Source organism: Spermophilus citellus (assembly GCF_964194105.1).
Source record: "Spermophilus citellus genome assembly, chromosome: 14".
Classification (NCBI taxonomy): Eukaryota; Metazoa; Chordata; class Mammalia; order Rodentia; family Sciuridae; genus Spermophilus; species Spermophilus citellus.
In genome coordinates, this window is record NC_138194.1 from 55,638,802 (window position 1) to 55,761,010 (window position 122,209).

Genomic DNA, 122,209 nt, shown 5'->3' on the forward strand with positions numbered 1-122,209 from the left:
TAGTAATTGATAAGTGGTCATTTTCTGAGCCGTTTACCTTTCTCTTAGCCAACTCAGGATCCAGAAACTAAAGAGATAATATCCGAGAGAGAGTGTTGTGGATGGCGGCGGGAAGTGAGTAAGCCGCTCCGTGCTCCGCGCCGCCGCGTCTGAAAAGATGAGGTAAAGATCATTAAAGGAGATCTGTCAACAAAAACCCAGCACCGTGTCAAGAAAGGGGCCTAGGTGGAGTGAATCCGCCACGAATCCAGCCAAGGCGGAGGGAGTCCATCACGACTTCAGCGCGAGCAGTAAGGCTGCAGCCCCAGCTGCACGGCTCTATCGGCCCCATCTCCTTCTCCTCTCCGCCTCTCCGCTTTGCTTCTCCCCAGCTGTCTCTCCTCCCAAGCTCAGTCTCTAAATCTAGATCTCAATTTCTTTCCCCCACCCTGCCCGCTCTCCCGCGTGTCCGGTACCTGGCCTGCACGGCCCCGAGGCGCCGCCTCCCCTCCCCCAACCCGCACCCCCTCCCTGGGGGTCCCGAAGGCCGCCGCCGCCGCCTCCGTGGAGCACCATAGAGCAGACTCTTCACCGCGCGAGTGAGCTGCCGAGTTAAATGAAACAGCGGATAAGATGAGTGACAATTTAAAATCCAAGTGATCCAAGAACACGCGCTGAGCCCTGATCGGCTGAATTCAAACTCCCGGTCACCTGCTTCCCACAGACAAACAGCTATGACTCAGCATTAATCCATCCGGCTGAAACAACTGGTCAGCCCTTCTCATCCTACGAAGGTAAATGCCTACCGAACCTTCATAAGTAGTGGCCACAGGTTTGAAACGGGGCTTGGGAGAGACAGTAAGGACCCACCCGTTGCATTGGTCGCCCGGCAAAGGAAAACGAACTGTCGCCATTTGCAAGAGACACCACTATGGCAGAGAACTGACGTCATCAGACTGCGGCGGAGGAGATAACTTCATTGAAACCTGCAGCTACAGGTGTGTGATCCCCTAGCCTTCCTTCTCCACACATCGGGGAAACCTTAAGGGCCCCTCCCAGCTCTCCCGTAAGGGCCCCTCCCAGCTCTCCTGTGAGTGCTACAGCCAGCCCGAGGGAATCAGAGGTGGTGCGGGACCCACGGCGCAGAACTACCGCTCCCACCAGAGCTGACTGCTGAGGTCTCTTGCACCAGCTACGGGGAAGTGGATACCGGAGGGCAAGTAAAATCCGCTGAGGATTCTCAGCCCCAAGCTCTACAAACTTAGGGTTTGAGGGAATGGCAAACTGGAAGAGTGTGCCCAGTCGTTCATGAAAACAGGGCTCCCGGGAGCAACAGACCTGGTGTGTAGCCAGTATTGTGGTGAGAGAGGCCTGGCTAGAGAAAAAGTGGGAAGTGACTAGACACAAGAGGAGGCCCTAGACACTCAGGACTGGAGTCTCGCCCAGTCTGGGAGGAGCTGCTGCACAGTGATTGGTTCCCGCGTATTGACAGGAGAAACTTGACCTGGTGGGCACAGCGCCACCTACTGGAAGAGAAGTTAATCAAACTCTAAGACGGCATTTATTAGGTTTTTTTTTTCTTTTTTTTCTTTTTCTTTTCTCTTTTTTTTGATTTGGGTTTTTCTTTCATTTTCATTTTTCTTTCTTGTTGTTTTATTAATTTTTTTTACAAAATATTTTTTTAATTTTTTTTCTACTAATTTTAATTTTAATTTTTTTAATTATTATTATTTTTTTTTAATTTTTTTTCTTTTTTTAGTTCCTATTTTTCTTCTTTAGTCTTTTCATTTTTCTTATCCCCCTTTCCTTGAATTCTACCTGCCTACTCTCATTCTCTTTAGTGACTTCTTCCCTTCCCTTCAAATACCTTTCCTCCCAAGCATCAAATTAATTTATAGGAGTAAACAGTAATGCAGCAGTCAAACAGAACAAGAAGTAACATGAGCAGCTTCAAAAAACAAGGAAGAAAAGGAGTACAAACAATGCAGGACAGCCTAAATATTCAGGAGGACCTAGAGTCATCAGAAAAATGGTCATATAAAGAACTCAAGGAACACCTTAGACAGATGGAATGGAACCTTAAAGAGCATACGAGACAGCAAATTCAAGCAGCGAAAGAACACATTGAGAATGAATTTCATAAACAGATAAAAGAAGAAGTTAAGCATCTTTATCAGGAGATAGAGATTATAAAAAATGATCAAACAATAATTCTAGAAATGAAGGAAATGATAAACCAAATTAAAAACTCAATTGAGAGTATCACTAACAGAGTGGAGCAAGTAGAAGCCAAAACGTCAGATAATGAAGACAAAATATATCATCTTGAAAAGAGTCTAGCCAACTCAGAAAAGCTGGTAAAAAATCATGAGAAAAACATCCAAGAGTTATGGGATAACATAAAAAAACCAAACTTACGAGTCATCGGGATAGAAGAAGGTACAGAGATTCAAACCAAGGGAATGAGTAACCTGCTGAATGAAATAATTACAGAAAACTTTCCAGAAATAAAAAAGGAAACAGATATACAAATTGAAGATGCATACAGGACACCGAGCACACAAAATCACAGTAGACCAATGCCAAGACACATTGTTATGAAGATATCCAATATACAGAACAAAGAGAAAATATTAAAAGCTACAAGAGAAAGGAGACAGATTACATTCAGGGGTAAACCAATAAGGTTAACAACGGATTTTTCATCACAGACACTGAAAGCAAGAAGGTCATGGAACAATGTATTTCAAACACTGAAAGACAATGGATGCCAACCAAGAATTCTGTATCCAGCAAAATTAAGCTTCAGGTATGAAAACGAAATAAAAATCTTTCATGATAAACAAAAGTTAAAAGAATTTGCAGCCAGAAAACCAGCATTGCAAAGCATTTTGAGCAAAACACTACACGAGGAAGAAATGAAAAACAATAACCAAAACCATCAGTGGGAAGTGCCTCAGTAAAGACAGAGGGCGAGGGGAAAGACAATCATGGAGAAACAAACTAAAATTTTTTTTAAAAAAGGAAAAACAATCAAACATGGATGGAAGTTCAAACCATATATCAATAGTAACTCTGAATGTTAATGGCTTAAACTCTCCAATAAAGCGACATAGGCTGGTATCATGGATTAAAAAAACAAATCCAACAATATGCTGCCTCCAGGAGACACATCTGATTGGAAAAGACATACACAGGCTGAAGGTGAAAGGATGGGAAAAAATATACCATGCACACGGTCCTCGTAAGCAAGCAGGGGTGGCCATCCTCATATCGAATAAAATTGACTTCAAGACTAAGTTAATCAAAAGGGATAAAGAAGAAGGTCATTATATACTGTTAAAAGGAACCATTCACCAACAAGACATAACAATTATCAATATTTACGCACCAAATAATGGTGCTGCGACATTCATAAAACAAATTCTCCTCAAGTTCAAGAATCAAATAGACCACAACACAATAATTATGGGAGACTTCAACACACCTCTCTCGCCATTGGACAGATCCTCCAAACAAAAGTTGAATAAAGAAACTATAGAACTCAATACCACAATCAATAACCTAGACTTAATTGACTTATATAGAATATATCAACCATCATCAAATGGCTATACTTTTTTCTCAGCAGCACATGGATCCTTCTCAAAAATAGACCATATATTATGCCATAGGGCAACCCTCAGTAAATATAAAGGGGTGGAGATAATACCATGCATTTTATCTGATCATAATGGAATGAAACTGGAAATCAATGATAAAAGAAGGAAGGAAAAATCCTACATCACATGGAAAATGAACAATATGTTACTGAATGATAAATGGGTTACAGAAGACATAAAGGAGGAAATCAAAAAATTCTTAGAGATAAACGAAAATACAGACACAACATATCAGAATCTATGGGACACAATGAAAGCAGTTTTAAGAGGAAAATTCATCGCCTGGTGGTCATTCCTCAAAAAAAGAAAAAACCAACAAATAAATGAGCTCACACTCCAACTCAAAGCCCTAGAAAAGGAAGAGCAAAACAACAGAAATGTAGCAGAAGGCAAGAATTAATTAAAATCAGAGCAGAAATTAATGAAATTGAAACAAAAGAAACTATTGAAAAAATTAACAAAACTAAAAGTTGGTTCTTCGAAAAAATAAATAAGATCGACAGACCTTTAGCCATGCTAACGAAGAGAAGAAGAGAGAGAACTCAAATTACTAACATACGGGATGAAAAAGGCAATATCACAACAGATGCTACAGAAATACAGAAGACAATTAGAAATTATTTTGAAAACCTGTATTCCAATAAAATAGAGGATAGTGAAGACATCGATAAATTTCTTAAGTCATATGATTTGCCCAGACTGAGTCACGAGGATACACACAATCTGAACAGACCAATATCAATGGATGAAATTGAAGAAGCCATCAAAAGACTACCAACCAAGAAAAGCCCAGGACCGGATGGGTATACAGCGGAGTTTTACAAAACCTTTAAAGAAGAATTAATACCAATACTTTTCAAGTTATTTCAGGAAATAGAAAAAGAGGGAGCTCTTCCAAATTCATTCTATGAGGCCAACATCACCCTGATTCCGAAACCAGACAAAGACACCTCAAAGAAAGAAAACTACAGACCAATATCTCTGATGAACCTAGATGCAAAAATCCTCAATAAAATTCTGGCGAATCGAATACAAAAACACATCAAAAAAATTGTGCACCATGATCAAGTAGGATTCATCCCTGGGATGCAAGGATGGTTCAACATACGGAAATCAATAAATGTTATTCACCACATCAATAGACTTAAAGATAAGAACCATATGATCATCTCGATAGATGCAGAGAAAGCATTCAACAAAGTACAGCATCCTTTTATGTTCAAAACATTAGAAAAACTAGGGATAACAGGAACTTACCTTGACATTGTAAAAGCTATCTATGCTAAGCCTCAGGCTAGCATCATTCTGAATGGACAAAAGTTGAAGGCATTCCCTCTAAAATCCGGAACAAGACAGGGATGTCCTCTATCTCCACTTCTATTCAATATAGTTCTCGAAACACTGGCCAGAGCAATTAGACAGATGAAAGAAATTAAAGGCATAAAAATTGGAAAAGAAGAACTTAAATTATCTCTATTTGCAGATGACATGATTCTATACCTAGAAGACCCAAAAGGGTCTATAAAGAAACTACTAGAACTAATAAATGAATTCAGCAAAGTGGCAGGATATAAAATCAACACGCATAAATCAAAGGCATTCCTGTATATCAGCAACAAAACCTCTGAAATGGAAATAAGGAAAACCACTCCATTCACAATATCCTCAAAGAAAATAAGATACTTGGGAATCAGCCTAACAAAAGAGGTGAAAGATTTATACAATGAAAACTACAGAACCCTAAAGAGAGAGATAGAAGAAGATCTCAGAAGATGGAAAAATGTACCCTGTTCATGGATAGGCAGAACTAACATCATCAAAATGGCGATATTACCCAAAGTTCTCTACAGGTTTAATGCGATGCCAATCAAAATCCCAACGGCATTTCTTGTAGAAATAGACAAAGCAATCATGAAATTCATATGGAAAAACAAAAGACCCAGAATAGCAAAAGCAATTCTAAGCAGGAAGTGTGAATCTGGAGGTATAGTGATACCAGAGGTCAAACTATATTACAGAGCAATAGTGACAAAAACAGCATGGTACTGGTACCAAAACAGGTGGGTGGACCAATGGTATAGAATAGAGGACACAGAGACTAATCCACAAAGTTACAACTATCTTATATTTGATAAAGGCGCTAAAAGCATGCAATGGAGGAAGGATAGCATCTTCAACAAATGGTGTTGGGAAAACTGGAAATCCATATGCAACAAAATGAAACTGAATCCCTTTCTCTCGCCATGCACAAAAGTTAACTCAAAATGGATCAAGGAGCTTGATATCAAATCAGAAACTCTGCGTCTGATAGAAGAAAAAGTTGGCTCCGATCTACATATTGTGGGGTCGGGCTCCAAATTCCTTAATAGGACACCCATAGCACAAGAGTTAACAACTAGAATCAACAAATGGGACTTAATTAAACTTAAAAGATTTTTCTCAGCAAAAGAAACAATAAGAGAGGTAAATAGGGAGCCTACATCCTGGGAACAAATTTTTACTCCTCACACTTCAGATAGAGCCCTAATATCCAGAGTATACAAAGAACTCAAAAAATTAGACAATAAGATAACAAATAACCCAATCAACAAATGGGCCAAGGACCTGAACAGACACTTCTCAGAGGAGGATATACAATCAATCAACAAGTACATGAAAAAATGCTCTCCATCTCTAGCAGTCAGAGAAATGCAAATCAAAACCACCCTAAGATACCATCTCACTCCAGTAAGATTGGCAGCCACTATGAAGTCAAACAACAACAAGTGCTGGCGAGGATGTGGAGAAAAGGGTACACTTGTACATTGCTGGTGGGACTGCAAATTGGTGCGGCCAATTTGGAAAGCAGTTTGGAGATTCCTGGGAAAGCTGGGAATGGAACCACCATTTGACCCTGCTATTGCCCTTCTCGGACTATTCCCTGAAGACCTTAAAAGAGCATGCTACAGGGATACTGCCACATCGATGTTCATAGCAGCACAATTCACAATAGCTAGACTGTGGAACCAACCCAGATGCCCTTCAATAGATGAATGGATAAAAAAAAAATGTGGCATCTATACACAATGGAGTACTATGCAGCAATAAAAAATGACAAAATCATAGAATTTTCAGGGAAATGGATGGCACTAGAGCAGATTATGCTTAGTGAAGCTAGCCAATCCCTAAAAAACAAATACCAAATGTCTTCTTTGATATAATGAGAGCAACTATGAACAGAGCAGGGAGGAAGAGTAGGAAGAAAAGATTAACATTAAACAGAGACATGAGATGGGAGGGAAAGGGAGAGAAAAGGGAAATTGCATGGAAATGAAGGGAGACCCTCATTGCTATACAAAATTACATATAAGAGGTTGTGAGGGGAATGGGAAAATAAACAAGCAGAGAAATGAATTACAGTAGACGGGGTAGAGAGAGAAATTGGGAGGGGAGGGGAGGGGGGATAGTAGGGGATAGGAAAGGTAGCAGAATACAACAATTACTAATAGGGCATTATGTAAAATTGTGGGTGTGTAACCGACGTGATTCTGCAATCTGCATTTGGGGTAAAATTGGGAGTTCATAACCCACTTCAATCTAATGTATGAAATATGATATGTCAAGAGCTTTGTAATGTTGTGAACAACCAATAAAAAAAAGGAAAAAAAAATAAAGAGATAATATCCTATATAGCAGAGGACCCCCAAAGTCCACACCAGTCCTAAGTCCTGTGACAATTGTGATGGCTTTAAGCCCACATCCTACTGGCACTTAAATACTGTCTGTTTTAGTCAACTTTTCATCACTGTAGCCAAAATACCCAATAAGAAAAATTTAGAGGAGGAGAAGTTCATTTTGGCTCACAGCTTTAGAGGTTCAGTCCATTGATGGCTAACACCATATGTTTGGCCCCTAGGTTAGAACATCATGGCAGAAGGGCATGGTGGAAGAAAGCAACTCAGAACAGAGCAACCAGGAAGAAGAAAGAGTGTTTTTCTCACTACAGACAAAATATAAACAGCAAAGTCACATCCCCAGTGTCTACACTGCCTTAAACCACACCCTATCTGCCTATAGTTTAATCCACGAATCCATGAGTGGATTAATCCATTTATTAGGCTATACCTCTCAAAATCTAATCATTTTGCCTCTGAAAATTCTTGAATTGTCTCACACATGAACTTTTTGGGGACACCTCATATCTAAACCATAATGCTGTCTATTACTCTTGCTAATAGAGATGTCTCCACTAATCTTTCATGATTCTGTGAACCAGATTCCTGATGCTACCAGAAGGAAACTAATTTTCTCCTGGAAAAATGCATAGTTGTCTTATTATTTTAGCATTGGAATTCAATATTTTATGAACCTGAAAGAATCCCCAATGAATTTTCAAGTACTCTCCCCGCATCATGAGGACCTTCTTTGCAGTTTCTCAGCTTGGGCAGACTGTTTCAACCAACTATTTCAATAGTTCATCCTGCAAATTTCAGCCTCAGAGAAGCCATCCTTGACCCCATCTGTTAGACATCCTGTTTTATGTTCCAAGTGTGCCTTGCATCTTTTCACAGAACTCTGCACATTTGAAACTTCTTAAGTTAATATTTATAATTATTCGTTTACTTTTTGCCAGCAAATTTCACGTGGACAGAGACATGTTTGTTTTGCTTATTACTATAGCTCCACCACTGCACTTGGTATATTCTCAATAAATATTTGCTGACAACAAATAACACTTAGAAAAGTTACAAATTTTAAATTCATTCCTTAAAGGCTATTCATAGTTTTAGTTATTTTCTTGTAACTAATATACATAACTTTTCTTTTCTATAAAAGAAAAGTTATGTATATTAAATTTCAAATTTCTGAACTAAATGAGATTTTTCTGAATATGTATGCTTTTATAGAGCCATCTAGTGTCCATTTTGTTCAGTGAGATAAAAATGAAATAAGGCCAAGAAACACACAATATACCCAACCATAAGCAATACATAATTTCCACCTGACAGTGGCAATTTATATCAGCTGGTCACTTCAATGTCTTTCCTAAGCTACCTCTCCCTTCATTATATAGACACTGAATTAGTCTTTCTAGACTGCTGATAACTAAAACTATGAGAGATCTCTAACAATGTGATACGATAAACAATGTGTTGCTACTTCTTTCCTCTGGAAGTCCCACTAAAATGACAGTAAAGGAAGAGCATAATCATGACATGTAAGGATTAAGAAAAACAAGGTAGGAAGCAATGGCAGATAAGAGAGGTAAGAACATCTTAGGACTTAGAAAGGAGAAGGATGAGTGGCAGCTAACATCACCATGAGAAAAATCTGAAAGCAAAAGATGCTGTGGAGGAAGCTAACAAGAAGGTGAACCCCAAAACATCTCAAAAATAGAAAACCACCAGTTCTAAAGTTATAGCACTTCTCAAGTAGAATCTGCTCCAGTGAGTGTAAATTCAGGAAAACATGAAATCTTGCTATCTAAGATACAGGATATCCAACAAAGAAAAGGGGTAAAGGGAATTCCCAGATTGATGTTAAAAAGAAATCTCAGGATTCTCTCAGTGGAATATAGAGCCATCCAGTATAAATTGGTGCAGGAAGATAGGGAACTCTAAGAAATATCTAAAAAGGAAGACAAAGAAACAAACAAAATTACTACTTGAATATATGGGTAAGAGATTGCAGTTCTACCAGAATATTCAGGGATGGATTAGTCATAGGTGCATGGAAAAACAGAAAATTTTAAAAAATGAGAAAAATATAAATATAGTAAGTTATTCAGATGAGAATATTAAGTATTGATTTCATCAATTATAACTCCCTTGGGAAGATGGAGGGAAGAAAACTAGTGGAGGTGACAGACACATGTAAAAGAGCTAAATAAATAGTTAACTATTTAAGTATCAAAACTGAAAACATAAAAACTAACTTTAAAATTACATCATTTAGAAATATGGAGACAAACTTTGAATAAAACAGAAAGTGGTTTCCTCTGAAATAATTAAGAGTGTGACTGCCAACAGAAATTTTATATTATGCCTTGACTTCTAAATTATATGCGTGTAAAGCTTTTAAGTGAAAATATATATATCTTGGTTGGGTTTCAAGATGGCGAAGTAGAGAAGGTCACACTCCTGGCTTCTTTGTGGCATGAAACCAAGAAAGCAAGCAGGTAGTTTCTGCCAATGTCTTGGCTGGGCACAGAATCACGAGCCACCACACACCTTGTAGATTCAAACAGCAATTCTTTATTCCCGAACTCACACCGGCCTCCACACACGCTCTGGGGCAATCCCAGTTCTCCTCCCCCAATTCACCCACTCCACGAGGCTTTTTTTCCAATATCCCATTTGAATCTCACGAGAACTCAACGGGAACTAGCAGCAGGAACACCCTAATCCCGGCAGCAATAATCTTCAACCTCCAACTTCCCTAAAACCCCTATTGTCTTAAACCGGGAACGCCCTAAACCCAAGGACCGGGATACTTCCTCAAACCTGATCAGCTCTAAACCCGGATCCGCCTTGGTCCTTGAGCAAGGTCACTTTACATGCAATGTCAACAGCGTCATTCCTACTTGGCAATGGCCCTCAGCAAGTTTCTTAGCAAGGTGGGTGGAAAAAGGAGGGGAGGGGTGCTTTACTGAAATTTAATACTGAACACTCAAAGCAGATTGGAGACTCAGAAGTTTGGCTATAATAAAATAAAAAAGAAATTCCAACCCAAGGCACCAGTGAGAATTATCCCTCTGCGAGCACAGTGAAGGGATAAGGGCATTAAAAGAAACTGCATTTTTAGAAGACCTGAGGCATGTCTGGGTAAGGAAAGTATAGAAATCGAAGACACTGCCCAACTAAACTGAAAGGTGTGCTGCACAATAGCCTTGTACAGGGAAAAAAAAATGCATCTCTCTTGGCGGCAAGCTAAGTCCAGAGGAAAGTAGCATTTTGCAGCTACAGTGGCAGCTGGGGGAGCTGATTCCTGGCAAACCTGAGTCTGGCCTGAAATACAGGCTCATCCAACTCTCACTGCACAACATAGAGTGTGCCTAAGTGACCAGGAGAAAATCAGACGTGGAGAAAGGTTTATCCAGGGGACAAATGGTCGTGGAAACCCACTTAGCTCTTCCCCTCCCCTCCAATCTGGCTGCTTGCAGGATCAACTAGGAGAGATGCAACTAGTCAGGAATTCGAAAGGGCAGGGAAAGGGAGATTGAGTTTGGAGACGGAAACTGAGACCAGGAAATGTGTTTTCCACAGGTGACAGAGTAGACTAAGAAATGGTTCCTCAACCACAAGAATAGAACCTGGGGAGATCCCTGGGGTGCAGTCTTCCAGTGAGGTCTGGCTGGGTCCTGGAGGTACACTGATTTAAAATCTCACCAGGCAAAAGAAAGAAATTAAAGGAATATGAATAGGAAAAGAAGAGCTCAAACTATCCCTATTTGCCAATGACATGATTCTATATTTAGAAGACCCAAAAAATTCCACCAGAACTCATAAACAAATTAAACAAAGTAACAGGATATAAAATTAACACCTGTAAATCAATTGCATTCCTGTACACCAATGACAAGTCAACTGAAAAAGAAATTTGGAAAACTATTCCATTCACAATTGCCTCAAAAAATAAAATAAAATACTTGGGAATCAATCTCAGAAAAGAGGTGAAAGACCTCTACAATGAAAGCTACAGAATACTAAAGAAAGAAATTGAAGAAGACCTTAGAAGATGGAAAGATCTTTTATATTCTTGGATAGACAGAATTAATATTATCAAAATGGCCATACTACCAAAAGCAATATACAGATTCAATGCAATTCCTATTAAAATCCAAATAACATTCTTTATTGAAATAGAAAAAGCAGTCACAAAATACATTTGGGAAAATAAAAGACCGAGGGCTGAGTTTATGGCTTAGTGGTAGAGAACTTGCCTAGAATGTGTGAGGAATTGGGTTTGATTCTCAGCACCACATATAAACAAATAAAGAACATAAATGTCCATCAACAACTAAAAATATGTGTTTGTGTCTGAAAAGAACATCAAAACTGTCACTATAATTAAAAGAGAGAGAGAGAGAGAGAGAGAGAGAGAGAGAGAGAGAGAGACCCAGAATAGCCAAAGCAATCCTGAGCAAGAAGAGTGAAACAGGAGGCATCACAATACCAGACCTTAAACTATACTACAAAGCTAGAGTAACAAAAATGGCATGGTATTGGCTCCAAAACAGACATGAAGACCAATGTTACAGAATAGAAGACACAGAGACAAACCCACATAAATACGGTTATCTCATATTAGACAAAGGCACCATAAACATACATTGGAGAAAAGATAGCCTCTTAAAAAAAAACGTGCTAGGAAAACTGGAAATCCATATGTAGCAAAATGAAATTAAACCCCTATCTTTAATCCTACACAAAATTCAACTCAAAGTGGATCAAGGACCTAGCCATTAGACCAGAGACTCTGTACCTACTAGAAGAAAGCGTAAGCCCAAATATCCATCATGTTGTCTTTGGAAACAAATTCCTCAAAAAGACTCCTGAAGCACAAGAAGTAAAATCAACAATCAGTAAATGGGATAGTTTCAAACTAAAATCTCCACAGCAAAGGAAACAATCAATATATGAACAGAGAGCCTACAGAATGGGAGAAAATCTTTGCCACCTGCACCTCAGATACAGCATTAATCTCCAGGATATATAAAGAGCTAAAAAAACTTAGCACAAGAAATACAAATAACTCAATCAATAAATGGGCAAAGTAACTGAATAGACACTTCACAGAAGAAATATGACTGGTTCAACATCTCTAGCAATTAGAGAAATGCAAATCAAAACTACTCTAATATTTCATCTCACTCCAGTCAGAATGGCAATATCAAGAAAACAAGAAACACTAAATGTTGGGGAGGATGTGGGGAAAAGGGTTCACTCATACATGTCTGGTGGGACTGCAAATTGGTGAAACCACTATTGAAAGCAGTATGGAGATTCCTCACAAAACTTGGAATAGGAGCACCATTTGACCCAGTTATCCCACTCCTAGGTTTATACTCAAAGGACTTAAAATCAGTGTACTACAGTGATGCAGCCTCATCAATGTTTACAACAGCTTAAGTCACAATAAACTATGGAACCAACCTAGGTGCCTTTCAACAGATGAATGGATTAAGAAAATGTGGTAAATATACACAATGAAATATTACTCAACCTTAATAAAGAATGAAATTATGGCATTTGCCAGTAAATGGATGGAACTGGAGACTATCACACTAAGTGAAATAAGCCAATCCCCCCAAACCAAAGAGTGAATGTTCTCTCTGATATGTGGATGCTCACTCACAATAGGTGGGGGTGAGAGAGGAGGGAAAAGGGGAGTTTCACCAGATTCCACAGGGCAGAATAGGGGAAGAGAGATGGTATAGGAATGGGAAAGACAGTAGAATGAATCAGATGTAATTTTTCTGTTTATATATGAATACATGACCAGTGTAAACTCCATATCATGTACAACCACAAGAATGGGAAGTTATACTCCATGTATGTATATGTATATCAAAATACATTCTATTGTTATGCATAACTAAAAATAACAAATTAAATACACACACACACACACACACACACACACACACATATATATATATATATATATATAAAATATTGGTTTTTTAAAATTTTTTTAGGTGTAATTGGACACAATATCTATTTATTTTTATGTGGTACTGAGGATTAAACCCAAGTCTCATGTCTCATATCTCTCTCTCTCTCTCTCTCTCTCTCTCTCTCTCTCTCTCTCTCTCTTTTTCCATTGTACTTTCACACTGAGGTGTGGTGAAAGAACACATTTTCAGGTTCTGTCTAAAAGGGATCAGTACTGACAGCCTCTCTTTGACCTCATTTAAAATTTTTATCACATAATATTGAAAAAATAACTTTTCAATGTGTCAATCAATGAGATATGCACAAAAGACACATCACTGCTTTTGTAAAAAAATCTCTCTTGTTGGGAGTGCTAAAGACAACTTGCAGTAAAAGAAAATCTCTAAAGATTGTGATAAAAAATGAAACGGAGAGGGGAAACTGGCCACTTCCCTTATCTACAGTCTTTCAGAGAGGGTCTAAACAGAATGACCTTTGTTGTAAAGTAAAGAGTGTACTCATAAAACACCTGAAGAACTCTACCTGTGCAGTGGGCACACGTCCTATCCTGTGTATTCTGCCTGGCTCGTGATTGTGGTGTGGCCTTCCGTTGTATTCCAGCTGGCTGCGACCAAGGAGTAAGAGATAAAATATCCAAAATCTCTTTCTTTGGGATAGGTAAACAGTATGATTGGGGCATTTGCAGCCCTGAGGTTGACTATTCCCCCTCACAATGGGTTCTTGAATATAAACAGCCAATTTTTTTCTTTCTGGGGGGCATATTTATAACATCTGGCATCACAAAGCACATGTCCTGAGAGCACCAGACATCATCCTTGTCCAATGCCCTACAAGACTTTTTACCAGCAACTCTTTTTCATAATTGGGGCAAAGGAATGGCATTTTTAAAATGATTATTTTAATATTCATTTATTTATTTTTATGCAATGCTAAGGATCCAACCCAGTGCTTCACACATGCTAGGCAAGTGCTCTGCCACTGATCTATAGCCACAACCCAAAAGTCTGGCATCTTATGATAGCCCCTTAGAACCCCTCTAAATAGCTTCTCATAGTATAATGGGAGCAGTACTTCAAAGAGGGCTGCTTGTCAGGCATGATCAGTCATCTACCAGGACATTTCTTTTAGCCTACACATTCTGCCTTTGTGTATAGACCCATACTTTTATGATAGCTACCTTCTTTGTAAGCCTTAAAGCACTGAAAAGTTCTTAAATGGGTTGACTGTTTTTCATTAGAATGCCTACAGAGTTTAAAGAATATACTCTCATTTCTCAACATTACAAAATCATGGACTACTCCAAACTCATACCTGCTATCAAAGTATAAATTAACTATCATCACTGGCTAATTGGCAAGCTCTGATGAGTTTGATGACTATAATAAAAATCATCCATGTTGATTGTACCTCTGATAAGAGTTCATATTGTAGACAACAATCAGTTGAACACATCACTTGTATACCTCAAAGTCTTGAGACTCCCCAACCTAATTATTGGGTTGCCTATTGGCATAACTTGAAAAAATATTTGCATTTTCCACCAGATGAAAAGCTTGAAGATGATATATTTTCCAAAGCCAGACTGTGATAGGGAAATTAAGACAAGCATGAGTCATTTTCAAACAATTTTTAGCAAATTGAAAGGCAAAGTGTGTTTGAAGGATGTCATTCTAAAGAGAGATCTTTTGAACTTCTCAGGTCCCAGGACTGAGTGGAAGAAAAGACTCCAAGGGTCTTTGCCTATCCTTGTCTCTACGAATTTCCTCTACTGCAAATAATGACAAGTATAAATGAGGAAACAGTATTGTTACTAACAGACAATTTTCCAACAAGCAAAAACTTTTGAATCTAATCATATAATCAAAAGATTCTTGGGCTGGGGATGTGGCTCAAGCGGTAGGGCGCTCACCTGGCATGCGTGCAGCCCGGGTTCGATCCTCAGCACCACATACAAAGAAAGATGTTGTGCCCGCCAAATAAAAAATAAATATTAAAAATTCTCTTTAAAAAAAAGATTCTTAAAAGGCATCTAATTTCCTAAAAGAAAAAAAATAAAGGTAGCACTCAAGAGCTCAGCAGAAAGCATATCATAAGTCAGACCTTAGAAAAAGTTACCCACTATTGGTTTCCCCAGCAGGAGATACCTCCCAAGAAATAGCCAAAGTACATTCCTCAAGTATCAGAGATACCACCAAAGAGAAGACTCAAGGAATCTTAGTACAGCACATTGGTTTTGAATTAAGGGTCCTGGGATGCAGCAATAAGGGATCTTGAAATAAATCTTGGTAGAGTTTTCATATTGTTAAAATCTCAAAAATATAACTAAAGCTTTATCAAGCATAGTTATATTTATTAAAATCTACTACAGTGAGGTAGGTTTTCACTTTAATATTTTGAGAAATCAAGTATACTGAAAAAAGTGTTATATTTTGAAGATCTTCAATTTGCTAACTTCTGCTCTCTCTCTCTCTCTCTCTCTCTCTCTGTTTCTCTCTCTCTCTCTCTCTCTCTCTTTCTCTCTCTCTCTCGCTCTCTCTCTCTCTCTTAAACATACCTTGGGGAAAAGCCCTCTGGGAATATATTATATATCTGAATCTTCTTTTAAATATGATATTGATTTGAAAAAAGTGGACTTTTGTGAATTCAAACCTATACATAGCTGGTCACATAAAATACCAAGTGAGACTCTCAGGTGCTCACACTAGACACATATTCTTGTCATCTGCCTTCTAGTCAGTAAATGGTGAAATAATAAATAGGTTACAGACCTTAAAATTCTATAATTTCCCTTTAGACTAATATTCTCAAAAGCATACTGTATATCCATCCATTGTGTACATATTCTCACCCAAATACATTTACTCTTCTCTGCCATTAGAAACAATTTGATAAAATTTAGTTTTTAAAAAAGTGACAGATAGTACTGGTATTTTATTTAATATTAACAAAGATTTCATTTTTTACAGCTATGGTACACCCATGTTTATATACCACAAATATCAGAATTTTGTACAACCAACTATACACTTGGTGGATTTAAGGTTTGATAGTGAGTACTCAAGTGCAGTTAGATAAAATTTGTAAGTTTTAGTGTTCTATAATTCACAATAACCTATTACATATTTTATGACTAGCTAAAAAGGAGGAACTCAAAAGCTCTAAACACAAAGTAATTATAAGGAGATAATGGTCTTAAGCGTTAGGTGGCATGTGTATAATTTCCTTTAAAATTAAATTTATCTTTAACCTGTGTATAAAATCACATAAATTACATATATTAATACAGTACCATGTGATGTTTCAATACACCTATCTACTCAAACATTTATCACTTGTTTATGGCAAAGGCATTCAAAATCCCAGTGGAAAAGCGCTTGCCTGGCATGTGTGAGGCATTGGGTTTGATTCTCAACACCATATACAAATAAATAAAATAAAGATCCATCAACAACTAAAAAATATTTTTTAAAAAAAAATCTGTATTCTAAGTGCACAATCGTTACCTGTATTCGCCCTACTCTGCGCTCTGTAACTTCTTACTCCTAAGTGAAACTTACTACCTACCCTTTGATCAACCCTTCTCCATCTCTTTCCTCCTTGTCCTCTTCCAGGTCTCTGTTCACCACCACTCTATTCTAAATTCCTGTGAGATCAGCTTTTTTGTATTTCACGTATAAGTGAGACCATGAGGTGCTTGTCTTCCTGAGGCTGGCTTATTTCACTTAACATAATGTTGATGCAATTAACAGGATTTTCATTGTAGAGGTCTTTCATCTCCATGGTTAGGTTTATTCCCATGTTTTTTTGTTTGTTCGTTCGTTTGGTTGGTTGTTTGTGTTTGTTATTTTGAGGTTATTATGAATGAAATTGTTTTCCTGATTTCTTTTTCAACAAGTTCACTATAGGTATATAGAAAAGCTACTAATTTTTTTTCTATTTTTACTGTTTATTTTAATTTTTATTAGTGCACTATAATAGTGGAATTCAGTGTTACATATTTGTACATACACGATATAACAATATGATTCCATCAATTCATTTCCCAGTATACCTCCCTTATGTCTTATCACTCCGTTCTTTCGTCAACTTTAACTTATTTTTCTCCTATTTTGGTAAAAATATCCTGGAATTGTACAGTTCCTCCAGGATGCCAATTAAGCTTTTACCTACCATATTCTAAAACTCATGGCTACAAGACAAGCTCTCTCAAATGATATTTTCTATACTCAACTATTGCACTCTCCTCCTCACACAAATCCTTACCACATATCAGCCTATCAAAATAATTTGCCATTTTCAGAAGAGATACTATGTGGCTCCCACACAATGCCACCTGGACGCCCAAACTGCCTATCTTATGCTTGACCTCACACTAGGTAAGAGTTATGTCAAATGCATTGTCCCTTTTGTACTCCACATGTTATTCCTAGATAATGGTGGTTAAGCAACCTTGGAGCATAGTATGGAAGATGTTCTGAGGGCTTGACTTGAAAGTAACACATCAACACTGCCAACACATACTTATGGCCAAAAAAAGTCACCAGACAACACAGAATCTAAGAACCAGTAAATAGATGCCACCTCCACCTCTTTTGGGAAGGATATCTTGCAAAGTGTGCAGTTATAGGAAACAACAGATTGTAGCTGTGAGTTTTAGAATATGTTAGGTAAAAGCTGAATGGTAGTTAAATTTGGAAATATTTTCAATGAAAGATTTGAAAGAAAACTAAATTTTAAGAGACAGTAATCAGACTGTGAATAGCAAAGCTATGGATGAACTACACAGAAAATATACAGAAAATGAACAATTTTTAGTGTAAAATACCAACCATAAAACCAAATTATAGTCAAAATAAATTGGCAAATTAACCTTAATTCTTCCGTATTATACGTAAACAAAATAGATAGCCTAGTGTAGCATGTAATGCTATGTACAGCACAGGTATGTAGTAAATACTTTTTTGTCTAAAAAAAATTTTTTAAAGATTGGAGACCTTTATTTGGTTCCTTACAGGGAACCACCAAAGATTTTAGTTCAGGATAATGACAGGATCAGATTTAAGATACATCTTTGATCTACATTCTTTAACATTATTATGGCTTACAGTAAAATCTAGCCAGGAAGGACCCTGTACATGTATCATTTTCCCTCTTGGTCAGTTATTTCCATAATTTCCCTTGACCCAGCAAGACCAATCACTTCCTTTTCGAAAAGTTAGTCCCTTCCCCTAGGACTCTAGTTAGCTTTGATGACCCTGGACGCTTCCTAGCATTTGCCACGTTAAACTGTGTGACAACCGTTCCCTCCAGTGGACAAATGCTTGCAGGAACCAAAACGGATCCCACTAATTGCTCATTGCATAGTGAACAACGCACAGCAAGACGTGCACAAAAGTTCAGTGAATCAACAGGAGGTGCAACGGCGGGTAAGAGAACAATTTACACGAATGTATGGCTATGGGAAGTTATGTAAAGCCAAATGCTGCGAAACCATCTTCTGAAGGCAGTAGGTTATAGCGAAAAAAAAACACACACACACACACACACACACACAGAGAAACAAACAGGATGCCGCCACATATTCCCAACTTCAACATTCCCTGGGGAGAAAAAGAAAAAGCTTTGCTCTACGGCAAGCCCCAGGGCTGCGCCACAGATGCCGTAAAAGGAAGCGAAACACTGCGTGGAGACCGAGCCTCCAGCTTTGCTGCACGGTCGGGGCGGGAAAGTGCCAGCGTCGGTTGGAGGGAGGGTCTTCGCCCCGCCCCCCACACTCGGGCTGTACCACCGCGCTCCGAGGAGGCGTGTTCCAGGATCTCGGACCCAGTGCTGGCCGCCAGTTAAGTCCCCGCTTCCTGTCGCCGGTACCATGGAGGCGGCGGTAGAGGCAGAAGTAGAAAACGAAGACGGCGACAGCAGCTGCGGGGATGTGTGCTTCATGGACAAAGGCCTGCAGAGGTAAAGGGCGTTCGGCGACCGGGAGCGGCCCGCGCACCCCCAGGGCTGCAACCGAGGGTGGTGTGTGGCTTGGCGGGACCCCCGCCCCCTGGCTTGCGGCCGCCCTTCTCTGCGAAAATGCTCCGTGGTCGGGCAGGAGTGTGAGTCCTGCCTGCCTCTGCCCTGGGCAGTTCTCATGGCTCTGCCCGGCCTTGAACCTGCCCCATCACCTCCTCCACCAGCCTTCAACCACCTTTCCTTCTGCTGCTCCTCTTTCTTTAAGGGTTATTGCTTTGCTGCCCTTTAAACATCGGTCTTCTCCTGTCCTCTTGATTCTCTTCTGTTACCCTGAAAAACAGTGACAGCATAGCATCTCCGGCAACCGTGTAACACGCGATCTCTGGTCCTTACTGGTTTTGCTTCACTTATCTTTACCACCATTCTCATTTCTTCTGTACAAAGCACTACAACACATTTATTCATATACTTTTCGAAAGTACTAAACATATCTTATTGAGTTTCCCTTTTCTATCTCATGCTACCCGAAGTTGTACACGGCTTTTAAGTCTCTTGATTCTGCATTACTTATTGGCCCCTGCCTACCTATTCTTTCCTTTTTGTGGGTGTAAGGGGTGGTACTGGGGATTGAACTCAGGGACACTCAATCACTGAGCCACATCCCCGGCCGTATTTTTGTTATTTATTTAGAGACATGGTCTCACTGAGTTGCTTAGTGCCTAGGTTTTGCTGAGGCTGGCTTTGAACTCTCCATCCTTCTGTCTCAGCCTCCTGAGCCACTGGGATTACAGGCATGCGCCACCACGCCTGGCCCTGCCTACCTTTTCAGTCTCCAGTTTCTGAAGTTACTTTCTAGCCTCGCTGAGCTACTAGCAATTCTTTTGTAGGTGTCTCAGCCTTTGCACATGATATACCTTTGTGGAGTGCCCTGCTCTCTGCCAGACTTGCTACTGATAATTATGCATCTTGTTGTCAATCCTGATCTAAAATTTACCAGATTACCTGGGAAGATGTTTTTCAAAGGAATGTGTACATTTTTTATTTAATAACAGCTGCTATTTCCTGAATGTCTTCCATGTATTGGGGTTATGCACATTATCACTAATCTTCACAGCAGCATGCAAGTTAATTTTTCTTATACCAGACTTCATGCAGCTGGTGAGTAATTAAATTTGAAATTCAAACTCATTTGTTTCACTCTCTGCTTTTTCAACTCTCCCACATTGTATGCATAGTATTGATTTCCAGAAAGTGTAGTGCATTAGACAATAAAGAATTATATTTTGGAGAATGTGTTAATAGCACAAGATCTGGCAGTAAGAATTCAATAAATGACAGAAGTTATGTAATTGGCAAGTGCTTCAAAGGGCTTTAGAAATTGTTATTTTGAGATTTGCAAATGCTTCCTTGCTGCCATTTAGGTTTCTACAGGTTTATGGTAGTTGCCACAGCTACTACTGATGCCTGTGAAGTTACTGACTCTACATCCGGCTTCTCTAAACTGTGCACTGTAGTTTGTATGCCCTGAACTATTATAAGAGAGGTTCCAGTTACAAATAGTAATTGAAGGAGTCATGAGATGAGTTCTCTTTAGGGGACATACCTTCCAACTTGAAATAGAGGACAGGGATGGAAGAAATACCAATAGTTAGTGATTTCTTTGGTATCATTTATATTCTGGATTAAAAAACCATTGTACACAGTGAAGAAAGTAAGATTATAAACTTCTTTTGTGAGATTAGATTTATATCTGGACTCTGTTACCATAACTGCAGGAATATGAGCAAGTTATTTAATTTTTTAAAATTTCAGTATTCTTATGATAACATACTGTGTATAGTTGTCAGAATTAAATGATATAAAGAATCTGAGGCTTAAAAAGTTTCCATTTGTTCAGGTCACACAGCAAGGTAATGTGCAAATTAGGATTCAAGAGCCTTTGCAATTATTGACTATTCAGTATTCCTTTGCTATCTGCCACAGACTTTGCACATAAAAGCTAGAAATGCCCAGCATCACTCAACCTCCTTGAATAGCTTCATATTTGTATAAATGGTCTGAAATATTGGTTTATGTTGTAGGAAGCACTGTGTTTTATGATTACACATTTCAAGGCACAAATGGAGAGGGCATCATTCTGAAATGAACAGAGCACATAGTTATTTATGTGCTACTTGGTTAATTATTTGGTCTTGCTTATAAAATACATTTTTACTTTTTTATAATATATATTTTCTTTTGTAGCATATCAGAGTTATCTTTAGATTCAACCCTTCATACCATCAATCTTCATTGCAATAACATCTCCAAGATCAAAGCCATTGATCATATTTGGAATTTACGACATTTAGATCTGTCATCTAATCAAATAAGTCAAATTGAAGGGCTAAACACACTGACAAAACTATGCACTTTGAATTTGTCCTGCAATTTGCTCACAAGAATAGAAGGTTTGTAAGTGATTTTCATGTAATATTTAACATGAAGAAGGTGATTTGTCTATTTTTCCCCAAATAGAGTGGAATAGATAGTACCATAAACTTTTGAAAACTGACCCTAAACTCATCATACAAAAGTTTTCTTATGGAAAAGTTTGTTTTTTAAAACTAAATATTTTCATAAAATTGATTTCATTGTTACATCAGATTTGCTTCAGTACAGTCTAATAGTACTGTAATGCTATACTTCTAATTTTTTAAATCCTGTAAAAGCTTTATTTTATTTTGTTCTGCTTTATTTTATTTTTAGGACTCGAAGCACTAATTAATCTGACTAAACTGAATTTGTCTTATAACCACATAAATGATCTTAGTGGTAAGTAGATATGCATGTATTTTTGATGATGCTATGTTTGCAATGTGTGAAGAGTTAGCTCATCATGTTGTAAAACTCCAAGTTGAATCCAGATTTTGATCGTAGAGGTCATCTAGAGAGTATCTTCAGTTTTAATTCTTTTTTTTGTTACTGCCAAAACCACAGCTGAATAAAAAATAGATACAAAGACTGGAATGATTTGGGGAATAGAAGCTCCTTTAGAGGAATGATGTTTTGTTTTGTTTTTTGAACCAGGGATTAAACCCAGGGGCACTTTACCACTGAGCTTTATCCGCAGTCTTTCTGGGGAGTTTGGGGGGGAAGGCGCCTCGCTAAGGTGTTGAGGCTTTCTTTGAATTTGTAGTCCTCCTGCCTCTGCCTCCCAAACCACTAGGATTATAGGGTGCACCACCATGCCCAGCTAGGAATGGTGTTTTAATGTTAGGTAATTAAACATACTGTTGTGTAGAAAGGAATAGTTCCAACAAAACTTTCTATAGTGATGAAAATATTCTAAATCTGTGCTATCTGATATTTAGCATCCTTGATGATTAAGGAAATGACAATTAAAACGTGACTGTTGAGCCCTTAAACTGTGAATTTGCAACTTAGGGACTGAAATTGTAATTTTATTTAATTTTTATATAAGTATAAAAAGCTATCTGTAACTAGGCATGGTGGAGTACCCTCTAATCCCAGGAATTTGGGCGTTTGAAGCAAGTTTGAGACCAGCTTAGGCAACTTAATGAAACCCTGCCTCAAAATAAAAAATAGAAAGGGCTGGCAATGTTACTTAGTGGTAAAGCACCCCTGGGTTCAAGCCTCAGTACCAAAAGAAAAAGCCATATATAACTAGTGGCTAACACTATAGCAGATATGAACAATGCAGGTATGCAGCATTCCAAAGACTATTATTTTTTCTCTTAGATAATTTAAGAAGATATAAAAGTTGTTGCCTACTTTTTAAATGATTAAAGCCATAACTAATCGAACAAAGTTTCAAGAGTATTATTAGAATTATCTCTTAGAACTAATAAGATTTTACTAATCATCTTCATAACTTTATCAGTATTTGAAACAGTATTATTCATTTGTTAACTTATTTTTCTTCCCCACTAATAAGACATTACCTTATGCCTGGTGCCTAGTATACAAATATAAAAAGACCAAGTTAGTGCCCTTAGGCTCAGGTAGCAATTGCAGTTTATTTGAAATATTTTTTTCACTGAATACATGAAAGTTTTAGAATTTAGAGTTTAAATCTAACTCTGTTGCTGCTGTGTGATATTTTACTTTTTGGATACTGTTTCCTTACCTGACAAATGATTATTGGGTAAGAGTTTTCATTCATTCACTAGGAAGATATTTGTTGCAAATTGCTTTATCAAGTACTGTCCTATAGTTATTAAAAAACAACAACAGTAAACAGATAAGGTCTTTGCTGTAACAGGTCTTACATTATACTGGGAAGAAACACATAAAGTTGTATCAAGTCCTTCCTCCCGTAAGTAAGCAAAAGATTTAAACAGACACCTTACCAAGATGATGCACAATGGGCAAATAAGCACGTGGGAAAAAAAGATATTTAGCATCCTTGGTGATTAAGAAAATGACAATTAAAGTATAAGGAGATACCACTTCACATCTAGTATGGCTAAAATTTTAAAAAATTAAAGCATTGATGAGATTGTAGAGTGACTAAAACTTGCCTATATTGCTAGTACAATTTAAAAAGTATAACCACTTTGGGAAAGAATTTGACAGTTTATTATAATGGTAGATGTATTTGTAATTATTCAGTTCTCTTCCTCAGCATTTAACCCAGAGAAATTAAGATGTATTCACACAAAGACCCATATGTGAATGTTTATATGAACATTTTATATGCTTGTGTATTTATGACTGTTCTTAATCTTGAAAACTTGGAATTGACCTGTATATCCAACTGGTATTATAGTCTATATCTTACATGTCCCCCAAAGACCATATGCTCAAACTTTGGCTGCCAGTCTGTGGCACTACTGGGAGTCAGTAGAATCTTTAGGAAATAGGGCCTACTTGAAGAAAGTTAGGTCATTGGAGGCATTCCCTTGAAGGGGAGATTGGGGCCTTCACTCCTCTCTCTCTCTTTGCTTCTTAGCTGCCATGAGAAGAGCAGATTCCTACCATAACATATTGTGCTACCAAAGGCCCAAAGCAGTATGGCCAAGCAGCTATGGTGTGAAACCATGAGCCAAAATCAATCTTTCCTCATTATAGATTATCTCAGGTATTTTGTCACAGCAACAGAAAGCTAATGGTAAACAAATTTTGAAACATCTGTGTAATGGAATACTACTTGGAACTAAAAAGGAATAAACAATAATACGTGCAACATCACATATAAATCTAAAAGGAATTATGCGAAGTAACAGAAGCCAATCATAAAAGGCTGTATCAAATGATTCCGTTCATGTGGCATTCCGATAAAGGCAAAGCTGTAGAGGCTTTTAAAAATCAGATTTTTGGTTGCCAGGGTGTGGAAATGGGGAGAGAAGATTGATTACATAGGAACAGAAGAGAACCTTTCAAAGTGATAGAAACTCTCTATGTTATGATTATAGTGGTAGTAGTAAAACAGTGTATGTCTGCTAAAACACCAAATTGTATACCTAAAGGGGCAAGTTTTAGGAACTTAATATCAGACAGAGTTGAGGACTATGAAGAAAATAAAGGGAGCAATCCTGGATGTTCTTATAGATCATTCTTAGAATGCTAAAGTTTTATATGTTGAAAAACACTTCAATAAATAACTTATATAGCATACAAAGACACTAAAGCAAGATCAAGCTTGCCATATAAGAAAGAAAGCTAATGAGGGGTTTAATGTACTAAGAAAAGGGATAGGAAAGTAGGCAGAGGCCAGGTCAGTACAGTTTAAAAGCAGGCTGAGAAATTTACATTTTGTTTTAGGCACAATAAGAGTTGTTAGAGATTACATAGGGAATGACATGATTTATGTTTTTAAAAGATCACTGCTGAGTGGAAAGTATATTTTTAGGTAGATAGAAAGTAAATAAAGGAAAGCAGAATCAAAGATAAGTCTCTGGATTAACGGATACGAATGGTGGTACTATTTGTTGACATAAGAAAAATTAGAAGAGGATTACATTTCCGAGATAAGTAATGAGAACACTGATCCTGTCTTAAACTCGAGAACACTGTTGAACATATGTATGTGTGTGCATGTAATACACATTTTAAGAATGGGGTGGGATTGGGGGTCATGGTTGGAGTTGTGGATTTGGCGGTTAGAAGCACTATTAGCCATGAAACTAGAAGATTCCAAAGAGTGTGTAGATAGAGAAGAGGAGTAGCTCCTGGTGTACTCTACTATTAAATCTAAGAGGACCATCAAGTTAAAACAAAAGTAGCATCAAACAAGAAACTAAAAATGTGATGATAATTAAGGAGAAATGCTAAGGACTGTGAGTGACAGGAAAATCAGATCTTACAGAGATGGTCAAAGCCTTCTGAGAATGATGAGTAGAAGTTAGCCAAAGGACAATGAGGAGAAAAGGGTATCCAGTCAGGTTGAAGAAACAGAAGAAAAGGGTGAGTAAAGTTGAAATGTGGAGAGGGCTAAAATAAATGAAGTTGTAAAATTGCTCCCTTTGAGGAGCAATGTGTGCACCTCAGGACAATTTTCTAGGAAAGGAATCTGGGGCATTTATCCACTAGTCTCTTTGATAGAGGTAAGCCCCTAGAAGTGTTAACTCCCTCACACTTCCAGGCTTTACCTTTGCTGAACAAGCTCCTTCCCTTTTGAGGTAGGAAAAGAGGGCAAATGCAAGTGCTTATAAGGGCACACTGACTATATACACTTACTTGTCCATCTTAGCTACAGCTGAAGTCCAGGGTGGTCAAGGTAACAATAGTATCTGCTACAAAGTATTCCAAGAAATATTATCAGGGAGCTAAAATGAATGTTATTTGTATTTTATACTGAAACCAAGAAAAAGAAAGTGTAGTGCAGTGTTACCTCTGGTAATCAAAAATGGTACCTTGGGAAATTCCAAAGCCATTGTTTTGTGCTTATTTTCATTAAGTGCATATAATGACCTAGGGAGTTTTTTTTTTTTTTCATTAATACCCCAGTACCCAGAAACCCCAGGGGCTAAGGCCTCAGTGAGTTTCTAAACTTGTGTTTCTTCAAAACAGCAATTGAATTTTCCTGTTTATTATAGATATATCTGTTCACAGCAACATCTTATCAATGCTACTCCTTTGCCTCAAAAGCATTTTTTTCTTATTGCAGGGTTGACGCTTCTTCATGGACTAAAGTATAAGCTTAGATATATTGATCTTCATAGTAACTGTATAGATAGTATCCATCACTTACTTCAATGTATGGTAGGATTGCACTTCTTGACAAATCTTACTTTAGAGAAGGATGGAGAGGGGAATCCTGTCTGTCATGTACCAGGTATGAACAATTAATTTAATACTTTTTAAACAGTTAATAGTCAAAGTTTCTTCATTTCCAGAATTTGGTGTTTGTGAACTTTTTGTTTTAGTTTTAATCTTTGTAATGTTATATATTTGGGAATTATATAATTACAAATAATTACAAATAGTTTATTAAGACAAATTGCTGTTAGAAGAAGATGGGATGAACCAATCAATAGTTATTTTATTTAGACAGTTTTATATTTGATAAGTGAATGCCTTAAAATTATATTTTATCACTATGGTATATCCTAATACTATATAGCCATTTAGGAAGGGAAAAAAAGGAACTTAGAATCTCTGTACTGGTAGTCAGTTATCTCCACGATATATTGAGAAAGAAAAACAAGTTGCTAAGTATTGTATGTAATATATACAACAGAACATCTAGAAAAATACACCAAAAAAATAATATTGGACAACTCCAAGAAAAGGAACTAAGTAGCTAGAGTTCAGGAAATATTGAAAAAACTTTACTATGTACCTTTGAATTATATATCCTGGATTTATCACATTTTAATAAGTGAATGATTGTTTTTTGTTTGTTTTTTTTTTAAACACCTTAAACTTATTACATTAAACAATGTTGCTGAAATGCCATTTGATCTAATTTGGAATCAGTCAAATTGGCAAAGATAAGAGAAACCTAACTGCCAGTTCTAACTTCAGTTATCTCATTTTACTTAACCAAACAAGAAAGTGGATAGAATTTTGAATGTACCTTCTGAAACTCTACTTGGGTGTAAGTTGGCTATAAATGCTCCATTCTGTCATTCATATGCTACCATGGGAAAGTTTTTTGTAACAAGATAGCCTGTTCTGATTATTTTATTGAAAAACATTTTTTAATTATTTTTTAAAGATCATGTAATATTATAAAGTCTGCTTAAAAACCAGGACAGATGTGAGAGTTTTCTTATGGGAAAAACTTATTTCTAAAACTTTGTATTTTTTTTTTCCTCTTTTAACCCTAACGTCAAAAAATTGTTTTTTGTAACAGTCATGTCTCAAGAACTTTGAGTTCCTACTTTGAATCTTTATTTCTTTTGGAATTTATCCAAATAATTCATTGGTCTTTCTGACAAATACTTGGTTGTAAAATTATAGGAGCAAAATTGAAGTGCTCCTATTAAGCTAAACAACAAATTAATGTTAATTTGTTAGTTTCTTATTTTTTAAGGGAAATAAATATATTTTTCTTATATTTATTTCTTAAGGGAAATAAATAAATATATTATTCGTGGATACTTGATAAATCACATTTTAATATTAATTATGTGTAATTTAAAAAACAAAAGGGACATGTTTCACTAATGCTTGAAGCTTCACTGGGGAAATTCTGGTGCTTTGATCATCATCCACATCATCCTTAAAACATGTTTATGTTACTTAGATTTATGCTAGTTCTATTAAAAATACAAAAGACTTGTTTAGTTTTCTTCCCAGGATAAATTCCTGCTGTTTTCATGCATTCATAGCTTTAAAGTAATTTGAAGTGGTGATGATTTTAAGTTCCTTACCTTTATTGGGAAAATTATTCAAGAGGAGTGAAAGGAGCATTTGTTTCTTTTGTATTTAATGATTGCATGCTAGAAATGTTGAATACATAGCATTAATGACAAGTTTATTTGTTGTTCCTTGGACTAATTTTATCATTCAGGTCATAGATGTAGTAATTTATTTTATAAAATATTAGCCCTTATTAATGTGTAAATTTTCACTTTGAATGATTTATTTCAAAGGGTACAGAGCAGTTATTCTCCAAACTTTACCACAGCTTAGAATTCTAGACTGCAAGAACATATTTGGTGAACCAGTAAATATGGCAGAAGTAAATTCATCACGCCTACAGTGCTTAGAAGGTCTTTTGGATAACTTAGTTTCTTCTGAGTCTCCCCCAAATATAAGTGAAGATGAGGTATAGTATTTTTCCCCCCTAATATAAAAAATACCTTTAAACTTTACTAAATGAATGAAAATTTAAAAGGATTTTTGTTTGTCCCTGTGTCATAGATCCTTGATAATATGCCAGTGGTATCATCGCCCATCACAGAGTTAACTCCCTTGGAACAGTTTGCAGATACACCAGAAGATACACATGTTTTGACATCGTTTTTATCTGTGTGTCCATCTTCTGAGCCAGAGAAAATTAATCATGAAAAGGAATTTCAGAATGAGAGGAAACTCCAGAAATTAGATGATCAGCTTTTACATCTTCTTGATGATGTAACTATTTTTCCTACTTTTGGAAAAAATATATATACAAGCTGACCAACCAGAAACAATCTATATGAAATGTGTCAATATGGGGCTGGGGTTATGGCTCAGTGGTGGCGTGCTTGCCTAGTATGCATGGGGCACTGGGTTCGATTCTCAGCACCACATACAAATAAATTAAAAAATAAGGAAATAAAGGTCCATCAACAACTAAAAAGTATTTTTTTTTTAAATGTATCAATATGTGTATTTTTGTTTTCCAGTATGGAAATAGGATTCTGTATAGCAATAGTGTAGAAAATATAAGCATGCATTTTCCTTATTGCCATTCTTCACATCTTCATTACATAATTCCTTTGTCTTGTTCTTCAGTGCTTCACCTTATTTCTGTCCCTTCACTTTTTGTTTCAACCTTAGGCAAGCTGAAAACTCTGAACTCAGTGTTCATTAACACAAAGGACACTTCTGGTCCCATACATCTCTTCAGCTCTTATTGGCCAAAGCCATTTCTAGAATTTACTGCTTAATATAAAATTAATTTACATAGTTCTGCTTCATTTCAGTTTCCAGCAGACCATCACCTAATTAATTTCTACTTTCCTGGGCTGATAATCATTTTTTTACCCTTGCTACTGATTCTCTGGTTGGTAAAACTCTGTATATTCATGAATTAGGGGCTAGGGTTTGTAGCTCAGTAGTAGAGCACTTGCCTAAATGCATGAATTACAATTCATAGAATTTACTACTATTGTATCTCCAGCCCTTGCTGTGGCATTCTTGCACTGATCAACAGTGATTCCCCACCCTCCCACCCCTGGGAACTGTACCACCTGAGTGAAACAGATTATTACTTTGCTTGCCTGCCATCTGGGTATAGGATATAAAAAGAGTGGTATAAGCTAGAAAGATTATTAAACGCTAAACATTTATTTGTAAGTAAATTTTTTTTTTTGTTTCTTAAATGTTTATTACTGAGCTACATCCCAATCCCTTTTTTATTTTGAGATAGGATCTTACTAAATTCCCAAACTTTCAATACTTCTGCCTGGGGTTATAGCTTTGAACCACCCTGCCCAGCTTAAGTATTTGCATTTGATGTAAAATACAGGTGTATTCCTGAATTGGCAATATATATATATATACACACACACACACACACACACACACACACACTTTTACCCAAACTTTTTGAAGATGAACATTACCATCGTGCTAGAATGTTCCTCCTATTTCTTTCTACAAGCAGTCCTTCCCTGCTTCTTCAGAGGAAATCATTTTTCTGATTTTTTTTCCTATCATAGATTAGTTAATATTTCTTCTAGAATCTAATAAAAATGGAATGATATAGTATGTACTTTTCATGTAAGGCAACATAGCCTTTTGAAATTATTCCATGTTTTGTATAGCAATAGTATTTTTGTGTGATATTCCATTTTATGACTATGGTTTATATCTTTATAGTACTGGTTTATTTCTAAGCAGTATATGTGTATCTATGTAGTATATCTGAAACTGAAACTTTTTCCAAAATTGAAACATCAACAGTATGTGACTGACTTCCAGTTTTTCTGCATCTTTACCAATATTTGGTGTTAGCATTAATTTTATTTTAGCCATCCTACTGGGTATATTCCTACCATTTGTTTTTATTTTAATTTACATTTCATTAATGATTAATAATGAACACTTCTTATATGTGTTTATTGTGATCATGTGCTTATGTGTTTTCTTTTGTGAGGTATCTTCAAAATTTTTGTTCATGTTTTTATTGGGTTATTTATGTATTACCATGTTGTAGGAATTCATTATTTTTCCTGGATAACAGTATTTTGTCAAGTGTATCTTCTGTGAACATTTTTTCCCCAGTCTGTGCTTTACATATTAATTTTCTTAATAGCCTTTTGATAAGCAACAGTTTTTGTTTTGATAATCTGATCTCATGTTATGGTTATTGTTTTTTTGTGATTTCAAAATTTTTTACGTATCCCTAAGTAACAAACATATTCTTCTGTGTTATTCTCTAAAAGTTTTATGGTTTTACCTTTGGTGGTTAGGGCTATATATATATATGGTAGGGGTTGAAGTTCACTCTTTTCCCTATGGATATTCAGTGATGCCAGCACCATTTGTTAAAAAGTCTTTGCATTGGATGAGTTTAGTTTCTTTGTTTTTGTTTTCTATTCATATTTCCTGAAAGTTTTTATTGTTATTTGCAGAAGAGTTAACCTGGTAGAAGCTTATCTGTACTAGAAGCTGAATTCCCTGTCATTAATTTCCAGGATATCTAGTTTTTAGCCCTCAATCTTATAGAAAGCCTTAACACTTAGCAAAATTTTAAATTTTTGTATTGAATTGAACTTTTAGTACACTTTTTTTCCCCCTTTTTTTTCTAGGCTTCTAGTACTTTAATAGATAATGTTCCTGAAAAAGACCTGAGACCAAAAAGAGACACAGATGTAACTTCTGAAAGTGATTATGGAAACAGAAAAGAATGCAACAGAAAAATTCCTCGAAGATCAAAAATCCCATATTATGCCAGAAATATTCAAACTATTAAGCATCACAATAGAAACAACATTTTTGTAAGGTACTTATTTATGTTTAGAATTTCAAGTAAGGCACCTAAAAGTTAGCATGGCTGTCTCCTTCCGTAAAACTACCTTATGCTGATATTTATTTATCACATTTAACATCAAAGGTTTAACTTTTCAGTCCTATGTGCTCTGACTAGGTCAGTACAGTCACCGCTCTCTCATTCTGCAGGTTCTTTATCCATGGATTCAACCAACATTAATCAAAAATATTTTCTAAAAAAAGTTAATATTGTTAATGGCATGTATTATTAGTAATACTACAGCAGTTATTCTATATAACATTAATAGACTGTTTTTTCTTGTTATTATTCCCTAAACAAATTATTACACAGCACTTACATATATTAAGTATTTTATGTAATCTGTTATCACACCATTCCGTGTAAGGGCTTTGAGCATCTGTGGTTTTGGTATTTGAGGAGAGTCCTGAAGCAAATTGCCTGTAGAAACCAATGAACAACTGTATACTTATGTAAAGGATTGCTTTCTCTGTCAATGCCATAGTTAAGAAATCAACATATAAAACCAAAATTCTACTGCATTCATTTGCAGTAGGAAATAAAACCAATAAAACTTGAGTTGTAGATGACTAGCCTTTTCTGTCTCTATAAGCAAGTCTAGATGGGAAGTCAAATCCTAAATAGATGGTAACTACTGAGTTGAGGATGAAAGGTAAATATGATGGTTATGTTGAATGCTGTTAGGATCAGGGAATCTGATGTTTGTACTTTCACAATTGGAATCACCATGAGTTGTTCAGAAATGCCTACTCTGACATACGTAAAATCAACTTTTTACCTCTTTAATTCTCCTTTATAAAAAATGAATTTTTTTGTTGTTTTAATTCTTTCATAGCTGTCCAGTTAACTATGTGTTTCCATGTATGCTCAGTCACTTAGTTCACTTATAATCAAAATGGACGTACCCTGCAATTTCTTCAATCTCTTGCTAATGGTGTAATCTATTTGCTATGCTTTGTTACATGTCCACTTTAGACTTTCAATTTTCAAAAGATAATTTTATCTGTCATTTTTCCAGTTCTTGGGTGTTACCTTAGTCCTAAGTACTAATAATACTTTATAAAATTCTTCTGATGTATTCAAGAATTCTACCTATCCTGAATGTGTTGGACACTGAACTGTCTTTCTTATTATATTGAGGCTCTCAATCAACAAAGCACACTCATAAAATTTAGGAAGTAGTGTAAGTGACTAATATTGTTTAATATCCTTTTATAAAAACTGTTTGCGTATGTGACTAAAAATGTTAATATTAGAGAATATTATAAACAGTATACTTTTCTTGGAATTATTTCCTGCATTTTATTTTTTACAGTTGTAATCGTAAAATAAAACAACCTTACTTTAAAGATTTATACGTAAGATCATCTTTAGCAAACTGTAATTTTTTAGAAGAACAGAAGAATGAAATCATTAAAGTAGAAAATAGCATCGTAGAAGACAACACGTACCGGGTACGATTTAGAAGTTAAGAAAAAATGAAAGCAAATGCTTTACCACTGAGCCACAACCCCAGCCCCCAGAAATTACACATTTATTTAAGTCAGATTTAAGTGAAATCATTTGTTATATACTTATAGAGGTAGAAACCATTCTAAATTTTCCAATTCTTATTTCTTAAAGTAGTGGTTCCTAGCTTTTTTAAATGTCAGACCCTTTAAATAAAGAAATCTGTAGCTCTTCTAAAAAAAATGACTTTTACACCCAAAATGTTATTATATGATTTCCAGGTCTTCATGAACTAACCTGAAACCCAATTTGGTGCACAGATTAAGAGGTTTCAAAAATTTTCAAAATTATTCAATGGTTGCTTGAACAGTACTCATGTTGAGAATTTTTAGCACATGTTCATTTGTTACTTTATATTTTTCATTAACTTGCCAGTATTGTACCTTTTGAAGTACTGGTTGTTCTTTTGGTTGTACGTAGTACTGTTTTTCCATGATACATTTACCTTCATACTTTTTATGCTACTGCTTTTCTCTCCTAATTCTCAACACTGGAAACTTTAATACTGAGGAAAAAATATAATTATGTTATGACAATAATAATAGCAGCTACAATTTATTTTTTGAATGATATTATGTACCAAACACAGTTCTGCACTGTTTGGTATGCTTTACTTCTATTAATTTGTTTAATAGCCCTTCAAAGTGAAGTAAAATAAAAAATTGAGATGGTAAGAAGTTAGGTTACATTTCTAAGTTCTCCTAATGTGGTTGTTCCTTTTAGTCCCTTGTTGAACAGCTAGACCAAGAGAGAGAGATGAGATGGAAAGCTGAACAAGCTGAAAAGAAGCTTATGGAGTATATTGATGAACTGCATAAACAAGCTAGTGAAAAGAAAGATGTTCATAGCCTGGCTCTACTTACCACAGACAGGTAAGGCCAAATATAAAAAATCTAAAGGATACCTTGTAGCATAAAGAATAGTAAACTTGGAGCTGGAATACCTAAATTTAAGTTAACTACAATATGATTAAAAACAAATGTTTTTTTAAACAAGGTGTCTAGTTTTCTTTTGATTAGAAGATTTAATGCTTTGTTAACTTGTTACATAATTTAGGAATTCCAGGTACATTTATTTGAGCCCTTAAACTGGCTGGGAAGTGTCAGATATATGTGCAGATATGTATTATAAGTAAATAACAAGAGACTAGAGCAGGAATTGGAAAAATTTTTCTGTAAAAATCCCAGATTGTGTAAAGACAGGGTTTACGAATTTGTATCTGTTTCCTTGGTACTCTTTGAACTATTGTCACATGTTTGTCTTCTACAGTTGGCCTTGGTACCTGATAGCCCAAGTTTTTTTATTCCGTTTTTATTTTTTCTCCTCCTTCCTTCTAGCTCCCATTTTATCTTATGATGCATTTTTTATCTTATGATTGCATTTAATACAAGTCAGTCTTATTCCATGCAATCTATGAAAATACCAGTTTTCTAAATACAGTTTTTCCCTGGTTTTCTGTAATTATTTCTAAAGTTATACCTTTCTTCAAATATTTATAAGATACTTCTACAGACTTCCTGTTGGTTTTTTACGTCTTCTTACCCTTGAAGGAATGCTAGTTTTCTAGACTCGGTTATGCCACAAATTGGGTTTAGAAGTTGCTCTTGGTTGCATTTCCTTACTGTAAAGTATAAGCTCTCATTTGAATAATAAGTTGATGTACACAACTCCAAGCCTAATTTCCAGTTTCTGTTAAATATGTAACTGTTAAAGTTTTATGATACTATGTGGTAATTTCTACCCTCCTGCCCACTTCTGTGTTGTGTAAGAAAAATTATAAAACCTGATATGTACATTATGAGAGAAACTATAATTAAGCAAGCTGTGATACATTATGCTATTACTAGTCCTTCCACCTCCCCACCACTACTACTATTTTTTTTTTTTACTACATTAGAAAAACAGCACTCTTGCTTGAAGTAGGTATGTGAATAACCAACATTATCAGCAACAACTTTATCAGAAACTCTGTAACTGAGTCATGGACATGACAGTGGAAAAGAGGATTCATCTTTCTTCAAAATGAAGCAAAGCTTGTTCTAGGAGATGTTTTTATTTCAGTTTAATTCTTTTTGGCTTATAATTGAAATTCATTACAGATTTTGATAATAGGCTATCTTTGCTTTTAGCTATATATGAAGGAATTTCTATTTCATTTCATATTGTGGGTATTTCTTAGTGGAATATTAGAGGAAGCTGGGTTGAGGCTTCTTACCAGATTGCATTTAATTTGGAAGGATTTGGGTATATTTCATCTTTATTCTTACATAACCTGTCAATTTTGACCATCATTCCCATATTATATATTAATTGTTCTTGAAAAAATCAATTTTTTTCTGATTCCAATTTTATCTAAACTCATGTTTGTTTGTCTGTCTGTCCTTTTGAAGTTATATCCCTGACCAATCTTGATATTCCCATATGTGCTTTGTTAGAGATTCTGTATCCCTAGGACCCTAGAGTCTGGCATCTAAGTGCAATACTATGGAGTATTTGTTATCTTAAAAAATGAATATTGTTGGGTATAGTGGTAGCTTGCCCTGTAATCCCAGCTGCTCAAGAGGCTTAGGCAGAAGGATTCCAAGTTCCAGGCCAGCCACAGCAACTTAGCAAGACTGTCTGAATAATAATAATAATAATAATAATAATAATAATAATAAAGTTTTAAAGGCTGGAGATATAACTTGCTTGTAGAACACCCCTAGGTTCAGTCCCTAGCACCACCAAAAAAGAAAGAGAGAGAGAGAAAGAGAGAGAGAGAGAGAAAATCTTATCTAGTAGGATATTCTTATTGTTCAGATCTCCTTGGTGAACAAATTTGCTTATCTAAATGCCTTCTAAAATTGCCTTGCCTGTATTTCTTAAGATTAGCCTATCCTCAGGCAGACTCATTCTGCTTCCTTAGTTGTATTCTTAGCCCTAATAAATGGTTTTCCATCCGTATCTGGACAGCCACCAAAAGTAGAATTCTAGGAATAATTGTTTTATTTCCTTTCTCTTTCTCATATCCCACATCTAGTTGGTGTTGATATGTTCTTCATTTCTTAAAACATACTGAACTTTCTCCTCTATATCCTAAAACTGTTGCCTTAATTTATGTTTTATCTCTCACTTAGATAATTGCTTCAGATCTCCTTGCCTATAGCTTCTGTGGCCCCATCCTGTAGTCCACAGAATAATAAATTCTGGCATTCTCTCATATAACATCAAACTGGAGTTGAGAGAGTAAACAAGGAATACCAGTTTGGAGACTACTCTTTTGAAATAAAAGGAGAGATAAGAACAAAAATTGGAGAAATGACTCTAGTAAAGAAATTGATGGATATATTTCTTTAAATACGGCTTAGAAACACAATAGATAGTGGGGCAGCAGCCTAGCTTGGTAATTTCATGAAGCTGTCTTTTCCAAATACTAGACTTTTACTCCATCATAAAATATCTTCCCATAGAATGTGGATAAGGGTTGAGGCGGGGGTAAGTATCTGGCCCAGGCTGGTTAACCATAATGTGGCCCATGGCCACAGTGATATTCCTGGGTGCACATATGAACTCCATTGAACTAATCAGAATCTTCCCTGTGACTCTTTGGAGTTGAGCTCGAAGAAGATAATCTTTCCATTTGGTTCTCAGATATATTGGAATGGGAGCCCAGGAATGTTTGTAGTACTTCCCTCCATACCCCCTGCCCACTTCCCCCAAACATAAAGACACCTAACAGTTGGAACAACTGAAGACAGCCTCTAGGAAATCACATATAAAGAGTTCCAATGGAATTCATGTTCTTAGTTTCAGTGATCCCTCAGAATAGTTCTGTACTACTCTTTCTCTAAGTTTAGCTATGTGGGTCAATAAATTCTTCCATTTTATTTTACTAGTTAAGAGTTCTTAACTATAACCAATGGGTTCTAACTGATACAAAGCAAGGATCAATATGTGGTATCTGGGGAGGATACAGAAAAGTCAAAGTTAATTTTCAGGTAGCTATTCATATATCACTTGATGCCACACAGCTTTATAAATATATCTTTTTTTCTGTGAGATACTGAGTTCCTTTGAAGGCACAGACTATATAACTCTTCTTGCATGCTTTTTAAAAAGTCCACAGCTAGCCTGAATGCATGAAACACATTAGGTATTCAGTAAAGTTTTGCTGTGTAGTAGGAAAGTTTATTTAAGATAAAGTTTCACTAATTTATATAGAGCATTTTCTCTTTGGGCACAGTATTAGTGTTAGGGATAGGGGAAAGGCATATACTGTATTTCAGCCATTTTTTTTAAACTGTAATTACATTTCGAAACATACTTCAAGTCTTTCTACTGTAGTCTTTAATATTGACTATAGTTTTTCTCATTTTCTATGTATAATGTAATTAACTGCTGCTCATAATTTCTGATTAGGCTAAAGGATATTATTTTTAGAGAGAGAAATGCCAAAGCACAACTCGAAATTATGGTTCACAAACTTCAAAATGAAATTAAAAAACTAACTATTGAATTAATAAAAACAAGAGATCAGCAGGAGGATCACATTAGACACTTAAGAACCCTGGAAAAAGCATTAGAAAAAATGGAGAGACAAAAAGGGCAGCAGCAGGCGGCACAGGTATTTCTCTTTTTTAATGTATCAGTGATGTGGATCAATTCATAACTTCTAATCTGTAATAAATTATACTATATGGTAAACCTAAAAGATATTAGGTAGTTTGCCAAAAAAATGAATTATCAATTTAAATATAGTAATCATGTAGACTTTTGAATTATGTCTAAATTAAGGCTAACTTACTTATACAAAGCAATTACAAGAAGAGGAAATACTACAAGTAATTAATTAGGCTTGTATTTTGAAGAACTAATATTTAAAAGTTGGGGGGTGGGGGACTTGAAGGAATTTCATTTTCATGGTTTCTGAAAAAAAATTCCCATCAAAATTTGTAATGCAAATAAGCAGTAGTTAATGCCAATATATTTGATGATTGTAAGAATATACTTTGTGTGACTTGTTAATTAATAAACTTTGAAAATAAACTTAAGTCACTAGGTCTAATCATTTAAAAGGCACTTTTCTTATGGGAATTGGCATTAAAATAGAAGCATGGGAGATTGTTACCTAGGTACTGTAATTGTATGCACTTTTCTCAGATAAGGCTTCTCCAAGAGGTGGAAAACAAGGCTGCAGCTGCTGATAGAGAAATAAACTTACTTCGAACTTCCCTTCATCAAGAAAAGGAACAAGTCCAACAACTTCATGAACTTCTGGCATTGAAAGAACAAGAACACAGGTAAATGAAAAATGTATCAGAAAAATATTGATACTTAAAAATAAAAAAAGAAAGCTACCCCCACATCCCTCCACACCCTCCGTATTTAGAGGCAGTGATAGATCATTGGTTAATCTGGCAATATCAGCTCATGGAAAATATCATGTTTATGTATCCATTAAAATCAGTCCTCTAGAAAGACACCAGGTTCTCTAGTATAAATAAGTTTATATCAAGACTACATAGACAAAAACTGAAGCATACATAGATGAGTTTTGTTACCCTCTGTAAAACTGTGCATATCTGGCAATGTATGGTAATATATCATTTACTAGACTTTTTGGGACCAGGCCTGACGGCCACAGAGGTGGCATTCTCTGTATTTAAAGTTATGTTATGAGTAATATGTATGGATATAAATATGGTGTATACACACACACACACACACACACACACACACACATATATATACTATATCCCATATTGGTAAGATGCTTGCAATTCAGACCAGCCCTTGCCATCAAAAGTATTGGCACACATCTATGTTTTGGAATCCAAGAAAGAAAAAGTGCAGGAGTAGTTTGTATGAAACAAATATTTAAATAGAAGTTAAAAGATAAGGAATGTCACTTAAATGGATATGTAGATTAAATGAGATAATTGAGAATATATTCTCAAATGCATAACAACTACATAATATTAAAGAAAAACAACACTATGGATCATTTTATAGATAAGGAAGTTGTAGACTGATGAAGGATGCATATTTTCCCCTAATTCATTTGATTCTATTTTTAATCTTAGAATACCATATTATATCATATCCATCTATTTGACTGTCTCCTGGCCACTCAATTTTTACTTCTGTATTCAATGTCTGCACATCTCATTGTCTAGCCATCTTTTCCTTTATTCTACCTATCATTACTTTCATAGTAGTACAATTTTATAGAGGCAGTAATTTTTATATAGGCTTTTCCTAGAGGAAGCCTAGCTTTGAAATCATGATGATTCTAGAGATGGACATATCCAGTAGGCACAGAAAGATGCCCAATAAGAAGTATTTACTGGCTTATCCTACCCATAGCATGAAGAACAACTTATGGAAGTATAATGAAGAGTAATTAATTTGGAGGAAAAGTGAGCTGATAATTGATATGAAATGTGATCACTTTTAAAGCACATTTCATATAATGTTAATTTAAAGGAAGTCATTTATTAAAGTAATCCAATTCTATGTTTCAGTTCTTATATTCACTTTTTATTATTTCTAAAATTTTAATTCCAAAATATGCCAAAATTAAAATTTGTTATATTTACATATTTTTTTGTCTTTGTCATTTACTGGTCTCTAAACTATTATGTGCAGATTTTGTAATTTTCCCTCAAAAATTTCTTTGCATAAATCACATGATTTTCAGTGCCTTTGCCTAATAAAAATAATGAGCAAAAGTAAAATGCAAATGACAGGATCTTATGCAACAGTGAATCATTCATATGCCTGATTCCCTTGACTTAAATCTGCTGCTGCCACAGAAGCAAGTATCTGTGTTCTGACAGATTGTTTTAGAGCCCATTGTCTCTTTCAGTTTTTATGGACTTCTTTTACCCCACTCCTCTTTCCACTCCCTCATTTATGATAAAATCATAGTGCTTGGAAGGGCTAATTCTTTTTAAGCATTATCTTTTTTTATTTTATTTTATTTATTTAAATTAGTTACACATAACAATACAATGATCTTGACATATCATACATTTGAATCAGATGGGGTATAATTTCTCATTTTTCTGAGTGTACAGGTTGCAGAATCAGACTTAAAACACAAATATGCATTTGTAAAATTAAAAATGTAAGTGCTATGTTATATAGGATGAGTGTTCTTAATGTAAAATTCTAAAATCCAAAAGGGATTTAGATCATTTGGGATTTCATATTTTTAGATTAATTATTCTAAACTAGTAAAGTCTGAAAATACTCCAAATTGTGAAATACTTTAGTACCAGCATGCCCAATAAAGGATACTTTGTGCATCCTTCAGAAAACTGTTTATACATCCTTAAATATCCATAGCAATCCAGTCTATGATGCCTTATTGCAGTATCTACCCAGAAGAGATAACAAGGTGAGTTAATTCATTTTGATATATTTTCTAGTCAGTCCTGAATGCATTCAGAGAAAAAAATAATGATAATTTATGGGTAAAATAGTTACTTAGCTGTATGAACAAATGAGCTACACACATTTGCCAACATTTTTTTTTTTTATATTATAAGGTACAATGGGGGCCTACTCATCCAACATATTCTGACAATTTTTTACTAAAGATGGTCTGACCCTAAGGCAATAAAAAATAAGCCCAAGTAACTGATACTTTTATTTTCATTCAAAAATTGTAACATTCCCATGTAATTATTTATGTGTGTATATATATATATATATATATATATATATATATATATAAGCAAACATGTATACACACTTAGATGTATATATGTATATGCAAAGGCATGCATATACAAATGCATATATAAATATGTTATATACATACACATATATTATCCATATATTGTATACACGCAAAATAAATATGAAAATAAAGTCTTCAAATTTGTAATTACTACATCTATTCACTGTAAGAGAAATAGCAATTAGCCTCTCAGGAGCATAATACTGCTGTACTCCATCCCCATCTTTCCATGTCTCTTTGCCCCCACTGCTGCCTCCCTGCCCCCACATGTTCTTGGCCACCGGCCACCATCTCCTCTCTAGCCTCCATGGGCTGCAGCCCAGCTGCCCTGCCTGGCCAGCCTCCCTGGCCCCCACTCTGCAGTTCTGAGTTGGCCTCGCTCCCTCCCCCTCTATCCAGTCCTCTGATCTGCTGTAGACTCAGGTTGGGTGCCCAGCTCGGGCCCTGGAGGCTGAAAACAGGTGGCAGCCCCTCAGCCCAGGCAGAGGAGCCCCCATCCCAGGGCATAAGGGTGGGCCGCCTTCCCAGGTATGGGCCTCCATGCAAGGTTGGGACTGAGAGTCAACACCCTCCACCCCCTCCCCGGCGCCCCATGTCTCCCCACCAAAAAAAAAAAAAATCCTCTAGCAAGAACTGGTAGCTAAAATACAAATTGGTGATTTTACAGTCTGCATTTGAGGAAAGGCTTTGTAACAGTAAAGCTTGTTTTATATTTCTCCAAACTAAACAAAAGTTCACATATATAAAGAAAGCTATTTAATTGACTTCCAAGTAACTTCTTGTTAAATTAATCAGTATTTATTTCTCTGACACAAGGGTCTGTGAACTTTTTCTGTGAAGGGCCACATAGAAAATAACTCAATGTATGTATGCTGTATGTATGCCTCTAATCCCAGCAGCTAGGGAGGCTGAGTCAGTAGGACTGTAAGTTCAAAGCCAGCCTCAGCAACTTACCAAGGCCTTGACTCAAAAACAAAATAAGTAAAAAGGGCTGGGGATGTGGCTCAGTGGTTAAGTGTCCCTTGGTTCAATCCCTGGTACCAAAAAAAGGAAGAAATAATTCAGACTTTAGTGGCTCCCCACAAGTCCCTGTTGGGTGCCAATTGTCACGTTCCTCTTGACTGAAACACTTAGGGTCACTCCAGGGGAACTGGGCTGCATGAAATAACCACACAGAAACAAATACCTTTTCTTTGGGTCCTGTGAGGGCTCCTTCGACCCTAGGGGTTCATGGAAAGAGAGAGTGAGCGAGCACATGCTGAACCCTTTTATTGAGGGGAAGCCATTCAGATGAGGCAAGGGGTCAGATTTCAGGGGGTTGAGTTTAGCTTCATGATGTCTGCTGTCAGCTGGTTGACTGACATCTAGGAAGGCCACACCCAAAGGCAGAGCAAGAGAAAGGGACACACAAATGGAGTTGCCTTGGGGCATTCTATCCCAACAGGGCAAAGGGGTAGTATAACAAAGGAATAGGTGAGTGTAGTTAAACTCCATGGGTGACACGCCTACATCTGAAGACACACCGTCAAACTTTCTGGGCCGAGGCAATGTCCAGGTCACTACAAGATGTAGTGACTGGTCAAAGCCTCTCCGCTCTAGGATGGAAGGCGAGAATCATTCAGAGTGGCTCCCCACAGACTTTGCCTCACATTCTTGACTTTGTCTTTTTTGCATAATAGCCAATGACAATAATAAAACAAATGAATGTAGCTGTGGTCTATTAAGAGTTTATTTACAAACAAAGGGGCAGCAGACCAGATTTGGTCCATGGGGTGTAGCTTCCCAATCCTTGCTATATAGAACACATAATAATTTGAATATCTCCCTCTAGTCCTTACTTGAGTGTCCTACCAGTTGAATTTTGTCATTCCTAAACCTATTTGTTGGTGGTGGGTTTTTTGGGGGGGTCAGGGGGCACAGTTCTAATTAGTTATACATGACAGTAGGATGCATTTTGACACCTCATAAATAAATGGAGTATAACCTCTCATTCTAGTTGTATATGCTTTAGATTTATACCAGTTGTGTAACCATATGCACATAGGGTAATAATGTCTGGTTCATTCCACCATCCTTCCCATTCCCTTCACTCCCCTCTCCCCGCTTATTGTGAATTAGCATCCGCATATCAGAGAAAACATTTGGCTTTTGGTTCTTTGGGATTAGCTTATTTCACTTAACATGATATTCTCCAGTTCCGTCCATTTACTGGCAAATGCCATAATTTCATTCTTCTTTAAGGCTGAGTAATATTCCCTTGTACATATGTACCACAATTTCTTTATCCATTCATCTGTTGAAGGGCACCTAAGTTGGTTCCATAGTTTAGCTTTTGTGAGTTGAGTTGCTATAAACATACTACTGCATCACAGTAGTATGCTGGTTTTAAGTCCTTTTGGGTATAAACTGAGGAGTGGGACAGGTGGGTCAAATAGTGGTTTCATTCCAAGTTTTCTGAGGAATCTCCATACTACTTTCCGTAATGGTTACATCAATTTGCAGTCCCACCAGCAATGTATGATGTACCTTTTCCCCCACAACCTCACCAACATTTATTATTACTTGTATTCTTGATAATTACCTTTCTGACTAGAGTGAGATGAAATCTTAGAGTAGTTTTGATTTGCATTTATTTGTTGATCAATTGTATTTCTTCTGTGAAGTGACTGTTCAGATCCTTAGCCCAGTTATTTGTTTTTTTGAGTTCTTTATGTATCCTGAAGATTAATGCTCTATTTGAGGCACATATGGTAAAGATTTTCTCCCATTCTATAGACTCTCTCTTCTTTCTTTTGCTGTGAAGAATCTTTTTAGTTTGATTCCATCCCATTTGTTGATTTATTTGAATGGAATCAAATCAAGAACCCATTTTACTTTTGTACTTATAAACTTTTAATGCTTTAAGTAAACTTTGATACTCTAGGGAAAATTGTCATCATGAGTATGGGAGAGACAGTTAAAAAAAATTGGGGAGACTTATCACAGAAAGCTAGAATTCTATAGTTTTCTTTACAGATATTTTTAAATTTTCCATTCTTGTCTTTAAAAGCCAAAATTGAAAACAGTGGATTTTGTGTTAAGGTTTGATTTATGCAGAAAATAGTTGAGAATTCTACAGAATGAACTTATATTTTAAAATATAGCGCTAGAGCCAGGCACAGTGGTGCATGCCTATAGTCTCAGCACTTGGGACGATCACTTGAGCCCAAGAATTCAAGACCAGCTTGTACAATATAATGAGACCCTTGCTTACCCTGCACGGTGTGCATACAGGTAATCCCAGCAGCTCGGGAGGCTGAGACAGGAGGATCACAAGTTCAAAGCCAGCCTAAGCAACTTAGCAAGGCCCTAACCAGCTCAATGAGACCCTGTCTCTAAATAAAATACAAAATAGGGCTGGGATTGTGGCTCAGTGGCCAAATTCTCTTGCGTTCAATACCCGGTACCAAAAAATAATAACCCAAATCAAAAGATTTATAAATATTTTGAAACTTTAACTGACATTTTATTTTAATCTAGTACAAATCAAACTGCATTTAAAATCCAAATGCCGAATTTTCTCTCTGGTATGTGGATGCTAACCCAAAAAAGAGTAGGGTGGGGAAGGGAAAAATAGAATCCATTGGATTAGATGAAGGGAAGGGAGTGGGGAGGGGAATATGGAAGGAAAGAATTAATCGGACATAACTTTCCTAGCCTTGTATTTGAATAGACAACCAGGGTAACTCCACATCATGTACAACCACAAGAATAGGATCCTAAATAGAATAAATTATACTCTGTGTAGTGTAATTTGCCAAAATACATTTTACTGTCATAACATTTTACTGTCAATAACATTTTACTGTCAATACATTTTACATAAATAACTGAAAATAACAAGTTAAAAAAGGAAAAACCAAAGTAGAAGATACAGTACAGATGCAAATACACCTAAAGAATTTCAGAAGCTATAGAATGAAGGAATTATTTCAATGAAGATTTGACATACTCGGGTTGGGGTTGTAGCTCAGTGGTAGAGAGCTTGCCTTGCAGGCATGAGGCACTGAGTTCGATCCTCAGCACCGCATAAAAATAAATAAATAAAGATATTGTTTCCATCTACAACTAAAAAAAATTTTTAAAAAGATATGACATACTCCTGTTATCCCCTTCACTGAATATACTTATAAGCTTTATGTATTTTTTCTGTACCTACCTGTACCCAATTTCTGTTTTTGAAAGTGAGGATCTGATCTTAACATTACATAATACAGAACATTAAGACCTATTTAAGGACCTTTACAATATTTCTTTTTAAGGGAACAACATCCTTTGATTTGTATTTGTTTTTCATTCCAGGAAAGAACTTGAAACAAGGGAGTTTTTCAGTGATGCCGAGTTCCAGGATGCCTTAGCTAAAGAAATAGCCAAAGAAGAGAGAAAACATGAACAAGAAATTAAAGAATACCATGAAAAAGTTGGTATATTAAACCAGCAATATTTGGATTTAGAAAATGAATTCCGTATTGCTTTAACTGTTGAAGCCAGAAGATTTAAAGAGGTAACAATTGGTATCTAGCTCTTTATTGAAATACAATCAACAAAATATTGTTTGATAAGAAGACTACATTTTAGAATCCTGGCTCTATGTGCATGCTGGCTTTAGGCTCTTAAATAAATTACATAAATTCTTAGAACCTTCTCACATAAATAACAGCTAGACTTAATGAGATTAGAAAAACTTATTAAGATAATAAATAGTGAAGTAAAGATAGCAGGGGATTGGGAATAGGAATGGGAAAATCTGAATTTTCCTCTACCACTGTAGAGCAGGGGTTGACAAAACTAAAGCCCCCGGGCAGAATATGGCCCACTGCCTCTTTTTTTTTTTTCTTCTTCTTAATAAAGTTTTATTGGAAAGGAGCCATGCTCATTTGGTTTAATATTATCTGTGGCCACTATCTGGCCCTTTACAGAAAAATTTGGCAACCCCTGCTATAGAGGAACAATCTCATTCCTAAAGTAATCCCACCAATTATATGCTAAATCCTATTTCCTCTTGCCTGCTGAAGAGTATGGCTTCAGCAAATCTTCCTTCTCTCTCTCACACACACACACACATCAGCAGTTTTTCCTTCTCTGTTAGACTATTCCCTTCAGCACATATGCATTCTATGATTTTTCTTTAAGAAAACTCGATCCCGTTTGGCTACCACTGTGTTTTTGTACTTAGATTTATAACAGAACTTCTTAAATATGTGTTTTTGCTCACGCTGATTTTTCTGCTTCTCTCCCTTCTCACCTACTTTTGTAAGGGTTTTAGTCCTACTGCTGTACTGGCATTGCTGTAGTCAAAGCCATTAGCAACATCCACACTGAAATTCATCTATTTAATCCTCATTTGATTTGACCTAAGAGCAATATTGGCAGAGTTGATCTCTCCCCCCTTCTCCAGATTCTTTCTTCATTTGGTTACCAGCACACCACATCTCTTGGGTTTCTTGGCTTTCTGTTATTTCTCCTCTTTTCAATCTCTTTTGTTAATTTCTCTATTGTTTCCAAAATTTCATTAGAAATGCCCAAGTTCCAATCCTTAACCCTGCTTTTCTAGACACACTCAGACTCTTGGTAAACTCCTCCAGCATCATTTCTTGTATCTCCAAACTAGATCTTTGGCCTGCATTTCAAACTCATAGGTGTAACCACCTATTTAAAATCTCTACTGACTTTTTCTCAAACCTTCTTCAACACTTGTTCTATCTTAATAACATCTCCATCCTTCTAAGGGCTTAGGTCAGAAATTAGAATCATCATTGATTGACTCCTCTTTGACACTCCATATCCCATCACCACTAAGAAATTCTGTCACCATTATGTTGAAAATACATATAGTCTTTTCTTACCACCTGTTAATGCCAACCTAGTGTGAGTCACATATCTTTCACCTGTATCATTTTAAAGGCTTCTTAATTGATCTTTCTGCTTCTATCCGTATCCCTCCTTTCTGTTTACGCTGATCACAGCAGCTGCAATGTTCTATTAAAAAGTAAGTTAGATCGTGATTCCTCTTCTCAAAGACCTCTATTGTACCTCCAGTTCATTCAGAGTAGTTCATACTTCTTTATAATTTAACTCTCTGATTTCATATCCTACCATCTTTTCCTTCATCCATGCCACTCCAGTGACATCAGCTTTCATGCTGTTCCTCCAGCATTGCAGGCACATTCCTGCCTAGAACACCTTCTACACATATTTGCATAGTTCTCTTGTTTACCTCCTTCCAAGTCATTGATGCAGTATTACCTTCTCCATGATTATGCCATTTAAAATTGAACCTGCCTCTCCAACATTTCACATCCCTTTAGCTTTCACCCAAGCACATATCATTGAACAAGCTTATTATTATACTGTTAGTCCCTACCCACTAGAATGTAACCTTTATGGAGGCAGGGATGTTAGTCCATTGTATTCATTGATATGTTCCAGTGCCTAGAACAATGACTGGCACACAACAGGCTGGCCCTCAGTAAATAGTTCTCAAATTAATGAATTCTGGTTGTAGATCCACTAATTCCTTGGGTCTTAGTTTTATCATGTGGCAATTAGTAAATTGAAACAAATTATCTTTGAATTTTATTCTTTTTCTAAAACTCTGTGATTCTAAAAATGAAACATGGAAGCTGTTTACAGAAGCAAATATTTTTTAATTATTTGGAGAACTGCCATTTATATAAAATGCAATTTTGAAATATAGGTTAAAGATGGTTTTGAAAATGTTGCAACTGAGTTAGCCAAGAGCAAACATGCTCTTATTTGGGCTCAACGGAAAGAAAATGAGTCTTCCTCTTTAATTAAAGATCTGACCTGTATGGTGAAGGAACAAAAAACAAAACTCGCAGAAGTTTCCAAATTAAAACAGGAAACAGCAGCAAATTTACAGGTAAGACTTCATAGCATTATAATTCCCTTCAATTTTTTATATCATTTTTTTCAACCGTGTTATGATTTTAGAAAGTACACAGAATGAACCTTTCTTTCTTTTTTTTTTTTTTTTTTTTTTTTGGTACTAGGTATCCTTAACCACTGAGCCCACATCTCTAGCCCTTTATATTTTTTATTTTGAGACCAGGTCTTGCTGAGTTGCTGAGGCTGACTTTGAACTTGCAATCCTCCTTCTCAGCCTTCCAAATCACTGGGATTTTAGGCATGCGCCATTGCACCTAGCCTTAAAATGAACTTTTAAATGATAGCAATTATATATTGTGATGTGTATGAAAAAAAGTATGACTAAGGAGATTAGACTTATGATTTCATATACTGTATTGCTTAGCTTAAAATATATATGTAAAATAACTGAATTAATTTTAAGAAACATGCTTAATGGGTCCTCATTTGTACAGGTGATACAACAAAAATTAGAATGGTAATGTTCAAATAGTTGAAGTTTGGGAAACACCACTTGCATTTCTGATACTAATATGGTAATGGTAGTGGTGGTGGTACTTTTTAGATATACTTAACCATAACTGTTCCAAGATATCTCAGTTTGGGGGAAATAACTTTTAGAATATTGATTAAAATGCAGCATAAGAAATTTTGAATATTACAAGTATAGTTTCTCCATAATTTTAGAATTAAATTCAGAGTGTTAAAAGAAGCAGTCTCTTAAAGTTTGACTTTTTATTTCATGGTTGATATTTATCTTTAGCTAATAAAACAAACTTCTTATATATAATTTGGCAACATTTGGTTGTATTTGCTTAAATAATGTTTTTTCTCTTTGTAAAATGCAAAAAAAAAAAGCACTTAAAAATAATCACTTTTTTTTTAATTTGGTGGTAAACAGAATCAAATCAACACTCTTGAAATTTTGATTGAAGATGACAAGCAGAAGAGTATTCAAATAGAACTTCTCAAGCACGAAAAAGTCCAGCTTATATCTGAGCTAGCAGCCAAGGAATCACTTATTTATGGTTTAAGGACAGAAAGAAAAGTATGGGGACATGAGCTGGCACAACAGGGTAAAATTCTCAAATTTTCAGAGGGAAAATAGTCAATATCTGGGTATTGGAGAGAAAAGGCTGTAACGACCTTGAGATACCAGGAAAAAGGATGGCATTTTATCATGAACATATAATGTTTTTATGCTTGTGTACATTTTGTAATTTTTAAATCAGAATAAAATATCTGTCCTGAAGTATTTATCATTTATCATGGTGAAAACTTCAAAATGCTTTTAGCTCTGATATTTTTTATTGTTTTCTTCCAATATGATTTGGTCATTTTTCTGAACCATGTGTGCTTTTAAAAATAATTACTGTAGGTTGGGGTTGTGGCTCAGAGGTAGAGCGCTCGTCTAGCATGCGTGAGGCCCTGGGTTCAATCCTCAGCACCACAAAAAAATAAAATAAAGGTGTTGTGTCCACCACAACTAAAATAAATAAATAAATATTATAAAATAATTTAAAAATTATTATATGATGATTTTAAATTATTTGTATAGTATGCAATTTTTTTATTCAGATGTTTGTAACAATCATACTATTGGCATGCAGAAATATAAAATAGTGTATGATAGAAGACCACTTTAGGTTTAGGTAAATCCTCAATCTCATTCCTTTTCCTGTTACTATAAGACAAGAGATAACATGCTGTTTTATGGTATTTATAGATACCTTTAAAATTATGAACAGTTAGATATTGGTCTTAATGGAGCCATTGGCCATTTATCTACTTCCTTTAGGAATTTTTAGTATTACTAGGCTTGTTTGAATGCAAGGACATGAATGAAGTAGTACACGTCTGAGTTACTTGTCCTCGATTTTATTCATGATTTTAGGTTTGTGAACAGCGTAAGTGTTTAGAAGGCTTTTTGTTCACTTCCCCTTTCCCCTTCATGTTATATTATTGTATGCTTTGTGGTCTTGTTTAATTTTTCTTTTTATTTACTATATATTCTACATTGTTAAATAAGATTTTTATAAAATAAAAAGCTTCCAAGGCATGTTACCATTTCTAACTGATGATGTTTGTTTTTAAGGATCCACTCTAGCCCAGAATCGTGGAAAATTAGAGGCTCAAATTGAAAGTTTAACTAGAGAGAATGAATCTCTAAGAAAGGGAAATGAAAGGGATATTGATGCATTAAGAATAAAGTGCAAAATCATCGAAGACCAAACTGAAACCATTACAAAATTAAAAGATGTAAGTTTGACATTTTAGTTTTGAAAAACAGCAAATGGTGGGTTTGAAAATCTGTGGATCATAGCATCCATTCACAAAATAACTTGTCTCAATGATTCCCAACTGTTGTAGAATTTAAAACAAATGTCATGTATTTCCTTTATAATATTTGCCCCTTTGTTCTTAAAAGTGCTACCTGATGTTTGTTAACTTGAATTTGAAAATTCTGTATGGCCTTTAGAGAAACTGGAAATAGTGTTGTAAAATGTTAGGAGTCATAAAAAATTAACATGTTTAAAATAGCCTTTTAAATGATAATATAAGCCATATCTTATCAGAATATGAAATATTGAATTGAAGATTGGTAAAATGAAGTACAGATTTTTTTTTCTTAAAGAGTATACAAGAAAAAGATGAGCAAATCAGAGCATTAAAAGAAAAAATCACAGAAGTAGAAAAATCTGCTCAAGAACAACTTGATGAAAAATGTGCACAGCTGGATAGTATAATTGAGAAATTGGAAAGACACAATGAAAGAAAGGAAAAACTAAAACAACAGTTGAAAACAAAGGAATTAGAACTTGAAGAAATTAGAAAAGCTTACAGGTATTATACAGTGTTTCTCACAGAAAAAAAAAAGTGGCTTCATAATTTCATATACCTAACTTACTTTTTAATTTACTTCTCATATTAGTTCACTTAATCAGAAATGGCATGATAAAGGAGAACTTTTATGTCACCTTGAAACGCAAGTAAAAGAAGCAAAAGTAAAATTTGAAAACAAGGAAAAGAAACTTAAAGCTGAAAGAGACAAAAGTATTGAACTACAAAAGTAAGCATTAAGTCCTACAGGATGTGGGGTCAATTTAAACAAATACTGAATTGAGATGGATAAAATGTGTACGACTCAAAGAGGAAATAAAATTTTACCTTGTATATAAATGAAGTTCTAAAATTTGTAAACTTGAAGTTTCTTTAGACAATGTTATTATATAGTTTAATGATCAGTTCTTATATCAAAATATAAAGTGGTATCAATAACACAGCATATGGAAACCCCTCTCCCCCCCAAAAAAACACTTGTATACACACCCTCCACATACACACATATATATATACATAGGGTTTTTCTCACTTTTTTTAAGAGATGCAATGAAAAAGCTTCATTGTCTGGATGATGCCTTTAAGAAACAAGTCGATGCAATTGTTGAAGCTCATCAAGCTGAAATAATACAACTGGAAACTGAAAAGCAGAAATGTATTGATTCTGCAAATTTAAAGGTACTGTAAGTAAAATTCACTATGATAATCAGTATTAAATAGTTATCGCTAAATAAATTAGATCTTTGGAAATTACAAAGGGAAAAGGCAGCATGATTTTATGAACTAATAGATAGGGTGTTACCAAAAACTGTCATGATGCCAGGTTTGGTAATACTTTGATTAGTTGTGGGACATAATTCTAATGAAATCAAAATTATAACTTTTTTAAAAAATTTATATATATGGTTTCAGTTGTTGATGGACCTTTATTTTATTTATTTATATGCAGTGTTGAGAATCGAACGTAGTGTCTCACACATGCTAGGCAAATGCTTTACCACTGAGCTACAGCCCCAGCCTCCAAAATTGTAGATTTGATCCTTGTGTGTACCTGATCCATGATCCCTGGATGAAAATTTTCATCTCTCTAACCAATCAATTCCTTTGTCTATACTAGGTGAGGAGAGAACTTTGAAAAAAATTCTCAAAAGTACTTTATTCATTATAGTTCAAAACTTATCAGCCTTATCATCTTGAAGGTTGATAAAAGAATAAGTTTCAGGTGATGCTAAATCAAAAGCAAACATTAGAAGCACCTTTGAAGGTTTTAATACTACTCATTCATGAGCCTTCCCTCAAGATTTTTTTTATTGATTATTTAAAGCATTACATAGCTCATGATATATCATCTTTCATACATTTGACTCAAATTGTGTTTTGAACTCCCATTTTCACCCCAAATACAGATTGCAGAATCACATCTGTTACATATTCACATTTTTACATAATGCCATATTAGTGGCTATTGTATTCTGCTACCTTTCCTATCCCTTCCCTCAAGATTTTTATACCTTGACTGGAGGCTCAGGTAATTTTAAAATCCCACAGCTGATTCTGGTATGACCCCTGTGCAAGATCCAATAGAGTCAACTTTGAATCTCCATTTGTCCTTAATTTTGAGTGGTAATAAGAAACTAAATTGTTTGGATGGCTCACACCTGCTGAGGCAGGAGAATCACAAGTTCAAGGCTAGCTTCAACTTATTGAGGCCCTAAGTGACTTAGTGAGACCCTGTCTCTAAATAAAAATTTAAAAGTACTGGGGATGTGGCTTAGTGGTTAAGTGCCCCTGAGTTCAATCCTCAAAACAAAACAAAGAAAGAAACTAAGGTGTCCAAGACTAGAAATTTAAAAATGAGCAACTGGAAAAGAAGTAACAGAAGGCAAAGTAATGCTCTATCTAGGATATAATTTAAAGTTGTGGCTTCAAGCGAAATAACCTCAGAACTCCATGCAAACAGAAAGAGATCTTTGGAAGTAATCACAATGAATAAAAATAACGACAAAATTCAATTATTTCAAATCGACAGATATTTCAGGTCTTTTATTTAACATCTACCAAGTATTAAGCTAGAGTATGTCGGGTAATTCTGAATAAATATATAAGATTAGGGCCTTAACTTAAAGGAAAATACTGAGTCCAGTGTTGGACCTTCAGCCAGTAAGGTCAGTAGCATTAAAGGAAGGAATTCATTTAAAAAAAGGAGTTGGAGAAACAGAACCACAGCTTAAATGTAATAATCAGGTATGGGGCCGGCGGGGCGGGGGGAGGTAGGCAGGTGGTATTCAGAATCACATAGAGCTGACAGTTAAAAACCATGGAAAAGAGATTAGGAAATGTATATTGGGGTTAGGAAAAATAGAAAAGGATGGTCATATTGGTGTATCAAGAATGTTATATAGAAGAATGTTTCAAGCAGAAGTTAACAGTGTCAGATACAGAGGACCTAGGGAAATGTAAGTTAGGAATAAATTATAAAATGATCTCTTAAAAATGATAATACGGAACCATCAATAGCACTTTCAGAAATGCAGTAGGTTCTACATTAAAAAGGTTTCTTTGGGGAGGAAGTTTATTTCAAGGTTTTAAAAATTTTGAAGGTTTTGAAGATCTATGAAGAAATGTTTTTTAAGTTGAACATAAGACTGAAGATATATAGGCCACACATGATAATAGAAGGAATAAGTCAGAAAACTCTGCCCCCACTGTGATACATAGCGACTGTACAACCTTAAAGAAATTCTCTATGCTCCAAAATAGAGTTTAAACATATTACCATGTCTTTTCCACAAGGACTTTATGAGAACTAAATCAATATATATGAAAGTACTTTTTATACTATACAAACATTGTATTTTCCCTAATAACATTTGAATAAGTTATATTTTACTAATCTTATCTTATTAAATGAGTCACAAATTACAAAATACATAACAATAAGTTGTTGACTTTTTTCTTTCAGAATGCATTTAACGTACGTTTTCTTTAGGAAATTAAAAAAAGTAAAGTTTACATGTTGATTTAGGTGCATCAAGTTGAAGAAGAAATGCGTGAACTTCTGGAAGAAACATGCAAGAACAAAAAAGCAATGGAAGAAAAAATTAAGCAACTTGCTTGTGCTCTAAATGAAATTCAACAAGATATGTGATGGTTCTGAGAACAAATTTAATTGAAATGGACCGGTAGACCTATTGTAAAAATGATTAAATATTGTAACAGTAGTAACTGCTATGACTTTGAAATGACTCTTTCTACACATTTCATTTTGAATATATTTTAAAAAGACTTTTGATCAAATATTAATTGTATATGTAGGTTTTTATAATAAATTGTTGATAATTATGTGTATTAGAAAACCTATTATGATAACTAGACTTACAACACTTTGTTGTTTCTGTGCTATACATTGTTTGGTAATTACATGTTTGCCTACAGATTTGTAAATGAAGATTAGTATTTTGACTATATGAGGGAAAATATTTTAATCAATGTTGTTAACATTCTGTGTTAATGAAGAATTAATTATATTTATTGGTTATCCTTTAGTTGATGTAGCTCCATTCTTTTAAAATGCTTATAAGATGTAGCCAAGAAATATTTGAAATTTGTATGATAAAAGATGTGGCATTCTTAAAGCATATGTAGCCATCTCCACATCACACCTACTACCACTATTTATAATGCATATGACTTTTCATTAAAGATTGCATTTAAGGTTTTATTAATATTGTCTGTTCCAGAAGAAGAGCACTACTGTTCCATGCTCATTCTCCATTTTAGTCAGTGTATATGAAGAGAGTTTTGATTTTGCAACTGGAAACACTCAGATCATTAATTGTTATTTTATTCTTGTCACCTCTTAATGCTGTGTATGCAGAATGAACTCCTGAGTGCTATGCCCTTATATTTCTGAAAGGAAACAAAATATAATACCACATTTTTAAAACTAATATGAATAGTAAACTAAGTTTGAAAAAATAAATGAAATAGAAAAAAATCAAATGCTTCTTAAGGAGACAGTCCCATTTCATTGTAGGTAAGCTTTATATTAAAATCTGAAACAACGGAAGACAGACCAGTAAAATAATGAGAGTCTAAGACAGGAGATTTAAAAAAAAAAAACTGTTGGGAAAATCTTGGAAAGAGCAAACTGATTCATCTGAAAGAGGATCAACAGTAATAGCTGACATCAAAAATAATGCAGGCTAGAAGTCAGAATCATGTATTTGATGTGGTGGAAGAAAAGGAACTATCAACCCAAACTTCAAAATAAATGCCAAATGAAAACATGCCTAGATTCTAATTAACACCTAGAAAATAACATTGCTAGCCAACTTGCTTTAAGAGAATTGCTAAAGAAAACCCAAAAGGCTGAAAGGAAGTTATACAAGACAATAACAAATCCACTGAAAGACTTGAAGATTATAAAAATGAATTCAAATTTTTATATAAAAGACTAATTAGACGACATGTAAAGTGGTTTGTAACAAAATAGTTTAAATTTGGGGTAAGGAAATTAAAAATTATATAGTTATTTTATTTTTTCAGATTATATGAGTATTATGCTAAAGATGACTTGTAATGCATATTGTAATTACTTGGGTAGTGGCTGAGGAAGCCACAAAAATACAGTTAAAAAATCACATCCCCTTCTGGCATGTGAACACAAGAAGCTTTGCAGACCTGCTTCCCAGAAAAACAGCCATATCTACAGAAAAATAAAACAACCACTTAAAATTGTCCTAATGGCATACAACAAAACAAAAATTTGAATCATTACAAACAAGGCCTAAAATTCAAGAAATTTAAAATATACAGAATAGTCAAAATAACCTTTAAAGAAGAAGAAAGTTGGAGCACTCACTCTTCCTGATTTTAAAACAACTGGAAAACTAATAAACTTTATGTTGCTGATCTAGGGATAGACATGTAGATGAATGGAATAGAATTGAAAGATCAGAGACAATCCCTCACATTTATGATTAATTGAATTTTGACAAGGGTAACAGAAAATTTAATAGTGGCTAACATAAATGCCACTGAGAATATCAGATATTTCACATACAAGAGAATGAATTGAAACCTTACCTTATAACATAAATATCACCTCACAATGGACCAAAGACCAACATATGAGGTAAAACTCTTAGACAAAAACAGGTGTAAATATTATGACTGTATTAAGCAATTATTTCCTAGTTTTTTACAACAAAAGCCCAGACAACCAAAGAAAAACATGTATGAATTTCATGAAAATTTTAAAGACTTGTGCTTCTAAAAATACTATCTACAAGCAAAAACAAAAAACAACAACAACAAAAAAAAACCTACAGGGTATTAAATTGTGAATCATGTTTGACAAGGGACCTATCTCTAGAACTTTTAAAGAACTCTTACTGAAGAGTAAACGATAAACAGCCCCATTAAACCAATCAAAGTTTCTTACAGAATTTGAAAAAAAAAATCTGAAACTTAACAGAATCTCAAGGGATCCCAAATAGCAAAAGCAATCTTGGAAAAAAAATAATAAGCTACAGTAATCATGATAAGAGTGGTACCAACATAAAGACAGAAAATAGACCACTGACATGGAATAACAGCCAAAAATAAAGATATATGTGGCCAAATGATTTTCAGCAAGTGTACCAAAACCATTCAGTGAGAAAGATCTTTTCAACAAATAGTATGGAGAAAACTAAAAAGCCACATGCAATAGAATGAAGTCATATCTTTATGCTATATACAAAAATAAAGGGGATCAAAGACCCAAATGTAAGAGATAAAATTATGAAACTCTTAGAAGAAAACTTCAGAGAAAAACTTTGTGACATAGAATATAGCAATGGTTTCTTGAATATGAAAAACATAAGTAGCAAAAGATAAAATAGACAAATTGGATTTCATTAAAATTGGGGAAAGTTTTTGAAAATCATCTGATATGTTAATATTCAGAATGGATAAAGAACTAAAATTACGGCTGGGGTTGTGGCTCAGTGGTAGAGTGCTCACCTATCATGCATGAGGCACTGGGTTCAATCCACAGCATCACATAAATATAAAATAAAGATACTGTGTTAACCTAAAACTAAGAAATATTTTAAAAATAAAACAAGCAAATAGCCCAATTAAAAAATGAGCAAAGAACTTGAATAGACATTCTCCCAAAGAAGGTAGCAAATGTCCAACATGAAAAAAATGTTCAATATCATTAATCATTAAGGAAATGAAATGAAGTCACAATAAGAAGCACCTCAGACCCATGAGAGAGAAGGAGAGAATGGGGAGGAAAGAAGTGTTTACAAGGAAGGAAAAACTGGAACCCTTATGCACTGTTGCTAAGAACGTAGAGTGGTACAGCAAGTGCAGCAGTTCCTCAAAAAATTTAAAATAGATTTACTGTATGATCCAATAATTCCAATTCTGAGTTTATATCCAACCGAACTGAAAGCAGGGTCTCAAACATACTTACACGGATGTTAACAATAGCATTATTCATGATAACTGAAAGGTGAAAGTGACCCAAATGTCCACTGATAGATGAATAGAAACAAAATATGATGTGTATATGTACAATGGAATATTCATCAGCCTTAAAAAAAAAGAAGGGAATTCTCATATTCCATATCATGGATAAATGCTGTGTGAAATAAGCCAGGTACAAAATGATTACATTTATATGGGGTACTTAAAAGATGTATTTGTAGAGACAGAAAGTAAGCTGGGTGTGGTGGCACTAAGCAACTCAGTGAGACCCTGTCTCTAAATAAAAATACAAAATAGGGCTGGGGATATGGCTCAGGGGCTGAGTGCCCCTGAATTCAATCCCCAGTAACCCCCCCCCCAAAATAGAGATAGTAAATTTTATATGTATTGTACCACAATTTAAAATAAAAATTTTGAAAAATATTTAAAACTCCAACACAACAACAGCAAAACTGAGCAAAGGAGTCTGAACAGACATCCAGATAAAGAAATACAAATGGCCAATAAGCATGTGAAAGGTTGCTCAACAACATTAATTATTAAAGAAAAGCAAATCAAAAATCACAAGATAACACTTCTCATAAATTAGGATAGCTATAATTTAAAGATAGGCAATAAGAAGTGTTGGCAAGGATGTGAAGCAATGTGAACCCTCACACACTGCTGGTAGGAATGTAAAATGATACAAGAACTTCAGAGAACCATCTGGCAGTCCTTCAGATAGCTAAACACAGGGTTTTCATATGACCAATAATTCCATTCCTAAGTATATACCTAAGAGAAATGAGATTTGGGGTTTTGTTATTGCAGTATAATCTAGCCCACATAATTCTATATTGACATGTCATTTTTGGTAAAACTATTCCAAATCTCAAATAACTAAAATATTGCTGTATCTTCTTCAGGTTAAGAAAGTGTGTTTATCAACTTGGCCATGCCAAGTTGACATTATGTGTGTTCTTCCTGTCCTTTTTCTCCTCTGGTATTCAAGTCCATGTGAGACATGAATTTTAATGACAGCCAACAATGAGTTCAATTTTTAGCTGAACCTAATACTCCAATTTGTTAAAATCTTAACCCATTTATTCATGATATATGCCATCACCCATAATTATATAAGAAGCTGGGATTTCTTGTGGCCACTTTCAGTAGTATTCTCTATTGTTGTTTATTCACCCTATTGGAGGAAATGAGTATTTCCTTATTTCATGTGGGTATGTACAAATGAGGGTACAAGTTAGCTGTTCTGTGGAAATTGTGCAGTCAATACCAGACAGACCCATTCATAAGTCAGGTTTTCTTTCTGATGGTGAACTCAGAATATAGTTGACCCCAATTTTCTTTCCTTCCTTCCTTCCTTCCTTCCTTCCTTCCTTCCTTCCTTCCTTCCTTCCTTCCCTCCTTCCTTCCTTCCTTCTTTCTTTTCTCTCTCTCTCTCTCTCTCTCTCTCTCTCTCTCTCTCTCTCTCTGGTAGTGCTAGGGATTGAACCTAGGGTCCTTGTGAATGCTAGGCAAGTATACCAACTGAGCTATACCCCTGAGCATCCCAAATTTGTTAATGCAGGTGATACAGTATAGTGTTGACTGAAATAGCAAATACTCCATGAAGCTTATTTAATCATTATTAATAATTAAATGGTAATAATTATGTAAACTTGAATGTATGATTTCTACGTGGTGACAGTTGTGACTTCTTTGAGAAGGAGGTACAGAAAGCCCTCAATTCATAATAGGCAATTCAGGTCATTTTGTGTGATAGAGAAATTGACATTATATTGATCCTTTCTGTGTGTGTTGGGAGATAGATTTGTCTAGAAATTGTTCAAGATAACAGGGATTTTACAACTCATTTGGCTTCCTGGATCATAGGGTCTCTGAAGAAGGGGTTGCTTACCCAGAAACATATCCTTGAATCCAAAACCTTGATTTAAAATTTCCTCAATTCAAACTCACTATAATGACGTCCAGATTATATACTATATTGTGTACTTAGGTTCTAATGCATGTATCCTTGGGCCAACTTATATACTAGTGTACATCCAACTCATCAAATTTCCAAAGTCAAGGCATGCCCTTTCTGAGATTGCTGAGCTGCTTCAGGGTTAGAATGTTAAATATGGAGATTCTACTTTAATATTCTAGAGGGTAATTTAAAAAGATATTCTACCTACTCTCATCCATTGGAATCCAAATATGCTCATTCACATCATGCCAGATGCTGAGTTTTTTTTTTTTAAGGATAACAATTTATCCCCTCTTTTTTTTTTTTTTTTTTGTACAGGTATTAGGAAACATATAAAACATTCTCACTGCTGGAAAGAATTGTTGAATCTGGCAGATGGGCACCCACCCACAAAGCAAAACAAATACATATGTCCTGGAACACAGGCCTGAACCAAGTAAAACCTCCCTGATCTTACCACAGGGTCTAGTTGAGGATATGTTCAGGCCCTGAAGAGATGGTGAGAATTCTTCCTCTAGTGGGCACCTTTTATTTGGTTTATATGCACAGTGAGAAATGAATTATAGATGCATCCATCTGTGGAGTCTTATTCAAGACTTACCAAATCAAAACACTCTTCCCACAGCAATTTACTGCACCAGTTTTCCTCCAATATGGGGTTGCTCTGCAATTTTCTACCTTGACTCTTACCAGGTTTGGGAAGGGCTAAACTTAGAAGTAAAGTTGTTACATATGAAGTTAGACTGAGTTTTTTTCTTATCTTCCTTCAAGAACTGTACAAACTATAGTCTGCTCATGTACACATCCATCTAAGCAAGCATGTGAGTTATAAATGAAGTTGGATGTTTTCCCCCATTTTATCAAACTCTTCAAATAAGTATGTTTTCATTTAAACCTAAAGAAATGGTTCCTTCTACAACCATGAAAATTTGTGGCCTAGGTTCAGTAACAAAAAAAGTCTCTGAAATCTTTCTAGGATTTTAATTGCAGCCTGGCAGTATTGGCTATAGTAGATAATTTCAACACACTTCATGGTTCTATGATCCTTCCTCTCCCACTTCCTCTCATAGTTCCACTTGAACTCTTCCAACTGCCATTGCTTTCAGTGGGTTATCTTATTTTTGTTAGACAGTTTTTTGTTTTTATCTACTTACTGTATTTATTGGTAATGCACCTCTCTTATTTTAAATTCTGTTCGCTTGAGACATTGAGATTAGGGTATGGTGGAAGATCTTGAGGATCTGCCTTTATCACTTCTTTCCATTGGTTTTAAACCTTTGGTAGTGGGAGGGAGTTTCTTGATTGGCAGATTTAACTATCTTCCTTTCCTTTTCTTCGCTCCCTCCCTCTTTTTTCCCTCCCTCCCTCCCTCCTTCCTTCCATAAAGAGGACTTGGTTTGTATTTTAAAATCAACAAAAACCTTCCCTAACTGTGCTGGCATGCCTCACCTATTATTTTGTGAACATTATTGAACATATGAAATCTGTGGCTGATCTTTTAAGGATATAATCCACATAAAGATTCTGAATTTTCAGAGCCAAACCTTTGTGGTGAACATTTGTCTAAAGTCTATAATAATGAAATTGTTTTCTTTTTGTCAGCTAATGGTCAATAACTGCTTGCCAAATCAACTAATTATGATGCTGAACAAAAATCCTTATGCATCATTCGTTCTTTCACAATTTTTGCCATAATTGCATACAACACAGACTATTGGCTTCTTATAAGTTTTCCTAAAATTGACTTACTTTTAAAAATTAAATAACTTTTAGCTACAATTTAAACATAGATGGTCACTATTTAATGTTCTAGTTATGTGTAATTTTTCTAATCCATATTAATTATACAAATATTAAAAAACAAAAAAAAACAGTTTTATACTCAGCTCAAATTGTTCTGTATAACATTAGCAGTAAATATACCATAGATTAGAGAAGACAGATAAATTATTGAGTGTTTTACTCATTGAGGAAAGATTCCAAAGGTGAAAGGTGGTATTTCTGTTCTTTTGTTAAAAAAATGTTTTTACATGGCAGTTTTCCTCCAGAAATTCTAAAAACATGTTATTTGGTAATGGACATACCTAATGTGGCTCAGTGGAAACACATCCATCAATGAATTTGAACTTTTGCTAAGAAATTATCTAATATTTTTATAAATAGACTATATATATCATTATATAAATATACTTTATAAATAAAAGTTTGTTAAAGTAGAACAAGATCAATTGGTACTTTTGTGTTTAATTCTCAGATGCTTCTTAGTATACCTTGAGAGTTTTATTATCCATTGTAGGGTTGTAGGCTTCCTGCATAAAGAATGGAATGGTATGGATACTGTATAGTAGTGACAAATTATCTTTTTGACTACAAAGCTTTTGACTTAGAACCACCAAAGAGAGTTGACGTAGAGTCTTAGGTGCATCTGAAGTACTATGTATAAGTTTGTGTTCCTAACTGGGGAATGCATAGTAAACAGGAGGTCTTTACGTGGTAGCTCATTATCTGGACAAGCATTCATCTTATGCTTTGATGGTGTAGTGATAACTTTTATCTACTAAAATCTCAAAAGAAATGGTAGTATCAAAGGTGTTTATAATAGGAGAGTTGCCTGGCAACTTGGTTTTCCAAGAAGGTCTTAATGATATGCAGCTTTGGTAAATCTTTGACCATAATTTGCCTTTCTATTTTATCTACAAGAGTAGACAGACAGAAGGTTGTTGGAGCATAAATAAACTTTCCAGTGTATCCTAGTTGAATTATATTTTTTTTTGTTACAACAAACTTGGATTTATTATTTCTATATTGAAATTTCTGTGGTTTCTACACCTAAAGTTCGGAACCCACATTCCAGATCACAAGCATTAACCTAATGAAGGTGAGAATTAAAATTCTCATAACCTTCTCTAGAACTTTAGAAAAAATGTGTTCCTTTAAATATCATATCATTTTGATATATGTGCTTTTTTTGTAAGTTGCTTTGACAAGGCAATAGGAAGAGTCAAAATCAGTAAATATGACTTAAAATCTCTGATGTGTGCAAATTGTATTTTTATGTATGTTTGAATAAGCTGGATCTCCTGTTTGTAGTTACAGGATACCAACCTCTGAAGACAAGGTCTTTGAATCATGTAGCATATTGCTGTACAATGCATGTAGTGAGTGAACAAAAATAATGCTATTTATCATAAGAGAATCCATAATCATCTTGAAACATATCCCTTTAATTTTTTTTTAAACCCAGACAGTGTAAAAGACAAATGTTGGTGTGTTAGAAGGTTTTGAAAGGAAAAACACAAAGTCAAATTTTATTTTAGAACAGATTACAGCCATGGGATGTAAGTAGTCTTTTGATGGAGGTTTGTTTAGTTCATTGGAGATCTGAGTTGAAAGTTCCAACTGAGCACAACCATTAAATAGGTTAACACATTTAAAAATCAGTCTGCCAATATCCACAAATAAATAGTGTGATTGACTTTTCTTATATATGGACCACTATGACAAAACCATACATATTTTTAATTGATCCTGGACATGTGAAAATGATATATGTGAAATTCCTAAATCCAACAAACTATCTGGTCTAATAAATCATTTTGTTGATTTTAAAATAAGTAAGTCTCCTATACCTCACCCACATCCTGAACTAGCTAAGGAGTTACACTAGTATAAAAATAATGAACATTTAATCAGAAACATATAAACAATAGTATTATAGATCACAGTGTCTGCCCTACTAATCTAGTGAATTAAATCTGAATTTAATAAAGAATTATTGTCATGCATTTATTAACCCATAGGCCAATGGCATACACTTAGTTCAACTGGACTACTATAGTATAAAAATATATGACCTACAGCTTGCTGTTAAAACATAAAGAATTCTTATGCCATTGTCAGAAATGACAAATAACTGATAAACTTTTGAGAACTGTCTCTTTTAGAGTCAAAAGGATAAAGAAATCAGAGTCAGATTAATATATTACAAAAGTGTCCAACAGCATTTTCTTAAAGGTTATTAGTATTCTGATTTTTAAAAATTATATTAAATAATTTTATTAACAGAAATTTCAAAAAGATCCAGCAACATTTAAAAAGCTTCTGCATTATCAGTCTCTATCTTCAGCAGTTTTAGGAAGCAGATGTTTTTGATGATGCTACAAAGTGCTTCCCAAAGAATGACTATATACTGTGGATAAACTGAAAGTATGAAAAATGCAGATTCCCACATCATATTCTCATATCAAATGCTAATTTAATCTCTATGGTTTGTGTTTAAGAACATGCATTTGTAGGTCAGGATTGTGGCTCAGTGTAGAGTAATTGCCTATCATGTGTGAGGCACTGGGTTCGATTCTCAGCACTGCATTTAAATAAAATAAAGGTCCACTGACAACTGAAAAATATTAAAAAATAAAAAAGAATCTGCATTTGTAACAAACACTTGAAATGAGTTTTCTCCCTAAAGTTTGGGAACCACTGGTGTGATTTTTTTTAGCCACTCTGACATACAAGATTTTGAAGGCTAACTGAAATGGCTACCAATTTATGAAAACTTTCTATTTGAACCTTGGATAATTTATTAAGCAAATGAAAAATTGTGAAAAACACAAATAACAATGCAAACTTTCAAGTGACCTATCAGTATCATTAATAGTATAATAGATGCTTTGTAGAAAATCTTATGAAATGACATGAAAATATATTTTCAAAATTATGAAGATCAGTATTTTAAACTAATAATAGTACATGTTATGGTCTAAATCAAGCTTCCCCCAAATTCATATGTTGAAACTTTTTTTTTTTTTTGGTGGGGCAGCGGGGTGGGGTGTACCAGGGTTTGAACCCAGGGGCTCTCAACCACTGAGCCACATCCCTAGCCTTATTTTGTATTTTATTTAGAGACAAGGTCTCACTGAGTTGCTTTAGTGCCCCCCCCCACTGTTGCTGAGGCTGGCTTTGAACTCGCAATACTCCTGCCTAAGCCTATGTCGAAACTTTTAACATGCGCAATGTGATGCCTTTTGGAGATGGGGCCTTTGGGAGGAATTAGAGTCAGATGAAGTCAGAAGATGGCCCCCTCAGAATGGAATTAGTTCCCATATAAGAAGAGAAACTTGAAAGGGTCTTCTCTCCCAGTTACATGAAGACACAGTGCAAAAAACTACCATCTGCAAACTAGGATCACATGACGGTTCCCTGATCTTGGACTTGCAGCCTCCAGAATTGTGAGAAAATAAAATTCTGTTATTTAAGCCACCTCAGTTCATGGTACTTAGTTATGGCAGCCTGAGTTCACTGAGACACTGCATAAACTGTTTTTAAAATAACAATTTTTATCAATTCCAGCAAATAAAGCAGACTGTTCCCTCTTTAAATTAAAATCTTCTTAAGAAGCACTGTTGGTTAACAAAAAAAAAAAAAAAAAAAAAAACTAATTGAAAAAAATTGTTGATGATTTAGGCAAAGGTTAAATCACAAAGTACAACTATTCTAGGATAAATTATTCAAAAGTGACTGTATCAACTAATTTTTTCACATTTTATTTCAGATTATCAATCCCAAATTTTGTTTGTAGTGTACCTTGATTGAAATAATGGCTGTGCCTTGTGCATGGGAAACAACATTTTTGCTAAAAATGGTGTGTTCAGCTTTGACAGTTAGTGGTGGTGTTAGTTTCCCCTTTCATTTCAGCGATTCTTTTTTTTGCTAGTTTTTTTTTAATATTTATTTTTTAGTTGTTGGCGGACACAACATCTTTGTTTTGTATGTGGTGCTGGGGATCGAACCCGGGCCGCAAGCATGCCAGGCGAGCGCGCTACCGCTTGAGCCACATCCCCAGCCCCTGCTAGTTTAAAAAAAAAAAAAATTAAACAAAATCTTTCTTTCATGAAACTTCCTTCATTAATTTCTGACATGTAGAGTTTTTGTTCAGCTAATATCTGTTGAGTGTAAGCTATACAAAGTGTTCTGACAAAAACCATTTAAAATTTTCTCCTTATTCTCAAGTGTTTGTAAATAAAATGCGGGGGGCGCCTTTCCGTTACTCAATCTGTGGGATCTCAAGTATGATCAATAATAGGATATCAATGAAGCACAAGAACAGCAACTGCTTCATATTTCAAATAATACATCCAGGACCTAATAGCAAGAACTGTGGCAATTCACAATCTTTCCCTCTACATGTCAGTTATTCCATCTGTGAAGTAAAGGTTTTAGAAAAGTTTGCGAATGAGGATAAAACCAATCCTAAAACTCCAAGATTCCATTTCCCCATATCATAATCTAAAAAGATGAGCTGTGGAATAAAAGCTTGCACTTGATTCAAGTCACTGAAATGTTCGCAGATAATGCTAAAATTCGAAAAGAGCAAGGACAGCCAAACCCTCCCAAGGACAGAAAGCGACCAACCGCTAATCTCGCGCAGTTTTACAAACTGAAAAGCCGACCAACTTCTCAGCTCAGAAATTTTGGCCGCTAGACATACTTTCGGCCCAGAAAGAAGTTTTTCTTCTCTCCTTCCTTTCCCCCCTTCTTTCTCCCCGTGTAGTTACGTGAGATCACTATCCCTCAGAACTGCTCTCGAGCCGCAAGGCGGCAAGTGTGAAATATCACTGCCCGTCGCCCCCCTTCCTCCCGGAGCGCTCCTCCCTCCTACAGAAAAATGCGTTTCCAGGCAACGGCGGGCCGCGGCGTCACTTCCTGCCATTTAAACTCCGGTCCCCACCCCCTCGCAGCCCCTTCTTGTTTCCACTCCCCCTCCCCTCGGTCGTGGGCTGCATTCACGCTTCCACAGGCTCGGGAGGGGGCGGAGCGGCCGAGCGGCCCCGAGTCCGGTGGGCGCCGCGCACCTGTTGTTTGCAGGAGCCCGCGACCCTCCGGGCGGCTCTCTGCGGGCGGGGGAGCGGCGCCGCGGAGCCCACCCGGCAGGTGGCCGCGGGCAGGGCGGGGAGCGCGGTGCGCGCGGGCCCGACCACCCCGGCGCCGGGACGCGATGGCGGCGGCCGAGCCCGCGAGCTCGGGCCAGCAGACACCGCAGGGCCAGGGCCAGGGCCAGCGTCCTCAGCCTCAGCCTCCCCAGGGGCAGCCTCCGCAGCCGCCGCCGCAGCTCGGGAGCGTCGGGGGCGGCAGCAGCAGGCATGAGAAAAGCCTGGGGCTGCTCACCACCAAGTTCGTGTCGCTGCTGCAGGAGGCCAAGGACGGCGTCCTGGATCTCAAAGCGGTAAGCTCGGGAGGCGGGGATGGGGGCGGACTTCGGAGATCTTGGCCTGGGGAGAAGCCCAGCCCCTCGCGCGTGGATCGGGCGGCGTTTGTGTGGAAGCGCTCCGTGGTTAGTGGGCGCCCGGAAAGTGGGAGTCTGTGGCCTGCGCTGGGGCCCTGGATGCCGGGGATGGGGGAGGGATGAGGGACCGGGATGGCCCGGACCCGCCGCGTAACCAAAAGAGTCCGGCGCCGCGCGGCGCTTTCGACAAAGAGCCCGGGACCTCGAGCGCGCCCGCGTGGCTAGTCTCTGGCGCAGGGACCCGATGGCGGCCGAGTGTCTGAACTGCTCCGCGTCCACCTGTGGCAGAGGCTTACGGGGAACCCGGGTGCTTTGCCCGGAGTTACCGAGCTTGATTTGCTGTGGGGAATCGCTGGTTTTAATAGGGGATTCCGATTGGGACCTTATTCTCGTTGTTCAAGAATATGTTGTGTCACTTCTGCATGAAAAAATAAAAATGAATTTCTTTCCACACCCTTCCCCATTAACATCATTAAAGTAACTTTAAAAAAAAAAAAACCTCTTCGTGGTACGCTTCCTTTCATCATTCTAACGGTTAGGAAGGGATAATTTGACTTGTGACTTGATTTGGAGATTTCTAGAAGTGAGATTTGCCATTACAAGGAAAGGGGGGGGTGTTTTATAACTTTCACTCAAAACAGGTGGGAGTGCGTCGAAAACTTTCTCCTGTTTTATGAGAGCGTGTGTTTTCGCTCTTTGCTGCTGTTCAGATTTTTCAAAGAACATTTCATCAAAAACTGTTCGGTCATACAGAGTGATTTAACCGTTCCAGGCAGGCTTTGGAAGGATTCCACATGGCCCAGGGAAAGGAGATTTGGATGATTTGAATTAAAATTCAGCCAGCGCACCAAGTTTAAGAAGCAAAGTTTTAAAACCCGACAAAAAAATGCTAACGAGGCAGTAATCCCTGCAGATTCCTTCTTTTGACTCCTTACATCTGATCTCACTAGGAGGATTGTTCCCAGCAGCCAGCAAAGTGCTCAGACCACCCACCTGGCTTGACTGTCCCTGCCATCTTCCAGTTAGCCTGAAGCAACGGAAATAGCATCTGAGCTGGAGGTCCTCCAGTACTCCCTGGATGTTGGGACCAAAGACCTGTGGGGGGATCAACTCCCTGTCTTCTGCTAGGGGCCCTCCTACAGGGTAGGCCAGAAGGGAGGCGTGACTTTGAATATCCTCTCCTTTCTTTGGCTACCCTAAGTGTTCATTAAGTGACTATTGAGTTAAATTGCCTGAATTATTCTACTTTATGCAAATGAAGCACTTAGAACATATTTTGCATTTCCTAAAGTAGTTTCTGCTGTCTTTTATAAAATGTTATTCCTGAAATTTTTTCCCACCTTGAGAAATTCCCTGTACCTTTTTTATCCCCTCCCCACCCTCTTTCCTCCTTACTTAAAAGTGCCTTATGGTATCTATAATATTTGAATTGTGCTGAATTAAAATGGGTTCTTTTAAATAATTCCACAGAAAATCACGAGCTTATAAGAGAAAAACAGGGATGTTACAAAACAAATTGCAAACTGCTATTCAAAATTTTAGAAATTCAACTGTAGACTGTGACTTTTGTATAAGAAATCAGGAAAGTTTGGGGTTTTCCAGATAAAACAACTCTGAGGGCTAAGCTTCTCCATCAACTTGCCTCACATTTTAAAAAAAAAATTTTTGTAGTTGTAGAGGGACACATGCCTTTATTTTGTTTTGTTTATTTTTATGTGATGCTGAGGATCAAACCCAATGCCTCACACATGTCAGGTAAGCGCTTTACCACTGAGCTACAGCCCCAGCCCTTGCCTCACATTTTGATAAACTTTGCCCTTGCTTGATTAAGTTTTTTGGCTTCCTCCTGTTTCATCTGTGGCCATATAATTTCTCCACACAAGTCATAGAGATAGTATGTAGGAAAAAGAGTGTGATATTTCAACATTATTTCATTTCTGCAGTGGTACTATGTCTTATTATATTAATGGCTTTATATTTGTAGAAAATATTTTGAACATCATTCTTGATATATATTACATATAGAAATATATACATTATATTTACATATTTTCATTTATATATATGAAATCTTATATATGTAAAAATTACTTTGAAGTCTTTCCAGTGATATTTTTTATTATGTACCATAGTAAAAGATCATAAAGACTTTTTAAAAATATATATATATTTTTAGTTATAGGTGGACACAATGTCTTTATTTTTTTAAATGTGGGACTGAGGATCGAACCCAGTGCCTCACACATACTAGGCAAGCTCTACCTCTGAACCACAACCCCGGCCCATAATAAAGACATTTTTGATAATAACATGGTTGAAGATGGACCAACATAGACAATTATAAAATTTCCTCTAATTTGAAATTATAAAGACAGATTTTTTTCTTATATTCTGTTTGGGAAGTGAGTATATATGTTAGCATAAGCTATTGATTTTATTATTATTACACTACTATTTTATTTTTATTATTATTTTGTTACTGGAGATTGAACCCAGGGTTTTGTCCATGCTAGGCAAGCTCTCTGTCCTTGGGCTACATCTCCAGGCCCCCCTCTCCACCATTTTTAAGAGTGGGGAGACACAGTCTTGCTAAATTGCTTACTCTGACCTTAAACTTGAGATCCTACCTCCTCAATCTCTCTGGTAGCTGGGATTACAGGCATGCACCCCTGCACCGGGCGCTGTTGATATTTTTAAGTTGTACAATTTTTAAAAATTATTTTAATCTTACCATAAATATCCACATAACCTAAGCTGGGTGTAGTGGCACACACCTGTAATCCCAGTGGCTTGGGAGGCTGAGGCAGAAGAATCACAAGTTCACTGCCATCCTTAGCAAAAAGCAAGGCACTTAGCAACTCAGTCTCGAAATAAAGTACAAAAGAGGTCTGAGGATGTGGCTCAGTGGCCAAGTGGCCTTGAGTTCAGTCCCCAGTACTCCAAAGGAAAAAAAAAATCGACATATCTTGGATATTCATAAAATACTCAAGACCACATAGATGCTGTTTTTCTTTTTCTGACTTATGTGGTACTAAAGAATAAGAACATAATGCTGTATCTTATGTCTCTTTTTTAACAACAACCAATTGAGGACATAGCCTACTTAGCAAAGCAAATTCTTTTTTTTTTTTTTTTTAATGGATGCATAAGTTGTTTTTTTTTTTTTATATATCTGACTTTTTTTTTTAAGAGAGAGAGAATCTTAATATTTATTTTTTAGTTTTCGGCGGACACAACATCTTTGTTGGTATGTGGTGCTGAGGATCGAACCTGGGCCGCACGCATGCCAGGCGAGCACGCTACCGCTTGAGCCACATCCCCAGCCCAGCAAATTCTAACAAAGCTATTCTGGCATAGTTTAACAATTAGGAGAGAATAGAAATACATTGGAAGCAATTTGAGAAAATTTTATTCATCATCTACCCACCTGCTTTTCATAATTAGTCTCTCATTTACAGTAGTGGAGGTGGGTAGTTATTAATTCATTCCAGTCAGGTGAGAAGTTATATGATGTTGGCTATGTGGTTTGCAGTTTATGTTGCAGTTAACATTTATTGAAAGCATACTGTGTGCTGGGCGTTTTACATAAACTAACATTTACATATAATACATTTATATATACTTCCATGTATAATTTTGGGGGGTAAACAGAAATTAAACTCGGGGGCACTCAACCACTGAGCCACATCTCCAGACCTATTTTGTATTTTATTTTTTAGAGACAGGGTCTCACTGAGTTGCTTATCGCCTCGCCATTGCTGAGGCTGGCTTTGATCCTTCTGCCTCAGCCAACTTCCATATATAATTTTATCCTCTTAATAACTGTGGAAGTGTAGTTCTAATATTCCCACTTTTTAGCTGATAAAACAGGTTGAGTAGGCTGAGATAGGTTAAGTAACTTGCTCACTGTTATAAAGTAGAAAGTTAGAGCTAATATTTGAAGTTATCATTTTTTATTATTCTCCATTCTATAGTACATTTCAGTAGTCCTAAAAAACAAATTTAGGTTTTCATGTGTGTAAGGGTATGGGATCTGTCTTATAAATAAAAATGCATGATTCTTTTTACTTCTCTTGTAGAGGAGAGGGAGATAACTTGAGTTCCTGCATTGAAAATGATGGTTTGAGCTGGGACTGTAGCTCAGTGTTAGAGCACTTGCCTAGTATGCATGCCCTTACCACTAAAGAAAAAAAAAAAAGAAAGAAAGAAAATGAGGATGTGGATGGCAAATTCCCTGTTGTTTTACAAACAAAATTAGGATTCTGTTTTTCACAGCTAAGAACTTGAAGATCTGTTAAGCTAATTATGACTCAGTATTGACATGTTATTTTGAAAATTTTAAAAATTCCTTTTAAATATAATTTATAACTGGCTTTCTATATTTCCTTTTTTTGTATCTTCAACTTTTTAATAAAAATATGATCTAGATTGCTTATCTCTTATTGTAATTGCCTAAGTAACAAATTGCCTGAATGATACCTGAGTTAATGTGATAAAGTATTTATGGTGTTTCTTATCTCACATGTTCCTGAGTTATACCCATTTATGATAACTTGAGTAACACGCACCATGTAAGGAACAAAAAACTTATCCTAAGGCCTTAGTTTAAAATACTAAGCAAAGATTTTCAGTAAGTATTCACCCATGCCTACAGGAGGTAAACAGCCAGAACTTCAGTGCTGCTGAAAAATTTTCAGGACAATTCCACTCCTGGGTATACACCAAAGGAATCAGAAGTAGGGTCTTCAGCATGTATTTGTATACCCATATTTATGATAATTTCATAATAGCCAAAAGGTGGGGACAACACAGGTCTCCATCAGTGGATAAGTGGATAAACAAAATGGTTCATTATATACAATGGGAGATGATTCAGCTTTAGAAAGAAGAAAATCGTAACATATGCAACAATATACATGAACCTTGAGGAATTACGATAAGTGAAATAGCTAATCACAAAGAGACAAATACTGGTTGATTCTACTTATACGAAGAACCTATTCATAGAAACAGAAAGTTGAAGGGTGGTTGCTAATGGCCAAGGAAAGGAGAGAATAGAAGTTGTTTAAGGGGTATTAGGCAGAAGTGTGTGCCTCCAGAATTCATGTTTGAAATCCTAACTCTCAGTTCCTCAAAAATACATCTATATTTTGAGATAGGATCTTAAGAAGATGAATAAGTTAAATGAAGCCATTAGTATGGGCCCTAATCAAATCTGATTCAAATCAAATCTCCTTATGAGAAGGGGAAAAATTGGACATACTGGAAGATACCAGGAATGTTTCCACACAATGTGAAGGACTATCTGTAAACCAAAGAAAGAGTTTCAGAAGAAAACAAAGTGGTCAACACTTTGATCTTGGTCAGAGTTTTGCAGAATGAAATGTTCTGGAGACTGATTGTACAACAATGTGAGTGTACTTAATGCTACTCATCTCTTACACTTTAAGTAAGCAAGATAATAAATTTTATGTTTGTGTATTTTACCACAATTAAATACACATTTAATATTTACATATATGTGTGTGTGTGTGTGTGTGTGTGTGTGTGTGTATATATATATATATATAAAAGAAACAACAATGAAATACCATTATATGCCTATTAGAATGATAAAAATCTAAAACACTGAGAACACCACATGCTGACAAGGACTTGAGCAGCAGGAACTCTTATTCACTGCTGATGGGAATACACCAAAGGTGATATCCCAATATAGATTGGTTTGTTTTTTCTCCGCTCCCTCCCCTCCCCCCTTTCTCTCTCTCTTTCTCTTTTTTTGGTGGTGTTGGGATTGAAATCAGGGAGGGCCTCACACATGATAGGCAAGTGTTCTACATTTGGAGCCCCTTTTTATTTTGAAAGAGGGTCTTGCTACATTGCCCAAGCTGGCCTTGAATTTGAGATCCTCTTACGTCAGCCTCCTGAGTAGATGAGATTACACGTGTGTGCCACCATACCCAGCAAAAATTAGTAGTCTTTTAAAAAACTAAACATACGTTAACTATATGATCCAGTAATTGTGCTCCTTGTATTTACCCAAAGGAGTTGGAAAGTTCATGGAAAGCTGCTCATGATATTTATACCAGCTTTATTCATAATGGCTAAAATGTGGAAGCAACCAAAATGTTTTCCAGTAGTAGGTGCATGGATAAACTGTGATGTATCTAGACAATTAAATGTTCAGTGCTGAAAAGTACATGAGCTATCAAGTTATGAAAAGATATGGAGGAAACATAAATGCATATTACTAAGTGAAAGCATTCGGTCCAGAAAGGCTACATACTGTGTGATCCAGCTATGGAACATTCTATAAAAGGCAAAACTGTAGAGACAGTAAATCATTAGTGATTACCAATGGTTAGAGAGGAGGGTAGATGAACAGAGTGAGAACAATATTTTTAGGGCAGTGAAACTATTTTGTATGAAAGTATAATGGCAGGTGGATGTCCTTATACATTTGTCAAAACCTACAGAATGTACAATATCCATGGACTCTGGGTGATGGTGATGGGTCAATATAGGTTTATCAGTTTTGACAAATGTCCCACTCTGGTGGGGAATGTTGATCATGGGGAGGTTGTGCTTGTGCATCAGAAAGGGGTATTTGGGAACTTTCTATACTTTTTGATCAACTTTACTGTGAATCTAAAATTGCTTGAAAATGTAAAGTGTAGGGGCCGGGGTTGTGGCCTAGCAGTAGAGTGCTCGCCTAGCACATGTGAAGCATTGGGTTCAATCCTCAGCACCACATAAAAATTTAAAAATAAAGGTATTATGTCCAACTACAACTAAAAAATATTAAATGTATTACAATACATAAAGCTGATGATCTGGGTACATCTATTCCAGGGTCTAATTATTAGACAGCTATTAAATACAAGAGAGTTGGCTCAATAGAAAAAAAGTTCTCAGAAAACTAAAGCTCTGCAAGATTAACAAAAATGACTACTCATACCCAATGCTAAGTAACTGGTACTGTGCCAAGTACTTTCTTCCTGTGAGTTTATTTACTCCCAGAGATAAAACTGAAGGATACCTCCATTGTGCTGATTAGGAAATTGGGGATAAAAGAGGTAGTGATTAACCTGATGTCCACAGTAAATGAAACTGAGCAGCACTATAATCTGATGTCAGAATTGATGTCCTGAACCACTATGCTAAGCAAACAGTCTATCTAGTACAAAGTTTTAGACTGATTAAAAAAAAAAAAAACTTTATTAGAGAGGAGCAGAGCTATCTCATTTTTCCAGTTCTGTACAAGATAAATTGACTGTTTACAACACTAGTTTTGAGATTTTTGGTTTTGATGTTGCTACTTCCCATCAGTGAACAAAGCCATGAAATTTGAATAGAGGTACCTATCAATGGACTTACACATATATTTGTCTGGGTGTCTACATTATATTTTGCCATTTCTTTGAAATGATAAGTTGTTTAAAATATTTTTTATTTTTGTATCATTTTTTTTAGATCTTGCCAGTGAAGACTGACTTTTCCCAATTAGCCCATGATTCTGTTTATATTTTAATGTGCTTATGAACGGGAGATCTTTTTTATGATTTTTCTTTCTATACTTAAAATACAGTTTTACTCAAGTAACATAAAATATTAGAAAAGTGGTAAAAGGTTAATAAATTCTTGAATAAAAATGACCTAGGATGCCACTACCCAGAGAACCATGTTCAACTATTTTTAGTATTTCTTCAATTTCTTATACCTTTTTATAATGGAGATCAGTTTTATCTTGCCAAATTATAAACATAATTTTAATACTTTTACAATTCAAGCCATTAATTATATTAATTATAGAATCAATTCTAGGTATGTATGTAAATTGTTGCTAGGTTTTTTTTCCCTCTTTAATCCAGTGTAATAATTTGGATCTTAAATGTCCCTCAAAAGCCAGTGTTAAGGGCTTGCTTAGTTTTCAACTTGGCACTAGTGGAGGTGGAGGTGGAGGAAACTTTAATAGGTACATCTTCCTAGTGGGACATCTTCCATATGTTGAAGGCAAGTCCTTGAAGGGTATATTGGGACCCTTGCTCCTTGCTGTCTCCTCCTCCTCATTCTCTTTCTGCTTCTCTTTGCCCCATCTTCCTTCCTCTCCTCCTTCCTTGCAGTTTTGTTCCACCACACACTGCCACCATGATGTTCTGTCTCAACACAGGCCCAAAAGTGATAGGGATAGCCAGTCAAGGATTGAGACTTCCCAAACTATGAACCAAAGTAAATCATTTCTCTTTATAAGTTGATTTATCTGAGTTATTTGTTGTAATGATGGAAAGTTAATCAGCATATTCAACAGATGTGAGTTAACTTATATGTGCCCCAGTTCAAGTTGGAAATTCAGAGTTGCACACTTTTAAAAACTGTAAAAGGAGGACTTTGGAAGCACTTCTCTGAGCAAAGAAGTTTGATGATGCAAGGGCCCTAGAAGGCTTCTGGGAGCAGCTGGAGGCTCACCTGAGAACAAAGAGACTCAAAAAATCGGATGACATTGACATACATAAAACTCAAAAACTTGAGATCAAGTTAGAATAATATCCAAATGCCTTCAGAGCCCTCCCTGTTGTGGCCCTTCCTCTCATACCTCTTCCAATTGTCCTACTCTTCTAGGCCTCTCTTTTAAGCACCCTCCCCTACCTTCTCCTCCACCTTAGGGCTACAGCATAAGCTCTTCTGCTTGGAAAGGCATTTCTACTCACACACAAATAACTGGCCACTTTAAACCCTCTGGGTGAATTTTTTTTTTAAATTTTTATTGTTGGTTGTTCAAAACATTACATAGTTCTTGACATATCATATTTCACACTTTGATTCAAGTGGGTTATGAACTCCCATTTTTACCCCGTATACAGATTGCAGAATCACATCGGTTACACATCCACTGATTGACATATTGCTATACTAGTATCTGTTGTATTCTGCTGCCTTTCCTCTGGGTGAATTTAAATGTTACATCTTGGATGCTTTGGTAGGTGAAATAATGGCTCTTCAAGGACCTCCATGTTCTAATTTCCAGGACATGTGATTATGTCCAGTTACATGGCAAATGGAAGTTATGGTTAAAGTTGCTAACCAGCTGACTTTAAGATGTTTACATTTTCTTGGGTTATTCAATTGGGGCTTATGTAATCACGGGAGTTCTTAGAAGTGGAAAAGGAAAGAAGAATCAGAGCCAGTGAGTTGAAGAGGGACTCAATCTGACCACTGTTGGAGGAAAGGGGCCACAGCAAAGGAATGTGGCATGTCTGAAACTGGGAAACATAGAGATAACTTCCTCCCTAGCACATCTAGAGGGGAACTGAACCTCACCAGTACATTGATTGCAACTCAGTGAGGACCATTTCAATCTTCTGATCTATAAAACTCTAAGATGATAAATTTGTGGTGTTTTAAGGCATTAAAATTTGTGGTAATTTGTGACGGTAACAATAGAAAATGAATACAGGTACAATTTCTGATTCTTGCCTTGTGCTAAAGTGGCTAAAGTAGGTTCCCATTTATTCTCTTTCTCAGCAAACTATTTTCCCTACTATCCCTTATCACAAAAATATATATATATATATATATATATATATATATATATATATTATTTTTTTATTTATTTACTTGCTTGCTTGTGTTTCCTTCTAGATCAAGTGCTCTGTGAGAACAGGAACTGTGTCTTGTGTGTTACTATTGCTGACTCAGCTAGTCTATTGTGAGCTCTCAACAAATAGTTGAGGGAATATATCTTAGTATGTTTTATGTTCCTGTAACAAAAGTTTGAGACTGGGTTCTTTATGAAGCAAAGGGGCTTATTTGGTTCATGATTCTGGGGCTAAAAGGCCTGAACAGTGTGGTGCTGGTTTCCTGAAGGTTGCCCCACATGACAGGGAAGTGTATATGGAAAAGGCTGCATGCAGAAGAGGCTAAGTGTATGGAATGGCCTCACTTTATAACTGTGTTCCATGAGAGTAGTACCCCTGTGGCCTAATTATCCTCCTGCTTGATTTCACCTCCCAACACTGACACATTGGGGACCAAGCTTCCAGCACTCCAGCCTTTGGGGAACACACTCAAACCACATCTAAACCATAACAGAATGGATTGCTGTTAACAGAATGAATTGAGTGATGTGAAAGGGCATTCTCAGTCTGCAAGGAAGTAGATCTCAGAGGCCAGAGAAAGAAGTGGGCACATTTGAGATGTAAATCAGATGATAGTTGGATGAATATTGTATTGCAGGCAAGGTTATAAACCTGAACTAGGGCAGAGGCAGTGGAAATAAGAAGCAAAGAGATTTCAATGATTTTTTTACCCTACTGCAGTGCAGAACTTGGCTGCTAAGTCTATCAAATAGGAAAAATCATAGATGACTGCTCCATCCCTGGCTTGGTCAACCATGTGAATGGCAGTGGTTTTCATATACAAGTTATGAAAAAGAAAAGATGGAAGAGGAAAGAGAAATTCAATTTTGGATATGTGTGAGATGCCAGTGGGACAGCCTAGAAATGTCTGGCATCTTGTAGGAATTATGGACTTAAAATTCATGATGAAGATGAGAGCCACCTACTTGATTTGGATATGGTTGTTTATGAGGTTTATTGTGAAGCAGATAACTTCTAGTGTAAAGAAGAAGAAGAGAACTCTGGGAAACAGGAGCTGAGAGCAGAGGAAAGGAGAATAAAACAGAAGAGAAAAACCCAAGGGTCACAGTGACACCAAGACCAGGAAACCGTGCATTTTAGGAAGGAGGGAATATTTAAGCAGTCAAGTGCTGCAGGGGATACAGCAGAACTTTGTAGTGTGTTGAGTTTAAAGTAATATTCCGTAAAACATTTTCTGTAAACATTTGAGATTATTTCACTTCTGAAATCTGTACTAAAGAATTACTGGATCAGAGGCTAATAAACATAAGACCGTTCATGTTCATTGTTGTATAACAAAAATATTTATTAGTTGATACTCCAGGCTCAGCATATGATCATGTGCAGCCATCTCAGCCCATAAATATCATGGCATGGGAATTAAGAGCATGTACTTTGACTTCATGTCCTGACCTTTCCATGGTCAGTGCCCTTGTGCACTGGTTTCTCATTTACAAAAATGGGGGCAATATTAATAGCTACCTCATAGTTATTATTGTAGAAGTTGCTAAAATGCATTTTTACTCTAAGACACTTAAGTAGTGCCTGGCACCTGGTAAATACTATATTAAAGTGTTAAGATTAATGGTACATAGATCAAATCAATATTGGGTTTCCTGATTTTTCATATTTTCAGATTTTAAGTGTGATACATAATACCAAGTTTTTTTTTGAGTCAACTTTATAGAGGTATGCTGCTGTGTAGGGTTCAGTGAGTTTAGACAAATGCTTACCTATATAAACCCTACCACAGACGGGTGTGGCACATGTCCATCCTGTTGCCTCTCCCTGGTCAATCTCCACCCTCATCCTTAGCCCCAGGCAATCATGCTTTCTTTCTCATGAAATGGATTGCTCTTTCTAGAGTGTCCTGTCAGTGGAGTCATGCTTAGCATCTTTTGAATTTCATCTGTGTTAACTGTGTCTGCCAGCAGTTCCTTTCTACCCCCAAATGGCATTTTGTTTTATGAAAGTACTGCACTTTTCCTGTGCAATGGATATGTACCTGCTATCTCTGATTCTTGGTTCTTGTGAATACTGCTCTGAATATTCATGTAAAAGTCTGTGTAGACTTATTTTCACTGTTTTAATTTGCATTCCTTTGATTACTATTCTTTTATTAACTCATTAAAAGTTTGAAAACCTTTTGAAGACTACTAATAATTTCTTCATTTTTCATGAATTCTATCTTGTCCATATTTTAATTCATGGTCTTTACATTTTCTTCTGTAATATATTTTAATGTTGAGGCAGCCAAATCTCTTTCTTTTCCCTTTTATTTCTTCTATGCATTTGATATACACTTCCCAAGGAAGGAGATTTAAAAAAAAAATTTTTTTTTTGTAGCTGTTAGATGGACAGAATCCCTTTATTTTGTTTATTTTTATGTGGTGCTGAGGATCAAACCCAGTGCCTCATGGCATGCTAGGGAAGCACTCTGCCACTGAGCTACAGCCCCAGCCTAGGAAGGAGATTTTTGACTGCATTTGCTTGAGAGTGTGTGTGTGTTTGTGTGCTGGGGGCTGTATTCAAAATAGGCTTTTGTTGCCTATGCAGGAAACTACAATGAAAGTTGGGTTTAATTTGAGTCAGTTCACATTCTCTGTGAGTCCTTTGATATTTTTAGATTATTTAAATGCCACATCTAACTAGTATATTCTTGTATTTGACACATCCTAAAACCATGTTTATTCTTTAGATAATAAGATTTTGTCAATAGCTGAGTTGTCTGATTAGCTGAAGTTTTATCTCTGTTAACATTTCTCATTAAAAAGCATTCAATTGTTCCTATTTGAAAATTTCCCAACGTGAATTACATACATGTCTTTGTATTCATAAACTAAGAATACTGTACACAATTTTTAATAGATTTTCATGATGAATATTGTTTTTTGAATTCTTTGTGAATGTTAACCTGAACATTTTTTAAAATATGTTAGGCCATTGCCATGTCCAGTAGCCTCAACTTTGTATGCTTTTTGAGTTATTTTGTCCCTTTTATGGTTTTTCTCTTGAACCTTGATTGCTGCCGAGGTGCCTCCTTAGTTTCATGGTGGTACTTCCTCCTGTGAATGTTGCCACAGTGGTTAAGAATGATATAAAAGTTATAAATAGGTTCCAAAAGAGTGAACTCTGAGTAGAAAATTACACCATTTTTATCTATTTTTGCTTTTCAGAAGTTTTTTTTTTTTTTCCCATGTCTTTGTGCTTGACTGCGATCTGAATTTGTTAGTTAGTGGGATAGATTTACCCAGATAGATTTATCTTTCACACAACAGTATTTTCTCATTCTTTACTTGAGAAATTGGATGAAAATAGTGATAACATAAATGTAAGGCTTACTCTGTGCAAAGCATTTTTTTCTTTCTAAGTATTTCAAATATTATACTCATTTAATCCTCACAGCAACAACAGTATCTTAACAGTACTCTTAGGAGAAATTGAGGCACTGAGAGGCATGCCCGAGGCCATGCAGGCTTGACTCAGAGCCTCTGTGCATGACCTTTTCTGCTATACTGCTGACCAGTGGGAGGATAGCAGATGCACATGTAATCTTGTCTGTTTTTTAGAAAGTTAACACTTATGGGAAGAGAATTTTCAAAGTATGCAATGGAGGATGTAGATAGTCTCTAGACTTTGTAATTTATAGATTTCAAGGTTCAGCATGATTTTCCTAGTTAAACAAACACTTTACCAAGATTTTTTTTTCTTTTAACACTGTTTGGTGACTTGAGTAAGGTAGTAAAAATAAAGATAAACTTTTAAAGGTTTATGCAATGTTTATTAGAAATGAAAAAAATTTAAAGCTATGTATTTCAAAAATAGTACAGTAGCAATTTGTGGTAGCAAAACCACTGAAAGGTGTTCTTTAGAAGAGATTCCTTTGGGGTGGGGCATTGATAAGGAATTGAAACACTTATTATGTACTTAGTGCTACTTCTAGAGGGAGCCTTTGTGTCCTTACAGTTATTCATTCTTTGGTATTTAATTTCCTTGTTGATTTAATGGCCCTGCAGACCCATTGCAAACACAGTGGCCTCCTCCAGGAACTCTTTCCTTTTTGCCCTCACCCTAAGAATTTACTTTTTTAATCCACTTTTTAAAATACTTTAAATTTCTACTTTATAGAACTTTTTCACTGTCTTAATCTTATTCTGTAAGATGTAGGCTACAGTTTCTCAAAGCCTTATGTATGCACTTTTTTCTTACTATTATTTATTTTTGAATAAATAAATGAAGTGGCAATTAAGATCTTTTTGCTTTTTCAGACCATTTTATACCCTCTGTGTATGAAACCTCCTGTAGACCAGACCTGCTTAACTTGTATAATCAGTGCAGTTGTACGACTTGGAAACCTTTGGATGTTTACCAGACTTGTTTAAAGTATTTTAAAATTACTTCAACACATTTGAAAATGTTTAGCCACAAATTTGTTTTGTGAATATGTGATTACTAACAAACTCAACTCTAATTATTCAAAGCCTACTGATTTTCCTATTGAATGAGTAAAACACCTACTTGATAAAGCTGTTGTAAGGATTAAGTTAGATAAAATCTGTAAAATCCTGTTACACAGTTATCCTGTTACTGGATTAAAAATGGTTCTTGTGGCTCAGTAGCAGAGTGCTTGCCTTGCACATGTTCTTCCTGGTGGATTGAAATCAGATGTTCTACACAGTATCTTTAATAGCATTTAAAATTAGGTGATAAGTAGTTCAAATCTTACCTTGGACTAGATCAACCTAAGATACCTTATGGCACAATTGAAAGGAAGTCTGCTCGGTGCATTCTGTGCCTCACTTAGGGTCCTTCTGCCTTATTTTTAGGTAGAATAGATTGGTTTTTATACACTATTGCTCTTATACATTTTTGATTATTCATTCTTTTCCTTCTCATTATAATATTAATTTCTGAAGCACAGTAGTTAAAATATCAAGTGTGTATATATTGACTGTTGTATGCCCTGGAAGGGAAACTACCTGCTTTGCAGATGGAGGACCTGAGGATGGGGTGTTTTCTACAGTTATTATTCTCATGTTAGCTTTTTTTTAATATTTATTTTTTAGGTGTAGTTGGACACAATACCTTTATTTTATTTATTTTTATGTAGCGCTGAGGATTGAACCCAAAGCCTCGCATGTGCTAGGCGATAACTCTACTGCTGAGCTACAACCCCAGCCCCTCATGTTAGCTTTTTTAAAGGCAACTTTATGCTCCATGAGAAGAACATTCCTGAGCAAGTGAGTTGCAACTGATCCTAACTCAAAGCTACCAGATAGTCTCACTCCTTGTCCACTTTGCACTGGGCCTTGTTGGACCCATTTTTTCAAGTGGCAGGTTGTATCATGATTCTCCAAGCTGTTTTTAGCACTTCTGTATGGTTGCAGCTGTCCTGGTTTATTTGGTTTGCCCACCTCTTAACAGCATCACAGGCTTCAATTTTGTTTTGCCTGTGGATATTGTTAACCATTGGTGAGACATCATATTTTTAGGATAGGCATTTCATTTTTGGAGGAGTGATCTATTTCTTTAGAGGATTATTTTGTTTACTTTTTCTGCAAACTGAGTTGGTATGATATAATCAGATGCTTCCTTTATGACTGTATCAGTCAAATCTTATTGCAGTAAATGTAACCTTTTGAAATGGAGTTTAATGAGTTTAAGAACATGGGCACATGTTCTCCAGTTCAGTAGCAGGCATAGGATAAGGATAGTGACTCACTTTGGTCTCTGCCCACCCCGTGTCAATGCTCAGGCAGTTCTCCTGGGCCAGAGAGAAATGCATAGTGATGTTGGTGAGTCTCACTGCTAAATCATGAGCACCAATTTCCCAAGAGCCAGTAGTGCTGTGCCATATTCCTTCTATACTGTCTGCTGTCCTGCTTAATATTATTGTCCTATTTTCCAAATAAAGAGATAAGGCTCAGTGAGCTAAGGAGATCAGCTGAAGATTGGAAGTAGCAGTGCTAGAACTGGATCTTGGTGGGTTCAGCTCCAGAACATAATATTTTTTTTTTCTTTTTTTGGTACTGGGGATTGACTCCAGGGGTGTTTAGTCACTGAGCCCACATCTCCAGCCCTGTATTTATTTTTTATTTTGTGACAAGCTCTTGCTAAGTTGCTTAGGGCCTCACTAATTGCTGCAGCTGGCTTTGAACTTGTGATTCCTCCTCCCTCAGTCTCCTGAGTCCCTGGAATTATAGGAGTGCATCAGTATGAATAAAATGACTGCTGAAAGAAAAACTTCCTGGAGGTCCTCTTGAGAGGTGTGGTTATATGTGTCAGACATCCAGGTATTTAAATAGAAAAGTATTTGAGAAATACTGGTTAGTTTAGAAAGCAAGGGTTAAATATTGTGACTATTAAGAAGTAATAAATATACTTTTTAACAATTTTGAGCTGCAAATTCATTCTGATGGCACCCTGCCTGATGACTTGGGGTCTGGTTCAAACTTGCTCTAACAGCACACCAGGTGAGCTTTTGCCATGGTAGTGAACACTTTGGTGTGTGAACGAGTACACAGACACCCAGAACACAGCCCTGGCTAGGAGTGTTCTGGGTCACTTCTCAAGTGTGCCTTCTCAGAGGAGAGATCTACTACGCGGCCTGCGCAATGGTTTCATTAATGAGGTTCTAGGCATAAAGTTAGCTAGATGAGATCGAAATAAAACACACAGACTCAGTTACCTTATTTATATTGCTAGGTCTGAGACAGCTCCCCTCTCTGGTTCCCTCCTCTAACCGCCCAGCAGGGCAGCAAGGATTACTCAGGGCTAGCAGGAGAGAGAGAGTTTGAACATGCCTGGGAGTAGCCTTTTATTGGGGAACAAGAGATTCAGGGGAGAATTCCATCCAATGAAGGTTGAGGGGGGCTGCACTCCAAGGTCAGGGTCAGTGATTGGGTCCCCGGGGTCAGTGATTGGGTCCCCGGGGTCAGTGGTCAGGCACACCCCCACACGGATGGGCTCTCATCAGGAAAGGGCCAGGAAAGCTCTGACACAGCCAGAGCGCCTCAGACCCTTAACGGGAGCCACCCAATCACGTGTCAGAATGGCTTCCCACAGAGAGAGGTGAATTCTCAACTTCAGCTTGTTTTGAGGGGGTTCCCTGCAATTGAACCCAGGAGTGCTTAGCCAACTGAGCCACATCCTCAGCCTGTTTTATTTTTTGAGAGAGGGTCTTGCTAAGTTGCTCAGGACATCACTGAGTTGCTGAGGCTGGCTTTGAAAATGGGACCCTCCTGCCTCAGCCTTCCGAGTTGCTGTGATACAGGTGTGTGCCATTGCACACAGCTCGACTTTAGATTTTATGGTTAACTTTGCAGTAGACCGCTGCTCTTCAGGAAAACAGTCTGAAACTCAAAAAACAGAACATACATTCTTTGAAGGTAAATAAATCAGGAAGGGAATTGCTAAGTACAGCAAAGATACCAATGAGACTATGCCTAGTTCTAGTCCTGCTCTTAGTTCTCTGGTTCTTAAGAAGAGACAGTGCCAAGTCAAGAGTTGTGGATTCCAAAGAGCCTCAATTCCTAGTTCTTCCTTCTCTCCCATATCCTACCTATTCTCCTGGTCCACTGATAGAGGCTCTGATCCCTTTCTTGAAGGACTGAATGGGTGGGTGGTAGGTAAGTGGATTTAGAGTGCCTCCACTTTACTAAAGACTCTAAATGCCTGGGAAGAGAGGAGTAGCCATCAGTGGCACTGTCCGTGCAAGGCAGGTCTGGATTCACACTGTGCTCTGCTGGGTTTTTGTAGGAGCTACAGAACCAAGAAAGTAATAATGCCCTGGGAAAGCTGGTAACCAATTATGTGCAGTTAAATCCTGTTCATTAATTTAGATACCGTTCTGGAAATTGTCAGTAGGGACATAAATAAACCTTTACATTATTGACTTGAATCTTTTAAAAATATTTATTTTTTAGTTGTAGGTGGACACAATACTTTCATTTTTATTAGGTGCTGAGGATCAAACCAAGTGCCTTATGTGCTGTAGGCGAGCACTCTACCACTGAGCCACAACCCCAGCCCCTATTGCCATGAATCTTAATATGTGGCTGTACTTTCAAAATAGGCTGTTTTCTAACAAACTTTGGAAACGAGATGTAGGGAAACTTTTTTGGGGGTGGGAGGATTGAACCCAGGGCCTTGTGCATGCAGAGGCAAGAACTCTACCAACTGAGCTATATCCCCAGCCCCTAACCTCTTTTTTGAAGTTCTCTTTGTTCTACTGGGAAATAAATGTCAGAAATGTGACTGGGGAAACTAATTAGAAGAACTATACATTATTCTTGAATTCATTCATGTAATATTTTTGTTGATCTCATGTAATGTGAATAAAACCACCAAGCTTTTGTGCAATAGTTAGTGCCACAACTGTGCAATAATTTTTTATTTCTTATGCATGATTCATTTCTGTGTTTTCATTCTGAGTTTTAAAAATGCAGACAGTTATCAAAAAATTCTGTCTTAATTAAGAATTTTCCCTCAAGTGACTTAATTACCAAAAAAGATATTGTAGAGATTCAATTTTTCGAGTAAAACTTGTTTTTAGATGAGAAGAAGTAGAACAGGAACAGAGAAGTAGAATAGGAAGTGACAGCATAGACAGTTAGCTCTTGCTCAGATTAGTCCATAAGGAGACATGAAAGTATTCTCATTGTGCTTTTTTATTTTTATGGGCTTTATGGCATGACCTTATCATTACCTTTTTCCCCCCCTATCTAACATCTTCTAGCTCTTAAGTAGAAAAAGTTTTTGTGGTATTGTTAATGTTCCGGAAATGCTTTGAACATATCCAGCTATTGTACCCAAGCACTTGACTGGGTCATATTTGGGATGTACTCTCACGCTGTAAACCTAATAATCGACCTATTTTGGCTTTAAAATATGATGTCCTTTATTTCATTGTTCTATTTGTTTGCTTGTTTTTTCCAAACAGGCTGCAGATACTTTAGCTGTAAGGCAAAAAAGAAGAATTTATGATATCACCAATGTCTTAGAAGGAATTGATCTGATTGAAAAAAAGTCAAAAAATAGTATCCAATGGAAGTAAGTAACAAACCAGCACCCTATTCTAAAAACCTTTATTTTGCTCTGTAAAATTTGATCTTTCTGACATTTCTTCCTCCAAATACTCTTTATTTCAGCTTTCTGGTCACACCAGGCCTCTCATCTTTTCTCCTGGACACTCCTCTGGCCTCTATGTATGTCTCTACTGTTAGAATGTTCCTTTCCTCTCTTTGTTACTTAATTTATACCCAAAGGTCAAATCTTATCTTCTCCCTCAAGCTGCTTATTCATTTGGCACACATTGCATACTTCTTTGTATTCTTAATCCCCCTGATTACAGCCCAGGTCTGTACCCAATGAAGAGAAACTCTTTGAAAACAGGAACTACATCTTAAACATGAGAATATGTCTTCTAGGTGTTGGGGTTCTGGCTCAGGGGTAGAGCGCTTGCCTAGCATGTGTGAGGCACTGGATTTAATTCTCAGCACCACATATAAATAAATAAAGGTCCCTCAACAGTTAAAAAAATTTTTTTAAAAAAGAATGTCTTCTAAATAATAATTAAGATTCATGATGTAATTAACTGTTGCATGGTTGTAGTTTATGACAAATACATTTTGTTCTTCAGAGTGCCCTCTTTGACCTTAGGGTTTTGTTTTATTAGCCAAAATTCCACCAAAATACCAAAAGGTTGTAATTTGTTTTACCAACATCATGAGACTGCTAGGTGTGACCATTTAGCTTTAACATCCATTTGGTACCTCAGTCACCAGAGGATGTTCCAGAAGATGTCGAATATTCTACAGCATATTGAGAATTTTTGTAATTTGGTGATTCTTGTCGGTCAATTTTTCAAGAAAGTAGGTTCGGAGCTATTGTATTGACGTTTTGTAAAGATTTTAATGCTTGATTTTCAGAAGAGTGTTAAACATTTTCATTTTGAATAAATTAATTAATAAACTAGTTTTATTATTACAAAATTTAAGTATGTTAACCTAGGACTGATGTGGAATATTAATTCTCTATGTTTTCAAGAGGTGTAGGTGCTGGCTGTAATACTAAAGAAGTTATAGACAGATTAAGATTTCTTAAAGCTGAGATTGAAGATTTAGAACTAAAGGAAAGAGAACTTGATCAGCAGAAGTTGTGGCTACAACAAAGCATCAAAAATGTGATGGACGACTCCATTAATAATAGATATCCTTTCAAATAAGTCATACATACAGCTGTAGAATATGTATGTATATACTACAGTGTTCACAGTGTTCTAGTCTGAAGGTCAGTTATTTTATTCTGGTGTTTTAGACTTTTGTAAATGAATACAACATTCTGTAATATCCTTCTAATAATTTATAAATATTAGCTTTTTAATTTACATAGTATATTAACATTATTCCTGTGTTGCATTGAAGGGAAAAATTTAATCTATTTTCAATTCACCTATTGATAGGATGCACTGTATTTGCCAGAGTGTGCTTAGAATGGGGGGAAGTGTCTGTGAATAGTGCTAAGTGCATACATATTTTTAAATTATTATGTTCAATATCCTGAAGTGGTCAAAATTCAGCAACTCTCAAAAGTTTTGAAAATAATTTTGATTTGGAGATATATGGGTCCACAATTGATTCATGGTGCTTTCTGCCTGATATTTTGTCAAAGATACTTTATACTGGAGGACAGGTATCTTTTTGTAACCATATTGTGTTTGGAGAAAAATGTGATGTACTCCATGTATTTCTTACAAACCACTACCTACTCATAGATACTTGTGATTCTGGTGGTTTGTGAATTTACTAGTACTTTTATGAAACCTTTTTTTTGGTGTGGGGGGGAGTACAGGGACACTTAGCCACATTACCAGCTCTTTTTGGTTTTTATTTCAATACAGGGCCTTGCTAAGTTGCTGAGGTGGCTTTGAACTTTGTGATCCTCCTGTCTCAGCCTCCCAAATCTTTGAGATTATAGGTGTGCACCACCACATTCACTTCTCATGAAATCTTTAACTATAGTTTATATATACCACCTTGTGCAGTTTTTACTAATGTGTACAACATAATTATTTTTCATGTTGTATTTGGTGGACAGGTCATGGTCTTATTTGTTGTTTTCTTTCTATGGATCAGAACTCCTTAAGTGTGTGAGAACATTGGGGGTTTTAGCCATGTCCTATAGAGCCCCCAGGATTCAAAAACCATTGAAGTAGGTGATCTTTGACTTTGGTTCCCTGTTTTACAATCTTATAACTCTGGCCATCCACAATTTTCCAAACCATGCCTGTGTCTTTATTTTTTTTTTTTTTTTTAGAGAGAGAGAATTTTTAATATTTATTTTTTAGTTCTCGGTGGACACAACGTCTTTGTTGGTATGTGGTGCTGAGGATCGAACCCGGGCCGCACGCATGCCAGGCGAGCGCGCTAACGCTTGAGCCACATCCCCAGCCCCATGCCTGTGTCTTAAATGTATGTATGTATGATTTTTTTGTGTAGTATGATATTTGACATCTTATAAAAATCTTTCAGGCTGGGGAGAAGCTGCCTCTCTGACGGCTCCAATTCTTAGAAAGAATGACTCAGTCAGGAGCAGGCATTTTGATACACAGACTAACCGGTCCTGAGCTCTACTCCTCTGTCGGACCCATAGTCTCAAGGAGGCAATATTCTGCTTTCATTCTTCCAGGGCTGGAAAACAAGGGTAGCATAGAGCCTGCCAAATTTTTCAAACTAGCCACTCCTGAAATTTTCATTCTTCTTGCCCTGCTGTCCTCGTGGAAACCCTAACAAAGGTTCTAACCTGATGCTTTCTCTTCTCCCCTATTCTCTGCCTCCTGACTACCTTAACATCTTCCCAACATGGCCTACATGCCTTCTGTCTTTTGGACCTGGGAGTATAATAAATTTGTTTTCTCAGGCTTCTCCCTGTCTATACCTGATTGGGAAAGGAGCAGGAAACAGTGGCCCAAGAAAAGTCTTGATGTGGAAGCTTGTATGGTTGTTCTCCACTCCTGTCCTTTTCCCATCCATTGCTTTCCCGCCTCCTGCCCCAGGTCCCTGGTGTGGACACTGTTTTCCATCTCTATCCCAAGAACCCTCAGATGTCCCGGAAGTCATAATGGAGGCTTCTCAAAGCAAAGGAAAAGAACTCCTCTTGTGGACCATCTGCTTTTCCAGACTCCCATTCCTTATTATCTGACCATGTATAGTTAGTAATCCCTTTATACATTTGGTGATTGAATTCTTTTCATCTTCAGATTTATTACTTTAATTTATTGTGTGGACCTTGATATAAATTGCTGTTCCTTAACTCTTACGACAGTACATTTTCCTATGTGACTCATGAAGACATCTGTAATTGCTTTAATGGTAAGTAATTACTTTTCCCTATGTTCTTCCTCTGTTGATTGTAGAACAGTTCAGAGTTTCTCATGCACTCAGCCTTAGTCGTCAGTTTCAGGAGGAATTTGTTAGATATTTTTTCTTATTCTATAGTGTTGTGTGTTGATAGGCTGCTTTTGTTTCCGTTTTCATGGAAATAACTGCTTTTCACAGCTTTCAATTCTTTGGCTCCATTGTTAGGCATAAACCCAAGTGCAGGAGGGGAAGAGGGCCAGGGGGTGGAGAGGAACCTAAATCAAAGCAGGATTGAACAATAATTCCAAAGTCATTGACCAAGTAATTTCAAAGTCAGTGACCAAAACTTGAACAAGAACACAGTTCTTTTCAGTACTGTATGAAACTGTACATAGCAGATGAGCTGGTCACAAATGGAACCCAAAGAAAGCATGTGGAAAGAATTAGATGAATCTTTTTTTTTTTTATAACCTGGAAAATTCTTCCTATTCCCATTCCATCCTCTGCCCCCATGTTTACCCCTTGAAATGATAATATCATGTTTTAATAACTAAAATGAGGTAGGGACTTGTATTCCCAAAACATAAGTAAAATGAAATCTGCATACATATTGATATTTAATTCTGTATCCATGTTTATTAAAAGTACAGCCATATGTATTATATACACTTACATACAACCACAAATGGCAAGTTTCCTTATCAAGCAGAATCTGACTCTCCATAAAGACTCTGTTGGAAATGTGTGTGGGTTTATTCTTCTGTTTTGTCAGGATAGTTCTTACACATTTTCTAAGAAAGTTTGGAGAATTTTTTGTTAATCTTCAGTTCCACAGAAATCAGTCTGTAAAATTTGGCTTCAAAAATAATTTAAAGTCAACATTTTACTGTCTTACCTAATCTCTAATTTTTCAGTTATTTAAATAGTTCAAATATTTCAAGTAGGGCTGGGGATGTGGCTCAAGCGGTAGCACGCTTGCCTGGCATGCATGAGGCCCGGGTTTGATCCTCAGCACCACATACAACCAAAGATGTTGTGTCCGCTGAAAACTAAAAAATAAATATTAAAAAATTCTCATTCTCTCTCTCTCAAAAAAAAAAATCAAGTAAACAGTATTATTTATTTGAGGCCAAAAGATTTGAAGAATCAGACTTTATATTGAGTTGAATTTGTTGAAAGTAATAGAGCTAACAAAATTTACTCTCCTGTGACCCATGAATACATGTATTACCTCATTTAATACTCAAAATAAACCTATGCAATAAGTTATATGTCCCCTCTTTTATAGGATCCGAGGTTATCTAGCCTGGGATTTAAACCCAAACTTCTTAATCTTGAGCCTCCGTTCTGGCCTATATAGTCTTTTTTTTTCTCTTTTTTTCTTTCTTTTCTCCCAGTCCAAATATCTGAAGTGGTTTTTCTCTTTCTCCTCCTCCTTTATTTTCTTTCTTTCTTTCTTTCCTTTTTTTTTTTTTTTTTTTTTGGAGAAATTTGCTATCAAATTACGACATTTATATGGAAATACAAAGCACTTAGAATAACCAACGTAAGTGAAAAAAATAGAACTGAAGGACTCATTACCTGATTTAAAAATTGAAGACAGTGTGTTTTGGGCATAAAAATGGACATGTAGGAAAAAATGGCACAGAATTCAGAATTTCAAAAACGACCCACACATACGTGATTTTGAGCAAAGTAATCCAATGAGTAAAGGACAGTCTTTCCAACAAATAGTGCTGAAATAATTGGACTTCATATTAAACAATAACAAAACCAGAATTCCTTGACACTTGTCCTTCACCAAATAGAAAAATGAATTAAAGTGACCAAATAAATAATACAGATAAAATATATGGATTTATGAATAGTAAAATACAGCATCCAGAAGATAAAAATCTTAACAGCTCAAAGTCTGGCCCTTATATCCTGATCAACATTAATTTCTAATTTTTTTTCTTTTTTGACCAGGTGATACACTTTTGGCCATTCAAGCACCTTCTGGTACACAGCTGGAGGTACCTATTCCAGAAATGGTAAGTAGTATAGCTTTTAAGTAAATGGGAAAAGTGGATCTCTTATCTCAAGAGAAATACATTCTCTTGAGTTGAACACGGGCTAATAGTTAACGTTTGAGTTACTGTTTTCAAGTTTTATATTTGAAAATATTGATATCTGAATTTGGATGTTGTCAGTGGTAGAATTATAGAAGTAACTGAATAAACCATTCAATGTTGATTACAAGTTTAAAAAAATGTTTGACTTTATTTGATTTAGAGTTCATTAAGGAATGAGTAATGATTGTATTTAGGCATTTATGTTACAGCATTTTATAGTTTCAGGATATAAATTACTTTTGAAATGGAGGGATTTATATTTATATCTCTGTTTAAAAAAAAAAAAAAAACAAAAACTCATTGACTTTGTTCATGGTGGGTAACTCCAGGGGATAGAACTCCTGCTTGTAGAGAATGCTTGAGGGACTGCTAAGCATGGACAGATAGGATTACACACAGTGAAAAGTGTATGGCTGTCAGAATTCTATAGCTGAGAGTTTCTGATGATCAGTATTAGAGAAAAGCTTAATTACTTTTTAGTGGCCAGTTGTTTAGAGCCATCACTATCCCATTCTACTCATCTTTACATTTCAGCTTTATGAGTTTATGTTGTTGTATGATTTCAATTAGTACTTAATGCCTTTGCTTAATTTTTAATGTTTCAGGATAGCTAAAATATTAATATTTATTACTTTGTTTATACCCAATAATTTCAAAGGGTCAGAATGGACAAAAGAAATACCAGATCAATTTAAAGAGTCATTCAGGACCTATCCACGTGCTGCTTATAAATAAAGAGTCCAGTTCATCTAAGCCTGTGGTTTTTCCTGTTCCCCCACCTGATGACCTCACACAGCCTTCCTCTCAGTCCTCAACTCCAGTGACTCCACAAAAACCGAACATAGCAGCTCAGAATCTGCCTGAGCAACTTGTCTCCGAAAGAAGCCAGAATCTTCAGCAGATACCAGCTACAGAAATATCTTCAGGTGGGTTCAGGGGAAAGTAAAAGGGAAAATTTTTTAAAAGTAGAGGGGAAAATATGATTATTATGTAAGTTGGAGATTTATTATTTGTGATATTATTCTTGTCATCTAATATGGGAGGCAACAGCATGAGTTTAATTTAATCAACATGTATTAATTTAGTATCTCTTATGTGCTTATGAGAAAAAGTTTAAAACACTCTTTAATTATATTGCCAAAGACTTGTTTTATATATGCGTGTACATATATATCAATATATACACAATTCAGAAATATCTAATAAGATATAATGTGTTTATGATTGTGTAAAGAACTGTTGATACTTAGCATGATATTTATGGGCATCAGGGTTTGCTGTTTCCTTTAGAATTCCATTTTTAGGATTAATTAAGTCAAATTCGTTCCTTTTAAGTTTACTTGGTAAGGTCATTATCTCAGTAAGTCTAGTATAAATTATTAAAAATGTGCTTTAACTACTTAAGAAAAATTGAGAACATAGTGACCTCCCATTTCTCCATGTTCTTTTTTGTACTTTTTTTTTTTAGGGAAGCTTAGTTTTAGAGATGATAAATGGTGTCAACACCAATTACATAGGAACTCTTCTTTCCTATGTGATGCCTTTCTAAATTGTTTCAACTATGAGATGATATATAACTAAAACACTAAACATTGGGTATCGGGAGATAGAAGTGACAATTCTTAAATTTATTAAAAAAAAAAAAAATGCCTTGGAACCCAGTGTTTTCCCTTGGTTCCAGGGCTGGGTCTATAACAACTTCTTACTGATTCCAAATAAAGGGGAGTGTGATATGGAGTAGCAATGATTTTTTTAATGAATGAACTAGTTGTGCTACTATAGCTGTCATGTTAGAAACTACTAACGCAAATTTTTGTTTACCTATGGGATGTCTTGTTGCTGCTACTATGGGAGTTCAGAACAGTTAAAAAAGTGAAGTTGAGAAGACGTAACTAGACATGGAATTACTTTTTTGTTCTTGTTGTCCATATTCTCTCCTTCCTTCCTCTGTATTTCTGAACCAGAAATAATAGAAATGCACAATTGAAGGTGTAGTCCTTAGAAGTTTTTAGTCTAATTAGCATGAATTAAGCAGGCAATCTGTATATGCCTTAGGCATAATTATATGCACCAAATTGTATGTACCAATTTAACGTTTCCAGAGTATTAATTTTTTTTTTTAGTATTTGGTTCCTATATATGCACTTACATTTGGAAATAGTGAGGAAAATAATTTTGGGACAGATTAAAGAAAGCCTTGAACATCAGTAATGAGTTAAGACTTTAGCCAATGAACTAGTTAAGATCTGTAACAAAGGAAAATGGTACAATTAGAGCTACACAGTGGTGAGCACAGGAATAATGAACTAAGAAGATGCTTTGAGGAAGCAGAAGAGACAAGAGGCTATGGAGATTGAAAATTATTTGTGATTATGCAACTGTGCTGGAACAGTAAGGTCAAAATAATGTGATGCTACTGGGATTAGAGAGAGAAATCATGAGCAGATTTTGAGCAATACAATTTAGGCAAAATACTTAACATCTCATTGCGAGACCTGTAGATAAAGTGAATAGGAATAATGGAAAGTGATGTTGAAGTTTTAAGGTTGTGTGTCTCCGAGAATTATAACACCAGACTTTATAAAACTGAGTTTATTTTGGAAGACTAATTAGTCTTTTGGTCTGCATCTTGAGTTTGTAAGTTTAAAAGTAATGCCAGGCACAAAGTAGGTACTCATGAAAATGATCTTTTCACAAAATTCTAGTGAATTTTCTTTGTCAGTGAACCTGGTATTGTGACTGTGTGTTTAAATATAATAGCCTTTTTCTAAAGTTCATAAACAGACATAATAAAATTTGTCACATTTCTTATTCCAGCCGGATCTCTCAGTGGAGATATCATTGATGAGTTAATGTCTTCTGATGGTAAGCAGTTTAAAATTATACTACTATGTTTAAATCAATAATACTTTCCTACTATTTTTAAGTGCCATGTGATTTAAGAGAAATGAAGAACCTTTATTTTCTAATTGCTTTCCTATGATGCATGAAGATTCTCCCTTAATAAAGTACTTTATAGTAAATCAGAGCTATTATTCAGAATTTATTTCTCTTTGCTTGCATCTCAAGGGGAAGGAGTCCATAAAGGGAGATTTACTACTTTTACTAAATAAACTCCTAACTAGCACTTTGCACCCCTGAATAATCTGGCCCAAGAAGAGTAAAATAGTATGTTGAAATCAATAAGTAAAACCCACACCATTATCAAGCCACCAATGTGAATTACCAAACTATTACTAATATTAGCCATCGCATCACCTAATATGAAATAATTCTTGAATCAATTAACTAAAATAATTTCTCTCTGGGCTTCCACTTTTCTATTTAGTTCTTGGATTCAGAGTCCTGGTTCCTAACAAAGTTAGCAGAGACCTTGGAAGTGGTTGCAGTTAAGTTAGCAAGTAGTACAGTAATGACTTAAAGAGATTTACTAAACATTTAGAGAACATCAGCAAATTTTAAATCTAGTGCATACATCAGCAATATACTTCACAGAATTTTTAGATTATGTGTTTAAGTGATAAGTTCAACCAATAAAAATTTTAACCTTATTTAACCAATGTATAAATTGCCTTTATGTGAGAATCTTTCAAAGTTTGTTAAAATTGGACATTAATGATCATTATTTTATACATAATTTTAAAAAAATCATGTGTAACCTAGGAGATCATTTGAATTGATATATTTGATACTGTTTTACGTTAAACATCATTATGCATCCTTAACATTGAATCCATTCTTGTTTGCAGTGTTTCCTCTCTTACGGCTTTCTCCTACACCAGCAGATGACTACAACTTTAATTTAGATGATAATGAAGGAGTTTGCGATCTGTTTGACGTCCAGATACTAAATTATTAGATTCTATGGAAACTTGGGACTGTTATCTACCTCTAACTGTGTAACATTTTAGACTTCTTAATAACCTAAGTATTTAAAATAATGAATGTAACACCTTTTAGTTCACTGATTCTGAAGTGTTCTTCTCTAATACTTTCTTTTTTACTTCACAAAACTTCAACCATAAAAACAAAGGGCTCTGATGCGATAGGGGAAAAATGATTTAATATCTACCAGCCTCCCCTACAAACAATTAGTTACATTTTTGGATTTTAGTTTTCCTTCAATTTTGAATCCTTCTGTTTTCTCCTCTTATGAGAGGAAGATAAAAGTAGACTTCAAGACATCAAAACAAAAAATGTTGGCCAAGGGCTAATCACTGTTTGTCTAGTATTTTTACTGCCATGAAACGATTTCTGAATATCCTTCAATCCAAACAGACATTCACTGCCACTTATAAAATGAAGGATGTAAATGAGGATATGTAACTGTTTCAGTGAACAGATTTTGTGAAGTGCCTTCTGTTTTAGCACTTTAAGTTTATCACATTTTGTTGACTTCTGACATTCCACTTTCCTAGAGAGTATAGGAAAGATCTGTTTATGTAGTTTGTTTTTAAAATGTGCCAATGCTTGTACATTAACAAGATTTTTAAAAATAAAGTTGTATAAAACATTGAATTTATTGGTCTTTTGAAGGGGAATTGGATATATCACCATTACATTACAACTGAGCCATTAATCTTGTAGCTTCATCAACATTAACTGGTTCATTTTCATGATGCTGAGGACTCTGAAGGGAGAAAAGTATTATATAGTTAAAAATTTAGATAACAACAAAAATAATTTGTGTATAATCTATTATCCAGTTTAATTTTCTCTTTCTTAATTTTTTTTTTTTAAACTTAGGACTAAACTACACTGCCACTAAATAAACTACATCCCCAATCACTTATTTTTTTGAAAAAGGATCTTGCTAAATTTCCAAAGATGGCTTTGAACTTGTGATCCTCATGCCTCAGCCTCCCAAGTAGCTGGGATTACAGGTGTGCACCACTATGCTCATCCATTTTAATTTCTTCTAGTCCACACCTTTTGGAAGTAGAACAATAAATTCATATATTCAGTCTAAATGTTTCAGAGTCTGAATATGAATGCATATGCCATACATACTATAAAGCCAACTACTAAAAATTTCATTCAATTTATAGGCTTTGAAAATGGGAAGTTTTAATTTTTAATGATTTCTACTTGCCAGTTCTTTCTGGAGAGGTTCCAGAGAAAGGCCTCTTGAGAAGTGTGCAAGTTCCTTCTGTATGTTCACAAAAGCTTTATTCACTCGGTTAACTTTTTCATTATTCACAATGTTTATCTATTAAAAAAAAGGGAGTAATCCACAATCTCATAATAATTAGATAAAATGTATTCATCTTTACTCTTGTTAAACCTAAAAAGTGTTACTGACGCTACCAAATTGTGAGACAAATTCACACTAAATCTGTTATAGTCTTACCTGGAAATTTTAGCTAAGAGGTTTTGGATTTTTAAAAATGATATGTCTCATTATCTAGACTTCATTAGCATAAGCAGGCCACAATATGCGATGACCAGTCTTTTCGAGGCTGACATGCTATCATTCTTCATCTGTAAAACAAATCTGATTTAAATGCTTTTAGTCCCACTTTTTCAGTAGACTCTGAATCCTTGACCACCTTATCTTAATGGTAGCTCCCAGAAGCCCTCTTCCAAAGAGGTGGGTGTAGTGTTCTGACATTCAGTGATACTATCAAAACAATTTCCTTAAAACCTTCAGCTCCTTTGCACCATAAGCATGAGAACATTCTGGTACCCCATACTCCTTGCTGTCACCTACCAACACCACAATTATTGATCCTTCATGAAATATTTCAAACCTTGGCTCACTTACCCCTCTCATGCCTAGTGACATCAAAAATCTAATCATATGGCCTCTGAATTTCTCACCTCCAGGGACCTTTTCCACTGTCTATCTCAGCTACTCTTATATCTTCTGCAACTACTTCCCCTCCTTATAGCTCATTTAGTTTATTAACAATTCTTAAACCTCCCAACAATTTCATGATTTTTCAGCTCTTCTAGTTTTCTCCTCAACCAGCACAGTTTTCATGACCATCATCTTATCACTTAACTTCTTTACACTCAACTTCCCCTCTCATCTTTCCCTTGATCAAACTTGCTTGGCAACCTGGTTAAGCCCAGAACAGAAGCTAGAAAAAAGTCACAACCAACTGACTGACTTTAAATTCATCACCACAAACTTCAGTTTACCACTCATACATATATAATGTCTGGCAATCTTACAACGTTCCCTAGCAAAGCCTATTTGTCTTGGCTTCATTATCAACTATGAAGATGATCCGATGTAAAACTCAACTTCAAACCCATGGTATCACTCAGATTTATTTCCTTTACAGCATTTACAAAGCCAAACTGCTGGATTAAAAGTTTAACTCTTATGAGTTAAAAGAAAATATCTCTTTTCTATGACTACTGTGAGAGTCACTGACTCCTGGATAACTGGCTCTACCTACTATTTGAATTTGGAAACATTTTCTTAAAAGAATGTTAAAGATATCTACTTGAAGAAATTACTCAAATATTTTAAAATATAAAGAAGGTAAAACTCCTTTTCAAATTCTGCACTTCAAGAAACAAAATAATTTATCTTCATTTGAGTTCCAAGATAAAATTCCTGAGGAGAAAAATAAAGGGTACCGGCTGACATTCCATATGTGAGCTCTATTAGTAGGTTCTTGAATAGAGGGTTCAGAAATAAGAACTGTTTTCCATATAGTACTTTTTATTTTAAAAAATGATTCCTGTGCTCTAATAAAGTTATCAAACTATTATACCTCACACTTACACTTAAAATGCCTTTTTACATTTGAATTTGAAAAAAGAAAACATTTTTCTTCCATTTCTTGTTTTTTAAACAAAAGAACTTCTGATTTCAATAGAATTCAGCTGTTCAGGAGCTTTACCACTGTGGTTTCCTTGCAAACAATAAAGATAGCCTACATAACAAATACTCACCTTCTTAAGACTAGTAGTAACTGGTTTTGCTTTGTTTTTAGCCTTAAAGTTTTTTTGGCTGGCTATGTGAAATACATTCCGGGACTTCTGCCCTCTTGATTTGTTCTTGCCCATCTTCTAGGAAGAAAGAAAAGGAGGAGTTCAATTAAGCTGCCTACTGTTACGAACTAAGCTCATTTAAATCTTAGTTTTAAAATAAAGGTATCAATTTAAGAATATCTTATTCCTGATTATTTAAAAAACTACTTATATATTAAAGTATTTCTAGGTCTTTCCCTCTGACTAGATTCTTTTGCTCTATTGATACAGCATACTTACCAATCCTTTAATATATCCCCAGTATCTGACCATAGGATGTACTCAATTAATGTATGGTAGTTGAATTCATACTATCAACATGACTTTTTCTCTACAGCATCTGACAATGTTAACCATTATCAACTACCCCTCTGCTTGTGGACATACTAACAATACTATTTTGGTTCCTATCATACTGCTTTGTATCCTTGATTTCTTTCTCCTTTTTACTCTCATTCTCTCCTGATCATCCCATCAAAATTAGGTTCTTGCCCTAAAAACTTACTGTCTTTGCTCTGTAGCTAAACACATTTAGCCTTGAACTTTAGAAACAGCTCTCAGATCTGATTTAATAATGCATGTGAGGAACATTTTTTAAAATAATGGTTAATACTGAGCTTTTGGTATATGTGCAAGCACTATGTTAACATTTTATGTGCTATAACTCATTGACTCCTCAAAACAACTCTTTGTGAGAAGTACTGTTATCCCCATTTCACAGATAAAAAACTGATGGAAAGAGAAGTAGAAGTGCCCCAAAATTACACTGTTAGTGCCAGTGTAAATACCAGAATTTAAAGCCACGTAGACTAGATCAGTGCAAATGTTGGGTGATATTGCTTTTCAGATATAAATAAATTACAGTTCAAAAACATGGTGTAGTATTGCCTACAGCCGCAGTTGCTAGAATCATTTTTTTAGACCATAGATTGGCAAACTGTGCCTATGGACTAAATCAGATCAAGCACCTATCTTTGAAAGTATTTATTTAAACAAAACTTCATCCATTCATGGTGTGCTGTCTATAGTTGCTTTCCCATTACAACTATGGCCCACAAAGCCTAAAATAGCTAGTATCTGACTCCTTACCAAAAGTTTGCCAACCTCTTGCTTAAGCCAGTTCACAGTAATCTACCTTGTACATTATTGCCATGTGATGAACCTTTCCAATTTTAAAAACCTTCACTGTCTCTCCTAATATAGAAAGAAATATGCCTTGGCCTGGCATCTAAATCTACCAAATATTAACTCCTATATTTACATACACTGCACTAACCATCCTGGCCTAATATCGCTAAAGGCAACTCCGATATTTTTCCTGTCTCTTTTTTGCTCATATTTTATCTCTTGACTGAAATTCATATCCTCCGTTAATGTAGCCTTAGAAAACTTCAGAGAGACAGCACTGCTATTGAATTCCAATGGTACATGTTCTTAAAAGAAGTGAATACAGTAGAGAAGACATGATTATTACACAAGAAGCAGAAAATACATTAAAACCATTCAAATACAGTAATCTAAAATTTACAATAGTGACTAAAACCCATCCATGCACCTAGTGTTCATTTATTAGTCAACTGCTATGTCGGGTACAGAACAGAACTGATATGTTTATGGAACACACATAGCCACATAATTATAGTATTATATATTACAAATAATATATATAGTTGGGCACGGTGGCGCAGAACTGCAATTCAGGGCCTTGCCTGTAATCCCAGCGACTCCAGAGGTTGAGGCAGATTTGCAAATTTAAGGCCCACGTTGGCAAGTTCAAGGCCAGCCTCAACCACTTCGTCTCAAAATAAATGACATGTGGATATACGTAAGTCAGTGGTAAAACCTCTTGAGTTCAAACCCCCATACCGTAAAACAAACCAACATAAAATTATATATCCTTGTCGGGAACCCTCCTAATTTTAAGAAAAATTCTCTAGCCAGACGTGATGGCACACATCTGTAATTCCAGCGACGCCAGAGGCTGAGGCAAGGGGATCGTAGGTTCGAGATCGCCCTCAGCAATTTAGCGAGGCCCTGTCTCAAAATTTGAAAAAAAAAAAAAAAAAAAAAAAGGGTATGACTCAGTGGGGAAGCGTCCCTGGGTTCAATCCCCAGTATATAAGGAAGAAAATTCTCTGACAACCACATGGAAATCGAGATCATAACAGTGCCACACTGGGAACCTGCTAAGGGGTGGCACCAGGATTTCGGGCCTCGGTTCGTAGGCCTGCTATCCACTAGGGCTGCCAGAGGTAGAGCGCGATGAAACCGAGCCCTCCGGGCCACAGCGACACGATGCCGGCTCAGGCCTCCCTCAAACCCAGCGAATTCAAAACTAGCCAGTCAAAAAAATTTTATTTACCTCTCACCAGATCTTCGATACCCACGTGCAGCTGCTCAAGCTCCAGGTAACGCCATCTGCAGGCACACGGTTCAGGAAGTTCCGGTGGGAGGATCCACGCAAGGTTCCTCTCCCAAGTCGTAGCTCCACCCACCGATCTAAGCCCCGCCCAGGGGACGGAGTCAACCACCCTGCAGGGTTGGCACTCAGAAGTCCCGCCCACAGGGCGAGATCCCGTCCAACCTTAGCCTTCACACAAGAGGCCCCGTCCACTTAGCGTAGTTCCCGCCCACAGCCTTGCAGAGCGAAGCCCCGCCCTTCGAACGCGTGCTCCACCCACAGGGTGGAGTCCTACCCTTCTCAGCAGGTCGGTATACAGAGCGATGCCCCGCCCACCGTCAGGAGTCCCGCCCATGGAGCGGATGAAGCCCCGCCCGCCAAGCTTAATTCTACACCTGCTAGCAGGTTCCCACCCACCTGGCGTAATCCCGCCCGCAGGGCAGACTGTGTTCTACCGAGCCAGCTGTCGCTAGCTGCGTAAAGCCCCGCCCACAGGGCAAAGTTCCACCCACCGAAGGAAGTCCCGCCTCTATTGCGTCCCTTGCCTTTCTCGAAATAGGTGTCTGCGTAGTCTGGGCGAGCTTGGGGTTTGGGACGTACGGCTAAGACTGGTGAACTTTCTGGGGTAGGTTCGTGCACGGAAACTGTCTGAAGTGTGTTTGAGTCATCGGAGCGGTGAAGACCTCTTATAAGTAATCTAGCCTCAGCCGCTGCTCCTGGTTAGCTCTGCCCGGGCCCCCAGGAGGTGGCGCTGCGGTCCTCCGGTGGCATCCCTGGCTTGGCTCACAGTGGAAAGAATCTTCTTGAGTCTGGGAAAGGTCTAAAGCTATCACCTCTTAGGGGAACATTTGTAATGAGCAAAAGTTAAAATGCTTTTCTTAGTGTAACTTCCTTTCTTCAAAAAGAAAATTTCTGACTGCGCATCAGAGATACAAGGAGCCAGTCACAACATAGAATATAAAAACAAGTACTAGGTAACAGAAACATAGAAGAAACCATTTTTGCTTGCGGATTGTTTGTGTCTGTGGTTCCCATATATAAAACATTCTGAGTTGAAGTTTTTGGAAAATTGACTCAATTCTTACAAGAGGAAATCCCTATTAAAGCTAACAGTTTTCACATGTTTCTATACTTTTTTATGTCATAGGAAAAGCCAGATTTTGGAAAAATGTTGGAGTACATATATATATGCTGTTTTGTAATTTACAGCCTATATGCTGCTTTAAATAAGAGATAATACCACCCCTCTTTTTGCAAGTGAGAGTACGACTAAGGTTAAGAGTTCAATCCTTTTGATGGCAGTCTCACAACTTCTAATTGATAAAGCCAGACTAGAATCCACCTGGGAAGGCCCTTACTCAAGTCCTTTTTCTGCCCTATCAACTATTTACCTTAGAAAAATAAGTCACTTTTTAATGAAACCTTTTATTATGTTTATGCACATCACAAAAATTAAGGAATGTTAAGCATAATTACCTATCAGTGTATGTTTATTCGTATTTTGTGTTCTTTCTAAAGACCACCTTCTAAAAATACCTTAAAGTGATGGTATAAAATGCCTAAAATGTGTGGAAGCAAAACCAAAATAAGGGGCGGTGGTTGTGGCTCAGTGGTAGAGTGCTCGCCTAGCATGTGCAAGGCCCTGAGTTCAATCCTCACCACCACATTAAAATAAAGGTATTGTGTCCAACTTCAACTAAAAAAATAATAAATTAAAAAAAAGAAATCCTGTTTAAAAAAAATAAAAAATAAAACCAAAGCTACAGAAAACCATTAGATTATTTTACAAGAGCAGAGTTATTGACACATACTGAAGGAAATAAGACAGGCATAACTATAGTTTCTTCAATGTGAAGTTATTGATATACATGCAGAAAACAAAGAGATTTAAAGGAATGACATTACAGTGTTTAAACTTGTAGGCTCTACTTTTTTTTTATTTAACCTTTGTCTTATTTATTTATTTACTTACTTATGGTGCTGAGGTTTGAACCCGGGGCCTCATGCTTGCTATGCAAGTGCTTTTACCACTGAGCCAAAAAACCCCAGCCCAGGGTCTAGCTTTTATATTGAAATGGTGATATGAAGATACACAGATCAAGGAAATAACTTGATTATACAGACAAGAGTAGAAGCATATATAAAGTGAGGAGGCATGGGTTTCTGTTTCACCTTTTCCACCAACCAAGAGTGTAAACTTGGAAAAGTTATTTCGTTTATTCATGCCTCCTTTTTTCATATATAGATGGCCACTAAACCCAATTCAAAGAACATTTATCATCTGCTCAGCATCTCCTTCTGGGTACCTCTCTTCTTCCATCAAGTCCTGGTTGGGCTAACAGTTCATAGTCCTCCTCTTAATCATTTTCAAAATAGAGCTAATTCAGAAAAAGTTGGAAGAAAAATCCTTCCCTCTATTTCTCAGTTAACTGAGCTAAAACAATGGTTTTTTTTTTTTGGGGGGGGGCATTAAATTGCCTTTGAATGTTTAAAAAATTCTTATACCTTAAAGAATCTTGATTCTATTCTGTCTACTTACTTCATAGGATTATTGTCCAGTTAATGAAATGCAAAACAAGATAGCATAAGATATTACTAAGACAAAAAAAGGAGCATATTAACTCTCTAAAAGCCATATTTTCCTACAAACCAAATGAACATATAGAAAGAAAAATATTGCTCAAAGTTTTTTAAAAAAGTTTTTAAAAATTCATGCTAAGACCATATTTCCAGTTTTTCTAACAATCTTAAAGATAAGTAAAATCATAAATGAAAAAAAAAAAAAAACCTTTCCAAAATCTTGGTTTTCCTGCTGAGATTCATATTCTGGCTCCTAAAAGAATTGCCCCAGGAAGCAGTTTAAATGAGTTAACAAAGGTAATTAGGGAGAAGAAAATGAGAGTACACATAAATAATTACAAACTGTCTATAACAAAACTCAAAGTCCTTGACCTAAACAAAGCCAGTTTTGTACAAATGATACTGCAGAACAGTTTCATCTATTCAATCTGTTCTGCCCACTATTCAGTTTATTTCAATCAAAACAGTTTGAAGACCTAGGCTCTGTGGGTGCTTAAAGAAAGCACATGGCACATTTCTTTCTTTTTTTAAAGAGCACAATCACCTGGATTGAGTGTACAACAAAATGATTATTTTTGACAGAAAGTGGTAAGGACTATGATAAATGAACAAAAAATATGCTACTTATGGAAGAAAATAATTCTGAACTCTGGAAACATCCATGTAAAAGTTCTCATCTGATTGTCTTCCAGTAGAAAATGGCCAAGTATAACCCAAAGGCCAGATCTGTACTGCTTATTTTTATACAACCCACAAGCTAAGAATGATTTTTACATGTTTTTAAATTATTTTTTTAGTTGTATTCAGACACAATATCTTTATTTTTATTTATTTATTTTTATATGGTGCTGAGGATAGAACCCAGGGCCTCATGCATGCAAGACAAGCGCTCTACCACTAAGCTACAACCCCAGACCATGATTTCACTTTTTTAAATATAGAAAATTCAAAATAAAAAATACTTTCTATTATACTTATAAGCTTTCTATTATATTCTTTGTGTATGTGTGTGTGTGGGGGGTGGTTACTGAGGATTGATCCCAAAGCCTCATGCATGCTAGGCAAGTGCTAGACCACTGAGCTACATTCACAGTCCTACATTTTTATTTCAGTGTCCATAAATAAAGTTTCATTGGCACACAGCCACATTCATTGTTTATGTACTGTCTGTGCCTCCTTCATGCTATAGTATAGGTGAATCATATAGCCTGCAAAGGCTAAGATATTTACTACCTGACCCTTTACCAACTATAATTTTTTAAAATATTTTTTAGTTGTAGTTGAACACAATACCTTTATTTTATTTATTTATTTTTATGTGGTGCTGAGGATCGAACCCAGGACCTCGCATGTGCGAGATGAGTGCTCTACTGCTGAGCCACAATCCCAGCCCTATAAAACGTTTTAAAACTTTATCGGCCTGCATAATAGAAGATGAACAACATGGTGAAGTATCAGTTTTATAAGTATGATTTTTATACTCAAAGGTATGGAAAACTTAAAAGAATGAAAGGCATTTTTCTTTCCAGCATTCCAAGAAGGCAGATCAATCTTTACATCAGCAATTTGGGTTCCTTTGCCTATAGTGGTTCTCAATGATTTTCATGCTTCAGGGCTTAAAGTGGAAGATCTCAGATATGTAGAAAACACTCTTACCTGAATTCTTAAGAAGTGGAAAAGGGAAAAATGGCTTAAAACTGAGGGAGAAGATGAGCCTTCCCAGAGACTGAGGAAATGGTTGGGAGAGAGTGTGGTTCAGAGATTTCTGTGATTGACCCTTATGTCTCTGTGGAATATACCACCGTGGCCTTAGGAGCACCAAGAAGCATCACAAAGGGATCAAGCATTATGTCTTCAAATGAATCTGGACATTGGCCAAGTTAATTACTATGATGTCAAATTATACTTTTTATATTTCCCTCATCCTTCTACAATCATCAGTTGACATTCCATTGCAAAAAAAAATATTTTCTTCTCTACTTATTTATTTATATTACTATGGGCTCATCAGTAGCTAGCTTATTATCATAATTCATTATGATGGTCACATTTATCATATTCAGCCAGTGAATGCTCCTTTAAGCACCACCTGTCTACATAATTTTGACCTATTCCCACCACTCTTTGCTTCCTCATTTGCTCACATGACCAAAAAAAGAAAGGAGGAGAAGGAGAAGAAGCATTCTAGGCTCATCTTGGACCTATGCTTACTGGAATAAGTTCTGTCCCCTAGAATCAGTTATTTCTCCATGGAGCTCTGGTTTCGTTTATTGAAAAATTATATGAAGAAATCATAATCAGAGTATTGATGCTTCCATATCTTTGCAGTGGGCAGAGATGGGTAACCTATTCATGTTTGCATGTACTGTTTGTCTATCTGCCTGTGTATAAATATTCACATATCTCACCAACTGTATTTATTCTATATGTACAAACCACCAGCTCATGCTAAAACCCCCAATTCAAAGTAAGTACCATAGGGTTTATTTTAGTTTTCTGTCATTCTTACCTATTTTTAATTTCCTTTTCCACCGGTGAGAAACCAGACTCCTATTGGTTAATATATTCATTTGGATTATCTTCCTTAACTTTTGCCATCTACTCACCCTGGCCCTGTCCTATGCAGGTGCCCATCAACCTTATGGGCTGCTGCCATATTCATAGCTGCCTCCTGCAGAAATGGTTGGTTTCCTCATCCTGCCCAGTCTGACTTTTCCTGGGATGCTGCCATCTTTCCTCCCCCTTTTAAGATCTAGTGATTTTTTTTTTTTAGACTGAATTAGGAAGAAAAAAATAAGGAAGGATGGGGAGGAAGGTAAGAAGACAAGATGCCTGCAGAGTTTCAGATTTTATTCTGTAGAGTAGAAGGACTTCTTCCTACCACATCCTAATAACACATGAGTACATGCACATGCACACACGCGCACACACACACACACACACACACACACATGCACAATATGGTTTGTTGTAAGGAATGATTCTAGTGTCAGCACAAAAGTAGCTTGGAGGATGGAGGGGTTGCAGACAAGTTGGCAGGTTCAGGAAACAAATGATGAGGCCTAATGATGAGATGGACACCCCTTAGATGACCTTGCACTTACTTTGACTCCTCTGACTCTATGATGAACAGTCCAAAAAATTGTATATTATATGCATTCTTCGTCTCCCCCCCCCCCAAAAAAAAAAACATAATAAAGCTACACTCCCTTGAAATCTGCATTTCTAGGCAGGAATGATGCCACACCCTTATAATCCCAGTCACTTGGGAGGCTGAAACCGAAGGATCACATGTTTGAGGCTAGCCTCAGCAACTCAGTGAGGCCCTATCTCAAAATAAAAATTAAAAAGGACTGGGGATGTAGTTCTGTGGCAAAGTGCCCTTGGATTCAATCGCCACTACCAAAAACAAACAAAAAATCTTAATTTTTAAATTTTTTTATGAGAAGCCAATTAGATCATGAAATTTTCACTATTGCTTATGGAAATAGTCTTTTTTTAACCCATCAGTTACAGAAGCATTTATTATAAACTATGAATGGATATTTCTGACCTATTTATATTAAAAAATAGAGTAGAGCAAATTCAATCTTCTACCTTTATATCTAGACCAAATTCCTGGAATATGTGGAGATTAAGACCCAGTTAATGAAAAAAATGGTTAACTCTGTGTAGTGAAGGAAAAGTAACTCCTTTGATTGATATGAAGCCGTTGGAGGTAGGTCATAGGCTTTTGCTTTTTGCTGTGTATTTCTATAGCTAAGCTTCAGATGATGTTGCATATTTATCTTCATATCTTCTTCGACTCAGGTCCATTATTCAGTCACACTTGGATTCCCATCCAGGATTATATATTTCAATCACATGGGAGATATGTCATAAGCATTTGCTGAATGAAATAATTTCTGAATTATAAAAAGTAAGCAAGGATTGAAACCAATACACTGACAAATATTTTAAAACATGATTATCATTAGCATGACTCAGACATACCTAGAAGAAGTCTCTTATCTTCTTGTAGCACTGCTCCCTGGAAATATAGGTGCTCCACATTGTGTTTTTAATTCAATTAAGCAAATTTTGTCAGAGCACTCTAGATAAATGCCTAGATATCTAGAACCCCTACTAATTACAGTCACAAGAAAGGGCTTTCATATGAAACACATGAAGGTTAAGAATGGTCAAATACAAATCACAAAGACAATAAAAATATCCAAGGGGTACACGAAGGCCTTTCACATCTTTTATGATATTTGGTTAAAATGCAAGTAATGGTTAAAAATGAGAGGAATTGTGAAATACAAGCAGGTGCAGGTTTTCAAATGGAAAACTGCCTAAGGCAAAGAAGGCAGTGTGCTATTAAATTATAATCTGTCACTCTAAGTGTCAGCAATAGATAAAAACAAAAATAAAAAATGAGGGGCTGGAGTTATGGCTCAGTGGAGGAGGGCTCACCTTGCACGTGCAAGGCCCTGAGTTCGATCCTCAGCACCACATAAAAATAAATAATAAATAAAATAAAGTTTTATATATATGAACATAAAAAAGTCAGTCTGCTAGTCTTCAAGAAGTAGTATTTATACTATCAAAAAAACTAAAAATGCAAGAGAAAGAGATGAAGAATGTAGTGCTTTTTTAATTATCAAGTTTAGTAGATTATGTAAATTCCCAAGCCATCTAAAACTAAATAATGGTTTTGTTTTTCATTGGAAATTATGTTCAGAGTCTACACAGACATTTTTGTTTTTGTTTTGGTACTGGGGATTGAATCCAGGGGTGCTTAACCACTTAGCTACATCCCTAGCTCTTTTTATTTTTTATTTTGAGACAAGATCTTGCTAAGTTGCTGACTCTGGCTTTGAACCTGTTATCTTCTTGCCTCAGCGAAATTTTTTGAGCCTACTCTTGTTCTATAGCAAACCCATTGTACTGAGGTAATACTTTGAATGGCATGGGTATCTACATTGTGATAAATACAACAAAAAGTTTTGCAGACAATGAAATATTTTACAAACATTTGGCTCCTTAAAACTTTTTATTTTTCATTTTGAATTAGAAAAATGATGAAGCATTACAGTGGACATTTGGAAAATTCAGAATTGTATAAAGAAGAAGAAGATGAAGAACCAACAATCGTTGCATTCTGATCAGCCCTCATCATCTTTCTCTGACTTGGATTATTGCTAATGGCGTCCTAATTGTTTCCCCAGTTGTTTCTTAATCTCAGCCTAGCAGCCAGAAATATCAGTGCTAAAATGTTGATTAGATTGTGAAACTACTCATCTCCAAATCCCCCAATGTTCTTTCATCACTCAGAACAGAAGCAAGTATGAATAATGGCTTGTGAAGTTCCATTTGACTCCCCTTGACCCCTGCTGCTTCCTTATCACTCATTTATCACACCAGGTGTGCCCTTGCTATTGGACCTTTTTGCGTGGAGCACCCACATTCTCCCTAAATAGGAGCAAGGCTAACTCCCCACCTCTTTCAGGTATTCTCTCAAACATTATCATTCCAGGGAGAACTTCCCTAATGACCTCTAAAATTGTAGTCCTCCAAGATCCCTACCTCCTTCTCTGCTGTCCCATTATCACTATATAACATATAATTAATTTCTGTCTGTCTCCTTCTGCTAGAATGTAAACTCCATAAATACAGGTCTTTTGTCTGGTTTCGTTTGCTGCTATTGTTAGTTTTCTAATGCTTCATAACAAATCATATCCAAATCAAGTGGCTCAGAACAGCGATCATTTACTGTCATGTTTTCAGTGGGTCTGGAGTTTGGAAGGGGTTAGGCTGGGTGGTTTTGGCTCACAGTCTCTTATGAGGTTTCAGTCATATGTAGTCTGGGCTACAGTCAGCTAAAGGCCTGATTGGGGCTGCTTCCCAAGCAGCCACTCACATGGCTGTAAACTGGTGCTGGGCTATAACCACGATGACTCAAGTCCTTCCTAAATGGACCTCTCCACAGAGCTACTATAGTATCCTCAGAACACAGCAGCTGGTTTCCCTCATATTGAGTGTTTCAAGAGAGTATGGGAGAAGTCAGTGGTTTTTATGACTGAGTTTTGGAAGTCAAATGCCATCACTTCTGTTGTATTTTATTAATCACACATGCCAGTTCTGATTCAGTGAGGAAGGAGACTATACAAAGAGCTGAATACCAGGAGGGGAGAATTACTAAGGACTGCCTGGGAGGCTGACTAGTGCATCTCTATGCCCCCTGTGCCTGAAACAGTGCCTGGAACACAACAGGAGTCCAAGAAATACTTCTAGGCAAATAAATAAGTTCCCCCACTCAGTAGGTTTTGATATATTTCTTTACAGTCATTTTTTCTAGACAACATACTATATTGTTTATTAAAAACTAGAACTTCCCTATAAATAAAATGTTATAATTATACATGTATACGTATATTAATAGGTATAGTTTTAAAATAGGATATCTTAGATCCTTTAAAGATTAAAGCCTACCATATAACTTGTTTCAAACTGCTTCTTATCATTAGCATTCCTATTGTTTTTCAATTATTTTCTGTTATAAATACACTGTGATGAAAAAACACACGTTTATATTGAACCCCGGCACAAAGAAAAGACCACCAACTCCAATTTTAAGTCAAATTAAAGCAAGCTTGTAATTGTACACACAAAGGCTGGCCAGTGACTGTCTCACCTGAAATCCTGGGCTAGAGATCAGTACCCCAGCTTTCCAGGGACATGGTTTTATAACACCAAAGTTGTAAAGGGGGTAGCTTCAGAACTTACAGATAACAGGATTTTGACAAGCATAATACAAAGGCAGTTAGCAGGTTAATGATCTACATGGCATGATATTTCAAGGTAGGGAGTAAATTCAGATCCCAACATCGGAATTTATGAGATGCCAACTGAGGTTTCTGAGAGAGTTGTTATCTGGTCAGGGAAAGTCAGGCATGGGTGAGTTCAAGGCAGGGGCTAGGAATTCCAAACAAGTTGAGAAATCGCAGTCATTTATAGTAAAAAAGAAATTAACTTTTCATGATTTTGTGACGAGATGGCTCCCAATCTTAAAATGGAATTAGGCTGGGGTTCATCAGTGTAGAAATAGGATCTAGGGCTGGGGTTGTGGCTTGGTGGTAGAGCGCTCGCCTAGCATGTGAGAGGCCCTGGGTTTGATCCTCAGCACCACATAAAAATAAATAAATAAAATAAAGGTATTGTGTCCAACTACAACTCAAAAATATTAAAAAAAAAGAAATAGCATCTAAAGTTATGACCATTTAAAATTGTTGATTTAAGGGGCTGGGGATGTGGCTCAAGCGGTAACACGCTCGCCTGGCATGCGTGGGGCCCCGGTTCGATCCTCAGCAACAAAGATGTTGTGTCTGCCGAGAACTAAAAAAATAAATAAATATTAAAAATTCTCTCTCTCTCTCTCTCTCTCTCTCTCTCTCTCCTCTCTCACTCTCTTTAAAAAAAATTGTTGATTTAAATAACTAAGTTGTTTCTAAAAGATCACATATTTTACATTTAGGGGTGGGAGCACACCTATTTGATACCTTTAAAATGTTGATAAGAAACAAATGAAAAAAGGTTTTTAAAAAAATTATAAATTATATTTTTGTATTTTGTTTTATGTTCATAGTATCGCTTTCTTGTTTTTAAATTAACTGATTGTTTAGATGTTAAAACAGAAAACAATTAGAGGCAAGGAGAAAAAGACAAAAGGAATAATTGATATAATTATTAAGTTTTTGACTTGTGCAACTGTGTGGATTGTGGTGCCATTTAATAAGTTAGAGAAAACTGGAGGAATCTCTAATTCCCATTTCAGACATTTTAAGAGCAGCTGTGTGTAATTAGTTCATGTAGAACGGGGCTGCCCAGTAGCCAGTAGGCTCATGTGACTAGTCTGAATTCAGATATGTTGTTGGGTTAAAATACACACCAGATTTGAAACACTTTGTAGGAGAAAAACAATGTAAAAGATATGATTGTATCACTAAGCTCCAGTCAGAAAATAGAAATCATACATTATTTCGAACCGGGAAGGTTTACTGTGAAGAATTATTAACTCTAACAAGGAACACTCTAAGATGGTCTGAGAACGCTGAAGAATTCCCTGAGCCTAAGGGAGTTTCTAATGACCAACTCGTTTGGGAGTCAGCGCCTCTCCAAAACTGAGATTCAGACCACTGGAGAAGGCATGGTTGCAACTCAATATGGGGCAGAGAAGTTTGCTAGGTTGTGTAGGTTAGAGCTGGCCCACAGTTGTCAGACAAGCAGGCAATACCACTGCAGGGCATTTGCACTGGTATTATGGATGGGTGAGCTAAGGCTGGTGTGCAGGCATTCACATGTGCCAAAGGACTCAAAAATTTGGGAACTCTCTGGCTGTGTCATACACAACCTAGAGTGCACATGGTCCAAGTCAGAAGAACCCCTTTGGAGTTCAGGCTGGTGGGCAGCCATGTTGAGGGAGTCGGGGCATTTGCTTGCCCAGAGGGTGGCATGGGACCTGGACTGAGTTGCTTCAGGATGGGCATTGAGATGATCACTAGGCTGGGGTCAGGGCCTGGTGAGCAAAGGCACACTCTGGTTGTACAGGTAGATGCCCTAGAGGTCTTCATCTGGATGGCTCAGGTAACAGCTCAGCAGCACCAAGAAGAAAACAAAAACACAGAACTCTGTAAACAAAAAGAGATGTTCCTTTCTCCTGCAATGTTCTCCTACCAGAGGGCAAAGAAGAGGGTGTTCAGGTTTCATGATCACAGAACTGGTAATGCCTGGTGAATTTAGATCTGAGAGGTAATAAATTGATAACTGATGCAATTAATGTTTTAAAATATTGATTCATATTGAAAAGATAATATTTTGGATATATTGGATTAAGTAAAATATATCACTAAAACTAATTTCACTTTTATTTTTATTTTTCAGAATTAACTAATGAAAAGTTTGAATTTATATATGCTGCTTACACTCATAATTTAACTCACATTGTTTCTCTTGGATTGTGCTAGAACAGATGTCTAAGTTAGATAGCTCATGTGCACAGAAATTGATGGAAGTACCTAGGAAGAGATTGTAGAGAGAGGAGGGCTCTTAGTAGAAAGTCCCCAACCCCCTACATTTAAAGGTTGGCATGGTGAATAATTTATCAATATGGGCTATGAGATGCTCAGTTATGAGGGTCAGAAAATTGGAGATGTAGCTCATTGGTAGAGCACTTGCCTTGCATGCTAGAGGTCCTGGATTTCATTCCCAACACCACACACACACAGATGTTGGATCAGATATTACTCTGGAGTGCTAATGTTAATATTTTTGGGGAAGAGACTAATATTGCATACAGCAGAAAGATTAAAGCAGATAGCTTTGCCTAGTGGAATGGGCTTTATCTAATCAGTTGAAGGCCTGAATATAGTAAAAATACCGACCTTTTAAAGAAGAGAAAATTTATGAAACCACAATGCAGTTAAGTTGGGACTTTGGTATTTTCCTACCCTGGGACTCAAACTGAAATGTTAGTTCTTCCTGAGTTTTGAGCCTTCTGATTTTTGGAATGAAAATATCTTCCATCAGCTTTCCTGGGTTCCCAGCCCCCAGCTTGTCTCCATAATGAGATTATATTATAATACCTCTCTCTCTCTCTCTCTCTCTCTCTCTCTCTCTCTCTCTCTCTATCTATCTATATTCTATTTCTCTGCAGAACCCTAATTAATAAGATTGTACAATTGCACATGGAAGGATGAATCTGAGTAGTGTTATGGTGGTGAGGGGGAGCAAATGGGAGATGTATGAATGTTCAGGGATCGATTTTCCCATTAAAGAAAAAAATATTAAAACATGAAAGTATGTGGGTGGTAGTGATGAAGAACAGGGGGTGGAGTTAGCAATGTAGGCTATGAAAGATATAATGGAATGTTTGGTGGGAGAGGGAGGTCTTGATAGGTGTTTAGGGCCAGTGCAGAAAGACTTCCATAGTGGAAAGGTAGGATGCAGATGGGGAAATTCTTGAAGTGACAGCAAATCTCACCTTCCTTAAGGTGAGATAGGGATAAGGAAACTGCTCTTGATAGAACAGTCTGTCCTTCTTAAAGAACAAAAAGGAGTGGATTAACCTTGTACCAGCCAATAATGGAATAACTGTAGCACCCATAATTTTTCTCTTGTCATTATTAGAGTTGACAGCTATAGTGACACTACTTATTCAATCCAAGTCAAGAGGGACTATTAACTAATTTTTTTTTTAAAAAGCTGAATTGTTCTGGACTAGATTATTTGAATTTTTCTACACTGATCTGATACTTACACAAGTTCATTTCCTTTTACATTAATTTTAGCTTTCTTTTTTTTTCTCATTAATACTTTATTTCCTTCTGTAACATGATTACCAAATAGAGTGTGAATATGTTTCTAGTAGGAAACTGTGAAGATTAAACTAAAGAACAAAAATGTAGAAAGTAGGTTTTAGCAATGTGTTTTTGTGCCAATATAGGACAAAAGAGATGTTTGGCTCTAGCTTCTGAAAGCTATAATCTGAGAAGAGATTTGAGAGTGATTCATTGACGTTACCCTTTCAATTTTGGCCTAAGAATCCTCATCTTGGCATGAAATCTAGGTCACTTGGGCAAGTCCTTTAATTTTTTTTTTTGGACTCAATTCATCCTTGGGAGATTGCATTATTCAACCCTAACCTTAGGATAACTTTAGGAATGGAAAATTAAAGACATTGAAACCCCATATAATATCAATGCTGTATAATCAACACTCCCCACAAGATAACAAATGATAAAACATATCTGTGGTTAATAAACCCCAGCTGCACAAATCATAGAACTTGATGAGGGAAAACACAGGGCACAAATTGTTGGAAAACACCTTGGACTTGGAACTGTGCAGATTGGAGCTATATCCCTGACAGTATGCTTGCTTCTCTAGGTAACTGGACAATCTCGCTCAACTCACCTCCCCATTTGTTAAAAATCAGAAGGTAAGAGATAATTAGCTTCACATTTGGATTTTATAAATAGAATGCCTGAAAAAATATGCATCTCAAAGAAATGCTATTACATACCCTAAGAAAACAATATTAACTCATACTTTGATATTCTTAATATACAATTAAATTAAGTACTTTTATGGCTAGGTTTGACATTTACAAATGCTGCTCATTATGATACACAGTATCTGATTAATTAAAGTGGAGAGCCCATTAAAGCATGTTTTGTTGCACCGGAAGCTTAACCTGGATCTAACCAGTGTTACAGAGCACAGACACTGAGGCAGAATGGAGGTCCCCCTTCAAACCCCGATTCTTACAATCATGCCAGAAAGATTTCATACCATGTCTTTCCTGCCCTCCCCTTCATGGGAGGTCCAGGGAAGCTTCCAGATAGTACTCAGGTCCACCTCTGAAAAAAAAAAAATATATATATATATATATATATATTTGTTGTTGTTGTTGTTTGGTATGAGGGATTGAAGACAGGGGCACTTAACCCCTGAACCCTATCCCCAGTCCATTTTTACACTTTTATTTAAACACAAATTCTCACTAAGTTGCTTAGGGCCTTGCTAAGTTGCTGAGGCTGGTTTTGAACTCATAATCCTCTTGCCTCAGCTTCCCAAGTGTCTGGTATTACAGGTGTGTGCCACTGCACCCAGACACCCACCTCTTGACTTTTTTTTTTTTTTAACATTTTTTAGTTGTCAATAGACCTTTATTTTTATTTATTTATTTATATGTGGTGCTGAGAATCAAACCCAGTGCCTCACACATGCTAGGCAAGCACTGTACCACTGAGCCACAACCCCAGCCCGCCCACATCTTGGCTTTTGACTGGCAGCAAGATGACATCAGATTTTCTAGTCCCTACTGCCATTGACAACTCTGGGTCACTTTGGCCCATGCTCACCAGTTCTAATTGGAACTTGTTATTACAGATTTTATGGTTAGGGTGAATCATCCTTCTCTTCCTGAGTTCTGGGATCTGGTCTGTGTAAAGATTACAAAAGTTCAAGTTCATACCTTGTGTTCTTTTTGTCAGCATAGGGGCCTACATTTTCCCTGCCACAAAAGGTTGTTTGCTGAGGGACGTAACGTATTCTGTCAGCTTAAGTCAGACAGGGCTGCAGGTAAATTGCTTTTTAAAACAGAAAGTATGTGGGGGTCGGCACAGTGGGCCCCGTTTATAGAATTATCCCCTTAACCACATGTTCCCACTTCTCTGTTTTCTATCATTGGTTCAAAGTAAAGGGGAGACAATCACTTTATCGTCAGTCAGGATCCCTGAGTTCCCTAGTCACAGTAATTCTTCCTTGTTTACACCTACTGGTTGTAAAGGCTGAGACAGGGGCGCTTTGTTAAGGAGAAGGGGCATAAATGGTTTTGAAGGGTTATTTAGTGAGTTCACAGGTTCATTGATCAGAGGAGAGAAAAGGGTGATGTCTTCCCAAACTTTTGTTTTAAACAAAATTTAAACATATTGAAAAACTGTAAGAATAATATGGAAACCTACTAAGTATCTTTACTAGATTCACCAGTTATTGACTAAGATAAGTGAAAGTTACTTTCCCAAATCTAGATACATAGCTTCAGCATCTATCTCCTAAAGCATTTCATCTACCATTATCACACCTAAGAGAACTCACATCAATTAATCATAATTATATTATGCTGTCTTGTTTACATTTCTCCAACTGATTCAGAACATCTATTACAACTTTCTTCATAACCTAAGATCCCATTGGGGTTCATTCTAGACAGTGTGAATATTCTATTAATAAATAACCTTTTGCCCAGAAGTTTTAGTACCCGTTACTGATCTTTGCTTGAACCAAATATACTGATCTTGCAGAAATTATTATTTTAAAGTTTTATCATTTTATCTGTATTTGATAGATGGTATAAAGCTTTTCTCAGCTGGGCACAGTGGCACAGGTCTGTAATCCTAACAGTTTGATAGGCGGGGAGGCAGGAGATTATGAGTTCAAAGCCAGCCTCAGCAAAAGTGAGCCATGCTAAGCAACTCAGTGAGACCCTGTCTGTAAATAAAAATACAAAGTAGGGCTGGGGTTATGGCTCATTAGCCAAGTGTCCCTGAGTTCAATCCCTGGTACTCCATCCCCCCAAAAAAGAATATCTTTTGGTGTGTCTTTCTTTCTTTCCCTTTCTCTCTCTCTCTCTCTCTCTCTCTCTCTCTCTCTCTCTCTCTCTCTCTCACACACACACACACATTCTAGCTCTTGCTCTGAACATTACGTGGACTCCTGGATATTTGGAGGGGGATTGTAAACGATTACTATCATTTTTCTTTTTGATGGTCCCATTATCCTAAATTTGGCAGTGGGAGCTCCTTCAAGGTAGCTCATTAATGTACACATGTATGTATGTATCATACAACCTAAATTAGTTTTTGAGAAATTTCTAGTTCTCTGGCATATACAGTATGTCCTAGGCTGATCTTAATCTTTCCCTGCCCTGGAACTGAAACCAATCACTTCTCCCAGGATCTCTGGTTCCTTCTAATGGGAAATGGTGTTTAGAAACAAAAATCTCAGTGTTAGGTGTCTAATAGCAAGGGGTAGATCCAGATTTATGGTGGCTGAAGCAAATACAGTTTTGGGATTTTTTAAAAAGGAAGAATACAGAATTACAAATCTAAAATTGGGTAGGTAGCCTTAAAGAGGCTTCCAAGTAAGGATCTGTAATTTAAATTTTATGAGCTTCCTTACTATTTGGGTGTTATTGCTTTTAGTATCTTTCAGTGAGGAGTATTCAAATCCAACACCATGGTGTTCTTTTTTAGCTTCTTCTGTTTTATATTTTTGCGTAAATCAGGATGAAAATCTTGTTTCTGAAGATCTTCAATATATTTGTTGATTTATTCTTTCTTATAATAGAGACAAAAATGGTTTCAGAATCACAACACCAATATTCTTACCAAAACAAGCCTATTAGTAAAGTTCAAGATTTTGTTGCAATTTTTCCTAATACATTGCCTATTCTAGTAAGGATATGCAGCCAGAGTACTACACCCAAGAGTACCTAATTATTTTTCTGTATGGTCATGGTATCAACCAATATATAATTAACTTCATTTGTTTCTATTTGAAACTGAGAGGATTTACTCAATAATTTTTTTTTAGTTGTCAATGTACCTATATTTTATTTATTTATATGTGGTGCTGAGAATTGGTCTCAGTGCCTCACATATGCTAGACAAGTGTTCTACCACTGAGCTATAACCCCAACCCTTTTATCCCTAATCTTTCCATCCCCTAACCACCCATCCTCTATAAAAAATCATTTTTTTATAATTTGTGGTTTATCACCTGGAAATATTTTTTTTTGTCAGAAGTTGCAACTATTTAACTATGGTTTCTCTTTTTTTCTTTAAACCAATATAGTATATTGCACTCTTGAATCTTTTTTCTTCTACCTACTACATGCCAGGATTCACTCCATATCTGCTCATGGAGATCCTCATTCTTTTTATAGCTGGAGAATAGTCCTACCCTGTAGATGCTCTACAGAATATCTAACCAGTCTCCTACAAGTGTAATTTGATTGTTTCCATTATTTAAGTTGCTGTTTTGGAAAAGTGAATAGACTGTATGTTAATTCAAACCTGAGTGAATTATGTGTCCAGACAATAAAACTAACAATTTGGGAAGCATTTGAAGTTCACCAATCAGAACTTCTAAAATTTTGGTTCATTCATTCATTTATTCAACCATAATTGGATATCAGGATCTGATATTAGAACATTATTCACCTTGATGAGCTAAATCATTTGAGTTACTGAAATGGATTTACTAGGCTTCTTTTAAAAAATATTTTTAGTTATAGATGAACACAATATCTTTATTTTATTTATTTACTTTTTTAATATGGTGCTGAGGTTCAAACCCATTGCCTCACATATGCTAGGCAAGTGCTCTATCAGTGAGCTACAACTCCAGCCTTTACTAGGCTTCTTATAGAGATTTGATTGGTTTATAAAATATGAAGCAATTGACCTGAGAGTTGGACACTGGAAGTAAGTGGTTAATGGAATTTTGGGTTCTTATTACCTCTTTCACTGTATACATACCATGCATAGATGTGGCTCCACTACTTGAAATCTATATCCATAGGTTTGATGCAAAATTAGAGCCCTTACTTAGCCAAGTAAGCAAGGCTTAAATTTTCAAGACAATATTCTTAAATACACATAAGATGTACACAAATATAAAATAAATACACACATAAGAAACACACATGCATATATCTATATATCTATATCTATATCTATCTATCTATATATATATGCCAACCCTCCATAACTATGGGTTCTGCATCTATGGTGTCAACCAAACTTGAATCAAAAATATTAGGAAAAAAATTGCATCTGTACTGAACATGTCCAGACTTTCCCCCATCATTATTCTCTAAACAATATAGTATAAAAGCTATTTACAAAGCATTCACATTGCATTAGATATTGTAAGTAATCTTGAAGTGATTTAAAGCTATCTATGCTAAGCCTCAGGCTAGCATCATTCTGAATGGAGAAAAGTTGAAGGCATTCCCTCTAAAATCTGGAACAAGACAGGGATGCCCTCTCTCACCACTTCTATTTAATTTAGTCCTTGAAATACTAGCCAGAGCAATTAGACAGACAAAAGAAATTAAAGGCATAAAAATAGGAAAAGAAGAACTTAAATTATCACTATTTGCGGACAACATGATTCTATACCTAGAAGACCCAAAAGGATCTACAAAGAAACTACTAGAACTAATAAATGAATTCAGCAAAGTGGCAGGATATAAAATCAACACACATAAATCAAAGGCATTTCTGTATATCAGCGACAAAACTTCTGAAACGGAAATGAGGAAAAACACTCCATTCACAATATCCTCAAAAAAAATAAAATACTTGGGAATCAACCTAACAAAAGAGGTGAAAGATTTGTACAATGAAAACTACAGAACCCTAAAGAGAGAAGTAGAAGAAGATCTTAGAAGATGGAAAAATATACCCTGTTCATGGATAGGCAGAACTAACATTATCAAAATGGCGATATTACCAAAAGTTCTCTATAGGTTTAACGCAATGCCAATCAAAATCCCAATGGCATTTCTTGTAGAAATAGATAAAGCAATCATGAAATTCATACGGAAAAATGAAAGACCCAGAATAGCAAAAGCAATTCTAAGCAGGAAGTGTGAATCAGGCGGTATAGCGATACCAGATTTCAAACTATATTACAGAGCAATAGTGACAAAAACAGCATGGTACTGGTACCAAAACAGGTGGGTGGACCAATGGTATAGAATAGAGGACACAGAGACTAATCCACAAAGTTACAACTATCTTATATTTGATAAAGGGGCTAAAAGCATGCAATGGAGGAAGGATAGCATCTTCAACAAATGGTGTTGGGAAAACTGGAAATCCATATGCAACAAAATGAAACTGAATCCCTTTCTCTTGCCATGCACAAAAGTTAACTCAAAATGGATCAAGGAGCTTGATATCAAATCAGAGACTCTGCGTCTGATAGAAGAAAAAGTTGGCTCCGATCTACATATTGTGGGATCGGGCTCCAAATTCCTTAATAGGACACCCATAGCACAAGAGTTAATAACAAGAATCAACAAATGGGACTTACTTAAACTAAAAAGTTTTTTCTCAGCAAGAGAAACAATAAGAGAGGTAAATAGGGAGCCTATATCCTGGAACAAATTTTTACTCCTCACACTTCAGATAGAGCCCTAATATCCAGAGTATACAAAGAACTCAAAAAAATTAGACAATAAGACAACAAATAACCCAATCAACAAATGGGCCAAGGACCTGAACAGACACTTCTCAGCGGAGGATATACAATCAATCGACAAATACATGAAAACATGCTCACCATTTCTAGCAGTCAGAGAAATGCAAATCAAAACCACCCTAAGATACCATCTCACTCTAGTAAGATTGGCAGCCACTATGAAGTCAAACAACAACAAGTGCTGGCGAGGATGTGGAGAAAAGGGTACACTTGTACATTGCTGGTGGGACTGCAAATTGGTGTGGCCAATTTGGAAAGCAGTTTGGAGATTCCTGGGAAAGCTGGGAATGGAACCACCATTTGACCCTGTTATTGCCCTTCTCGGACTATTCCCTGAAGACCTTAAAAGAGCATGCTACAGGGATACTGCCACATCGATGTTCATAGCAGCACAATTCACAATAGCTAGACTGTGGAACCAACCCAGATGCCCTTCAATAGATGAATGGATAAAAAAATGTGGCATTTATACACCATGGAATATTACGAAGCACTAAAAAATGACAAAATCATGGAATTTGCAGGGAAATGGATGGCACTAGAGCAGATTATGCTTAGTGAAGCTAGCCAATCCCTAAAAAACAAATACCAAATGTCTTCTTTGATATAATGAGAGCAACTATGAACAGAGTAGGGAGGAAGAGCAGGAAGAAAAGATTAACTTTAAACAGAGACATGAGATGGGAGGGAAAGAGAGAGAAAAGGGAAATTGCATGGAAATGAAGGGAGACCCTCATTGCTATACAAAATTACATATAAGAAAGAGGCTGTGAGGGGAATGGGAAAATAAACAAGGAGAGAAATGAATTACAGTAGATGGGGTAGAGAGAGAAGATGGGAGGGGAGGGGAAGGGGGATAGTAGGGGATAGGAAAGGTAGCAGAATACAACAATTACTAATAGGGCATTATGTAAAATTGTGGATGTGTAACCGACGTGATTCTGTAATCTGCATTTGGGGTAAAATTGGGAGTTCATAATCCACTTCAATCTAATGTATGAAATATGATATGTCAAGAGCTTTGTAATGTTGTGAACAACCAATAAAAATAAATAAATAAATAAATAAATAAAGTATATAGGAGGAAAAGCCAGGCATGGTGGTGCACATCTATAATCCCAGGGACTCTGGAAGCTGAGGTAAGAGGATTAGAGCCTGTGCAACTCAGTGGAGACCTTGTCTCAAAAAAAAAAAAAATAAAAAAAAATAAAAATAAAAAATAAATAAATAAAAATTTAAAAAAGACCTGGGATGTAGTTCTGTGGTAAAGCTCCTTTGGGTTCAATCCTTGGTACCCGCTCCCCTCAAAAAAGTGTATAGAAGGATACCCATAGGTTGTATTTAACTACTTTGTAGTTTGAGCACCCTCACATTTTGGGGTCAGAAGAGGGTCCTGAATCAATCCCTACAGATACTGAGGGATATCTGTATATATTATTCTGTGATGAAAGTAAATATAAATCAGACTCATTATTAAAAGTTTGGCTTCTACTACACTCATGGCATAAATGAATCCAACTGTACCAGATAATATGTCAAAAAAAATCGAGAGCCTTCCCCTGGTTTTAAAAGAAGGTTAAAGTTTATTATTCTTATGTTGTATTAAAAAGTTTTTCTTTTATTGCAGTCTAGCCTTTAATACTATACAAACAGAGGCTACAGTAAGGGATATTTAAAACAGGTCTAAAGAGGGATAGTTTAAGTGGATTTTAATTTAGTGGTGCTTAAACAATGCAGCCATTAGCAGGAGATTGAATTCCTACTCATGTAGAAGCTGTATGGATAGCAAGGGGAAAAAATTAAAGAAAAGTAAATAAATAAAATAAAGAAGTGATACTTAAAACAGTCACCGTTTTTTTTAAATAGAAGGCTTGTGCCCATTAAGAAACTCTTCACATTAGCTGACCACAGATAACACTGCACAGTTCAATTGAAAATTTCAAATTGACCTCAATTCAACTTCAGTCAAATAAAACAGTAATTACAATCCTGGCAAGTCACACAGTTGACCACTATATTTTGCCGGGAGCCAACTCAAAACACCCACCACATCCACAGCTAGTTCTGCCTTCTGTCTAGGGCAGCAGGCCTGCCAGGCATCCAGAGAAAGATGGTCGCAAACCTCCCTTCTTGGCCTAGGAAGGGCAGTAGAATTCAGGGACTTAAGTGTCAACAAGTGGTTTCCTCCTACAATCACAGGCCTGTAGAGTGCAGGAGTAAGCCCTAGGCATCCGGATGGAGCCAGCTCAGACTGGGGCAGGGGTCTCCATTCCTCTTCCTGAGGGAGCTCCTGCCCCTATTAGCTAGGTGAACCAGGATGGGTCACTTAGCATTTTTAAGTCTCATTTCCTTTCTCCTAATTAGGGACGTGTATAATATCTTCTCAAGGGAATGCTGAAAAGGATCTCAATGAAAAAAAAAAAAATGTGGTTAAGACCCTGCCCTATGGTAATCCCTTAATAAATAGTAGTTGCTATTGAAGCCAGATTTACAGATAGGTAGTTAGTGTAGTTAGGTAAATCGGGTCTAATATTGAGTAAGATAAATAAAATGGAGGCATTATAGAGAATGGAGTCCAGGAAAGTGGAGCAGCACTTGGGGAAATTGAAATGTTAATGTCCCCAAGGCCCGGGAGCTGAGCCCATCCTAAGGAAAAGTTAATGAAGCAGCTCCCAGCAATAGGGAGGTGCTAATCAAGAGCCGCCCCAGGCCCTTCCGGCCCACAATACTCCTCCAGCCCACCTATCTCCCACCTTTTGGGCCTTCCCACCTGCATTCTGTCACTGCAAGATAAAGGGAAACAAAAGACATGAGTGTGGGAAAGCTGAAAGAAGACCTTAGCTATAAAAGAGGGAATACCTCCCCCTTACATGGAGTCGAGCCTTTAGGGTCCCCTTCTTCCTTGGGTAGAAGTCTTTTCTGCTGTCCTTTAATAAAGCTTCCACTTTCCACTCTAAACTTGCCTCTGGGTGCCTCTCTGGTGTTACACTTCAGCATTCGGGGAAGCAAGGATTCTTCATGGGTGAACAGCAGTAACACTATTTTAAAGCCGTGGTTATTGCCACCGTTCTTGTGTGCGTATTTGGAATCACCACCACCATTGGGATCACCAATCTGTTCACATTTCCACCAGGACGCCCACCTACCTCCCAGCCGGGTAGATGCAGGCTGGGTCATTCATTTCCAGTATAGCCTCTAGGCA

The 122,209-nt window shown here is 36.3% G+C and overlaps 3 protein-coding genes across 11 annotated transcripts; 2 read left to right on the top strand and 1 right to left on the bottom strand.

The window, feature by feature from the left end:
- The first annotated feature begins 18,994 nt into the window (after nt 1–18,994).
- On the top strand, nt 18,995–53,933 carry LRRCC1 (leucine rich repeat and coiled-coil centrosomal protein 1). Of its 3 annotated transcripts, XM_081265863.1 has the most exons (19): nt 18,995–19,255; nt 21,497–21,702; nt 22,001–22,066; nt 26,364–26,531; nt 28,297–28,472; nt 28,568–28,780; nt 31,165–31,358; nt 32,701–32,839; nt 33,618–33,766; nt 37,293–37,497; nt 38,034–38,173; nt 44,962–45,163; nt 47,357–47,542; nt 48,449–48,623; nt 49,643–49,806; nt 50,183–50,391; nt 50,480–50,617; nt 50,931–51,066; nt 53,414–53,933. In XM_081265863.1, exons 1-19 carry the CDS (start codon nt 19,167–19,169, stop codon nt 53,534–53,536), a joined length of 3,078 nt encoding a protein of 1,025 aa, XP_081121989.1. In that variant the 5' UTR covers nt 18,995–19,166; the 3' UTR covers nt 53,537–53,933. The 3 variants fall into 3 exon arrangements, with proteins under 3 accessions (XP_081121989.1, XP_081121990.1, XP_081121991.1); XM_081265864.1 differs by lacking the exon at nt 21,497–21,702; XM_081265865.1 differs by lacking the exons at nt 18,995–19,255; nt 21,497–21,702; nt 22,001–22,066; nt 28,297–28,472; nt 28,568–28,780 and having other exon boundaries at nt 26,368–26,531.
- Nucleotides 53,934–64,707: 10,774 nt separating this feature from the next.
- On the top strand, nt 64,708–94,733 carry E2F5 (E2F transcription factor 5). The gene is made up of 8 exons (XM_081266842.1): nt 64,708–66,056; nt 84,693–84,802; nt 85,799–85,960; nt 88,079–88,122; nt 90,079–90,143; nt 90,883–91,150; nt 93,042–93,089; nt 93,974–94,733. The coding sequence occupies exons 1-8, from the start codon at nt 65,499–65,501 to the stop codon at nt 94,081–94,083; spliced, it is 1,365 nt and encodes a 454-aa protein (XP_081122968.1). The 5' UTR covers nt 64,708–65,498; the 3' UTR covers nt 94,084–94,733.
- On the bottom strand, nt 94,721–99,806 carry RBIS (ribosomal biogenesis factor). 7 transcript variants are annotated; one of them, XM_081266849.1, is made up of 5 exons: nt 99,574–99,716; nt 98,921–99,009; nt 97,134–97,250; nt 95,317–95,433; nt 94,721–94,854 (listed from the first exon to the last, which is right to left on the bottom strand). In XM_081266849.1, exons 3-5 carry the CDS (start codon nt 97,245–97,247, stop codon nt 94,786–94,788), a joined length of 300 nt encoding a protein of 99 aa, XP_081122975.1. In that variant the 5' UTR covers nt 97,248–97,250; nt 98,921–99,009; nt 99,574–99,716; the 3' UTR covers nt 94,721–94,785. The 7 variants fall into 7 exon arrangements, with proteins under 7 accessions (XP_081122975.1, XP_081122970.1, XP_081122969.1 ...); XM_081266844.1 differs by having other exon boundaries at nt 97,134–97,247; nt 99,574–99,607; XM_081266843.1 differs by lacking the exon at nt 98,921–99,009 and having other exon boundaries at nt 99,574–99,719.
- Between the last annotated feature and the right edge of the window lie 22,403 nt (nt 99,807–122,209).

Excerpts from the sequence above, each read along its gene's own strand:
- LRRCC1 (XM_081265863.1), top strand. The coding sequence starts at position 19,167 with ATGGAGGCGGCGGTAGAGGCAGAAGTAGAAAACGAAGACGGCGACAGC. Across the intron at positions 50,618-50,930 it reads AAAAGTATTGAACTACAAAA|AGATGCAATGAAAAAGCTTC; the intron begins GTAAGCATTAAG and ends ACTTTTTTTAAG. Across the intron at positions 51,067-53,413 it reads TTGATTCTGCAAATTTAAAG|GTGCATCAAGTTGAAGAAGA; the intron begins GTACTGTAAGTA and ends ATGTTGATTTAG.
- E2F5 (XM_081266842.1), top strand. The coding sequence starts at position 65,499 with ATGCGTTTCCAGGCAACGGCGGGCCGCGGCGTCACTTCCTGCCATTTA. Across the intron at positions 84,803-85,798 it reads AAAAATAGTATCCAATGGAA|AGGTGTAGGTGCTGGCTGTA; the intron begins GTAAGTAACAAA and ends TATGTTTTCAAG. Across the intron at positions 85,961-88,078 it reads GACGACTCCATTAATAATAG|ATTTTCCTATGTGACTCATG; the intron begins ATATCCTTTCAA and ends TTACGACAGTAC.
- RBIS (XM_081266843.1), bottom strand. The coding sequence starts at position 97,247 with ATGGGCAAGAACAAATCAAGAGGGCAGAAGTCCCGGAATGTATTTCAC. Across the intron at positions 95,434-97,133 it reads TTACTACTAGTCTTAAGAAG|ATAAACATTGTGAATAATGA; the intron begins GTGAGTATTTGT and ends TTTTTTTAATAG. Across the intron at positions 94,855-95,316 it reads AACCTCTCCAGAAAGAACTG|AGTCCTCAGCATCATGAAAA; the intron begins GCAAGTAGAAAT and ends TTCTCCCTTCAG.